The sequence below is a fragment of the Scomber scombrus genome, chromosome 3, assembly GCF_963691925.1.
Source record: "Scomber scombrus chromosome 3, fScoSco1.1, whole genome shotgun sequence".
Lineage (NCBI taxonomy): Eukaryota > Metazoa > Chordata > Actinopteri > Scombriformes > Scombridae > Scomber > Scomber scombrus.
The window spans coordinates 34,474,729-34,593,918 of record NC_084972.1 but is presented as its reverse complement, the minus strand read 5'-3'; the positions used below and the strand labels follow the sequence as shown (position 1 = coordinate 34,593,918).

Genomic DNA, 119,190 nt, shown 5'->3' with positions numbered 1-119,190 from the left:
ACATAGAATTTATGTACCCATTTGCCTTTACTCCTGTGGGACGTTATTAAAGATCGTTGACTGAACTCCTGGATTGCTGCAGTTTTTTTGACAGGAAAATAAAGCCAGAATTGTGTATGCAAGCAATCATATACATATATTAGCAGCAAAACACATGAAGGTCCAGGCTCGACACACAGAGAGGCAGATTAAGGAGCAGTTAAAAAGCTTCTAGAAGAGGAAGAGGAGGCCAGGATGGAGCTTCGTCCTCTTACAGACATGAAGCTCATTATTTACATCTTCCAGATTTGATTTAAAATGAGACTTTTTACAACTACACATAACAAACATAAATACGTTTAAAATCAACATGTTTCAGATTGTTATTAATACATGTTTTATATAAGCCTCATCTCTATTTCACAAACACAAAGACCAATTACTGTAACAGAAATATTTTATTTAAAAAGCACATAATGGCTCAATAACTGTTAGTGGTACAGAAAGTGAAAGTTTCAGGTACACGATGCATTTAGCATTAGTATAAAGATACTGCTTAGATAGATAGATGTACTGTATTCCAGACTTAGGTCCATAAAAAGTCTTTCTTTTTAAAAACAAAATATAAAAGATAAAAAAATTAAAAACACAATAAAAAACACCCTAGTGACCTATTTTTAAAAGACACTTATACCAGTGCTCCCAAAGCTGAGACGTGCAGCGTGTTGCACTCTACACAATATTTACCAGTACCAAAACAATTTCATTTTCAGAATCATTCAACCAGCAAATAAACATATACATTAAGTTTCTCAAAACAGATTACAGAGTGTTTATTCGAGCAGTCACAAACATTTCAGTAGCGCTGGTCCATCTGGGCCTTTTTAACACTAATCTCAGTGCGTCATTAAAAGCCACTTGTAGTCTCTGAAGGCTCGATTTTTTTATAGTTCAACCACAGATGTGCAGTGTACAAAGGAGAACAATAAGCTTTAAACAGAGTCAGCTTCACTCCATCAGTGCAACAACTGAATTTACGTGACAATACATTTGCTTGCACATACAACATACGACACTGACGATAAATGTCCTTTTAAAACTTGCTTCCTGAAACAGGCCCCAGACCTCAACTTAAAAACCAGCCTTTGGATAAATGAGGACAAAATGCTCCAACTGTTCCAAAAATGTTTTCACTGTTTTGGTCTAAAACTCAAACTGATCCTCAAAAAAATCGAAAGATACAAGAGCACACACACCTCAGCAGTCAACTTCAAGGCACGTTGTTAGACTCGAGAATCTGCAGTCATGAGTGGTGAACCGGTGTCATCAACATCACCTCCGTCTGCAGGAGAGAAAACATGTTCTTCAATTAATAAACACATGAACTACATTGTGTCCACGGGGGCGCAGCCAGGGATTTTGTGCCCCATGTAAAGACATCACATCGGGCCCCATGTAAAGACATCACATCGGGCCCCATGTAAAGATATCACATTGGGCCCCACTACCACACACAGATCACACCAACCATGCACCATTGCAGTAAACCACAGCTCTACCTGTGAAGGTTTGCAGCTCTCTTGTAGTCCAACACTAACTGTATATTTAGTAATATTTACTGAACTATGAAAATATAACACTGTGCAGACATTAATGCAACATTCTGCAAACAGTGGTATTCACTGATTAAGACTGACATCCTCTATAAATAATGTGCTGAAGGCCAACTTGTAGCAGCCAATCACGTGATAAGTTGGTTGGTTATTATGTTATTGGCCTGGTAAAAAATAATCCTTCACAAATGTAATAACTGGAGGCCATTAACATAATAATATACTAATATCACTTTATTTAAGCTTTATTTATTGGATATATTTTACCAGGCCAGTAAAGTAATAACTTAATAGGTTATTGGCTAAAAAGTTATTACATTATTGGTTCAGTACTTTTATTATGTTGTTGGCTTATTACATTAAAAAACTGCTACACAGCTTTTACAGTCTAAAATGTAATTTTAATTTTAATATTCTTAAATGGAAAATTCTATCAATATAATGATATGATGAACAAAATCAGCCGTATATATTTTTAATGAAGTATACAAACAATTTTCTATCACAGAAAAGGATTTAATAAATGTTGTTTTCATAATAAGAAGAAATAAGAAATTCCCACAGACCTCCTTCAGTTACACCAAGTAACATCTCATTCAACACAATGTTGCTCACTTCCTTCATTTCGGTCTTGGGCTGTTCCATTACTAGGGGGGGTCGGGTCTGTTGTTCCTGGCAGCAGGAGAAGGAAGAACTGAGTTAGTATGAATATCTGCTAAAAGTTGACCTGCATTGATTAAATGTCACATAAAAGAGGAGAGAAATGCAAACACTCTGAATCTTCTGTGAAGATATTAGCAGTAACTAATATTTGGGGAGCAAATGTTACATTAATGTTTTACTGTGGACTAAGTTTAACTAACAGGTTAATTTCCACTCATGGACTAAACCCACCTTTAAGAAACATTGGGCCAGATGCCAGAATATGTTCGTATTTTTCTTCCTAAATCTCGAAAACTTTTTTCGTGAGGTGGAATTTACGAGTTAGCCACGTCGGATTCACCAAACACTCGTATCACCAGGAAACAGTCGTAAATGACCTTCGTAAACATGATGAATCCCACCTGTTCTAAATGAACGCGCGTTCCCGAGAATAGTAAATTAACATGAATGACGCCCCCAAAATACCATATACGGTCAGACGACCGGCAGGTTGTGGAGAAGCTCCATTCATGAAAATGGCACTAAAGACCAAGAATAAGAACTTTAGGAGCTCTCAGACTGGGGTCCCGCTCTCAGGTTTACAAGAAACATCACCTGGATGCGCTGGGACGCATCATCAGTGTTGTAACCTGGGGTCAGCAGGTGTTTCGGGTCTCACAACATACACCCTCGCCCAGGTGACCCGGCCGGGGTTGATCAAGCCCCAACCTGTGTCCCAGCAGCGACCCACGGATCAGCCCTCTTTATCCAAAGCCACCTTGTAGCTTTCTCTGCGGCTTCGCTTGCGGATTTAATGGCCCTTTTTTTGGCTGCTCCTGTCACGCCCAATTGAGAGAGGACTTTGCAGAGTGAACGTCCTGCAAAGCCCCTGCAGCCGACCTCTATGGGCTCGTAGAATGTTCTCCAGCTCTCAGAAATAGATCAACAGAAACACATATTATTATTTAGTGTGTAAGTGATGGAATTAAAGGTCCTGAGAAAGACAAAGAATGAGGAAAAATGACCCGTGCTGTGAACGCTGTCTCAGCTGTTGCGCGCAGCATCACAGAAATAAAAACAAAAGTCACTGAACATGAATTATGCCAGGGGATGTCATCAGCCATAAGCAATATTTCAATTAAATGAATAACAGTTATTAATAAATAGTCAGTTTATATTGTGGAAAAATAGCTGTGGACAAGTCGCGTTGTAGTTTCTGCCGCTAGTATTTATATTGTACGCTTGCATTATATCATAGTTTCAATTGTCAATTTAAATGACTGATATATTTACCTAAATTGTTAAATAGCCTACTTCTTAATACTAAATAGCCTAATAATTTTACAAACAGAGTAATGTCATCATGATTATGGATTCAGAAGTGCAATTTAATGAACGGGACATAGTATACACTTGCTCATTACATCCCCTGTAGTTCACACCCATTACTCAGGGGTCTCTAAAATACTGACAATATAATAATCGCTCAGCCTGCGGATCGACATTATTCATTTCTCTGTTAAGTGGTAGTCAGCATACAGTGATGTTAAAAAGAAAATCCAAGTCAGTTGATTCTGAAGCTCAACTGCTGATGTTACACCTGCTGCCGGACTGCTGTCAGCACAGACCTGCTAACACCCGGGATGACAACGCAGGGCAAGTCGGCAGAAGAAGTTGGAGATGAGGGTAACAGTTCAACAGCTCGACCTCTCTGTGTCTTTTGTGCTGATAAACTACAGTAGGTTACATCACTCTGTAGAGTAAAGAGTATAGCTACCGTATCGTGCTTGGCTAGATTGTATCATACAGTGTTGATTGGTCTTGATACCCGTGTGGAGGTGTTATGTGTTTATCATAAGTGATTATCATATCTTGCTTATAGTATATGAAATCCATGGTACCATCCAGGTACGACAGGTCTGAACCACTCGTAAATTTGGTTATTACCTAAGAAAAAATCCAAAATACGAGAACATTGGTGAATGCAGCAAATCCTCGTAAATCACTTGTACGCATGGTTTAAGAACGAATCTGTGCGTACGAGTGGTTCTTGCATCTGGCCCATTGGCAGACATATTGTGGCCCTCTCACTTTTCTCTTGTCTTTCTTTTCTTTGTTTTAATTTGGAGCCCTGATTTTATTTGATGAAGCTGTTGGGACATTTTGCTCTTGTAGCTCCTCCTCACTCACAACTCACTGCTAGCAGTGCTGCCTGGTTTGGAGACAGGACTGAACCATTTCATGTCAATAGAGAAGGTGTTTGGGCAGTACAGAGGCTTTGGGTGGTTCCATTTAGCCAGAAACAAGAAAAATGAAGCTTTAGTTTAATAAATATTTAGTTTATTAGTTTAATTAATATATTTTAGGGCCCCTGTCAGTCACGGGCCCTTAGAGTCCTAACTTTCCACCTCCTTTCGGTTCCCCTGGTGGCAGCTACAACTGTTATGGCGTTTTTCTCCGGCATGAAATATGACGGTCAAGCAGCCTCCCATCCTTGTATGACAGCCCAGGCCCGTCAAGCCCCTCTGAAAACCTTATGCAGCAGATCGTTGAGACGGCAAAGGTAAAATTCACTGCCCCTATTGCGACAGCGCCCATTACCTGAGTCAGTGCACAGACTTTGCTGCCCTTACCAGAGATCTGGCTGTCAGTTGGATTAAAGAGAACAAGCGATGCTGGAGGTGTGCCCGATCACACCTAGCTAGAGACTGTGACTTAAAGAAGCCTTGCCACCTCTGCAAAGGAAAGCACTTGTCCTCTCTCCATGATGCAAATCAGCGGAGTCCGGCAGAGCCCGTGGACAGTCCCTCAGAGAGTGCCACCTTCTGCACCTCTAACTCCGAGACTCTGTACCTGTACCAGTCACGCTGTGGTGGAAAGGTCTTCCTCAAGGTTGTCAAGGTTACCCTTCATCAAGAGAATAGAGCATTCGAGACGCATGCTATTCTTGATGATGGCTCAAAGCGCACCATCCTGCTCTCCAGCACCGCACAGCATCTAGGACTGCGAGGAACGACTGAGGCTCTGAAACTGCAGACAGTGCACCAAGACATCAAGACAGTGCATGGAGCCTCCGTCTCTTTCTCTATCTCTCCAGCTGACAAAGCCACACAAGAAATTTCCTATCCAAGATGCCTTCACCGCCAACCACCTTGGCCTAGCAAAGTATACATACGCACTGTCAGCTTTGCAGCAGACACCTAGAAGGTCTGTCAATACCTTCCCACTACAAAGTCCACCCCACACTGCTCATCGGCTCAGACCACCCAGAGCTAATTGTTCCCATCGAGCCAGTTTGGCTAGGCCCACCAAGAGGGCCAGCTGCAGTTAAAACTTGCCTAGGTGGGACCTTGCAAGGGCCTTCAAAAAACCTGCAGGATCAACTGTCAGCTTCTCAGTACCTGTTCACCTCTGCTTCCCCAAAGACAGATCTGTACCACCAAGTAGAGAGGTTATGGCACTTGGACACCCTGCCCTTTCATAGTGAGAAGATGGTAACGAGGTCAAAACAGGATCAGGAAGCAGTCGACATGCTAGACGGAAGCATGGTTAGGGTGGAGATAAATGGCGTACATCGCTACGCGACACCACTCCTTAGAGCCTCCGGAGCACAGAACGTCGGTTTGCCAAGGACCCTCCACTGGCCATCACTTACAAGCAGGAGATTGATAAACTGGAAAGAGCTGGTTATGCCACGAAGCTCACTCCTCAAGAAGTCGAGCATTCGAGTGAATCGTGGTATGTGCTCCACCACATTGTATCTCACCATGGCAAGTACAGAATTGTATTCAACTGCTCTTTCAGCTATAAGGGCCAATTACCTGCTGCCTGGACCTACCCTGGGATCCTCACTCTTAGGGGTCCTTGTTCGTTTTAGGGAACACCCTGTGGCCATCAGTGGGGACATAAAACAGATGTTCCACCAGGTACGCCTCCTCCCCAGTGACCAACCCCTATTGCGGTTCTTGTGGTGAGATCTCCAGTCTGAGAAGCCACCTGAGGTTTATGAATGGCGTGTCCTCCCATTCGGAACCACATGCAGTCCCTGCTGCGCTACCTTTGCCCTACAGAGGCACATGCTCTACCACAGTGAACCAGAGGGCTGTGTTCGTCAGGCCGTGCAGAAACACTTTCATTTTGATAACTGCCTGCTGAGCACATCCTCCCCAGAGGAAGCTAGGGACTTGGTGGACCAATTGAGAGTAGTACTGGCATCAGGCGGGTTCGAAATAAGGCAGTGGGCGAGCAATGTTGCTTCAGTGGTTAGCCATCTTCCTGCCGAGGCAAAATCAGAGAGCGCAGAGTTGTGGATTTCCCAAGTCCCAAGCAGATCCCCAAGAACATGCCCTTGGATTAAGCTGGCATTGTTCACCAGACACTCTTCAGTACCAGCACCGATCGTCTCCCCTCCAAGATGTGACGATGCGCAACATCTATCGCACTCTCGCAAGTCAGTATGATCCCATTGGATACATACTCCCCTTTACCACAAGGGCCAAAGTCTTAGTCCAATGCCTCTGGGCAAAGGAACGAGAATGGGACGATCCCCTGCTGCCCTCTGATCTGCTGCAAGCCTGGAATACCTGGGAGGGGGAACTACAGCCCCTAACACAGATCAAGCTACAATGGTGCTACACAACTCCTAACCTGGATGGAAGTGAGCTTCACATATTTTGTGACGCGTCAGAGGTTGCGTATGGGTCAGTGGCCACAGAAGAGTTCCGCAAGCCTAAGTTTTGTGGCCTCACCACTGCTGGCCCTACCAAAAATGGCAGATCTGCCCCCATCACGGCTCCGCCTCTTGAGACCAGCCTTTTATTCTACTGGTGTAGATTGTTTTGGGCCATTCCTGGTAAAGCGTGGATGAAGCAATGAGAAGAGATGGGTTGTGATACTCAAGTGCTTGACGACCCGCTGTGTACATTTCGACCTTCTCTACTCCATGGATAGTGATTCATTCCTGATGGCTCTCAGAAGCTTTGTAGCCAGGCGTGGCACTCCTTTTCAAATTTTGTCAGATCAAGGGAAAAATTTCCGTGGCAGAGACAGAGAGCAACAGGAGAGCTTCGCTGCCATGAGCCCAACTCTGCAGATGGAGTTAGCCAAGCAGAAGATCCAGTTCCGCTACAACCCCCCCAACTCACCACATTTCGGTGGAGCCTGGGAACGTGAGGTGCGCTCAGTTAAAACTGCTCTCAAAGTCACAGTTGGTTCCCAAACACTCACCGAAGAAGTACTGAGGACTGTGCTGATCGAAGTAGAGGGCATCTTGAACGCCAAGCCACTGGGCTATGTTTCCTCAGATGTCGCCGACAAAGACCCCGTCAACCCGAACTACCTTCTGATGGGGCAGCCGGACGCCTCATTACCTCAAGTCATCTACCCAGCGTCTGAAGTACTAAGCAAACGGAGATGGAGGCATAGCCAGGTACTTGCAGATCAGTTTTGGAGTCACTTCATCAAGAGGTATCTCCCTACGTTGCAGCCCCGCCAGAAGTGGCAAGGTGACACTGAGAACATCACACCTGGCACTGTGGTCATGATCGTTGATTATCACCTACCCAGAGCCCTTTGGCCAGTCGGCAAGGTGAAGGATGTCCACGTCAGTGCGGATGGCCGTATTCAATCAGCTAACAACAGGTGACGGATAAAGTGTACCAGAGATCAGTCGCTCATCTCATTAAATTACCAGCCATCCCAGAAGATCATTGCTGTAACTTCTTTAAAATACAGTTTAACTTCAAGTTAATCACATCAATTTCTGTCAATTTTAATCTGTGTGTGTGTGTGTGTGTGTGTATGTGTGTGTGCGTGTGCGTGTGTGAGTGTGTGTGTGTGCGCGTGTGAGTGTGTGTGTGTGTGGAGTCACAGAACTTCAGTGTCAGTGTGAAGTTTTCACTCAGTTTAAAATGTTTTCAACTTTCATTTATTCACAACTAAAACATGTTAACTATTAAAATCATTTCAATATTAAAATATAATTTGTAAAAATCTCACCAGAGATATGCACATGTATGTCAGCATGAGCCTGATGGTTGATTTCCTCCTGTGTAGCAACACAGCGATAGATGTCGGTCTTGGTCACAGTAGTTATGAGGATGATGTCGTAGTGTCCTCCTCTTTCTGACTCCTGTGGTTCTTCAGCAGGAAGGATGTTTCCATCTCCGTCCTCCCAGTGTAATTCAGGTTTTGGAAAAGCTCCTCGAACTTCACACTGCAGCAGTGCACTTTTATCTGTTTGCTCAACTATCCTGACAGACGGCTTTGCTTCAACTGTGAACAAAGTATAAAAGAATAAGTTGTAAAGAACAATTAGAGGATTAGACATGAACTGTAATACTGGGATGTTTTTGTTCAGCTTGTCTCTGCTTGTATATGATCATATTTCAGAGGAGGAAAAACAGAGAAACAGTGAAATAGAAAAGCACATCAGCCTTAACTACACATCTCAGGAATGTTTGATCAAACTAAATATTTGGTAACTTCTCACCACTGCAAACACTATTTCTGACTCATATCATCACAGAGACACATACAGTCAACAAGTTTGGACAAACCTTGAATTTCTGAAGTTTCTTGAACCACAAAAATAAAAATGAAATCATGTAATTTGTTGTCTGAGATGTAATAAAGTAATATAAAAACTGTTTTAAAATGTGAATCATAGCTTCTTGTGCAGCATGTCTGAGCCTTTGTGTTATCACCTCCAACAGCAGGAGAGAAAATATAATTATATTACAGAAAATCTGAACTTTAGAAACACAAGTTCTTCAGTTAATAAACATTAACTGCATTGTGTCCAACTGATATGATTGAATTAAAACACAAGCTATAATTATCTTCTTACAGTGTTAATTTTTGCTTTCTTTGTCCTTATAATGAAATAAAATATCACTTAAATGATGAACTGACCTGAAACAAAAAGCTGTCTATTTAAAATGTATGAACTGATTCAGATGAAAAACATGAAGCTGAATGATATAAAACTAGATTCATGTATATGCTATATTTATTTTAATGTATTCAATAATAGATGAATGTAGACTTGGTGGATTTTGTATGAAAGCCAACAGAAAACAAATGTTAAAAAATAAACATGATATATTTATAAAGAAAATATTATATTACAAACATTTCTAAAGAATCTGTTGTCTGCTCATTATGATTATATGGATACAAAATATTAGTTAAACTCACCTTTAATAAAAAGGCTTATGATGTGACACCTCCGTATGTACACAGCAAAAACAAGACCAACAACACCAACAACAATGATAACTATAAGAGCAATCTGCCCAGCTGTGAGCCCTGAAACAGATAAAAAGGTAAAGTAACAGTCAGAATCAAAGTGTCCATCATGTTCAGACATCATAACCTACACAAAGAGAACAACTAAAGGTGTGCATGCTCCTAAAATCTCCAATAATTGACAGATTCAAACAGCAGTGAGATGACTCTCAGCAGCCACAGTGATATTAGCATCCATCTTCTGAGCAGTTTCCTCCTGCTGGGCTCCACAGCTCAGAGGTTGCTTTTGGTCACAGTAGTGAGGAGGCTCATGTTGTTGTAGCATCCTGCTGTTTCTGACACGTGTTGATCCTCAGTAGGAAGGATGTTTCAATCACTGTCCTGTCACTCCACTTTAGGCTTTTTACAGATGACTTTTGCTACACTCCTGCCGAACCTGAGATCTGCACATGTGTGGAAATCTGTCCATAGTCCATGTTTTCTACATCCTGAGCCGAGGCTCACAAGTACGAGTCTGTGATGGACTCTGGATTCACTCTTGGGAGCACATCTTCACTTTATGATAGTTGTTGTCATGGCTACTACTGATAAACTTTGTTTCACTGAGCAGACTGAGACATTAAGTAGCACTAGCTCACTAACACAGACTTACACAACTACTGTCCAGTAATGTGAAGATTTAAAGCAACAGATGCTTCTGGCTGGTGGGTCGACTCTACAGCTACTGAAGCACAATGAGAGCAGAGCCATACAGTCTGCTGTTATACAGCATGAGGCTCTGCAACACTAATACACTTTACCTCATTTACATTCAGTTTATGAGTCAATGTTTTCAGATTCTTTTACACATGTTCATCTGATTAATATTTAGAGATTTTTATATTTGAGTTTTCACTCAGTTTAAAATGTTTCTTTGAGTTCATTCACTTTGTGTTCAGTCTGAGCACACTGACATTTATTCACAACTAAAAACATGTTAACTATTAAAATCATTTCAATATTAAAATATAATCAGGAAGAATCTCACCAGGGAATTGCACGTATGTCTCAGCATTAGTCTCATAGTAGATTTCCTCCTGTGTAAGAACACAGCGATAGATGCCGGTCTTGGTCACAATAGTTTGGAGGATGATGTCGTAGTGTCCTCCTCTTTCTGACTCTTGTGGTTTTTCAGCAAGAAGGACGTTTCCAGCTCCGTCCTGCCAGTGTAATTCAGGTTTTGGAGAAGCTCCTCGAACTTCACACTGCAGCTGAATCCCATCCTTTGTTTGTTTAAGTCTCCTGACACATGGCTGTGGAGATGTATCTGTGAACAAAGTATAACAGAAACGTTGTAAAGAACAGTTAGAGGATTAGACATGAGCTGTAATACTGGGATGTTTTTGTTCAGCCTGTCTCTGCTTGTATATGATCATATTTCAGAGGAGGAAAAACAGAGAAACAGTGAAATAGAAAAGCACATCAGCCTTAACTACACATCTCAGGAATGTTTGATCAAACTAAATATTTGGTAACTTCTCACCACTGCAAACACTATTTCTGACTCATATCATGACAGAGACACATACAGTCAACACGTTTGGACAAACCTTGAATTTCTGAAGTTTCTTGAACCACAAAAATGAAAATGAAATCATGTAATTTGTTGTCTGAGATGACAGTATTTTCTGTTCCACTAAATATAAAAACTGTTCTAAAATGTGAATCATAGCTTCTTGTGCAGCATGTCTGAGCCTTTGTGTTATCACAGTTTCATTGTGTCAGTGAGAAACATTTGATCAACAGTCTCAAGCTGCCAGAATGAAAAACTGACCATCAAATGTGTCGTAGTTCTTCTTTATTAGCCGACAGCAGCTGATCAAACATTTAACTGGAGATTTTATCTTCTCACAGAGGAAGGAGAGCATTATTATATTTCACTTAAAACTACAAGGTAGTTTGTGTTGTACCATCTGAATTAATAAAATCTATTTTATCTTATGTGTCATTCAGATTATACACTATATATTTCCTTGACACATTTTTCACATATTTCAGCTCTGCTGCTCATCCCACAAATGCATGTTCCTTACTAATGTGGCTCCATTTAAAAGGGAAATAAACAGGCTTTCCAACCGTATAAGATTTATTGCCAAGAAGCATTGTTACTACAAAGAAATAATCTACCAAACACAAATGTCCTTACTTTTTGTACTATGTTTTATATTTATATATTCTGTTTCATCACAGTCAGATTTGATCCATTCATGCAAATACAACACCAACAGCTGCTCTGCAGATGTCGCTATTTTAACTGTATTAAATGAACAGTGAACCATTTTTAACACAACTGATCCAATGCTTCAGAAATCTGTTTGATCAATACATTAAAATAATATTAAACTGTGTCATGATCCTCAGATCTCATATTCAGGTTTGAGACACTGACTAACACTCAGATCAGCTGAAATTCTGCAAGTTTAGCACAAAAAAACCAGATTAACTGTCACAATAATTTTATAAAATGTTGAGTAGATCAGGAACATTTTTTTATCGTCTTCAGGTATTTTCATGATTTCTGAATCTGAATTACATCCTAAAATCCTTTAAGATTCCACAGAAATCAGTGATCAGCTTTTCCTGATCATTGATCTAAATATTCAATAAGTTGATCAGTTTTCTTTATTACTTTAGTGGAACAGAAAACACTGCTGAGATCTCAGACTACAGATTTCTAATAAGAACATTTTAGGATGATTTTGTGTCAAATACTTCAGCATAGCGCTGCTCATTCATTAATAAACCTAGCAGTGTGATTACTGTGCTGAGAAACACAAAGAGAGAGCTTGTTGTTTTATTTACACATGAATTCAGTGTAATGCTGGATTTGAAATGAAGCAACCAGCTGTTCCAGAAGCAGTGAATGAAGCGTTAGAAAGTCACATTACAGCAAACATGTTAGTCATCTCAGAGCTTCACTGCAGTGAGTAAAGACAGATGATTGGTGACTCAGTTCTGTTCAAACCAAGATATCATCAGAGATGCACTGATCCAATATACTGGAATATTCACAGAGATGTGACCAGTTTACATTAAAGAGAATAAATATCATATATTTAATACTTAATCTGTAATTCTAAAATTTTAACAAGATTTTATAAACTTTTCTAGAACAATATTATTAAATGTGCACTGATGTAAAGATGTTGGTGTATAAATGTCTCCATGTAAAGTGATAATTAGTCTCACATACATTTACTTATAGAAGAATAATCCTAGTCAGTCCAATACAGTGAGGTTACAGATTAGGGATGAGTCATTAAAACCTAATAACCTAATAATCATTTGCAGGGATTAGAGGTCTGTAGCCTGGAAGAATTTTACTTTTAATTAATGTGTTTCTGTAAAGAAATGAAGGCTGATTATCATTTAAATTAATATAAGTTGGTGCAGTTAAAGCTTTTTGTTTGTTACGAATATTGAAAGTTATTTTTTGAAGCATTATCTATTCAGCTCTTGTGAATGTGGGCATGCAGTGAATATTCATTTATTCACTCTGACCATCCACTGGTTCACTGAACATGATAAAATGGGCTCATGCACATCCTTATTACAGATTTACAGTTTTTTAAATGATATTCAGACCTGTGGAGCCAAACATACATACATGCAGATATAGAGATCTGTGACATCATCAACATCAGGACTCACCTGGGATGTTTCCAGCTGTTCTGTATTTTAAGTTAAAACAACTAGTATGTTTGTATGACATCAACATGGCAGAAAGGTAATACTGGTACAATCACAACTGTTCAAATACAGTAAAAAATAAACCACAGTCTCAGTTTTAACAAACATCCTGGTTTCACACACACGACTGCTTTGTGTCGGTCCCAGACGGATTAAGGCTGGAGTATGCATGAAATGAACTACTATAGGTCTTACAACGTATCATCTAAAGGTAAAAGTGTTAATATCTACTCTGAACTGAGTGTAAAGCCTGGTGTTATAGAGAGACGTGATCATCCTTTAAATGGTGATAACAGCGCACACATTCATACCGTCTCCCCTTCAAGACATCCATGATGTTAAAATCAGGAGTTAGAGAGAGAAGTTTCTCTTTCTTACCTCCGCACATCTGAACAATCACTGCATGAAGCTGGACGTATTTAACAGGTTTTGGAAAGTGACAAAATGTCTCAGACGCAGTGACACAATCTGCAATGTGTCACAAATATCCAGCATGTTTGATAAAGAGGGAATCACTCCATACATGGTTGCAGCGCTGTGGGGACGAGGCCCTGCCAGATGTGTTTCTGACTATTTGACTTGAGTCCTGGACTCTTAAACCAGTCACATCACTAAATAAGAGTTTTATCAAAGTACTCACCAAAAACAAGCTTCATGTGGAACATTTGTTCTGGTTGAAGATATGGAAATTCACAGGTGTATTCTCCACTGTCAGCCACATTCGTATTTCTGATGATTATGGAGGCGTCGCCTGACTTCAGTTTATCTGGAAAATGTTCGACTCGTCCTCTGAACTGCTGATCTTGACCTGTATTAACGTTATCAGAATGATCGCCGGCATCATACAGGAACACCTGACGACCATCTTTCTTCCACTCAAACTTCTCTGAGGTAATGTCCTGTCTGCTGCTGAGTGAACAGGGTAAAGTGGCGTCTCTTCCTTCGTCCACTTTGATGACTTTTGTCTCTGGAAAACAAAAACACATATTAATCAGTATGTTTACATGCAGAATAATCAGGTTAAGACAGACATATGGAAGTTTGTTGTCATGGCAACATATCAACTTATGTTATAACAAGAAACAAATCCTTTGCTCTGTCCTGCACATATCATACTTACACTTGTTCATATTTCACTTCTATTTATGTTTTAACTGTTTTTATTTTTTACATTGTTATATTATTCTAGTGTTTCATCACAACCTGAGAAGAACACCACACCGATTCATAAATAATAACATTTAACTAAATGATGATGATCTTCAGCAGTGACTAAGTCATCAGACTATCTCTGTCTGCACATCCAACACACTAATAAATATTACACCTGGTTGAACAAATGAGTGAGAGAAAGAAAGAGAAGCAGGAGAGAGCGCTGCAGATGGAAGAGGAAAACTGAACTAAACAAAGTCAAACTTCATTTCCCAGAATTCATCCTGATTACTACGAGCTAAATAAAAAGACAGTAAGGACGAAGCTCTGAACTCCACTCAAACAGCGAGCACACCCGGAGTTCATCTACTATACTGCAGAAATATCACTGTCCACAAATATAAAGCATGTTTGATACAGAAGACACAGCTGCTCCACCATGAGGACCACGCCCCCACCTGTTTCTAGCTATGACGGATCATTATAGATACTGTAGAAAAGGCTCCCTGTGAACTCTATCCCAGTAACATAGTATGGCTTCATTATAGTGGTAAAGATTTCACTGGTTTTATCAGAGGACACTTTAGACTAAACTGCTGTCTCATTAGAGCTCTGAGTCCTGATTGGCTTTAGGCACACAGACCTGCCAGAGGTTAGTTGGACTGCAGCTTATCAGCAGGACACAGGCAGCATTGGACCTCAGCAGAGCCTCAGTCCATCACCAGCACACTCATACTGGTTTCTGTCTGGTTGGGACTGGTGTGGAACTGACCAGCATGAAGTGCTAAAACATTTATTTCCTCTTTTATATTCATGTAGAAAACTGTGAAAATAAAGAAAAAACTTGAATAAGTAGGTGTGTCCAAACTTTTGACTGGTACTAAATAGTTATAGTTAGATAACTACTCAACTGGACTGGACAGTTTTTGTGATATGAGGAATGAAACATAATTCTGGGTCAAACAGGACTCCAAGATTTCTGGCAGTGGGCTTGATGTTCGCAGACAGGGGACCAAGACTGATGGGATTTTTTGTATTTGGGGGATTGAACAGTATTATTTCTGTTTTGGAGTTGTTAAGTTGAAGGAATGTTGTGCCATCCAACAGTTGACATCATGGAGACAGTCTACAGCAGCAGCTAGGCTTCTTGGGTCACCAGATCTCAGGGGAAGGTATATCTGTGTGTCGTCTGCGTAGCAATGGAAAGAAACGTTGTGTCGTATGATGATTTGGCCAAGTGAGAGCATATAGATAGAAAATAAAATTGGCCCTAAAATAGAACCTTGCGGTACACCACAGCTAATGTGGGATGTGGAGGAGGTGTAGTTACCTGTAGTGACCGCAAAGGTTCTTTCTAAAAGGTAAGAATAAAACCAATCAGTGCAGTGTCCTTGATGCCCACCCAAGTTTTAAGATGATCAATTAAAATTGTGTGATCTACTGTGTCGAAAGCTGCACTTAATTCTAAAATAATGAAAACTGTGCTCTATCCCCTGTCCATTGTTAAAAGAATGTTGTTGGTTACGTTTACATTTAGTTATTTAGCAGACGCTTTTATCCGAAGCGACTTACAAGGGAGAATAACATTCAAGTTACATTGCAACACAGACATTAGTGTGACAATAAATAAATACGGCTAAGTAGTGCTAAGTAGTTGTAAGTTAAGAGTGCTAAGTAATTGTAAGTAAGTTTAGAGAGGAGGTACTCTCTGAAGAGCTGGGTTTTCAAGTGCTTCATAAAGACAGAGAGGGAGGCCCCTGCTCTGGTGGTTTTCGGCAGCTCGTTCCACCAACTTGGAACTGCAAATGAGAATAACTTGGATTGCCGTAGTTGTACGGCCGGCAGAGCCAGGCGATGTTCATTTGAACGCAGCATCCGGGGGGTAACATATTAGGTGGGAGCATTCCCAACAATCACTCTGTAGGCAAGCATAAGAAACTTGAACTTGATGCGAGCAGCTACAGGTAACAAGTGGAGCTCGATAAGCAGCGGAGTGACGTGTGCCCTCTTTGGCTGGTTGAACACCAGTCGCACCGCCGCATTCTATATCATCTGCAGTGGCTTCACCGCGCAGGCCGGCAAACCTGTTAAGAGAGCATTGCAGTAGTCGAGACGGGCCATCACCAAGGTTTGTACCAGCAGTTGAGTGGCATATTGGGTCAGGTACGGCCTGACTTTTCGGATGTTGAATAGGGCGAAGCGGCACGACCGGGAGACGGCGGCAACATGGTCCGAGAATGTCAGTTGGTCATCAATAATGACACCTAGATTCTTAGCAGCCTTGGTAGGAACAAGAGATAGAGAGTCAATTTTAATATTGATGTTGTGATGAATACCTTGTTTGGCCGGGAAGACCAGCATTTCAGTTTTCGCCAGGTTTAGTTGAAGATGATAGTCCTTCATCCAAGTGGATATGTCAGCGAGACAATCTGAGATCCGCGTTGAGACAGTGGGGTCGTCAGGCTGGAAAGACAGAGTTGAGTATCAGCCGCATAGCAGTGGTATGAAAAACCATGCGAGCGGATGATTAGGCCCAGCGAGGTGGTGTATATGGCAAAGAGGAGGGGTCGATAGTTTTTTACTTAGGTGGGATCAAGTGAGGGTTTTTTGAGCAGGGGTGCGACCCTAGCCACTTTGAAAGCAGAGGGGAAGGAGCCAGAAGTGAGGGAAGAATTAATCATATGTGTGACTGCCGGGGTGACAGTCGGTGAAATAGCTTGAAGGAGGTTAGATGGGATTGGATCTAGCGGACAGGTGGTAGGACGGCTACATGTTATTAGTTTAGATACCTCATTCTCAGTGAGGGGGGTAAAACCATGGAACGATGAGCCTAGGTTTGGTGAAGACAGGTTGTGAGGTCGTTGTTTAGAGAATTGGCTGCTGATGGCTGCCACTTTGTCAGTAAAAATGGAGGCGAAGCAATCAGCAGTGAGGTTAGTAGCTGGAGGAGGTGGTGGAGGGTAAAGCAGAGCTTTGAAGGTGGTGAATAACTTACGCGTGTCTGTGGCACCATTGATCCTATCGTTGAAGAAGGCCTTCTTTGCAGCAGTGATACTCGAGGAGAAGGAGGACAGCAGTGTCTGGTAGCTTGCAAGATCTTCAGTTGTTTTGGATTTGTGCCATTTCCTCTTGGCTGCTCTGAGGTCAGTGCGCGTTGTCCAGAGGGTGTCACTCAGCCAAGGGTGCGACTGGGTCGATCGAGCAGGTCTGGTGGATAGTGGACACAGGCTATCCAGACATGAGCTCAGGGTAGAGCAGAGAGAATCAGTGGCATCATTAACCTGCAGGGAGGAGAACGTGTCGTGAGGCAGAAGAGAAGAGGAGAGCACAGAGGAGAAGTGGGTGGGAGACAGGTTGCGGAGATTGCGGCGGATGGAAACCATGAGTGGGGAGGTAGGGGGTTGTTCTGGTCGCTGGACATTGAAGTGAATGAAGAAGTGGTCTGAGAGATGGAGAGGGGTGACCCTTAGGTTGTCCGTGGTGCAGCTCCGAGCAAGAATGAGATCAAGCTCTTTGCCAGCCTTGTGAGTCGGTGGAGTCGGGACCTGTCTTAGGTCGAATGAGTGAACCAGAGACAGGAAGTCAACCGAGCTGGCACTGTCCAAGTGGATGTTCATGTCTCCGAGGACGAGCATGGGACACTCATGCTCAGGAATTGATGACAGCAGGGTGTCAAGCTCATGAAGAAGTCGCCTAGTTGTCCTGGTGGACGATAGATGACGACCACATAGGCTTTCACCGGATCAGTAACCAAGGCGGCATGATATTGAATTTACCTTGAGGAGGGCTGTTTCTGTGCTATGTAATGCTCTAAAACCTGACAGAAATGTCTCAAAGATGTCATTTTGAGACATAAAACTTAAAAGTTGGGTTGAAACCACTTTTTCTAAAATTTTGCTTAAAAAAGGAAATTTAGAAATTGGCTAACAGAGAGATAACAGAGGGATAACAGAGGGATCCAGGTTTGGTTTCTTTAAAAGTGGTTGCACGAGGCTAAGTTGCGCACGCGGAAGAGGAAGCGTTCGGAGGCTGCCTGTCATGGGTAGGCCAGCTCCTGATGTCTGGGATAAAGAAACAGATGTGCTTTCTGTCGCAGCCTCTGACAGTTTGGAGGATCTGCACGACATGTGTGGAAATCTGTCCATAGTCCAGGTTTTCTACATCCTGAGCCCAGGCTCACAAGTACAAGTCTGTGATGGACTCTGGATTCACTCTTGTGAGCACATCTTCACTTTATGATAGTTGTTGTCATGGCTACTACTGATAAACTTTATGTTTCACTGAGCAGACTGAGACATTAAGTAGCACTAGCTCACTAACACAGACTTACACAACTACTGTCCAGTAATGTGAAGATTTAAAGCAACAGATGCTTCTGGCTGGTGGGTCGACTCTACAGCTACTGAAGCACAATGAGAGCAGAGCCATACAGTCTGCTGCTATACAGCATGAGGCTCTGCAACACTAATACCTTTACCTCATTTACATTCAGTTTATGAGTCAATGTTTTCAGATTCTTTTACACATGTTCATCTGATTAATATTTAGAGATTTTTATGTTTTGAGTTTTCACTCAGTTTAAAATGTTTCTTTGAGTTCATTCACTTTGTGTTCAGTCTGAGCACACTGACATTTATTCACAACTAAAAACATGTTAACTATTAAAATCATTTCAATATTAAAATATAATCAGGAAGAATCTCACCAGGGAATTGCACGTATGTCTCAGCATTAATCTCATAGTAGATATCCTCCTGTGTAAAAACACAGCGATAGATGCCGGTCTTGGTCACAATAGTTTGGAGGATGACGTTGTAGATTCCTCCTCTTTCTGACTCTTGTGGTTTTTCAGCAAGAAGGACGTTTCCAGCTCCGTCCTCCCAGTGTAATTCAGGTTTTGGAGAAGCTCCTCGAACTTCACACTGCAGCTGAATCCCATCCTTTGTTTGTTTAAGTCTCCTGACACATGGCTGTGGAGATGTATCTGTGAACAAAGTATAACAGAAACGTTGTAAAGAACAGTTAGAGGATTAGACATGAGCTGTAATACTGGGATGTTTTTGTTCAGCCTGTCTCTGCTTGTATATGATCATATTTCAGAGGAGGAAAAACAGAGAAACAGTGAAATAGAAAAGCACATCAGCCTTAACTACACATCTCAGGAATGTTTGATCAAACTAAATATTTGGTAACTTCTCACCACTGCAAACACTATTTCTGACTCATATCATGACAGAGACACATACAGTCAACACGTTTGGACAAACCTTGAATTTTTGAAGTTTTTTGAACCACAAAAATGAAAATGAAATCGTGTCATGTGTTGTCTGAGATGACAGTATTTTCTGTTCCACTAAAGTAACATAAAAACTGTTCTAAAATGTGAATCATAGCTTCTTGTGCAGCATGTCTGAGCCTTTGTGTTATCACAGTTTCATTGTGTCAGTGAGAAACATTTGATCAACAGTCTCAAGCTGCCAGAATGAAAAACTGACCATCAAATGTGTCGTAGTTCTTCTTTAGTAGCCGACAGCAGCTGATCAAACATTTAACTGGAGATTTTATCTTCTCACAGAGGAAGGAGAGCATTATTATATTTCACTTAAAACTACAAGGTAGTTTGTGTTTTACCATCTGAATTAATAAAATTTATTTTATCTTATGTGTCATTCAGATTATACACTATATATTTCCTTGACACATTTTTCACATATTTCAGCTCTGCTGCTCATCCCACAAATGCATGTTCCTTACAAATGTGGCTCCATTTAAAAGGGAAATAAACAGGCTTTCCAACCGTATAAGATTTATTGCCAAGAAGCATTGTTACTACAAAGAAATAATCTACCAAACACAAATGTCCTTACTTTTTGTACTATGTTTTATATTTATATATTCTGTTTCATCACAGTCAGATTTGATCCATTCATGCAAATACAACACCAACAGCTGCTCTGCAGATGTCGCTATTTTAACTGTATTAAATGAACAGTGAACCATTTTTAACACAACTGATCCAATGCTTCAGAAATCTGTTTGATCAATACATTAAAATAATATTAAACTGTGTCATGATCCTCAGATCTCATATTCAGGTTTGAGACACTGACTAACACTCAGATCAGCTGAAATTCTGCAAGTTTAGCACAAAAAAAACAGATTAACTGTCACAATAATATTATAAAATGTTGAGTAGATCAGGAACATTTTTTTATCGTCTTCAGGTATTTTCATGATTAGGGATGAGTCATTAAAACCTAATAACCTAATAATCATTTGCAGGGATTAAAGGTCTGTAAGCCTGGAAGAATTTTACTTTTAATTAATGTGTTTCTGTAAAGAAATGAAGGCTGATTATAATTTAAATAAATTGAAATTGGTGCAGTTAAAGCTTTTTGTTTGTTATGAATATTGAAAGTATTTTTTGAAGCATTATCTATTCAGCTCTTGTGAATGTGGGCATTGAGTGAATATTCATTTATTCACTCTGACCATTGACTGGTTCACTGACCATGATAAAATGGGCTCATGCACATCCTTATTACAGATTTACAGTTTTTTAAATGATATTCAGACCTGTGAAGCCAAACGTTTTGGAAAGTGACAAAATGTTTCAGACACAGTGACACAATCTGCAATGTGTCACAAATATCCAGCATGTTTGATAAAGAGGGAATCACTCCATACATGGTTGCAGCGCTGTGGGGACGAGGCCCTGCCAGATGTGTTTCTGACTATTTGACTTGAGTCCATCTGGGACTCTTAAACCAGTCACATCACTAAATAAGTGTTTTATCAAAGTACTCACCAAGAACAAACTTCATGTGGAACATTTGTTTTGGTTGAAGATATGGAAATTCACAGGTGTAGTCTCCAGTGTCAGCCACATTCGTATTTCTGATGGTTATGGAGGCGTCGCCTGACTTCAGTTTATCTGGAAAATGTTCGACTCGTCCTCTGAACTGCTGATCTTGACCTGTATTAACGTTATCAGAATGATCGCCGGCATCATACAGGAACACCTGACGACCATCTTTCTTCCACTCAAACATCTCTGGGGTAATGTCCTGTCTGCTGCTGAGTGAACAGGGTAAAGTGACGTCTCTTCCTTCGTCCACTTTGATAACTTTTTTCTCTGGAAGACAAAAACACATATTAATCAGTATGTTTACATGCAGAATAATCAGGTTAAGACAGACATATGGAAGTCTGTTGTCATGGCAATATATCAACTTATGTTATAACAAGAAACAAATCCTTTGCTCTGTCCTGCACATATCATACTTACACTTGTTCATATTTCACTTTTTTTTTTTACATCTATTTATGTTTTAACTGTCTCTTACATTTAGTTTTCTCTGATTCTTATTTTTTACATTGTTATATTATTCTAGTGTTTCATCACAACCTGAGGAGAACACCACACCCATTCATAAATAATAACATTTAACTAAATGATGATGATCTTCAGCAGTGACTAAGTCATCAGACTATCTCTGTCAGCACATCCAACACACTAATAAATATTACACCTGGTTGAACAAATGAGTGAGAGAAAGAAAGAGAAGAGGAAAACTGAACTAAACAAAGTCAAACTTCATTTCCCAGAATTCATCCTGATTACTACGAGCTAAATAAAAAGACAGTAAGGACGAAGCTCTGAACTCCACTCAGACAGCGAGCACACCCAGAGTTCATCTACTATACTGCAGAAATATCACTGTCCACAAATATAAAGCATGTTTGATACAGAAGACACAGCTGCTCCACCATGAGGACCACGCCCCCACCTGTTTCTAGCTATGACGGATCATTATAGATACTGTAGAAAAGGCTCCCTGTGAACTCTATCCCAGTAACATAGTATGGCTTCATTATAGTGGTAAAGATTTCACTGGTTTTATCAGAGGACTAAACTGCTGTCTCATTAGAGCTCTGAGTCCTGATTGGCTGAGGCACACAGACCTGCCAGAGGTTAGTTGGACTGCAGCTTATCAGCAGGACACAGGCAGCACTAGACCTCAGCAGAGCCTCAGTCCATCACCAGCACACTCATACTGGTTTCTGTCTGGTTGGGACTGGTGTGGAACTGACCAGCATGAAGTGCTAAAACATTTATTTCCTCTTTTATATTCATGTAGAAAACTGTGAAAATAAAGAAAAAACTTGAATAAGTAGGTGTTGTCAAACTTTTTACTGGTACTAAATAGTTATAGTTAGATAACTACTCGACTAGACTGGACAGTTTTTGTGATATGAGGAATGAAACATAATTCTGGGTCAAACAGGACTCCAAGATTTCTGGCAGTGGGCTTGATGTTCGCAGACAGGGGACCAAGACTGATGGGATTTTTTGTATTTGGGGGATTGAACAGTATTATTTCTGTTTTGGAGTTGTTAAGTTGAAGGAATGTTGTGCCATCCAACAGTTGACATCATGGAGACAGTCTACAGCAGCAGCTAGGCTTCTTGGGTCACCAGATCTCAGGGGAAGGTATATCTGTGTGTCGTCTGCGTAGCAATGGAAAGAAACGTTGTGTCGTATGATGATTTGGCCAAGTGAGAGCATATAGATAGAAAATAAAATTGGCCCTAAAATAGAACCTTGCGGTACACCACAGCTAATGTGGGATGTGGAGGAGGTGTAGTTACCTGTAGTGACCGCAAAGGTTCTTTCTAAAAGGTAAGAATAAAACCAATCAGTGCAGTGTCCTTGATGCCCACCCAAGTTTTAAGATGATCAATTAAAATTGTGTGATCTACTGTGTCGAAAGCTGCACTTAATTCTAAAATAATGAAAACTGTGCTCTATCCCCTGTCCATTGTTAAAAGAATGTTGTTGGTTACATTTACATTTAGTCATTTAGCAGACGCTTTTATCCGAAGCGACTTACAAGGGAGAATAACATTCAAGTTACATTGCAACACAGACATTAGTGTGACAATAAATAAATACGGCTAAGTAGTGCTAAGTAGTTGTAAGTTAAGAGTGCTAAGTAATTGTAAGTAAGTTTAGAGAGGAGGTACTCTCTGAAGAGCTGGGTTTTCAAGTGCTTCTTAAAGACAGAGAGGGAGGCCCCTGCTCTGGTGGTTTTCGGCAGCTCGTTCCACCAACTTGGAACTGCAAATGAGAATAACTTGGATTGCCGTAGTTGTACGGCCGGCAGAGCCAGGCGATGTTCATTTGAACGCAGCATCCGGGGGGTAACATATTATGTGGGAGCATTCCCAACAATCACTCTGTAGGCAAGCATAAGAAACTTGAACTTGATGCGAGCAGCTACAGGTAACAAGTGGAGCTCGATAAGCAGCGGAGTGACGTGTGCCCTCTTTGGCTGGTTGAACACCAGTCGCACCGCTGCATTCTATATCATCTGCAGTGGCTTCACCGCGCAGGCCGGCAAACCTGTTAAGAGAGCATTGCAGTAGTCGGGACGGGCCATCACCAAGGTTTGTACCAGCAGTTGAGTGGCATATTGGGTCAGGTACGGCCTGACTTTTCGGATGTTGAATAGGGCGAAGCGGCACGACCGGGAGACGGCGGCAACATGGTCCGAGAATGTCAGTTGGTCATCAATAATGACACCTAGATTCTTAGCAGCCTTGGTAGGAACAAGAGATAGAGAGTCAATTTTAATATTGATGTTGTGATGAATACCTTGTTTGGCCGGGAAGACCATTTCAGTTTTCGCCAGGTTTAGTTGAAGATGATAGTCCTTCATCCAAGTGGATATGTCAGCGAGACAATCCGAGATCCGCGTTGAGACAGTGGGGTCGTCAGGCTGGAAAGACAGAGTTGAGTATCAGCCGCATAGCAGTGGTATGAAAAACCATGCGAGCGGATGATTAGGCCCAGCGAGGTGGTGTATATGGCAAAGAGGAGGGGTCGATAGTTTTTTACTTAGGTGGGATCAAGTGAGGGTTTTTTGAGCAGGGGTGCGACCCTAGCCACTTTGAAAGCAGAGGGGAAGGAGCCAGAAATGAGGGAAGAATTAATCATATGTGTGACTGCCGGGGTGACAGTCGGTGAAATAGCTTGAAGGAGGTTAGATGGGATTGGATCTAGCGGACAGGTGGTAGGACGGCTACATGTTATTAGTTTAGATACCTCATTCTCAGTGAGGGGGGTAAAACCATGGAACGATGAGCCTAGGTTTGGTGAAGACAGGTTGTGAGGTCGTTGTTTAGAGAATTGGCTGCTGATGGCTGCCACTTTGTCAGTAAAAATGGAGGCGAAGCAATCAGCAGTGAGGTTAGTAGCTGGAGGAGGTGGTGGAGGGTAAAGCAGAGCTTTGAAGGTGGTGAATAACTTACGCGTGTCTGTGGCACCATTGATCCTATCGTTGAAGAAGGCCTTCTTTGCAGCAGTGATACTCGAGGAGAAGGAGGACAGCAGTGTCTGGTAGCTTGCAAGATCTTCAGTTGTTTTGGATTTGTGCCATTTCCTCTTGGCTGCTCTGAGGTCAGTGCGCGTTGTCCAGAGGGTGTCACTCAACCAAGGGTGCGACTGGGTCGATCGAGCAGGTCTGGTGGATAGTTGACACTGGCTATCCAGACATGAGCTCAGGGTAGAGCAGAGAGAATTAGTGGCATCATTAACCTGCAGGGAGGAGAACGTGTCGTGAGGCAGAAGAGAAGAGGAGAGCACAGAGGAGAAGTGGGTGGGAGACAGGTTGCGGAGATTGCGGCGGATGGAAACCATGAGTGGGGAGGTAGGGGGTTGTTCTGGTCGCTGGACATTGAAGTGAATGAAGAAGTGGTCTGAGAGATGGAGAGGGGTGACCCTTAGGTTGTCCGTGGTGCAGCTCCGAGCAAGAATGAGATCAAGCTCTTTGCCAGCCTTGTGAGTCGGTGGAGTCGGGACCTGTCTTAGGTCGAATGAGTGAACCAGAGACAGGAAGTCAACCGAGCTGGCACTGTCCAAGTGGATGTTCATGTCTCCGAGGACGAGCATGGGACACTCATGCTCAGGAATTGATGACAGCAGGGTGTCAAGCTCATGAAGAAGTCGCCTAGTTGTCCTGGTGGACGATAGATGACGACCACATAGGCTTTCACCGGATCAGTAACCAAGGCGGCATGATATTGAATTTACCTTGAGGAGGGCTGTTTCTGTGCTATGTAATGCTCTAAAACCTGACAGAAATGTCTCAAAGATGTCATTTTGAGACATAAAACTTAAAAGTTGGGTTGAAACCACTTTTTCTAAAATTTTGCTTAAAAAAGGAAATTTAGAAATTGGCTAACAGAGAGATAACAGAGGAATAACAGAGGGATAACAGAGGGATCCAGGTTTGGTTTCTTTAAAAGTGGTTGCACGAGGCTAAGTTGCGCACGCGAAAGAGGAAGCGTTCGGAGGCTGCCTGTCATGGGTAGGCCAGCTCCTGATGTCTGGGATAAAGAAACAGATGTGCTTTCTGTCGCAGCCTCTGACAGTTTGGAGGATCTGCACGACCCCCATTCCGAGAAGGATGTCCAGTCGCTCTCAGATTTGGGGAATGGCTCTTCACAGGCTTCAGAGCCTGAGCCGATGGACCGTTCTGATAGGGCTGTGATTACAAGGGCGGCAGCACGTGCACAGCTGGTCTGCCAATCTCCGCTTCCAGCTGCTTCAGTGTTTGGCAGGGGCTCACAGCGATGCAGGTCAGTCAGGCTCCCTGTCCTTCCTGATTTTATGTCTGAGCTGCAGTCATCTTGGGGGGATCCTAGTTCTGCAGCCCTTCCAAGGACCCAACCGGCTAACATTGCAGGGGCTGAAACACATGGGGTGGCCACGGCCCCCCACGTTGGGGCCACCTTTGCTATGTTGGCAGGAGCTATGGCAAGGGCTGGCAGGGATGCAAATCACCCTAACAGGCGCTGCAGGGCCACTGATAACCAGGCAGCCAGGCTGGCGTGCACCAATTCTTAGTTGCTACTTTATTTGGAGGGCCTGCTGCAAGATTTGGCTTCAGCAGCCCCAAGTGATGAGATGGCTGAGATGCTCCGTGTGGCGGACATGTTGCTGCGGGTCACCAGTGCGCATGCCCAAGCCCTTGGCGAATCAATGGACTCCATGGTGCAGGCACGCCACCAAGTCTGGCTGTCACAATCCAATCTGTCCGACCAGGATTGCATTGCTGTGCTGGCAGCTCCAGTGGTGCCAGGAGAGGTCTTTGGTCCACCCTGTGAGGTAGCCTTGGAACAGTCTCGTAGGGAGAGGGAACTGATGCGCTCTGTGAGGGATGTGCCAGCCTCACGCTTGCGTTGGGGTTGTGGGTCCTTTCAAGTCAGCTCTACAGCCTCCAGGGCGGCGCAGCCTGCCGCCTGGGGGTTCCCAGTCAAGGGCGGCCCGGCTCGCCAGCGTTCATTTCGCTATGACCACAGTGGAAACTCTCATCGTGGGGACACCAGACCGGGGTCGGCCACCAGACCGGGGTTGGCCACCAGCTGACGGTTGTCAGCCTCCGGCTTCACGCTTCACTCCTCAGCACATTGCTTTCTGGCGCCAGTGTACTCGGTGCCCTTGGTTACTAAATACACTGGAGTCAGGACACAGACTCCAGTTTAGAACCAGACCACCGCCATTTCCCGGCATTGTTCCTATCCTCCTCAGCGACAGGGCAGATTGTCAGTCCCTTGTGACAGAGGTTTTGGCCCTTCTGAAGAAGGGGGCAATAACACCCGTTCCCAATGGTGAGATGCACCAAGGGTTTTATTCAACCTACTTCTTGGTTCCGAAAAAGGACGGCGGCCTCTATCCTATCTTGAACCTGAAGGGGTTCAACGGCTTCCTAAAACGCCTGCCCTTTCATATGCTTCGTCTGTCACGCCTTTTGTCAACTATAAGGCATGGAGAGTGGTTCACTACGGTGGATCTGCGCGATGCGTACTTCCACATTCCTATTCACTGAGGTCACAGGAAGTACCTCCGTTTCTTTTTTCAATTCACCGCATACGAGTACACCGTCCTCCCGTTTGGCCGGTCCTTGTCTCCTCACACCTTCACAAAGTGCATGGAGGCAGCGCTGGCCCCTCTCCGTCACCAGGGCATTCATATTTTGAATTACCTGGCTGGTTTGCTCCCCGTCGGAACGCCAGGCCCGGCTCGACACCTTGACGGTGTTTGGTTCAGGATTCGACCTTAATGAGAGCTGTCCTCACCTTGAAGAGGACAGCGGTGTTGATGGACAGCTTGTCACAGTTGACTGTGGGCAAGCCCATCTCAGTGAAGCGTGGCCGGAGGCTGTTGGGCCTCATGGCAGCGGCATCCCAGGTGGTGACCCTGGAGTTGCTTTACATGCGGCCGCTGCAGCATTGGCTTGCCAGGCACAAGGTGTGCCCATACGAGGATGGCCTGAACGTTATCCCAGTGTCTGCAATTTGCCTTCCAGCACTTGCGTGGTGGACCACAGCCCTAGGCCTCAGGGAGGGAGTTCCACTGGGCCCGGTGTGCTCAAGGGTGACACATAACTACTGACGCCTCAGAAGCAGGCTGGGGGGCCCTATGGGTCGCTTACGTCAACCACAAGGGCCGACTGCGGTCCGGGTCCCTGCACGACTTGGCACAGAAGCTCCTCCTCTAGACTCATGCTCAGGGTGTGTCCCTGAAGACCATCTACTTGCCAGGGGAAGTGAACGTGGCAGCAGACCTCCCTTCCAGGGGAGTGGCGGCTTCACCCGCAGATTGTGGAAGCCATTTGGTCTCGCTTCGGAGAGGCCCAGGTGGACCTCTTTGCCTCACGGTAGACCACCCATTGCCCACTATGGTACTCCATAGCAGGTCCAACGGAAACGTTGGGGGTGGACTCTCTTGCGGGCCAGTGGCCCTAGGGCCTGTTGTATGCATTTCCTACCTTTCCCCTCGTACCAGCCGTTCTGGCCAGGGTGGGGATGATGGAGGCCAGGGTTCTGCTTGTGGCCCCAGATTGGCCACATCAACCATGGATGGAAACTTTGCAGAGGCTGCTGGCAGGAACCCCATGGTGCCTCCCAGTCAGGCCGGACATGCTGTCACAGGCTCAAGGACATCTCTGGCACCAGAATCCAGGGATTTACAGGCTGCATGTCTGGCCTCTAGACGGGAGCCGCTAAGCAGCTTGAGTCCTGCTGTAATGGTTACCCTGCAGGCAGCCAGAGCTCCCTCTACCAGGGTGCTTTATGCTGGCAGATGGAAACGGTTTTGCCAGTGGTGTGCAGAGAAGGGCTGGGACCCAGTCTCTTGTGGGACACAGGCGGTCCTCTTATTTTTGCAGTCACCGTTGGAGAAAGGATTTACAGAATCCACCTTAAGGGGCTATGTGGCGGCCGTATCTGACCGTCACATCCATATTGAGGGTAGGACAATGGGCTCGCAGCCCCTTATTAGCCATTTTTTGAGAGGGGCTAGGTGTATCCGGCCACCATGGTCCCACATGGTCCCATCATGGGATTTGCAGGTGGTGTTGCAGGCTATGTCGGAGCCTGTTTCGAGCCTTTGACCAGTTTGGGGCTGGAGCATCTTTCCCTCAAGATGTTTTTTCTTCTTGCCCTGGCCTCAGCAAAGCGGGTCTCTGAACTGCACTCCCTGTCTGTGTATCCATCTTGTTTGAGGTTGGGAGAAGAGGGCTCTGCCATCTATCTCCTGCCAAATCCAGCCTTCTTACCTAAGGTGCTCCCTCTGTCTTTTGTTTTAAGGCCCTTGGTCCTGGAGCCCTTCCATCCTCCACCCCAGGCATCTGTGGAGGTGGCCTGGTTACACTTGGTCTGTCCAGTCCTGTCCCTGAGGGTGTACATCACCCGTACAAACCCCGTTAGACAGACTGATCAGCTCTTTGTCTGTTATGGGGGTGCTAAGGTGGGCCAAGCTCTATCCAAACAGCGTTTGGCCCGCTTGATTGTCCAGGCCATAGCTCTGGCCTATGATAGTGCTGGGGTCTCTCCACCTAGGGGGGTGGTGGCCCACTCCACCAGAGGCATGGCTACCTCTTGGGAGCTCTTCAAGGGGGCTCCCTTGGAGGACATTTGTGCAGCGGCTGGTTGGGCCTCTTCTGGGACCGTTGCATGGTTCTACAGGCTAAATGTTGCTTCATCCATAGCCTCTGCTGTTCTGCAAGCAGGCCTGTGAGATTTGTGGTCCCTGCCATGCTGGACCATGGCTTCAGGGTTGGTGTTCACCCAGTGGTTATGTTGGTTTATTAAGGATGTTCTGTCATGGGGACCTCTGTCCTTTTCAGTGGAAAGTATTTTCTTTCACAGCAGGTGGCCTTCATCGGCCTTTGACTATTGTGCCACGAACCTGGAGATTAATTTCCTTCATTAAAATGTGATCTGATCTGTGAACTGGTTGTCCTGACTGTTTTTTGCCTCATTACACCTTCTGCCTGACCATATTTGCTATACTGTTGACCCATATGGTAGCGTGTTGACCAGATATGAAATAGATAGGGTGGTTACAGAGGTAACCGTGGTTCTATGAATGAAGGTCAACACGCCAGCTTGCACTGTCATTCAGAAGGCTAGTTCGGGCCTCAGTCGAGAAAAAGAGAGTGGGCAGCTGATCGCACAGCTGTATTAATAGGCCCTTATTGCGCCCACGGGGCGGAGGTGTTAATCTGCTACATTGTCTCCTGAAACAGCTCACCCTCGGAGAGAGTGACCCATGTTGACCTTCATTCATAGAACCACGGTTACCTCTGTAACCATCCGATCTAAAATCTACCATCAACTGCAGCTTATCATTTATCTCCAGACTCCACTTATTCTAATATTGCTTTAAATTAAAGCCTTGGTATAATCTTTGAAAGGGACAATTAAATGTAATATTGAGGCGTTCTTTTCTCTGCTTCTTTTCTCTGCTTGTAGATATATTTAGATTAGTGCAAACAGTATTTCCAGTAAACATATAAACACAAATATAATAAAGAGAGTAAAGAGGTTCAAACTGAATTATTAATTAAAAAGCCAATATGTAAATGTTACTAGTGGATAAATGATTCCACTCAGGAGGGATGTGAATGTGTATTCTTGGTCATTACCTTTATTTTACTTGTATCATGAAAATGTTTATAATTTATTAATAATTATTTTAATGTTTTCAAGCTTTAAATCTCTCTGAGTGGAGTTCTTGTTCCTTTCCTCAGGATCAGGTTGTTAACAAACATGAGATGTAGAAAGTAGCATCACATGGAAATACTACAGTAAAGTACAAGTACCTCAACCTGTACTACAGTAAAGTACAAGTACCTCAAACTGTACTACAGTAAAGTACAAGTACCTCAGACTGTACTACAGTAAAGTACAAGTACCTCAAACTGTACAGCAGTAAAGTACAAGTACCTCAAACTGTACTGCAGTAAAGTACAAGTACCTCTAACTGTACTACAGTAAAGTACAAGTACCTCTAACTGTACTACAGTAAAGTACAAGTACCTCTAACTGTACTACAGTAAAGTACAAGTACCTCTAAACTGTACTTAAACACAGTACTTGAGTAAATGTACTTGGTTATTTTCTGTGACTGGTTTTGATGTTCCTGTTTAAACGTTCAGACTGAACACAAAGTTCATTTGACTGCTGGAGTGTTTTTACAGTCGGCAGCAGAAGGAGAGACGAGAGGCCTGAGACACAATTAGTTTGAACTACTTCTTTGAGTCACATCTCAAATCACAGAGACATGATGCTCATATTTTTACACTTCCAGACGATATCATCATCTGTGATCAGCATCACAAATAAACCTCCATAAATCCACTTAGAAACCATAAAGAGACTCTTCCTATAACTGCAGAACTCACCTGAGAATCAAGTTTTTAAGTTTTCTTCATATCAAAGTAATCCAGAGATCATTGTCTGTACATCATCACTGCACTGCAAACAGGAAGTGATCATTTCTAATTATCAATACTTTTAATGGAGCCAAACCTTTTTCTGGAACCACAAAAATAAAAAGTAAATCATGTAATTTGTTGTCTGAGATGTAGACAGTATTTTGTGTTCCACTAAAGTAAAATAAAATGTGAATCATAGCTTCTTGTACAGCATGTCTGAGCCTTTGAACAGTGGATAGTGGGATTATACAGCAGTATAATCCCACTATAATGTCATTTAGTGTTTATAACATCATACAGCACCTATGATCCAGAAGCTTTTTTTACTTGAATCATGAACATTTTCATAATTTATTAATTATTTTAATGTTTTCAAGCTTTAAATCTCTCTGAGTGAAGTTCTTGTTCCTTTCCTCAGGATCAGGTTGTTAACAAACATGTAAATTCAGAATCACATTTGATACCTAAGAGGTTTATTTAATCAGCTCCTGAGAGCCAAACACATGTTTTTCATAAAGAGACACTGATGATTGACTAACTTTGCACCTCCATCAGGAAGGAAAAGCTCTGCTTCCACAGAGGGACTCAAATGTGTTTTACTTCATGTACATCAGTGATGAGTCTGCAGAGAACAATCAATGATCTGTGCCCCAAAGAAGTGTTCAGACTGAATGCAAATCTAATTTTCACCTCATTTTAATCCTTTAAATTCCTGCTGGGTGTTTTTGTACTTCATATTTATTTTGTATGAAACACTGAACAACAGAAATGTGAGCTACAGCTAGTCAGGAACAATTAAACTGATTCTCCACACACCTGAACAATCACTGCATGAAGCTGGACGTATTTAACAGGTTTTGGAAAGTGACAAAATGTCTCAGACACAGTGACACAATCTGCAATGTGTCACAAATATCCAGCATGTTTGATAAAGAGGGAATCACTCCATACATGGTTGCAGCGCTGTGGGGACGAGGCCCTGCCAGATGTGTTTCTGACTATTTGACTTGAGTCCATCTGGGACTCTTAAACCAGTCACATCAGTAAATAAGTGTTTTATCAAAGTACTCACCAAAAACACGAAGCCAAATGAGGAACGTTTGTTTTGGCTGAAGATTTGTCAGTTCACAGGTGTATTCTCCACTGTCAGCCACCATCGTATTTCTGATGGTTATGGAGGCGTCGCCTGACTTCAGTTTATCTGGAAAATGTGAGACTCGTCCTCTGAACATCTGATCTTGACCTGTATTGACGATATTGGAATGATCGCCGTCATCATACAGGAACACCTGACGACCATCTTTCATCCACTCAAACTTCTCTGAGGTAATGTCCTGTCTGCTGCTGAGTGAACAGGGTAACATGACGTCTGTTCCTTCGTCCACTGTGATGACTGTTGTCCATGGAAAACAAAAACACATATTGATCAGTATGTTTACATGCAGAATAATCAGGTTAAGACAGACATATGGAAGTTTGTTGTTATAGCAACCAATCAACTTATGTTATAACAAGAAACTTTTCTTGTCTCTTGTCATCTGGCACATTGTCTTCAACAAATCCTTTGCTCTGTCCTGCACATATCATACTTACACTTGTTCATATTTCACTTTTTTTTACATCTATTTATGTTTTATCTGTTTTTATCTTTTACATTTAGTTTTCTCTGATTCTTATTTTCCACATTATTATATTATTCTAGTGTTTATAACATCATACAGCACCTATGATCCAGAAACTTTTTTTACTTGCATCATGAAAATGTTTATAATTTATTAATTATTTTAATGTTTTCAAGCTTTAAATCTCTCTGAGTGGAGTTCTTGTTCCTTTCCTCAGGATCAGGTTGTTAACAAACATGTAAATTCAGCATCACATTTGATACCTAAGAGGTTTATTTAATCAGCTCCTGAGCACCAAACACATGTTTTCATAAAGAGACACTGATGATTGACTAACTTTGCACCTCCATCAGGAAGGAAAAGCTCTGCTTCCACAGAGGGACTCAAATGTGTTTTACTTCATGTACATCAGTGATGAGTCTGCAGAGAACAATCAATGATCTGTGCCCCAAAGAAGTGTTCAAATTGAATGCAAAGCTAATTTTCACCTCATTTGACTCCTTTAAATTCCTGCTGGGTGTTTTTGTACTTCATATTTATTTTGTATGAAACACTGAACAACAGAAATGTGAGCTACAGCTAGTCAGGAACAATTAAACTGATTCTCCACACACCTGAACAATCACTGCATGAAGCTGGACGTATTTAACAGGTTTTAGAAAGTGACAAAATGTTTCAGACGCAGTGACACAATCTGCAATGTGTCACAAATATCCAGCATGTTTGATAAAGAGGGAATCACTCCATACATGGTTGCAGCGCTGTGGGGACGAGGCCCTGCCAGATGTGTTTCTGACTATTTGACTTGAGTCCATCTGGGACTCTGAAACCAGTCACATCACTAAATAAGTGTTTTATCAAAGTACTCACCGACAAAAAGAAGAAGCCTAATGAGGAACGTTTGTTTTGGCTGAAGATTTGTAAATTCACAGGTGTAGTCTCCACTGTCAGCCACCATCGTATCTCTGATGATTATGGAGGCGTCGCCTGACTTCAGTTTATCTGGAAAATGTTCGACTCGTCCTCTGAACATCTGATCTTGACCTGTATTGACGATATTGGAATGATTTCCGTCATCATACAGGAACACCTGACGACCATCTGTCTTCCACTCAAACTTCTCTGAGGTAATGTCCTGTCTGCTGCTGAGTGAACAGGGTAAAATGACGTCACTTCCTTCTCCCACTCTGATGAATGCTTTCCATGGAAAACAAAAACACATATTAATCAGTATGTTTACATGTAGAATAATCAGGTTAAGACAGACATATGGAAGTTTGTTGTCATAGCAACCAATCAACTTATGTTATAACAAGAAACTTTTCTTGTCTCTTGTCATCTGGCACATTGTCTTCAACAAATCCTTTGCTCTGTCCTGCACATATCATACTTACACTTGTTCATATTTCACTTTTTTTACATCTATTTATGTTTTATCTGTTTTTATCTTTTACATTTAGTTTTCTCTGATTCTTATTTTCCACATTATTATATTATTCTAGTGTTTATAACATCATACAGCACCTATGATCCACAAACTTTTTTTACTTGCATCATGAAAATGTTTATAATTTATTAATTATTATTTTAATGTTTTCAAGCTTTAAATCTCTCTGAGTGAAGTTCTTGTTCCTTTCCTCAGGATCAGGTTGTTAACAAACATGTAAATTCAGCATCACATTTGATACATAAGAGGTTTATTTAATCAGCTCCTGAGAACCAAACACATGTTTTCATAAAGAGACACTGATGATTGACTAACTTTGCACCTCCATCAGGAAGGAAAAGCTCTGCTTCCACAGAGGGAAAAACAGAGGAAACATTATTTACAATAGACACATGTAGTGTAAAGAAGTTTAAACAACTGCTGAATTATTTTTACTTAAAAAGCCATTATATAAATGTTATTAGAGGATAAATGATTCCACTCAGAAGTGATGTGAAATCAGACTCATATAAATATAGAATAATGATCCTAATCAGTTTCACACAGTTAAAGATGTTGTAGTTAGTGAATGATTGAGGTCTGTAGGAGTCAAAGTTACAGCAGGTGTAAGATGTAGAGACAGTGATGTCATCATAATCAGGACTCACCATTGAATGCATCTGTTTAAGAAAAGACAAAAGGAAAACATAATTATGTTAGAGTGTTTGTGATATCATCAACATAGCAGACAGGTAATACTAGAAAAACAGAACTTTGTTAATCTGTTTATTGAACTAAACTGTTTGTAAAAATTAAACCACAGTCTCAGTTTTCACAAACATCTTGGTTTCACACACACGACTGCTTTGTGTCAGTCCCAGACGAGTTAAAGCAGAAGACATAAAGGTTGGAAACCACTGGTTTCATCTTTAACAATGTGTTGTATTTATAAAGCTTGTTATATTATCCATTGTGTCAAATCTGCATCTGAAAAGTAACTAAAGCTGTTAAATAAATGTAGTGGAGTAGAAAGTACAATATTTCCCTCTGAGATGTAGAAAGTAGCATCACATGGAAATACTATAGTAAAGTACAAGTACCTCAAACTGTACTACAGTAAAGAACAAGTACCTCTAACTGTACTACAGTAAAGTACAAGTACCTCAAACTGTACTACAGTAAAGTACAAGTACCTCAAACTGTACTACAGTAAAGTACAAGTACCTCAAACTGTACTAGAGTAAAGTACAAGTACCTCAAACTGTACTGCAGTAAAGTACAAGTACCTCAAACTGTACTACAGTAAAGAACAAGTACCTCTAACTATACTACAGTAAAGTACAAGTACCTCTAACTGTACTACAGTAAAGTACAAGTACCTCAAACTGTACTATAGTAAAGTACAAGTACCTCAAACTGTACTGCAGTAAAGTACAAGTACCTCAAACTGTACTATAGTAAAGTACAAGTACCTCAAACTGTACTAGAGTAAAGTACAAGTACCTCAAACTGTACTGCAGTAAAGTACAAGTACCTCAAACTGTACAACAGTAAAGTACAAGTACCTCTAACTGTACTACAGTAAAGTACAAGTACCTCAAACTGTACTATAGTAAAGTACAAGTACCTCAAACTATACTACAGTAAAGTACAAGTACCTCAAACTGTACAACAGTAAAGTACAAGTACCTCAAACTATACTACAGTAAAGTACAAGTACCTCAAACTGTACTACAGTAAAGTACTAGTACCTCAAACTGTACTACAGTAAAGTACAAGTACCTCAAACTGTACTACAGTAAAGTACAAGTACCTCTAACTGTACTACAGTAAAGTACAAGTACCTCTAACTGTACTACAGTAAAGTACTAGTGCCTCTAACTGTACTACAGTAAAGTACAAGTACCTCAAACTGTACTACAGTAAAGTACAAGTACCTCAAACTGTACTACAGTAAAGTACTAGTGCCTCTAACTGTACTACAGTAAAGTACAAGTACCTCTAACTGTACTACAGTAAAGTACAAGTACCTCTAACTGTACTACAGTAAAGTACAAGTACCTCAAACTGTACTACAGTAAAGTACTAGTGCCTCTAACTGTACTACAGTAAAGTACAAGTACCTCTAACTGTACTACAGTAAAGTACTAGTACCTCAAACTGTACTATAGTAAAGTACAAGTACCTCAAACTGTACTACAGTAAAGTACAAGTACCTCAAACTGTACTGCAGTAAAGTACAAGTACCTCAAACTGTACAACAGTAAAGTACAAGTACCTCTAACTGTACTACAGTAAAGTACAAGTACCTCAAACTGTACTATAGTAAAGTACAAGTACCTCAAACTGTACTGCAGTAAAGTACAAGTACCTCAAACTGTACAACAGTAAAGTACAAGTACCTCAAACTGTACTATAGTAAAGTACAAGTACCTCAAACTATACTACAGTAAAGTACTAGTACCTCAAACTATACTACAGTAAAGTACAAGTACCTCAAACTGTACTACAGTAAAGTACTAGTACCTCAAACTGTACTACAGTAAAGTACAAGTACCTCAAACTGTACTACAGTAAAGTACAAGTACCTCAGACTGTACTACAGTAAAGTACAAGTACCTCTAACTGTACTACAGTAAAGTACAAGTACCTCAAACTGTACTACAGTAAAGTACAAGTACCTCTAACTGTACTACAGTAAAGTACAAGTACCTCTAACTGTACTACAGTAAAGTACAAGTACCTCTAAACTGTACTTAAACACAGTACTTGAGTAAATGTACTTGGTTATTTTCTGTGACTGGTTTTGATGTTCCTGTTTAAACGTTCAGACTGAACACAAAGTTCATTTGACTGCTGGAGTGTTTTTACAGTCGGCAGCAGAAGGAGAGACGAGAGGCCTGAGACACAATTAGTTTGAACTTCTTCTTTGAGTCACATCTCAAATCACAGAGACATGATGCTCATATTTTTACACTTCCAGACGATATCATCATCTGTGATCAGCATCACAAATAAACCTCCATAAATCCACTTAGAAACCATAAAGAGACTCTTCCTATAACTGCAGAACTCACCTGAGAATCAAGTTTTTAAGTTTTCTTCATATCAAAGTAATCCAGAGATCATTGTCTGTACATCATCACTGCACTGCAAACAGGAAGTGATCATTTCTAATTATCAATACTTTTAATGGAGCCAAACCTTTTTCTGGAACCACAAAAATAAAAAGTAAATCATGTAATTTGTTGTCTGAGATGTAGACAGTATTTTGTGTTCCACTAAAGTAAAATAAAATGTGAATCATAGCTTCTTGTACAGCATGTCTGAACCTTTGAACAGTGGATAGTGGGATTATACAGCAGTATAATCCCACTATAATGTCATTTAGTGTTTATAACATCATACAGCACCTATGATCCAGAAGCTTTGTTTCCTTGCATCATGATAATGTTTATAATTTATTAATTATTTTAATGTTTTCAAGCTTTAAATCTCTCTGAGTGGAGTTCTTGTTCCTTTCCTCAGGATCAGGTTGTTAACAAACATGTAAATTCAGCATCACATTTGATACCTAAGAGGTTTATTTAATCAGCTCCTGAGCACCAAACACATGTTTTCATAAAGAGACACTGATGATTGACTAACTTTGCACCTCCATCAGGAAGGAAAAGCTCTGCTTCCACAGAGGGAAAAACAGAGGAATCACTATTTACAACAGACACATGTAGTGTAAAGAAGTTTAAACAACCGCTGAATTATTTTTACTTAAAAAGCCATGATGTAAATGTTATTAGAGGATAAATGATTCCACTCAGAAGTGATGTGAAATCAGACTCATATAAAAATAGAAGAATGATCCTGATCAGTTTCACACAGTTAAAGATGTTCTAGTTAGTGAATGATTGAGGTCTGTAGGAGTCAAAGTTACAGCAGGTGTAAGATGTAGAGACAGTGATGTCATCATAATCAGGACTCACCATTGAATGCATCTGTTTAAGAAAAGACAAAAGGAAAACATAATTATGTTAGAGTGTTTGTGATATCATCAACATAGCAGACAGGTAATACTAGAAAAACAGAACTTTGTTAATCTGTTTATTGAACTAAACTGTTTGTAAAAATTAAACCACAGTCTCAGTTTTCACAAACATCTTGGCTTCACACACACGACTGCTTTGTGTCAGTCCCAGACGAGTTAAAGCAGAAGACATAAAGGTTGGAAACCACTGGTTTCATCTTTAACAATGTGTTGTATTTATAAAGCTTGTTATATTATCCATTGTGTCAAATCTGCATCTGAAAAGTAACTAAAGCTGTTAAATAAATGTAGTGGAGTAGAAAGTACAATATTTCCCTCTGAGATGTAGAAAGTAGCTTCACATGGAAATACTACAGTAAAGTACAAGTACCTCAAACTGTACTACAGTAAAGTACAAGTACCTCAACCTGTACTACAGTAAAGTACAAGTACCTCAAACTGTCCTAGAGTAAAGTACAAGTACCTCAAACTGTACAGCAGTAAAGTACAAGTACCTCAAACTGTACTACAGTAAAGTACAAGTACCTCAAACTGTACTGCAGTAAAGTACAAGTACCTCAAACTGTACAACAGTAAAGTACAAGTACCTCAAACTGTACTACAGTAAAGTACAAGTACCTCTAACTGTACTACAGTAAAGTACAAGTACCTCAAACTGTACTATAGTAAAGTACAAGTACCTCAAACTGTACTGCAGTAAAGTACAAGTACCTCAAACTGTACTATAGTAAAGTACAAGTACCTCAAACTGTACTAGAGTAAAGTACAAGTACCTCAAACTGTACTGCAGTAAAGTACAAGTACCTCAAACTGTACAAAAGTAAAGTACAAGTACCTCAAACTGTACTACAGTAAAGTACAAGTACCTCTAAACTGTACTTAAACACAGTACTTGAGTAAATGTACTTGGTTATTTTCTGTGACTGGTTTTGATGTTCCTGTTTAAACGTTCAGACTGAACACAAAGTTCATTTGACTGCTGGAGTGTTTTTACAGTCGGCAGCAGAAGGAGAGACGAGAGGCCTGAGACACAATTAGTTTGAACTTCTTCTTTGAGTCACATCTCAAATCACAGAGACATGATGCTCATATTTTTACACTTCCAGACGATATCATCATCTGTGATCAGCATCACAAATAAACCTCCATAAATCCACTTAGAAACCATAAAGAGACTCTTCCTATAACTGCAGAACTCACCTGAGAATCAAGTTTTTAAGTTTTCTTCATATCAAAGTAATCCAGAGATCATTGTCTGTACATCATCACTGCACTGCAAACAGGAAGTGATCATTTCTAATTATCAATACTTTTAATGGAGCCAAACCTTTTTCTGGAACCACAAAAATAAAAAGTAAATCATGTAATTTGTTGTCTGAGATGTAGACAGTATTTTGTGTTCCACTAAAGTAAAATAAAATGTGAATCATAGCTTCTTGTACAGCATGTCTGAGCCTTTGAACAGTGGATAGTGGGATTATACAGCAGTATAATCCCACTATAATGTCATTTAGTGTTTATAACATCATACAGCACCTATGATCCAGAAGCTTTGTTTCCTTGCATCATGAAAATGTTTATAATTTATTAATAATTATTTTAATGTTTTCAATCTTTAAATCTCTCTGAGTGAAGTTCTTGTTCCTTTCCTCAGGATCAGGTTGTTAACAAACATGTAAATTCAGCATCACATTTGATACATAAGAGGTTTATTTAATCAGCTCCTGAGCACCAAACACATGTTTTCATAAAGAGACACTGATGATTGACTAACTTTGCACCTCCATCAGGAAGGAAAAGCTCTGCTTCCACAGAGGGAAAAACAGAGGAATCACTATTTACAACAGACACATGTAGTGTAAAGAAGTTTAAACAACCGCTGAATTATTTTTACTTAAAAAGCCATTATATAAATGTTATTAGAGGATAAATGATTCCACTCAGAAGTGATGTGAAATCAGACTCATATAAAAATAGAAGAATGATCCTAATCAGTTTCACACAGTTAAAGATGTTCTAGTTAGTGAATGATTGAGGTCTGTAGGAGTCAAAGTTACAGCAGGTGTAAGATGTAGAGACAGTGATGTCATCATAATCAGGACTCACCTTTGAATGCACCTGTTTAAGAAAAGACAAAAGGAAAACATAATTATGTTAGAGTGTTTGTGATATCATCAACATAGCAGACAGGTAATACTAGAAAAACAGAACTTTGTTAATCTGTTTATTGAACTAAACTGTTTGTAAAAATTAAACCACAGTCTCAGTTTTCACAAACATCTTGGCTTCACACACACGACTGCTTTGTGTCAGTCCCAGACGAGTTAAAGCAGAAGACATAAAGGTTGGAAACCACTGGTTTCATCTTTAACAATGTGTTGTATTTATAAAGCTTGTTATATTATCCATTGTGTCAAATCTGCATCTGAAAAGTAACTAAAGCTGTTAAATAAATGTAGTGGAGTAGAAAGTACAATATTTCCCTCTGAGATGTAGAAAGTAGCATCACATGGAAATACTACAGTAAAGTACAAGTACCTCAAACTGTACTACAGTAAAGTACAAGTACCTCAAACTGTACTACAGTAAAGTACAAGTACCTCAGACTGTACTGCAGTAAAGTACAAGTACCTCAGACTGTACTACAGTAAAGTACAAGTACCTCAAACTGTACTACAGTAAAGTACAAGTACCTCAACCTGTACTACAGTAAAGTACAAGTACCTCAAACTGTCCTAGAGTAAAGTACAAGTACCTCAAACTGTACAGCAGTAAAGTACAAGTACCTCAAACTGTACTACAGTAAAGTACAAGTACCTCAAACTGTACTGCAGTAAAGTACAAGTACCTCAAACTGTACAACAGTAAAGTACAAGTACCTCAAACTGTACTACAGTAAAGTACAAGTACCTCAAACTATACTACAGTAAAGTACTAGTACCTCAAACTGTACTATAGTAAAGTACAAGTACCTCAAACTATACTACAGTAAAGTACTAGTACCTCAAACTGTACTATAGTAAAGTACAAGTACCTCAAACTGTACTACAGTAAAGTACAAGTACCTCAAACTGTACTGCAGTAAAGTACAAGTACCTCAAACTGTACAACAGTAAAGTACAAGTACCTCTAACTGTACTACAGTAAAGTACAAGTACCTCAAACTGTACTATAGTAAAGTACAAGTACCTCAAACTGTACTGCAGTAAAGTACAAGTACCTCAAACTGTACAACAGTAAAGTACAAGTACCTCAAACTGTACTATAGTAAAGTACAAGTACCTCAAACTATACTACAGTAAAGTACTAGTACCTCAAATTATACTACAGTAAAGTACAAGTACCTCAAACTGTACTACAGTAAAGTACTAGTACCTCAAACTGTACTACAGTAAAGTACAAGTACCTCAAACTGTACTACAGTAAAGTACAAGTACCTCAGACTGTACTACAGTAAAGTACAAGTACCTCTAACTGTACTACAGTAAAGTACAAGTACCTCAAACTGTACTACAGTAAAGTACAAGTACCTCTAACTGTACTACAGTAAAGTACAAGTACCTCTAACTGTACTACAGTAAAGTACAAGTACCTCTAAACTGTACTTAAACACAGTACTTGAGTAAATGTACTTGGTTATTTTCTGTGACTGGTTTTGATGTTCCTGTTTAAACGTTCAGACTGAACACAAAGTTCATTTGACTGCTGGAGTGTTTTTACAGTCGGCAGCAGAAGGAGAGACGAGAGGCCTGAGACACAATTAGTTTGAACTTCTTCTTTGAGTCACATCTCAAATCACAGAGACATGATGCTCATATTTTTACACTTCCAGACGATATCATCATCTGTGATCAGCATCACAAATAAACCTCCATAAATCCACTTAGAAACCATAAAGAGACTCTTCCTATAACTGCAGAACTCACCTGAGAATCAAGTTTTTAAGTTTTCTTCATATCAAAGTAATCCAGAGATCATTGTCTGTACATCATCACTGCACTGCAAACAGGAAGTGATCATTTCTAATTATCAATACTTTTAATGGAGCCAAACCTTTTTCTGGAACCACAAAAATAAAAAGTAAATCATGTAATTTGTTGTCTGAGATGTAGACAGTATTTTGTGTTCCACTAAAGTAAAATAAAATGTGAATCATAGCTTCTTGTACAGCATGTCTGAGCCTTTGAACAGTGGATAGTGGGATTATACAGCAGTATAATCCCACTATAATGTCATTTAGTGTTTATAACATCATACAGCACCTATGATCCAGAAGCTTTTTTTCCTTGCATCATGAAAATGTTTATAATTTATTAATTATTATTTTAATGTTTTCAAGCTTTAAATCTCTCTGAGTGGAGTTCTTGTTCCTTTCCTCAGGATCAGGTTGTTAACAAACATGTAAATTCAGCATCACATTTGATACCTAAGAGGTTTATTTAATCAGCTCCTGAGCACCAAACACATGTTTTCATAAAGAGACACTGATGATTGACTAACTTTGCACCTCCATCAGGAAGGAAAAGCTCTGCTTCCACAGAGGGACTCAAATGTGTTTTACTTCATGTACATCAGTGATGAGTCTGCAGAGAACAATCAATGATCTGTGCCCCGAAGAAGTGTTCAGACTGAATGCAAATCTAATTTTCACCTCATTTTACTCCTTTAAATTCCTGCTGGGTGTTTTTGTACTTCATATTTATTTTGTATGAAACACTGAACAACTGAAATGTGAGCTACAGCTAGTCAGGAACAATTAAACTGATTCTCCACACACCTGAACAATCACTGCATGAAGCTGGACGTATTTAACAGGTTTTGGAAAGTGACGAAATGTATCACAATCTTCAATGTGTCACAAATATCCAGCATGTTTGATAAAGAGGGAATCACTCCATACATGGTTGCAGCGCTGTGGGGACGAGGCCCTGCCAGATGTGTTTCTGACTATTTGACTTGAGTCCATCTGGGACTCTTAAACCAGTCACATCACTAAATAAGTGTTTTATCAAAGTACTCACCATAAACACGAAGCCAAATGAGGAACGTTTGTTTTGGCTGAAGATTTGTAAATTCACAGATGTAGTATCCAGTGTCAGCCACCATCGTATCTCTGATGATTATGGAGGCGTCGCCTGACTTCAGTTTATCTGGAAAATGTGAGACTCGTCCTCTGAACATCTGATCTTGACCTGTATTGACGATTTTGGAATGATTTCCGTCATCATACAGGAACACCTGACGACCATCTTTCTTCCACTCAAACTTCTCTGTGGTAATGTCCTTTGTGTTGAGTGAACAGGGTAAAATGACGTCTGTTCCTTCGTCCACTCTGATGACGGCTTTCCCTGGAAAACAAAAACACATATTAATCAGTATGTTTACATGCAGAATAATCAGGTTAAGACAGACATATGGAAGTTTGTTGTCATAGCAACCAATCAACTTATGTTATAACAAGAAACTTTTCTTGTCTCTTGTCATCTGGCACATTGTCTTCAACAAATCCTTTGCTCTGTCTTTACACTTGTTCATATTTCACTTTTTTTACATCTATTTATGTTTTATCTGTTTTTGTCTTTTTAGTTTTCTCTGATTCTTATTTTTCACATTATTATATTATTCTAGTGTTTTATCACAACCTGAGGAAAACAACACACCCATTAATAAATAATAACATCCTTGCACATCCTTCTCTGAGTCACAGCTATTAACATCTTTGAATTTGACATTTGAAAGATGAAGTTCTGAGCGCACGTGAAAGGAGGAAGTGAGAGCAAACAACGTCAAACTACTTTCTGTGATTTTATATCTGATGAGAAATATCAGCATAAAGTTACACAATAGATGATGATGTGATCACACATGTTTGATACGCAGTTTCTCAGAAATAACAGCAGGAAACAGACCCCGCCCTGCACGTTCCTACTCTCCCAAAAAGTGATTTCTGTCCACGTGAGCGCGCGCAGCCTGTTAAAGCCTCTACAGCTGTTTTCATCTGGATCAAACAGACATTACCAACAAATACACTAACTAACTGTATGTCCGAGATAACAGTGATGGTATTTATGTGTGAGACGATTAGGTTTATTTTAATAGAATTTGCGGCCATAAACGTGTTTGCTGTTTATTGTGTAATCAGGCATGATATTAATGTGATTACAGTCAATAATGTTATTTTTATGTTTGTGTGTTTGTTATGTCTGATATCCTTGTTAAATAGACTGTAGTAAAACATGATTTATGTCTGGCTTATGTATGCAATAAAGACATTTGGGACTGTCTCAAAATGACTTCAAATCACTCAGCAGAGTTATGATTTAAAGATTATATTTTAACCAGTACTTTTCACTAGTTGAAAACTCTGTAAAGATGAGGAAGTCAAAATTACGAGATAAAAACTCCATATCTTTATAATTCAGTTTGATCATCAGTATAAATAAATAGTTTTCTTACCGTTTTCAGCACCAAACGTTACTTCAGAGCCAGTCAGGAGACAGAAAAACACCAGAAGAAGAAGCTCCATAGTTATCGATGACGGCTGGAGATTCAAAGTCACTTTAACGTTACTGATCAAAACCTTCCGACTGCTGACTGAACGGACCCGAAATATTTCGGTTTTATCCGGAAGCAGCAAAACGACACCAGCGCACATCCTTAAAAATAAAGCGTTAAACGTCAAAACACCTTCTGAGTATTTTATTTTACACTTTCAACCTGTTAAAGAAACTCAGAGCCAGGCCCCTGAACGCACCACAGAGCAGTCCTGACTGACTGATTCACTGATTGATTGATTTGATGCACCTGGACTTTATCAACAGAAACTAAACCTTTTCAGCTATTACTCTCATACTGTGTAAAACGCTGAATGAGTGTTCTTCTTCTCTTGACACTTTCACAACTCGTTTCTGACTCTACAGCACCATCTGGTGGCGGAATATATACAACACTTAACTCATGAATGAACCAACAACGATGCAAATTAAATTAACTAAATTACACAAAAAATTACAAAGATACATGATTGATCTGTGACATTTAAAAAGTCACATATCTTAATATACTATAATTCAAAAACACAAATAACATGTTGTTATTATTATTGATATCAAACATAACTATCACAGCCAAATCATCTATCTTCGTTACAAGTCTTCATCCCTCTTCCTCGTCTGTCTTTTCCCTTTGCTTTACCAGGTTTTTACCCACAGTGAATCTAGCCAGGGTTGGATCTGTTATTACCTTGGCCACCAGTTTATTAGCAGCACTTATATTCTTTATTTTGAATGTAATTTTGCATAGATTTGTCATAATTAATTTGATATGACTAGTTGTTGTGTAAAAGGGTTCCTTATATTTTATTTTCATGCTGCTATTGATGACTGTATACCATTTGGGCTGTCGATCTTTAATTGTGGTCGAGAGAGACCTCTTGTGGACATTTGGAGCATAGCATGCTCAATTGTTTACAGCAGCAGAGTTGTTATTGTCATTATTTCTTTGTTTATTCAAACCATTTGAACTAATAATATTTATTCTTTTAATGTAATTTCCTTCAGATAACCACAACTTAAGAATGACTGAATGACTGGTTATTCATGTTGGACATAGAATTTATGTACCCATCTGCCTTTACTCCTGTGGGACGTTATTAAAGATCGTTGACTGAACTCCTGGATTGCTGAAGTTTTTTTGACAGGAAAATAAAGCCAGAATTGTGTATGCCAGCAATCATATACATATATTTCACAATAATGTGAAATAAAAGCTTAAAAATAAAAACTCCATCAAACAGAACCACTGCCCCTCTGTTTATTTTCTAGTCTTCACATGGGTCACGATGTTCTGTGCTGTACATATAAAATCAAATAAAACCTGTTAATCATTAATCTTTAAAGGTGTTGTTGGTGTATTTTTGAACTTTAGAATGAAACACAACCTGTTTTACATGTGAAGCTACAGCTTTTGTCAGAAGATCAGATTCACATTGAAACACAACAACTTCCTCTGAGTGAGAACAGCTACAGGAGAGAAAAGTGGAAAACTAGAACTCTGTTGCTTCAACCTGCTGACTCTCAACACTGAAGGTGAGTTCGATTAAAAACTGGAGTCAAAGTTAAAGTAAATGTCAATGAAGTTAGTAGAAGATGGAGGGGAGCCATGACTGACTGTACTTTGTGTCTGCTGTGTTTTCAGCTTGATTCACAGACTAAATGGCTTCCAGATCAGAGGAGGATCTCTGCTGTCGTCATGATATCCTTAGAGATCCTGTTGTTCTGTCATGTAGCCACAGCTTCTGTAAAGACTGTCTGAAGAGCTGGTGGAGAGAGAAACCAACACGTGAGTGTCCAGTTTGCTTTAATAGAGTATATGCAGACCATCACTTACCTCGAATTTGCTGTCTTATTTCCATGGTCAGTTACAGTGTGTAATGTTATGATAACCTAATTGCCTCTGGATTGTGCATATGTTTGTTTCCTGTAGACCACACACATTTGCCCAGCCTCTTAATAAATGGTAAAAGGAAGTTCTGCCTCCTCTGTGTCTGTTCAACACCCCTTGGCGACGACTATCACACCTGAACCACTTAGTCTCAGCTACATTGGCTGCTGTAACACTGTAATTTCCCATTGCTTTGACTGAACTCTCTCTATCTGCTCTATCTGTCTAATTACTGCTAATAAGAAGTTCAGTGAGTCTCAGTAGATTTTGTTGCACATGAACTTTCTATTAACTATCAATGTAAGAGTCTTTTTATCTTTTCATTTATGGGATGAAACTTTTACTGATTCTAAGGATTTCAGTCTCTAAATCAGCCGTGTTGTTACAACCGTTTATAAATCTATGACACTATTGCTAACTACTAATTAGTTTTAGGGTGAGTGGAGCCTTTTGTAATGTGTAAATTGTAGAAATCATTACATCATCATAAGCTGTAAAATAACAGCTAGTTTTAGCTGTAAAGATTCATCAAGTGTTGATTTGGTTTGAATCTTTCTAGATGCATTTATGGAGGAATGTTTAATTTAAGAATAATGTGCATTAATACAGTTTAGAGTGAGAGTGAAATATCAGATGATGCTACATAACAAACATAACTGAGTCATTCACTTTAATGTTATTATTGCTGTATCTTCTTTAAAATACAGTTTAACTTCAAGTTAATCACAACAATTTCTGTCATTTTTAGTCTGTGTGTGTGTGTGTGTATGTGTGTGTGTGTGTGTGTGGAGTCACAGAACTTCAGTGTCAGTGTGAAGTTTTCACTCAGTTTAAATGTTTTCAACTTTCATTTATTCACAACTAAAAACATGTTAACTATTAAAATCATTTCAATATTAAAATATAACAAAAACATTCCAGGGAAATTTTGAGTGCCACGGGGCTGCTGCCGGGACAAGTACACGATTTATTTCCAGAGTTCAAAAGTCACCCTGATCAAAACAAAAATATTAAGTAAATCTTATCATTAAGAGAGTAGATTTTATTATACTTTTTTATGACTGGAAATCTACTTGGAAATTGAATGGAAATATTCCAGTATTTCAATTCAAATATTCCAGTTAATCATATTTAAGCATAAATAATATGTATTTAAACTAATTAAAGTCCCTGTAAAGTAAGAATAATAAATATGTGTTCTGAGTTTGACATACCACAGAAAAGTGTGTTGTAAAACAAAAATCGCTAAATATGTGAAATTAGGCTTCAAAGTTGTGTGAAAATCAGCCTCTGTCTCTGCTCCCAAACGCTGTGGGTGTTCCCGCCGAGTTCTCTGAAGCCCCGCCCCCTACCAAGTGTCACCTGTCAATCAAAGTCACCACCTCTACCCTAAACATGGACGCTATTGCTGAGAGCTTTCGGCCGCTAGTGCAGCCGAGCTAGCTCGGTTAACTGGCAAAACAGACAGACAGGAATTAGCCAATCACAAAAAAGTAGGTCAGTTTCTGCCCAGCAACAGGCTGCCAAGGACAGCAACCGTAGGCCCTACGGTTGCTACGGTGATTTGAGGATCTGCTTGGAAAAAATTCTCAAAACGCCCCCAGAATTTGGCTTCTGACAAGGTCCTGAACAATTGCAAACTGTGAGAAAACCGTAACTTCTGTCCAAAAACCGAAAACACTGTGAGAAAAAACCAGAAGCCGGCAGATTCTGACAGCGTTTATTTTATTCAGATATTCCTTAAAATGAGCGCGTAAACTCAGTGCGAAGACAGAGTGAGTTTCTTTTGAAAAAAAAAAGACGATTACATTAGGGTCAATGGGGAGCGAGATAGGTATTGCCGCCGGTCTCAGCCCCCCCGTTTACATTTTGTGCAGACACCGCCTGTAAACGTCTATGAATCCCAACACCTATGTCTACATTTTGACAAAAAATGATTTGTCTCCTTTTCACGGTTTGGCCGTGAGCTCGAGTTAAAAATAAAAATTAAGTTCATTTTTTACTGCTTCTCGCACTCAAGCTAACTGACGCTTCCACTCTAACTTTGAATAAAAAGTGATTTCCAGTCCTCGTTTGACTGCTCATAGTTTTAAAAGTTTACACGTTTGGTGTTTTGGAGAGAGCACAAGTTATCCTCCGTTTTAAAGTTTGAATCACATTTCTACGTGCAGGTATGAGAGAGCTAGGTGACTCCGAAAAAAAGTGAAATTTTGTGTTTTAAAAAAAAATTCCCATTCATTTTCAATGGAGAATTTTCCCGGTATTTTGGGAATAACTATGGGAAAAATTGGAATTTGAACATTCCAAATAATAGCACCCCTTTCCCGATCGAGCCGCACGTTTTCATGTATATATTCTCAGGGTTTTCTCAAAGCTGCGGGAGGAGTTACGCGCCGAAATATGACGGAAGAATAAAAAAGCCCCGAGGCACTCCCTCTACAGCTTTACTGCTGTAGAGGGAGTGCCTCGGAGCTTAGCACCCGTGGCACTAATAAGAAGAAGAAAAATAAGAAGAATAAGTATGAGCAAGATTAATACATGCCTCTGCAATATTACTGCTGAGGGAGTGCCTCGGAGCTTAGCACCCGTGGCACTAATTAGTAAGAATCTCACCAGAGATATGCACATGTATGTCAGCATGAGCCTGATGGTTGATTTCCTTCTGTGTAGCAACACAGCGATAGATGTCGGTCTTGGTCACAGTAGTTATGAGGATGATGTCGTAGTGTCCTCCTCTTTCTGACTCCTGTGGTTCTTCAGCAGGAAGTTTGTGTCCCTCTCTGTCCTCCCAGTGTAACTTAGGTTTTGGAAAAGCTCCTCGAACTTCACACTGCAGCAGTGCACTTTTATCTCTTTGCTCAACTATCCTGACAGACGGCTTTGCTTCAACTGTGAACAAAGTATAAAAGAATAGAATAAGTTGTAAAGAACAATTAGAGGATTAGACATGAACTGTAATACTGGGATGTTTTTGTTCAGCCTGTCTCTGCTTGTATATGATCATATTTCAGAGGAGGAAAAACAGAGAAACAGTGAAATAGAAAAGCACATCAGCTTTAACTACACATCTCAGGAATGTTTGATCAAACTAAATATTTGGTAACTTCTCACCACTGCAAACACTATTTCTGACTCATATCATGACAGAGACACATACAGTCAACACGTTTGGACAAACCTTCAATTTCTGAAGTTTCTTGAACTACAAAAATAAAATCCTGTAATGTGTTGTCTGAGATGTAGACAGTATTTTCTGTTCCACTAAATATAAAAACTGTTCTAAAATGTGAATCATAGCTTCTTGTGCAGCATGTCTGAGCCTTTGTGTTATCACCTCCAACAGAAAGAGAGAAAATATAATTATATTACAGAAAATCTGAACTTTGGTTAATAAACACATTAATTGCATTGAGTCCAACTGATATGTTTGAATTAAAACAAGCTATAATTATCTTATTACAGTGTTAATTTTTGTGTTCCTCTTATTGTGTTTATAATAAAATAAAATATCACTTAAATGATGAACTGACCTGAAACAAAAAGCCGTCTATTTAAAATGTATGAACTGATTCAGATGAAAAACATGGATGAAGCTGAATGATATTAAAACTTCAGCTAGAAGAGCTGGAAATAGATTTATGTATATGATATATTAATTTTAATGTATTCAATAAAAGATTAATGTAGACTTGGTGGATTTTGTATGAAAGCCAACAGAAAGATAAAAACAAATGTTAAAAAATAAACATGATATATTTATAAAGAAAATATTATATTACAAACATTTCTAAAGAATCTGTTGTCTGCTCATTATGATTATATGGATACAAAATATTAGTTAAACTCACCTCTCATAAAAAAGCTTATGATGCGATACCTCCGTATGTACACAGCAAAAACAAGACCAACAACACCAACAACAATGATAACTATAAGAGCAATCTGCCCAGCTGTGAGCCCTGAAACAGATAAAAAGGTAAAGTAACAGTCAGAATCAAAGTGTCCATCATGTTCAGACATCATAACCTACACAAAGAGAACAACTAAAGGTGTGCATGCTCCTAAAATCTCCAATGATTGACAGATTCAAACAGCAGTGAGATGACTCTCAGCAGCCACAGTGATATTAGCATCCATCTTCTGAGCAGTTTCCTCCTGCTGGGCTCCACAGCTCAGAGGTTGCTTTTGGTCACAGTAGTGAGGAGGCTCATGTTGTTGTAGCATCCTGCTGTTTCTGACACGTGTTGATCCTCAGTAGGAAGGATGTTTCAATCACTGTCCTGTCACTCCACTTTAGGCTTTTTACAGCTGACTTTTGCTACACTCCTGTCGTACCTGAGATCTGCACATGTGTGGAAATCTGTCCATAGTCCAGGTTTTCTACATCCTGAGCCGAGGCTCACAAGTACAAGTCTGTGATGGACTCTGGATTCACTCTTGGGAGCACATCTTCACTTTATGATAGTTGTTGTCATGGCTACTACTGATAAACTTTATGTTTCACTGAGCAGACTGAGACATTAAGTAGCACTAGCTCACTAACACAGACTTACACAACTACTGTCCAGTAATGTGAAGATTTAAAGCAACAGATGCTTCTGGCTGGTGGGTCGACTCTACAGCTACTGAAGCACAATGAGAGCAGAGCCATACAGTCTGCTGTTATACAGCATGAGGCTCTGCAACACTAATACACTTTACCTCATTTACATTCAGTTTATGAGTCAATGTTTCCAGATTCTTTTACACATGTTCATCTGATTAATATTTAGAGATTTTTATATTTGAGTTTTCACTCAGTTTAAAATGTTTCTTTGAGTTCATTCACTTTGTGTTCAGTCTGAGCACACTGACATTTATTCACAACTAAAAACATGTTAACTATTAAAATAATTTCAATATTAAAATATAATTAGGAAGAATCTCACCAGGGATATACACATTTATGTCATCATGAGTCGTCTGGTTGATTGCCTCCTGTGTAGCAACACAGCAATATATGTCGGTCTTGGTCACAATAGTTTGGAGGATGACGTTGTAGATTCCTCCTCTTTCTGACTCTTGTGGTTTTTCAGCAAGAAGGACGTTTCCAGCTCCGTCCTCCCAGTGTAATTCAGGTTTTGGAGAAGCTCCTCGAACTTCACACTGCAGCTGAATCCCATCCTTTGTTTGTTTAAGTCTCCTGACACATGGCTGTGGAGATGTATCTGTGAACAAAGTATAACAGAAACGTTGTAAAGAACAGTTAGAGGATTAGACATGAACTGTAATACTGGGATGTTTTTGTTCAGCTTGTCTCTGCTTGTATATGATCATATTTCAGAGGAGGAAAAACAGAGAAACAGTGAAATAGAAAAGCACATCAGCCTTAACTACACATATCAGGAATGTTTGATCAAACTAAATATTTGGTAACTTCTCACCACTGCAAACACTATTTCTGACTCATATCATGACAGAGACACATACAGTCAACACGTTTGGACAAACCTTCAATTTCTGAAGTTTCTTGAACCACAAAAATGAAAATGAAATCGTGTCATGTGTTGTCTGAGATGACAGTATTTTCTGTTCCACTAAAGTAACATAAAAACTGTTCTAAAATGTGAATCATAGCTTCTTGTGCAGCATGTCTGAGCCTTTGTGTTATCACAGTTTCATTGTGTCAGTGAGAAACATTTGATCAACAGTCTCAAGCTGCCAGAATGAAAAACTGACCATCAAATGTGTCGTAGTTCTTCTTTAGTAGCCGACAGCAGCTGATCAAACATTTAACTGGAGATTTTATCTTCTCACAGAGGAAGGAGAGCATTATTATATTTCACTTAAAACTACAATGTAGTTTGTGTTGTACCATCTGAATTAATAAAATCTATTTTATCTTATGTGTCATTCAGATTATACACTATATATTTCCTTGACACATTTTTCACATATTTCAGCTCTGCTGCTCATCCCACAAATGCATGTTCCTTACTAATGTGGCTCCATTTAAAAGGGAAATAAACAGGCTTTCCAACCGTATAAGATTTATTGCCAAGAAGCATTGTTACTACAAAGAAATAATCTAACAAACACAAATGTCCTTACTTTTTGTACTATGTTTTATATTTATATATTCTGTTTCATCACAGTCAGATTTGATCCATTCATGCAAATACAACACCAACAGCTGCTCTGCAGATGTCGCTATTTTAACTGTATTAAATGAACAGTGAACCATTTTTAACACAACTGATCCAATGCTTCAGAAATCTGTTTGATCAATACATTAAAATAATATTAAACTGTGTCATGATCCTCAGATCTCATATTCAGGTTTGAGACACTGACTAACACTCAGATCAGCTGAAATTCTGCAAGTTTAGCACAAAAAAAACAGATTAACTGTCACAATAATATTATAAAATGTTGAGTAGATCAGGAACATTTTTTTATCGTCTTCAGGTATTTTCATGATTAGGGATGAGTCATTAAAACCTAATAACCTAATAATCATTTGCAGGGATTAAAGGTCTGTAAGCCTGGAAGAATTTTACTTTTAATTAATGTGTTTCTGTAAAGAAATGAAGGCTGATTATAATTTAAATAAATTGAAATTGGTGCAGTTAAAGCTTTTTGTTTGTTATGAATATTGAAAGTTATTTTTTGAAGCATTATCTATTCAGCTCTTGTGAATGTGGGCATTGAGTGAATATTCATTTATTCACTCTGACCATCCACTGGTTCACTGACCATGATAAAATGGGCTCATGCACATCCTTATTACAGATTTACAGTTTTTTAAATGATATTCAGACCTGTGAAGCCAAACGTTTTGGAAAGTGACAAAATGTTTCAGACACAGTGACACAATCTGCAATGTGTCACAAATATCCAGCATGTTTGATAAAGAGGGAATCACTCCATACATGGTTGCAGCGCTGTGGGGACGAGGCCCTGCCAGATGTGTTTCTGACTATTTGACTTGAGTCCATCTGGGACTCTTAAACCAGTCACATCACTAAATAAGTGTTTTATCAAAGTACTCACCAAAAACAAACTTCATGTGGAACATTTGTTTTGGTTGAAGATATGGAAATTCACAGGTGTAGTCTCCAGTGTCAGCCACATTCGTATTTCTGATGGTTATGGAGGCGTCGCCTGACTTCAGTTTATCTGGAAGATGTGAGACTCGTCCTCTGAACTGCTGATCTTGACCTGTATTAACGTTATCAGAATGATCGCTGGCATCATACAGGAACACCTGACGACCATCTTTCTTCCACTTAAACATCTCTGTGGTAATGTCCTGTCTGCTGCTGAGTGAACAGGGTAAAGTGACGTCTCTTCCTTCGTCCACTTTGATAACTTTTTTCTCTGGAAGACAAAAACACATATTAATCAGTATGTTTACATGCAGAATAATCAGGTTAAGACAGACATATGGAAGTCTGTTGTCATGGCAATATATCAACTTATGTTATAACAAGAAACAAATCCTTTGCTCTGTCCTGCACATATCATACTTACACTTGTTCATATTTCACTTTTTTTTTTACATCTATTTATGTTTTAACTGTCTTTTACATTTAGTTTTCTCTGATTCTTATTTTTGACATTGTTATATTATTCTAGTGTTTCATCACAACCTGAGGAGAACACCACACCCATTCATAAATAATAACATTTAACTAAATGATGATGATCTTCAGCAGTGACTAAGTCATCAGACTATCTCTGTCAGCACATCCAACACACTAATAAATATTACACCTGGTTGAACAAATGAGTGAGAGAAAGAAAGAGAAGCAGGAGAGAGCGCTGCAGATGGAAGAGGAAAACTGAACTAAACAAAGTCAAACTTCATTTCCCAGAATTCATCCTGATTACTACGAGCTAAATAAAAAGACAGTAAGGACGAAGCTCTGAACTCCACTCAGACAGCGAGCACACCCAGAGTTCATCTACTACACTGCAGAAATATCACTGTCCACAAATATAAAGCATGTTTGATACAGAAGACACAGCTGCTCCACCATGAGGACCACGCCCCCACCTGTTTCTAGCTATGACGGATCATTATAGATACTGTAGAAAAGGCTCCCTGTGAACTCTATCCCAGTAACATAGTATGGCTTCATTATAGTGGTAAAGATTTCACTGCTTTTATCAGAGGACACTTTAGACTAAACTGCTGTCTCATTAGAGCTCTGAGTCCTGATTTGCTGAGGCACACAGACCTGCCAGAGGTTAGTTGGACTGCAGCTTATCAGCAGGACACATGCAGCATTAGACCTCAGCAGAGCCTCAGTCCATCACCAGCACACTCATACTGGTTTCTGTCTGGTTGGGACTGGTGTGGAAATGACCAGCATGAAGGGCTAAAACATTTATTTCCTCTTTTATATTCATGTAGAAAACTGTGAAAATAAAGAAAAAAGTGTGTCCAAACTTTTGACTGGTACTAAATATATATAGTTAGATAACTACTCGACTAGACTGGACAGTTTTTGTGATATGAGGAATGAAACATAATTCTGGGTCAAACAGGACTCCAAGATTTCTGGCAGTGGGCTTGATGTTCGCAGACAGGGGATCAAGACTGATGGGATTTTTTGTATTTGGGGGATTGAACAGTATTATTTCTGTTTTGGAGTTGTTAAGTTGAAGGAAATGTTGTGCCATCCAACAGTTGACATCATGGAGACAGTCTACAGCAGCAGCTAGGCTTCTTGGGTCACCAGATCTCAGGGGAAGGTATATCTGTGTGTCATCTGCGTAGCAATGGAAAGAAACGTTGTGTCGTTGGATGATTTGGCCAAGTGAGAGCATATAGATAGAAAATAAAATTGGACCTAAAATGGAACCTTGCGGTACACCACAGCTAATGTGGGATGTGGAGGAGGTGTAGTTACCGGTAGTGACCGCAAAGGTTCTTTCTAAAAGGTAAGGTCTGCCAATCTCCGCTTCCAGCTGCTTCAGTGTTTGGCAGGGGCTCACAGCGATGCAGGTCAGTCAGGCTCCCTGTCCTTCCTGATTTTATGTCTGAGCTGCAGTCATCTTGGGGGGCTCCTAGTTCTGCAGCCCTTCCAAGGACCCAACCGGCTAACATTGCAGGGGCTGAAACACATGGGGTGGCCACGGCCCCCCACGTTGGGGCCACCTTTGCTATGTTGGCAGGAGCTATGGCAAGGGCTGGCAGGGATGCAAATCACCCTAACAGGCGCTGCAGGGCCACTGATAACCAGGCAGCCAGGCTGGCGTGCACCAATTCTTAGTTGCTACTTTATTTGGAGGGCCTGCTGCAAGATTTGGCTTCAGCAGCCCCAAGTGATGAGATGGCTGAGATGCTCCGTGTGGCGGACATGTTGCTGCGGGTCACCAGTGCGCATGCCCAAGCCCTTGGCCAATCAATGGACTCCATGGTGCAGGCACGCCACCAAGTCTGGCTGTCACAATCCAATCTGTCCGACCAGGATTGCATTGCTGTGCTGGCAGCTCCAGTGGTGCCAGGAGAGGTCTTTGGTCCACCCTGTGAGGCAGCCTTGGAACAGTCTCGTAGGGAGAGGGAACTGATGCGCTCTGTGAGGGATGTGCCAGCCTCACGCTTGCGTTGGGGTTGTGGGTCCTTTCAAGTCAGCTCTACAGCCTCCAGGGCGGCGCAGCCTGCCGCCTGGGGGTTCCCAGTCAAGGGCGGCCCGGCTCGCCAGCGTTCATTTCGCTATGACCACAGTGGAAACTCTCATCGTGGGGACACCAGACCGGGGTCGGCCACCAGACCGGGGTTGGCCACCAGCTGACGGTTGTCAGCCTCCGGCTTCACGCTTCACTCCTCAGCACATTGCTTTCTGGCGCCAGTGTACTCGGTGCCCTTGGTTACTAAATACACTGGAGTCAGGACACAGACTCCAGTTTAGAACCAGACCACCGCCATTTCCCGGCATTGTTCCTATCCTCCTCAGCGACAGGGCAGATTGTCAGTCCCTTGTGACAGAGGTTTTGGCCCTTCTGAAGAAGGGGGCAATAACACCCGTTCCCAGTGGCGAGATGCACCAAGGGTTTTATTCAACCTACTTCTTGGTTCCGAAAAAGGACGGCGGCCTCTATCCTATCTTGAACCTGAAGGGGTTCAACGGCTTCCTAAAACGCCTGCCCTTTCGTATGCTTCGTCTGTCACGCCTTCTGTCAGCTATAAGGCATGGAGAGTGGTTCACTACGGTGGATCTGCGCGATGCGTACTTCCACATTCCTATTCACTGAGGTCACAGGAAGTACCTCCGTTTCTTTTTTCAATTCACCGCATACGAGTACACCGTCCTCCCGTTTGGCCTGTCCTTGTCTCCTCACACCTTCACAAAGTGCATGGAGGCAGCGCTGGCCCCTCTCCGTCACCAGGGCATTCATATTTTGAATTACCTGGCTGGTTTGCTCCCCGTCGGAACGCCAGGCCCGGCTCGACACCTTGACGGTGTTGAACCACCTCAAGAACCTGGGGCTGGCCTTGAACAGGAAGAAGAGTTGCCCTGTTCAATCAAGGAGGTTGGAGTATCTGGGTTTGGTTCTGGATTCGACCTTAATGAGAGCTCTCCTCACCTTGAAGAGGACAGCGGTGCTGATGGACAGCTTGTCACAGTTGACTGTGGGCAAGCCCATCTCAGTGAAGCGTGGCCGGAGGCTGTTGGGCCTCATGGCAGCGGCATCCCAGGTGGTGACCCTGGAGTTGCTTTACATGCGGCCGCTGCAGCATTGGCTTGCCAGGCACAAGGTGTGCCCATACGAGGATGGCCTGAACGTTATCCCAGTGTCTGCAATTTGCCTTCCAGCACTTGCGGGGTGGACCACAGCCCTAGGCCTCAGGGAGGGAGTTCCACTGGGCCCGGTGTGCTCAAGGGTGACCCATAACTACTGACGCCTCAGAAGCAGGCTGGGGGGCCCTATGGGAGACCCACCTCGTCCGTGGCCTGTGGAGTCCCTTTTGGAGAGGGGCTCACATCAACCTGCTCGAACTGCAGGCAGTATATCGAGCCTTAGTATATTTCCTTCCTGCAATTCGGCGGAAGCATGTGTTGGTTCGGACCGACAATTCAACTGTGGTCGCTTACGTCAACCACAAGGGCCGACTGCGGTCCGGGTCCCTGCACGACTTGGCACAGAAGCTCCTCCTCTAGACTCATGCTCAGGGTGTGTCCCTGAAGGCCATCTACTTGCCAGGGGAAGTGAACGTGGCAGCAGACCTCCTGTCCAGGGGAGTGGCGGCTTCACCCGCAGATTGTGGAAGCCATTTGGTCTCGCTTCGGAGAGGCCCAGGTGGACCTCTTTGCCTCACGGTAGACCACCCATTGCCCACTATGGTACTCCATAGCAGGTCCAACGGTAACGTTGGGGGTGGACTCTCTTGCGGGCCAGTGGCCCTAGGGCCTGTTGTATGCATTTCCTCCCTTTCCCCTCAGTACCAGCCGTTCTGGCCAGGGTGGGGATGATGGAGGCCAGGGTTCTGCTTGTGGCCCCAGATTGGCCACATCAACCATGGATGGAAACTTTACAGAGGCTGCTGGCAGGAACCCCATGGTGCCTCCCAGTCAGGCCGGACATGCTGTCACAGGCTCAAGGACATCTCTGGCACCAGAATCCAGGGATTTACAGGCTGCATGTCTGGCCTCTAGATGGGAGCCGCTAAGCAGCTTGAGTCCTGCTGTTATGGTTACCCTGCAGGCAGCCAGAGCTCCCTCTACCAGGGTGCTTTATGCTGGCAGATGGAAACGGTTTTGCCAGTGGTGTGCAGAGAAGGGCTGGGTGTCTCTTGTGGGACACAGGCGGTTCTCTTATTTTTGCAGTCACCGTTGGAGAAAGGATTTACAGAATCCACCTTAAGGGGCTATGTGCCGGCCGTATCTGACCGTCACATCCATATTGAGGGTAGGACAATGGGCTCGCAGCCCCTTATTAGCCATTTTTTGAGAGGGGCTAGGTGTATCCGGCCACCATGGTCCCACATGGTCCCATCATGGGATTTGCAGGTGGTGTTGCAGGCTATGTCGGAGCCTGTTTCGAGCCTTTGACCAGTTTGGGGCTGGAGCTTCTTTCCCTCAAGATGTTTTTTCTTCTTGCCCTGGCCTCAGCAAAGCGGGTCTCTGAACTGCACTCCCTGTCTGTGTATCCATCTTGTTTGAGGTTGGGAGAAGAGGGCTCTGCCATCTCTCTCCTGCCAAATCCAGCCTTCTTACCTAAGGTGCTCCCTCTGTCTTTTGTTTTAAGGCCCTTGGTCCTGGAGCCCTTCCATCCTCCACCCCAGGCATCTGTGGAGGTGGCCCGGTTACACTTGGTCTGTCCAGTCCTGTCCCTGAGGGTGTACATCACCCGTACAAACCCCGTTAGACAGACTGATCAGCTCTTTGTCCGTTATGGGGGTGCTAAGGTGGGCCAAGCTCTATCCAAACAGCGTTTGGCCCGCTTGATTGTCCAGGCCATAGCTCTGGCCTATGATAGTGCTGGGGTCTCTCCACCTAGGGGGGTGGTAGCCCACTCCACCAGAGGCATGGCTACCTCTTGGGAGCTCTTCAAGGGGGCTCCCTTGGAGGACATTTGTGCAGCGGCTGGTTGGGCCTCTTCTGGGACCTTTGCATGGTTCTACAGGCTAAATGTTGCTTCATCCATAGCCTCTGCTGTTCTGCAAGCAGGCCTGTGAGATTTGTGGTCCCTGCCATGCTGGACCATGGCTTCAGGGTTGGTGTTCACCCAGTGGTTATGTTGGTTTATTAAGGATGTTCTGTCATGGGGACCTCTGTCCTTTTCAGTGGAAAGTATTTTCTTTCACAGCAGGTGGCCTTCATCGGCCTTTGACTATTGTGCCACGAACCTGGAGATTAATTTTCTTCATTAAAATGTGATCTGATCTGTGAACTGGTTGTCCTGACTGTTTTTTGCCTCATTACACCTTCTGCCTGACCATATTTGCTATACTGTTGACCCATATGGTAGCGTGTTGACCAGATATGAAATAGATAGGGTGGTTACAGAGGTAACCGTGGTTCTATGAATGAAGGTCAACACGCCAGCTTGCACTGTCATTCAGAAGGCTAGTTCGGGCCTCAGTCGAGAAAAAGAGAGTGGGCAGCTGATCGCACAGCTGTATTAATAGGCCCTTATTGCGCCCACGGGGCGGAGGTGTTAATCTGCTACATTGTCTCCTGAAACAGCTCACCCTCGGAGAGAGTGACCCATGTTGACCTTCATTCATAGAACCACGGTTACCTCTGTAACCATCCGATCTAAAATCTACCATCAACTGCAGCTTATCATTTATCTCCAGACTCCACTTATTCTAATATTGCTTTAAATTAAAGCCTTGGTATAATCTTTGAAAGGGACAATTAAATGTAATATTGAGGCGTTCTTTTCTCTGCTTGTAGATATATTTAGATTAGTGCAAACAGTATTTCCAGTAAGCATATAAACACAAATATAATAAAGAGAGTAAAGAGGTTCAAACTGAATTATTAATTAAAAAGCCAATATGTAAATGTTACTAGTGGATAAATGATTCCACTCAGGAGGGATGTGAATGTGTATTCTTGGTCATTACCTTTATTTTACATGTATCATGAAAATGTTTATAATTTATTAATAATTATTTTAATGTTTTCAAGCTTTAAATCTCTCTGAGTGGAGTTCTTGTTCCTTTCCTCAGGATCAGGTTGTTAACAAACATGTAAATTCAGCATCAAATTTGATACATAAGAGGTTTATTTAATCAGCTCCTGAGCACCACAAACATGTTTTCATAAAGAGACACTGATGATTGACTAACTTTGCACCTCCATCAGGAAGGAAAAGCTCTGCTTCCACAGAGGGACTCAAGTGTTTTACTTCATGTACATCAGTGATGAGTCTGCAGAGAACAATCAATGATCTGTGCCCCGAAGAAGTGTTCAAATTGAATGCAAATCTAATTTTCACCTCATTTTACTCCTTTAAATTCCTGCTGGGTGTTTTTGTACTTCATATTTATTTTGTATGAAACACTGAACAACTGAAATGTGAGCTACAGCTAGTCAGGAACAATTAAACTGATTCTCCACACACCTGAACAATCACTGCATGAAGCTGGACGTATTTAACAGGTTTTGGAAAGTGACAAAATGTATCACAATCTTCAATGTGTCACAAATATCCAGCATGTTTGATAAAGAGGGAATCACTCCATACATGGTTGCAGCGCTGTGGGTACGAGGCCCTGCCAGATGTGTTTCTGACTATTTGACTTGAGTCCATCTGGGACTCTTAAACCAGTCACATCACTAAATAAGTGTTTTATCAAAGTACTCACCAAGAACATCAAGCTTCATCTGGAACGTTTGACTTAAATTAAGATTTGTCAGTTCACAGGTGTAGTCTCCACTGTCAGCCACCATCGTATTTCTGATGATTATGGAGGCGTTGCCTGACTTCAGTTTATTTGAAAAATGTGAGACTCGTCCTTTGAACTGCTGATCTTGACCTGTATTGACGATATTGGAATGATCGCCGTCATCATACAGGAACACCTGACGACCATCTTTCTTCCACTCAAACTTCTTGTTAGTAATGTCGTCCTTTTCGTTGAGTGAAAAGGGTAAGATGGCGTACCTTCCTTCGTCCACTATGATGACTGTTGTCCATGGAAAACAAAAACACATATTAATCAGTATGTTTACATGCATAATAATCAGGTTAAGACAGACATATGGAAGTTTGTTGTCATAGCAACATATCAATTTATGTTATAACAAGAAACTTTTCTTGTCACTTGTCATCTGGCACATTTTCTTCAACAAATCCTTTGCTCTGTCCTGCACATATCATACTTACACTTGTTCATATTTCACTTTTTTACATCTATTTATGTTTTATCTTTTTTTTTTCTTTTTAGTTTTCTCTGATTCTTATTTTTCACATTATTATATTATTCTAGTGTTTTATCACAACCTGAGGAGAACAACACACCCATTAATAAATAATAACATCCTTGCACATCCTTCTCTGAGTCACAGCTATTAACATCTTTCAATTTGACATTTGAAAGATGAAGTTCTGAGCGCACGTGAAAGGAGGAAGTGAGAGCAAACAACGTCAAACTACTTTCTGTGATTTTATATCTGATGAGAAATATCAGCATAAAGTTACACAATAGATGATGATGTGATCACACATGTTTGATATGCAGTTTCTCAGAAATAACAGCAGGAAACAGACCCCGCCCTGCACGTTCCTACTCTCCCAAAAAGGGATTTCTGTCCACGTGAGCGCGCGCAGCCTGTTAAAGCCTCTACAGCTGTTTTCATCTGGATCAAACAGACATTACCAACAAATACACTAACTAACTGTATGTCCGAGATAACAGTGATGGTATTTATGTGAGAGACGATTAGGTTTATTTAACAGAATTTGCGGCCATAACCGTGTTTGCTGTTTATTGTGTAATCAGGCATGATATTAATGTGATTACAGTCAATAATGTTATTTTTATGTTTGTGTGTTTGTTATGTCTGATATCTTTGTTAAATAGACTGTAGTAAAACATGATTTATGTCTGGCTTATGTATGCAATAAAGACATTTGGGACTGAAAATGTTTTCTGTCTCAAAATGACTTCAAATCACTCAGCAGAGTTATGATTTAAAGATTATATTTTAACCAGTACTTTTCACTAGTTGACAACTCTGTAAAGATGAGTAAGTCAAAATTACGAGATAAAAACTCCATATCTTTATAATTCAGTTTGATCATCAGTATAAATAAATAGTTTTCTTACCGTTTTCAGCACCAAACGTTACTTCAGAGCCAGTCAGGAGACAGAAAAACACCAGAAGAAGAAGCTCCATAGTTATCGATGACGGCTGGAGATTCAAAGTCACTTTAACGTTACTGATCAAAACCTTCCGACTGCTGACTGAACGGACCCGAAATATTTCGGTTTTATCCGGAAGCAGCAACACGACACCAGCGCACATCCTTAAAAATAAAGCGTTAAACGTCAAAACACCTTCTGAGTTTTTTATTTTACACTTTCAACCTGTTAAAGAAACTCAGAGCCAGGCCCCTGAACGCACCACAGAGCAGTCCTGACTGACTGATTCACTGATTGATTGATTTGATGCACCTGGACTTTATCAACAGAAACTAAACCTTTTCAGCTATTACTCTCATACTGTGTAAAACGCTGAATGAGTGTTCTTCTTCTCTTGACACTTTCACAACTCGTTTCTGACTCTACAGTACCATCTGGTGGCGGAATTTATACAACACTTAACTCATGAATGAACCAACAACGATGCAAATTAAATTAACTAAATTACAAAGATACATGATTGATCTGTGACATTTTAAAAAGTCACATATCTTAATATACTATAATTCAAAAATACAAATAACATGTTATTATTATTGATAACAAACATAACTATCACAGCCAAATCATCTATCTTCGTTACAACTCTTCCTCCCTCTTCCTCGTCTGTCTTTTCCCTTTGCTTTACCAGGTTTTTACCCACAGTGAATCTAGCCAGGGTTGGATCTGTTATTACCCTGGCCACCAGTTTATTAGCAGCACTTATATTCTTTATTTTGAATGTAATTTTGCATAGATTTGTCATAATTAATTTGATATGACTAGTTGGTAGTGTAAAAGGGTTCCTTATATTTTATTTTCATGCTGCTATTGATGACTGTATACCATTTGGGCTGTCGATCTTTAATTGTGGTCGAGAGAGACCTCTTGTGGACATTTGGAGCATAGCATGCTGAATTGTTTACAGCAGCAGAGTTGTTATTGTCATTATTTCTTTGTTTATTCAAACCATTTGAACTAATAATATTGATTCTTTTAATGTAATTTCCTTCAGATAACCACAACTTAAGAATGACTGAATGACTGGTTATTCATATTGGACATAGAATTTATGTACCCATCTGCCTTTACTCCTGTGGGACGTTATTAAAGATCGTTGACTAAACTCCTGGATTGCTGCAGTTTTTTTGACAGGAAAATAAAGCCAGAATTGTGTATGCCAGCAATCATATACATATATTAGCAGCAAAACACATGAAGGTCCAGGCTCGACACACAGAGAGGCAGATTAAGGAGCAGTTAAAAAGCTTCTAGAAGAGGAAGAGGAGGCCAGGATGGAGCTTCGTCCTCTTACAGACATGAAGCTCATTATTTACATCTTCCAGATTTGATTTAAAATGAGACTTTTTACAACTACACATAACACACATAAATACGTTTAAAATCAACATGTTTCAGATTGTTATTAATACATGTTTTATATAAGCCTCATCTCTATTTCACAAACACAAAGACCAATTACTGTAACAGAAATATTTTATTTAAAAAGCACATAATGGCTCAATAACTGTTAGTGGTACAGAAAGTGAAAGTTTCAGGTACACGATGCATTTAGCATTAGTATAAAGATACTGCTTAGATAGATAGATGTACTGTATTCCAGACTTAGGTCCATAAAAAGTCTTTCTTTTTAAAAACAAAATATAAAAGATAAAAAAATTAAAAACACAATAAAAAACACCCTAGTGACCTATTTTTAAAAGACACTTATACCAGTGCTCCCAAAGCTGAGACGTGCAGCGTGTTGCACTCTACACAATATTTACCAGTACCAAAACAATTTCATTTTCAGAATCATTCAACCAGCAAATAAACATATACATTAAGTTTCTCAAAACAGATTACAGAGTGTTTATTCGAGCAGTCACAAACATTTCAGTAGCGCTGGTCCATCTGGGCCTTTTTAACACTAATCTCAGTGCGTCATTAAAAGCCACTTGTAGTCTCTGAAGGCTCGATTTTTTTATAGTTCAACCACAGATGTGCAGTGTACAAAGGAGAACAATAAGCTTTAAACAGAGTCAGCTTCACTCCATCAGTGCAACAACTGAATTTACGTGACAATACATTTGCTTGCACATACAACATACGACACTGACGATAAATGTCCTTTTAAAACTTGCTTCCTGAAACAGGCCCCAGACCTCAACTTAAAAACCAGCCTTTGGATAAATGAGGACAAAATGCTCCAACTGTTCCAAAAATGTTTTCACTGTTTTGGTCTAAAACTCAAACTGATCCTCAAAAAAATCAAAAGATACAAGAGCACACACACCTCAGCAGTCAACTTCAAGGCACGTTGTTAGACTCGAGAATCTGCAGTCATGAGTGGTGAACCGGTGTCATCAACATCACCTCCGTCTGCAGGAGAGAAAACATGTTCTTCAGTTAATAAACACATGAACTACATTGTGTCCACGGGGGCGCAGCCAGGGATTTTGTGCCCCATGTAAAGACATCACATCGGGCCCCATGTAAAGATATCACATTGGGCCCCACTACCACACACAGATCACATCAACCATGCACCATTGCAGTAAACCACAGCTCTACCTGTGAAGGTTTGCAGCTCTCTTGTAGTCCAATACTAACTGTACAATATTTACTGAACTATGAAAATATAACACTGTGCAGACATTAATGCAACATTCTGCAAACAGTGGTATTCACTGATTAAGACTGACATCCTCTATAAATAATGTGCTGAAGGCCAACTTGTAGCAGCCAATCACGTAATAAGTTGGTTATTATGTTATTGGCCTGGTAAAAAATAATCCTTCACAAATGTAATAACTGGAGGCCATTAACATAATAATATACTAATATCACTTTATTTAAGCTTTATTTATTGGATATATTTTACCAGGCCAGTAAAGTAATAACTTAATAGGTTATTGGCTAAAAAGTTATTACATTATTGGTTCAGTACTTTTATTATGTTGTTGGCTTATTACATTAAAAAACTGCTACACAGCTTTTACAGTCTAAAATGTAATTTTAATTTTAATATTCTTAAATGGAAAATTCTATCAATATAATGATATGATAAACAAAATCAGCCGTATATATTTTTAATGAAGTATACAAACAATTTTCTATCACAGAAAAGGATTTAATAAATGTTGTTTTCATAATAAGAAGAAATAAGAAATTCCCACAGACCTCCTTCAGTTACACCAAGTAACATCTCATTCAACACAATGTTGCTCACTTCCTTCATTTCGGTCTTGGGCTGTTCCATTACTAGGGGGGGTCGGGTCTGTTGTTCCTGGCAGCAGGAGAAGGAAGAACTGAGTTAGTATGAATATCTGCTAAAAGTTGACCTGCATTGATTAAATGTCACATAAAAGAGGAGAGAAATGCAAACACTCTGAATCTTCTGTGAAGATATTAGCAGTAACTAATATTTGGGGAGCAAATGTTACATTAATGTTTCACTGTGGACTAAGTTTAACTAACAGGTTCATTTCCACTCATGGACTAAACCCACCTTTAAGAAACATTGGGCCAGATGCCAGAATATGTTCGTATTTTTCTTCCTAAATCTCGAAAACTTTTTTCGTGAGGTGGAATTTACGAGTTAGCCACGTCGGATTCACCAAACACTCGTATCACCAGGAAACAGTCGTAAATGACCTTCGTAAACATGATGAATCCCACCTGTTCTAAATGAACGCGCGTTCCAGAGAATAGTAAATTAACATGAATGACGCCCCCAAAATACCATATACGGTCAGACGACCGGCAGGTTGTGGAGAAGCTCCATTCATGAAAATGGCACTAAAGACCAAGAATAAGAACTTTAGGAGCTCTCAGACTGGGGTCCCGCTCTCAGGTTTACAAGAAACATCACCTGGATGCGCTGGGACGCATCATCAGTGTTGTAACCTGGGGTCAGCAGGTGTTTCGGGTCTCACAACATACACCCTCGCCCAGGTGACCCGGCCGTGGGTTGATCAAGCCCCAACCTGTGTCCCAGCAGCGACCCACGGATCAGCCCTCTTTATCCAAAGCCACCTTGTAGCTTTCTCTGCGGCTTCGCTTGCGGATTTAATGGCCCTCTTTTTGGCTGCTCCTGTCACGCCCAATTGAGAGAGGACTTTGCAGAGTGAACGTCCTGCAAAGCCTCTGCAGCCGACCTCTATGGGCTCGTAGAATGTTCTCCAGCTCTCAGAAATAGATCAACAGAAACACATATTATTATTTAGTGTGTAAGTGGTGGAATTAAAGGTCCTGAGAAAGACAAAGAATGAGGAAAAATGAACCGTGCTGTGAACGCTGTCTCAGCTGTTGCGCGCAGCATTACAGAAATAAAAACAAAAGTCACTGAACATGAATTATGCCAGGGGATGTCATCAGCCATAAGCAATATTTCAATTAAATGAATAACAGTTATTAATAAATAGTCAGTTTATATTGTGGAAAAGTAGCTGTGGACAAGTCACGTTGTAGTTTCTGCCGCTAGTATTTATATTGTACGCTTGCATTATATCATAGTTTCAATTGTCAATTTAAATGACTGATATATTTACCTAAATTGTTAAATAGCCTACTTCTTAATACTAAATAGCCTAATAATTTTACAAACAGAGTAATGTCATCATGATTATGGATTCAGAAGTGCAATTTAATGAACGGGACATAGTATACACTTGCTCATTACATCCCCTGTAGTTCACACCCATTACTCAGGGGTCTCTAAAATACTGACAATATAATAATCGCTCAGCCTGCGGATCGACATTATTCATTTCTCTGTTAAGTGGTAATCAGCATACAGTGATGTTAAAAAGAAAATCCAATCCAGTTGATTCTGAAGCTCAACTGCTGATGTTACACCTGCTGCCGGACTGCTGTCAGCACAGACCTGCTAACACCCGGGATGACAACGCAGGGCAAGTCGGCAGAAGAAGTTGGAGATGAGGGTAACAGTTCAACAGCTCGACCTCTCTGTGTCTTTTGTGCTGATAAACTACAGTAGGTTACATCACTCTGTAGAGTAAAGAGTATAGCTACCGTATCGTGCTTGGCTAGATTGTATCATACAGTGTTGATTGGTCTTGATACCCGTGTGGAGGTGTTATGTGTTTATCATAAGTGATTATCATATCTTGCTTATAGTATATGAAATCCATGGTACCATCCAGGTACGACAGGTCTGAACCACTCGTAAATTTTGTTATTACCTAAGAAAAAATCCAAAATACGAGAACATTGGTGAATGCGGCAAATCCTCGTAAATCACTTGTACGCATGGTTTAAGAACGAATCTGTGCGTACGAGTGGTTCTTGCATCTGGCCCATTGGCTGACATATTGTGGCCCTCTCACTTTTCTCTTGTCTTTCTTTTCTTTGTTTTAATTTGGAGCCCTGATTTTATTTGATGAAGCTGTTGGGACATTTTGCTCTTGTAGCTCCTCCTCACTCACAACTCACTGCTAGCAGTGCTGCCTGGTTTGGAGACAGGACTGAACCATTTCATGTCAATAGAGAAGGTGTTTGGGCAGTACAGAGGCTTTGGGTGGTTCCATTTAGCCAGAAACAAGAAAAATGAAGCTTTAGTTTAATAAATATTTAGTTTATTAGTTTAATTAATATATTTTAGGGCCCCTGTCAGTCACGGGCCCTTAGAGTCCTAACTTTCCACCTCCTTTCGGTTCCCCTGGTGGCAGCTACAACTGTTATGGCGTTTTTCTCCGGCATGAAATATGACGGTCAAGCAGCCTCCCATCCTTGTATGACAGCCCAGGCCCGTCAAGCCCCTCTGAAAACCTTATGCAGCAGATCGTTGAGACGGCAAAGGTAAAATTCACTGCCCCTATTGCGACAGCGCCCATTACCTGAGTCAGTGCACAGACTTTGCTGCCCTTACCAGAGATCTGGCTGTCAGTTGGATTAAAGAGAACAAGCGATGCTGGAGGTGTGCCCGATCACACCTAGCTAGAGACTGTGACTTAAAGAAGCCTTGCCACCTCTGCAAAGGAAAGCACTTGTCCTCTCTCCATGATGTAAATCAGCGGAGTCCGGCAGAGCCCGTGGACAGTCCCTCAGAGAGTGCCACCTTCTGCACCTCTAACTCCGAGACTCTGTACCTGTACCAGTCACGCTGTGGTGGAAAGGTCTTCCTCAAGGTTGTCAAGGTTACCCTTCATCAAGAGAATAGAGCATTCGAGACGCATGCTATTCTTGATGATGGCTCAAAGCGCACCATCCTGCTCTCCAGCACCGCACAGCATCTGGGACTGCGAGGAACGACTGAGGCTCTGAAACTGCAGACAGTGCACCAAGACATCAAGACAGTGCATGGAGCCTCCGTCTCTTTCTCTATCTCTCCAGCTGACAAAGCCACACAAGAAATTTCCTATCCAAGATGCCTTCACCGCCAACCACCTTGGCCTAGCAAAGTATACATACGCACTGTCAGCTTTGCAGCAGACACCTAGAAGGTCTGTCAATACCTTCCCACTACAAAGTCCACCCCACACTGCTCATCGGCTCAGACCACCCAGAGCTAATTGTTCCCATTGAGCCAGTTTGGCTAGGCCCACCAAGAGGGCCAGCTGCAGTTAAAACTTGCCTAGGTGGGACCTTGCAAGGGCCTTCAAAAAACCTGCAGGATCAACTGTCAGCCTCTCAGTGCCTGTTCACCTCTGCTTCCCCAAAGACAGATCTGTACCACCAAGTAGAGAGGTTATGGCACTTGGACACCCTGCCCTTTCATAGTGAGAAGGTGGTAACGAGGTCAAAACAGGATCAGGAAGCAGTCGACATGCTAGACGGAAGCATGGTTAGGGTGGAGATAAATGGCGTACATCGCTACGCGACACCACTCCTTAGAGCCAAGGATATGCCCAGGCTACAGGCACCCAAGGAAACCGCGATGTCATACCTCCGGAGCACAGAACGTCGGTTTGCCAAGGACCCTCCACTGGCCATCACTTACAAGCAGGAGATTGATAAACTGGAAAGAGCTGGTTATGCCACGAAGCTCACTCCTCAAGAAGTCGAGCATTCGAGTGAATCATGGTATGTGCCCCACCACATTGTATCTCACCATGGCAAGTACAGAATTGTATTCAACTGCTCTTTCAGCTATAAGGGCCAATTACCTGCTGCCTGGACCTACCCTGGGATCCTCACTCTTAGGGGTCCTTGTTCGTTTTAGGGAACACCCTGTGGCCATCAGTGGGGACATAAAACAGATGTTCCACCAGGTACGCCTCCTCCCCAGTGACCAACCCCTATTGCGGTTCTTGTGGTGAGATCTCCAGTCTGAGAAGCCACCTGAGGTTTATGAATGGCGTGTCCTCCCATTCGGAACCACATGCAGTCCCTGCTGCGCTACCTTTGCCCTACAGAGGCACATGCTCTACCACAGTGCACCAGAGGGCTGTGTTCGTCAGGCCGTGCAGAAACACTTTTATTTTGATAACTGCCTGCTGAGCACATCCTCCCCAGAGGAAGCTAGGGTTCGAAATAAGGCAGTGGGCGAGCAATGTTGCTTCAGTGGTTAGCCATCTTCCTGCCGAGGCAAAATCAGAGAGCGCAGAGTTGTGGATTTCCCAAGTCCCAAGCAGATCCCCAAGAACATGCCCTTGGATTAAGCTGGCATTGTTCACCAGACACTCTTCAGTACCAGCACCGATCGTCTCCCCTCCAAGATGTGACGATGCGCAACATCTATCGCACTCTCGCAAGTCAGTATGATCCCATTGGATACATACTCCCCTTTACCACAAGGGCCAAAGTCTTAGTCCAATGCCTCTGGGCAAAGGAACGAGAATGGGACGATCCCCTGCTGCCCTCTGATCTGCTGCAAGCCTGGAATACCTGGGAGGGGGAACTACAGCCCCTAACACAGATCAAGCTACAATGGTGCTACACAACTCCTAACCTGGATGGAAGTGAGCTTCACATATTTTGTGACGCGTCAGAGGTTGCGTATGGGTCAGTGGCCACAGAAGAGTTCCGCAAGCCTAAGTTTTGTGGCCTCACCACTGCTGGCCCTACCAAAAATGGCAGATCTGCCCCCATCACGGCTCCGCCTCTTGAGACCAGCCTTTTATTCTACTGGTGTAGATTGTTTTGGGCCATTCCTGGTAAAGCGTGGATGAAGCAATGAGAAGAGATGGGTTGTGATACTCAAGTGCTTGACGACCCGCTGTGTACATTTCGACCTTCTCTACTCCATGGATAGTGATTCATTCCTGATGGCTCTCAGAAGCTTTGTAGCCAGGCGTGGCACTCCTTTTCAAATTTTGTCAGATCAAGGGAAAAATTTCCGTGGCAGAGACAGAGAGCAACAGGAGAGCTTCGCTGCCATGAGCCCAACTCTGCAGATGGAGTTAGCCAAGCAGAAGATCCAGTTCCGCTACAACCCCCCCAACTCACCACATTTCGGTGGAGCCTGGGAACGTGAGGTGCGCTCAGTTAAAACTGCTCTCAAAGTCACAGTTGGTTCCCAAACACTCACCGAAGAAGTACTGAGGACTGTGCTGATCGAAGTAGAGGGCATCTTGAACGCCAAGCCACTGGGCTATGTTTCCTCAGATGTCGCCGACAAAGACCCCGTCAACCCGAACTACCTTCTGATGGGGCAGCCGGACACCTCATTACCTCAGGTCATCTACCCAGCGTCTGAAGTACTAAGCAAACGGAGATGGAGGCATAGCCAGGTACTTGCAGATCAGTTTTGGAGTCACTTCATCAAGAGGTATCTCCCTACGTTGCAGCCCCGCCAGAAGTGGCAAGGTGACACTGAGAACATCACACCTGGCACTGTGGTCATGATCGTTCATTATCACCTACCCAGAGCCCTTTGGCCAGTCGGCAAGGTGAAGGATGTCCACGTCAGTGCGGATGGCCGTATTCAATCAGCTAACAACAGGTGACGGATAAAGTGTACCAGAGATCAGTCGCTCATCTCATTAAATTACCAGCCATCCCAGAAGATCATTGCTGTAACTTCTTTAAAATACAGTTTAACTTCAAGTTAATCACATCAATTTCTGTCAATTTTAATCTGTGTGTGTGTGTGTGAGTGTGTGTGTGTGCGCGTGTGAGTGTGTGTGTGTGTGGAGTCACAGAACTTCAGTGTCAGTGTGAAGTTTTCACTCAGTTTAAAATGTTTTCAACTTTCATTTATTCACAACTAAAACATGTTAACTATTAAAATCATTTCAATATTAAAATATAATTTGTAAAAATCTCACCAGAGATATGCACATGTATGTCAGCATGAGCCTGATGGTTGATTTCCTTCTGTGTAGCAACACAGCGATAGCGGTCGGTCTTGGTCACAGTAGTTATGAGGATGATGTCGTAGTGTCCTCCTCTTTCTGACTCCTGTGGTTCTTCAGCAGGAAGGATGTTTCCATCTCCGTCCTCCCAGTGTAATTCAGGTTTTGGAAAAGCTCCTCGAACTTCACACTGCAGCAGTGCACTTTTATCTGTTTGCTCAACTATCCTGACAGACGGCTTTGCTTCAACTGTGAACAAAGTATAAAAGAATAAGTTGTAAAGAACAATTAGAGGATTAGACATGAACTGTAATACTGGGATGTTTTTGTTCAGCCTGTCTCTGCTTGTATATGATCATATTTCAGAGGAGGAAAAACAGAGAAACAGTGAAATAGAAAAGCACATCAGCCTTAACTACACATCTCAGGAATGTTTGATCAAACTAAATATTTGGTAACTTCTCACCACTGCAAACACTATTTCTGACTCATATCATGACAGAGACACATACAGTCAACACGTTTGGACAAACCTTCAATTTCTGAAGTTTCTTGAACCACAAAAATAAAAATGAAATCATGTAATTTGTTGTCTGAGATGTAATAAAGTAATATAAAAACTGTTTTAAAATGTGAATCATAGCTTCTTGTGCAGCATGTCTGAGCCTTTGTGTTATCACCTCCAACAGCAGGAGAGAAAATATAATTATATTACAGAAAATCTGAACTTTAGAAACACAAGTTCTTCAGTTAATAAACATTAACTGCATTGTGTCCAACTGATATGATTGAATTAAAACACAAGCTATAATTATCTTCTTACAGTGTTAAGTTTTGCTTTCTTTGTCCTTATAATGAAATAAAATATCACTTAAATGATGAACTGACCTGAAACAAAAAGCTGTCTATTTAAAATGTATGAACTGATTCAGATGAAAAACATGAAGCTGAATGATATAAAACTAGATTTATGTATATGCTATATTTATTTTAATGTATTCAATAATAGATGAATGTAGACTTGGTGGATTTTGTATGAAAGCCAACAGAAAACAAATGTTAAAAAATAAACATGATATATTTATAAAGAAAATATTATATTACAAACATTTCTAAAGAATCTGTTGTCTGCTCATTATGATTACATGGATACAAAATATTAGTTAAACTCACCTTTAATAAAAAGGCTTATGATGTGATACCTCCGTATGTACACAGCAAAAACAAGACCAACAACACCAACAACAATGATAACTATAAGAGCAATCTGCCCAGCTGTGAGCCCTGAAACAGATAAAAAGGTAAAGTAACAGTCAGAATCAAAGTGTCCATCATGTTCAGACATCATAACCTACACAAAGAGAACAACTAAAGGTGTGCATGCTCCTAAAATCTCCAATGATTGACAGGTTCAAACAGCAGTGAGATGACTCTCAGCAGCCACAGTGATATTAGCATCCATCTTCTGAGCAGTTTCCTCCTGCTGGGCTCCACAGCTCAGAGGTTGCTTTTGGTCACAGTAGTGAGGAGGCTCATGTTGTTGTAGCATCCTGCTGTTTCTGACACGTGTTGATCCTCAGTAGGAAGGATGTTTCAATCACTGTCCTGTCACTCCACTTTAGGCTTTTTACAGCTGACCTTTGCTACACTCCTGCCGTACCTGAGATCTGCACATGTGTGGAAATCTGTCCATAGTCCAGGTTTTCTACATCCTGAGCCGAGGCTCACAAGTACAAGTCTGTGATGGACTCTGGATTCACTCTTGGGAGCACATCTTCACTTTATGATAGTTGTTGTCATGGCTACTACTGATAAACTTTATGTTTCACTGAGCAGACTGAGACATTAAGTAGCACTAGCTCACTAACACAGACTTACACAACTACTGTCCAGTAATGTGAAGATTTAAAGCAACAGATGCTTCTGGCTGGTGGGTCGACTCTACAGCTACTGAAGCACAATGAGAGCAGAGCCATACAGTCTGCTGTTATACAGCATGAGGCTCTGCAACACTAATACACTTTACCTCATTTACATTCAGTTTATGAGTCAATGTTTTCAGATTCTTTTACACATGTTCATCTGATTAATATTTAGAGATTTTTATGTTTTGAGTTTTCACTCAGTTTAAAATGTTTCTTTGAGTTCATTGACTGTGTGTTCAGTCTGAGCACACACTGACATTTATTCACAACTAAAAACATGTTAACTATTGAAATCATTTCAATATTAAAATATAATCAGGAAGAATCTCACCAGAGATATGCACATGTATGTCAGCATGAGCCCGATGGTCGATTTCCTCCTGTGTAGCAACACAGCAATAGATGCCGGTCTTGGTCACAATAGTTTGGAGGATGACGTTGTAGATTCCTCCTCTTTCTGACTCTTGTGGTTTTTCAGCAAGAAGGATTTTTCCAGCTCCGTCCTCCCAGTGTAATTTAGGTTTTGGAGAAGCTCCTCGAACTTCACACTGCAGCTGCATCCCATCCTTTGTTTGATTAAGTCTCCTGACACATGGCTGTGGAGATGTATCTGTGAACAAAGTATAACAGAAACGTTGTAAAGAACAATTAGAGGATTAGACATGAACTGTAATACTGGGATGTTTTTGTTCAGCCTGTCTCTGCTTGTATATGATCATATTTCAGAGGAGGAAAAACAGAGAAACAGTGAAATAGAAAAGCACATCAGCCTTAACTACACATCTCAGGAATGTTTGATCAAACTAAATATTTGGTAACTTCTCACCACTGCAAACACTATTTCTGACTCATATCATGACAGAGACACATACAGTCAACACGTTTGGACAAACCTTCAATTTCTGAAGTTTCTTGAACCACAAAAATGAAAATGAAATCGTGTCATGTGTTGTCTGAGATGTAGACAGTATTTTCTGTTCCACTAAATATAAAAACTGTTCCAAAATGTGAATCATAGCTTCTTGTGCAGCATGTCTGAGCCTTTGTGTTATCACAGTTTCATTGTGTCAGTGAGAAACATTTGATCAACAGTCTCAAGCTGCCAGAATGAAAAACTGACCATCAAATGTGTCGTAGTTCTTCTTTAGTAGCCGACAGCAGCTGATCAAACATTTAACTGGAGATTTTATCTTCTCACAGAGGAAGGAGAGCATTATTATATTTCACTTAAAACTACAATGTAGTTTATGTTTTACCATCTGAATTAATAAAATCTATTTTATCTTATGTGTCATTCAGATTATACACTATATATTTCCTTGACACATTTTTCACATATTTCAGCTCTGCTGCTCATCCCACAAATGCATGTTCCTTACTAATGTGGCTCCATTTAAAAGGGAAATAAACAGGCTTTCCAACAGTATAAGATTTATTGCCAAGAAGCATTGTTACTACAAAGAAATAATCTACCAAACACAAATGTCCTTACTTTTTGTACTATGTTTTATATTTATATATTCTGTTTCATCACAGTCAGATTTGATCCATTCATGCAAATACAACACCAACAGCTGCTCTGCAGATGTCGCTATTTTAACTGTATTAAATGAACAGTGAACCATTTTTAACACAACTGATCCAATGCTTCAGAAATCTGTTTGATCAATACATTAAAATAATATTAAACTGTGTCATGATCCTCAGATCTCATATTCAGGTTTGAGACACTGACTAACACTCAGATCAGCTGAAATTCTGCAAGTTTAGCACAAAAAAACCAGATTAACTGTCACAATAATATTATAAAATGTTGAGTAGATCAGGAACATTTTTTTATCGTCTTCAGGTATTTTCATGATTTCTGAATCTGAATTACATCCTAAAATCCTTTAAGATTCCACAGAAATCAGTGATCAGCTTTTCCTGATCATTGATCTAAATATTCAATAAGTTGATCAGTTTTCTTTATTACTTTAGTGGAACAGAAAACACTGCTGAGATCTCAGACTACAGATTTCTAATAAGAACATTTTAGGATGATTTTGTGTCAAATACTTCAGCATAGCGCTGCTCATTCATTAATAAACCTAGCAGTGTGATTACTGTACTGAGAAACACAAAGAGAAAGCTTGTTGTTTTATTTACACATGAATTCAGTGTAATGCTGGATTTGAAATGAAGCAACCAGCTGTTCCAGAAGCAGTGAATGAAGTGTTAGAAAGTCACATTACAGCAAACATGTTAGTCATCTCAGAGCTTCACTGCAGTGAGTAAAGACAGATGATTGGTGACTCAGTTCTGTTCAAACCAAGATATCATCAGAGATGCACTGATCCAATATACTGGATTATTCACAGAGATGAGACCAGTTAACATTAAAGAGAATACATATCATATATTTAATATTTAATCTGTAATTCTAAAATTGTAACAAGATTTTATAAACTTTTCTAGAACAATATTATTAAATGTGCACTGATGTAAAGATGTTGGTGTATAAATGTCTCCATGTAAAGTGATAATTAGTCTCACATACATTTACTTATAGAAGAATAATCCTAGTCAGTCCAATACAGTGAGGTTACAGATTAGGGATGAGTCATTAAAACCTAATAACCTAATAATCATTTGCAGGGATTAGAGGTCTGTAGCCTGGAAGAATTTTACTTTTAATTAATGTGTTTCTGTAAAGAAATGAAGGCTGATTATCATTTAAATTAATATAAGTTGGTGCAGTTAAAGCTTTTTGTTTGTTACGAATATTGAAAGTTATTTTTTGAAGCATTATCTATTCAGCTCTTGTGAATGTGGGCATGCAGTGAATATTCATTTATTCACTCTGACCATCCACTGGTTCACTGAACATGATAAAATGGGCTCATGCACATCCTTATTACAGATTTACAGTTTTTTAAATGATATTCAGACCTGTGGAGCCAAACATACATACATGCAGATATAGAGATCTGTGACATCATCAACATCAGGACTCATCTGGGATGTTTCCAGCTGTTCTGTATTTTAAGTTAAAACAACTAGTATGTTTGTATGACATCAACATGGCAGAAAGGTAATACTGGTACAATCACAACTGTTCAAATACAGTAAAAAATAAACCACAGTCTCAGTTTTAACAAACATCCTGGTTTCACACACACGACTGCTTTGTGTCGGTCCCAGACGGATTAAGGCTGGAGTATGCATGAAATGAACTACTATAGGTCTTACAACGTATCATCTAAAGGTAAAAGTGTTTATATCTGCTCTGAACTGAGTGTAAAGCCTGGTGTTATAGAGAGACGTGATCATCCTTTAAATGGTGATAACAGCGCACACATTCATACCGTCTCCCCTTCAAGACATCCATGATGTTAAAATCAGGAGTTAGAGAGAGAAGTTTCTCTTTCTTGCCTCCGCACATCTGAACAATCACTGCATGAAGCTGGACGTATTTAACAGGTTTTGGAAAGTGACAAAATGTCTCAGACGCAGTGACACAATCTGCAATGTGTCACAAATATCCAGCATGTTTGATAAAGAGGGAATCACTCCATACATGGTTGCAGCGCTGTGGGGACGAGGCCCTGCCAGATGTGTTTCTGACTATTTGACTTGAGTCCATCTGGGACTCTTAAACCAGTCACATCACTAAATAAGTGTTTTATCAAAGTACTCACCAAAAACAAGCTTCATGTGGAACATTTGTTCTGGTTGAAGATCTGGAAATTCACAGGTGTATTCTCCAGTGTCAGCCACATTCGTATTTCTGATGGTTATGGAGGCGTCGCCTGACTTCAGTTTATCTGGAAGATGTGAGACTCGTCCTCTGAACTGCTGATCTTGACCTGTATTAACGTTATCAGAATGATCGCCGGCATCATACAGGAACACCTGACGACCATCTTTCTTCCACTCAAACTTCTCTGAGGTAATGTCCTGTCTGCTGCTGAGTGAACAGGGTAAAGTGGCGTCTCTTCCTTCGTCCACTTTGATGACTTTTGTCTCTGGAAAACAAAAACACATATTAATCAGTATGTTTACATGCAGAATAATCAGGTTAATACAGACATATGGAAGTTTGTTGTCATGGCAACATATCAACTTATGTTATAACAAGAAACAAATCCTTTGCTCTGTCCTGCACATATCATACTTACACTTGTTCATATTTCACTTCTATTTATGTTTTAACTGTTTTTATTTTTTACATTTAGTTTTCTCTGATTCTTATTTTTAACATTGTTATATTATTCTAGTGTTTCATCACAACCTGAGGAGAACACCACACCGATTCATAAATAATAACATTTAACTAAATGATGATGATCTTCAGCAGTGACTAAGTCATCAGACTATCTCTGTCTGCACATCCAACACACTAATAAATATTACACCTGGTTGAACAAATGAGTGAGAGAAAGAAAGAGAAGAGGAAAACTGAACTAAACAAAGTCAAACTTCATTTCCCAGAATTCATCCTGATTACTACGAGCTAAATAAAAAGACAGTAAGGACGAAGCTCTGAACTCCACTCAGACAGCGAGCACACCCAGAGTTCATCTACTATACTGCAGAAATATCACTGTCCACAAATATAAAGCATGTTTGATACAGAAGACACAGCTGCTCCACCATGAGGACCACGCCCCCACCTGTTTCTAGCTATGACGGATCATTATAGATACTGTAGAAAAGGCTCCCTGTGAACTCTATCCCAGTAACAATGTATGGCTTCATTATAGTGGTAAAGGTTTCACTGGTTTTATCAGAGGACACTTTAGACTAAACTGCTGTCTCATTAGAGCTCTGAGTCCTGATTGGCTGAGGCACACAGACCTGCCAGAGGTTAGTTGGACTGCAGCTTATCAGCAGGACACAGGCAGCATTAGACCTCAGCAGAGCCTCAGTCCATCACCAGCACACTCATACTGGTTTCTGTCTGGTTGGGACTGGTGTGGAACTGACCAGCATGAAGTGCTAAAACATTTATTTCCTCTTTTATATTCATGTAGAAAACTGTGAAAATAAAGAAAAAACTTGAATAAGTAGGTGTGTCCAAACTTTTGACTGGTACTAAATAGTTATAGTTAGATAACTACTCAACTAGACTGGACAGTTTTTGTGATATGAGGAATGAAACATAATTCTGGGTCAAACAGGACTCCAAGATTTCTGGCAGTGGGCTTGACGTTCGCAGACAGGGGACCAAGACTGATGGGATTTTTTGTATTTGGGGGATTGAACAGTATTATTTCTGTTTTGGAGTTGTTAAGTTGAAGGAATGTTGTGCCATCCAACAGTTGACATCATGGAGACAGTCTACAGCAGCAGCTAGGCTTCTTGGGTCACCAGATCTCAGGGGAAGGTATATCTGTGTGTCGTCTGCGTAGCAATGGAAAGAAACGTTGTGTCGTATGATGATTTGGCCAAGTGAGAGCATATAGATAGAAAATAAAATTGGCCCTAAAATAGAACCTTGCGGTACACCACAGCTAATGTGGGATGTGGAGGAGGTGTAGTTACCTGTAGTGACCACAAAGGTTCTTTCTAAAAGGTAAGAATAAAACCAATCAGTGCAGTGTCCTTGATGCCCACCCAAGTTTTAAGATGATCAATTAAAATTGTGTGATCTACTGTGTCGAAAGCTGCACTTAATTCTAAAATAATGAAAACTGTGCTCTATCCCCTGTCCATTGTTAAAAGAATGTTGTTGGTTACATTTACATTTAGTTATTTAGCAGACGCTTTTATCCAAAGCGACTTACAAGGGAGAATAACATTCAAGTTACATTGCAACGCAACGCAACCACCAGAGCAGAGGCCCCTGCTCTGGTGGTTTTCGGCAGCTCGTTCCACCAACTTGGAACTGCAAATGAGAATAACTTGGATTGCTGTAGTTGTACGGCCGGCAGAGCCAGGCGATGTTCATTTGAACGCAGCATCCGGGGGGTAACATATTAGGTGGGAGCATTCCCAACAATCACTCTGTAGGCAAGCATAAGAAACTTGAACTTGATGCGAGCAGCTACAGGTAACAAGTGGAGCTCGATAAGCAGCGGAGTGACGTGTGCCCTCTTTGGCTGGTTGAACACCAGTCGCACCGCCGCATTCTATATCATCTGCAGTGGCTTCACCGCGCAGGCCGGCAAACCTGTTAAGAGAGCATTGCAGTAGTCGAGACGGGCCATCACCAAGGTTTGTACCAGCAGTTGAGTGGCATATTGGGTCAGGTACGGCCTGACTTTTCGGATGTTGAATAGGGCGAAGCGGCACGACCGGGAGACGGCGGCAACATGGTCCGAGAATGTCAGTTGGTCATCAATAATGACACCTAGATTCTTAGCAGCCTTGGTAGGAACAAGAGATAGAGAGTCAATTTTAATATTGATGTTGTGATGAATATCCTGTTTGGCCGGGAAGACCAGCATTTCAGTTTTCGCCAGGTTTAGTTGAAGATGATAGTCCTTCATCCAAGTGGATATGTCAGCGAGACAATCCGAGATCCGCGTTGAGACAGTGGGGTCGTCAGGCTGGAAAGACAGAGTTGAGTATCAGCCGCATAGCAGTGGTATGAAAAACCATGCGAGCGGATGATTAGGCCCAGCGAGGTGGTGTATATGGCAAAGAGGAGGGGTCGATAGTTTTTTACTTAGGTGGGATCAAGTGAGGGTTTTTTGAGCAGGGGTGCGACCCTAGCCACTTTGAAAGCAGAGGGGAAGGAGCCAGAAATGAGGGAAGAATTAATGATATGTGTGACTGCCGGGGTGACAGTCGGTGAAATAGCTTGAAGGAGGTTAGATGGGATTGGATCTAGCGGACAGGTGGTAGGACGGCTACATGTTATTAGTTTAGATACCTCATTCTCAGTGAGGGGGGTAAAACCATGGAACGATGAGCCTAGGTTTGGAGAAGACAGGTTGTGAGGCGAAGCAATCAGCAGTGAGGTTAGTAGCTGGAGGAGGTGGTGGAGGGTAAAGCAGAGCTTTGAAGGTGGTGAATAACTTATGCGTGTCTGTGGCACCATTGATCCTATCGTTGAAGAAGGCCTTCTTTGCAGCAGTGATACTCGAGGAGAAGGAGGACAGCAGTGTCTGGTAGCTTGCAAGATCTTCAGTTGTTTTGGATTTGTGCCATTTCCTCTTGGCTGCTCTGAGGTCAGTGCGCGTTGTCCAGAGGGTGTCACTCAGCCAAGGGTGCGACTGGGTCGATCGAGCAGGTCTGGTGGATAGTGGACACAGGCTATCCAGACATGAGCTCAGGGTAGAGCAGAGAGAATCAGTGGCATCATTAACCTGCAGGGAGGAGAACGTGTCGTGAGGCAGAAGAGAAGAGGAGAGCACAGAGGAGAAGTGGGTGGGAGACAGGTTGCGGAGATTGCGGTGAATGGAAACCATGAGTGGGGAGGTAGGGGGTTGTTCTGGTAGCTGGACATTGAAGTGAATGAAGAAGTGGTCTGAGAGATGGAGAGGGGTGACCCTTAGGTTGTCCGTGGTGAAGCTCCGAGCAAGAATGAGATCAAGCTCTTTGCCAGCCTTGTGAGTCGGTGGAGTCGGGACCTGTCTTAGGTCGAATGAGTGAACCAGAGACAGGAAGTCAACCGAGCTGGCACTGTCCAAGTGGATGTTCATGTCTCCGAGGACGAGCTTGGGACACTCATGCTCAGGAATTGATGACAGCAGGGTGTCAAGCTCATGAAGAAGTCGCCTAGTTGTCCTGGTGGACGATAGATGACGACCACATAGGCTTTCACCGGATCAGTAACCAAGGCGGCATGATATTGAATTTACCTTGAGGAGGGCTGTTTCTGTGCTATGTAATGCTCTAAAACCTGACAGAAATGTCTCAAAGATGTCATTTTGAGACATAAAACTTAAAAGTTGGGTTGAAACCACTTTTTCTAAAATTTTGCTTAAAAAAGGAAATTTAGAAATTGGCTAACAGAGAGATAACAGAGGGATAACAGAGGGATAACAGAGGGATCCAGGTTTGGTTTCTTTAAAAGTGGTTGCACGAGGCTAAGTTGCGCACGCGAAAGAGGAAGCGTTCGGAGGCTGCCTGTCATGGGTAGGCCAGCTCCTGATGTCTGGGATAAAGAAACAGATGTGCTTTCTGTCGCAGCCTCTGACAGTTTGGAGGATCTGCACGACCCCCATTCCGAGAAGGATGTCCAGTCACTCTCAGATTTGGGGAATGGACCGTTCTGATAGGGCTGTGATTACAAGGGCGGCAGCACATGCACAGCTGGTCTGCCAATCTCCGCTTCCAGCTGCTTCAGTGTTTGGCAGGGGCTCACAGCGATGCAGGTCAGTCAGGCTACCTGTCCTTCCTGATTTTATGTCTGAGCTGCAGTCATCTTGGGGGGCTCCTAGTTCTGCAGCCCTTCCAAGGACCCAACCGGCTAACATTGCAGGGGCTGAAACACATGGGGTGGCCACGGCCCCCCACGTTGGGGCCACCTTTGCTATGTTGGCAGGAGCTATGGCAAGGGCTGGCAGGGATGCAAATCACCCTAACAGGCGCTGCAGGGCCACTGATAACCAGGCAGCCAGGCTGGCGTGCACCAATTCTTAGTTGCTACTTTATTTGGAGGGCCTGCTGCAAGATTTGGCTTCAGCAGCCCCAAGTGATGAGATGGATGAGATGCTCCGTGTGGCGGACATGTTGCTGCGGGTCACCAGTGCGCATGCCCAAGCCCTTGGCCAATCAATTGACTCCATGGTGCAGGCACGCCACCAAATCTGGCTGTCACAATCCAATCTGTCCGACCAGGATTGCATTGCTGTGCTGGCAGCTCCAGTGGTGCCAGGAGAGGTCTTTGGTCCACCCTGTGAGGCAGCCTTGGAACAGTCTCGTAGGGAGAGGGAACTGATGCGCTCTGTGAGGGATGTGCCAGCCTCACGCTTGCGTTGGGGTTGTGGGTCCTTTCAAGTCAGCTCTACAGCCTCCAGGGCGGCGCAGCCTGCCGCCTGGGGGTTCCCAGTCAGGGGCGGCCCGGCTCGCCAGCGTTCATTTCGATATGACCACAGTGGAAACTCATCGTGGGGACACCAGACCGGGGTCAGCCACCAGACCGGGGTTGGCCACCAGCTGACGGTTGTCGTCTGTCACGCCTTCTGTCAGCTATAAGACATGGAGAGTGGCTCACTACGGTGGATCTGCGCGATGCGTACTTCCACATTCCTATTCACTGAGGTCACAGGAAGTACCTCCGTTTCTTTTTTCAATTCACCGCATACGAGTACACCGTCCTCCCGTTTGGCCTGTCCTTGTCTCCTCACACCTTCACAAAGTGCATGGAGGCAGCGCTGGCCCCTCTCCGTCACCAGGGCATTCATATTTTGAATTACCTGGCTGGTTTGCTCCCCGTCGGAACGCCAGGCCCGGCTCGACACCTTGACGGTGTTGAACCACCTCAAGAACCTGGGGCTGGCCTTGAACAGGGAGAAGAGTTGCCCTGTTCAATCAAGGAGGTTGGAGTATCTGGGTTTGGTTCTGGATTCGACCTTAATGAGAGCTGTCCTCACCTTGAAGAGGACAGCGGTGCTGATGGACAGCTTGTCACAGTTGACTGTGGGCAAGCCCATCTCAGTGAAGCGTGGCCGGAGGCTGTTGGGCCTCATGGCAGCGGCATCCCAGGTGGTGACCCTGGAGTTGCTTTACATGCGGCCGCTGCAGCATTGGCTTGCCAGGCACAAGGTGTGCCCATACGAGGATGGCCTGAACGTTATCCCAGTGTCTGCAATTTGCCTTCCAGCACTTGCGTGGTGGACCACAGCCCTAGGCCTCAGGGAGGGAGTTCCACTGGGCCCGGTGTGCTCAAGGGTGACCCATAACTACTGAAGCCTCAGAAGCAGGCTGGGGGGCCCTATGGGAGACCCACCTCGTCCGTGGCCTGTGGGGTCCCTTTTGGAGAGGGGCTCACATCAACCTGCTCGAACTGCAGGCAGTATATCGAGCCTTAGTATATTTCCTTCCTGCAATTCGGCGGAAGCATGTGTTGGTTCGGACCGACAATTCAACTGTGGTCGCTTACGTCAACCACAAGGGCCGACTGCGGTCCGGGTCCCTGCACGACTTGGCACAGAAGCTCCTCCTCTAGACTCATGCTCAGGGTGTGTCCCTGAAGACCATCTACTTGCCAGGGGAAGTGAACGTGGCAGCAGACCTCCCTTCCAGGGGAGTGGCGGCTTCACCCGCAGATTGTGGAAGCCATTTGGTCTCGCTTCGGAGAGGCCCAGGTGGACCTCTTTGCCTCACGGTAGACCACCCATTGCCCACTATGGTACTCCATAGCAGGTCTTAGCGGGGAACATTGGGGGTGGACTCTCTTGCGGGCCAGTGGCCCTAGGGCCTGTTGTATGCATTTCCTCCCTTTCCCCTCGTACCAGCCGTTCTGGCCAGGGTGGGGATGATGGAGGCCAGGGTTCTGCTTGTGGCCCCAGATTGGCCACATCAACCATGGATGGAAACTTTGCAGAGGCTGCTGGCAGGAACCCCATGGTGCCTCCCAGTCAGGCCGGACATGCTGTCACAGGCTCAAGGACATCTCTGGCACCAGAATACAGGGATTTACAGGCTGCATGTCTGGCCTCTAGACGGGAGCCGCTAAGCAGCTTGAGTCCTGCTGTTATGGTTACCCTGCAGGCAGCCAGAGCTCCCTCTACCAGGGTGCTTTATGCTGGCAGATGGAAACGGTTTTGCCAGTGGTGTGCAGAGAAGGGCTGGGACCCAGTCTCTTGTGGGACACAGGCGGTCCTCTTATTTTTGCAGTCACCGTTGGAGAAAGGATTTACAGAATCCACCTTAAGGGGCTATGTGGCGGCCGTATCTGACCGTCACATCCATATTGAGGGTAGGACAATGGGCTCGCAGCCCCTTATTAGCCATTTTTTGAGAGGGGCTAGGCGTATCCGGCCACCATGGTCCCACATGGTCCCATCATGGGATTTGCAGGTGGTGTTGCAGGCTATGTCGGAGCCTCCTTTCGAGCCTTTGACCAGTTTTGGGCTGGAGCTTCTTTCCCTCAAGATGTGTTCTTGCCCTGGCCTCAGCAAAGCGGGTCTCTGAACTGCACTCCCTGTCTTTGTATCCATCTTGTTTGAGGTTGGGAGAAGAGGGCTCTGCCATCTCTCTCCTGCCAAATCCAGCCTTCTTACCTAAGGTGCTCCCTCTGTCTTTTGTTTTAAGGCCCTTGGTCCTGGAGCCCTTCCATCCTCCACCCCAGGCATCTGTGGAGGTGGCCCGGTTACACTTGGTCTGTCCAGTCCTGTCCCTGAGGGTGTACATCACCCGTACAAACCCCGTTAGACAGACTGATCAGCTTTTTGTCCGTTATGGGGGTGCTAAGGTGGGCCAAGCTCTATCCAAACAGCGTTTGACCCGCTTGATTGTCCAGGCCATAGCTCTGGCCTATGATAGTGCTGGGGTCTCTCCACCTAGGGGGGTGGTAGCCCACTCCACCAGAGGCATGGCTACCTCTTGGGAGCTCTTCAAGGGGGCTCCCTTGGAGGACATTTGTGCAGCGGCCGGTTGGGCCTCTTCTGGGACCTTTGCATGGTTCTACAGGCTAAATGTTGCTTCATCCATAGCCTCTGCTGTTCTGCAAGCAGGCCTGTGAGATTTGTGGTCCCTGCCATGCTGGACCATGGCTTCAGGGTTGGTGTTCACCCAGTAGTTATGTTGGTTTATTAAGGATGTTCTGTCATGAGGACCTCTTTCCTTTTCAGTGGAAAGTATTTTCTTTCACAGCAGGTGGCCTTCATCGGCCTTTGACTATTGTGCCACGAACCTGGAGATTAATTTTCTTCATTAAAATGTGATCTGATCTGTGAACTGGTTGTCCTGACTGTTTTTTGCCTCATTACACCTCCTGCCTGACCATATTTGCTATACTGTTGACCCATATGGTAGCGTGTTGACCAGATATGAAATAGAAAGGGTGGTTACAGAGGTAACCGTGGTTCTATGAATGAAGGTCAACACGCCAGCTTGCACTGTCATTCAGAAGGCTATTTCGGGCCTCAGTCGAGAAAAGAGAGTGAGCAGCTGATCGCACAGCTGTATTAATAGGCCCTTATTGCGCCCACGGGGCGGAGGTGTTAATCTGCTACATTGTCTCCTGAAACAGCTCACCCTCGGAGAGAGTGACCCATGTTGACCTTCATTCATAGAACCACGGTTACCTCTGTAACCATCCGATCTAAAATCTACCATCAACTGCAGCTTATCATTTATCTCCAGACTCCACTTATTCTAATATTGCTTTAAATTAAAGCCTTGGTATAATCTTTGAAAGGGACATTTAAATGTAATATTGAGGCGTTCTTTTCTCTGCTTCTTTTCTCTGCTTGTAGATATATTTAGATTAGTGCAAACAGTATTTCCAGTAAACATATAAACACAAATATAATAAAGAGAGTAAAGTCAAACTGAATTATTAATTAAAAAGCCAATATGTAAATGTTACTAGTGGATAAATGATTCCACTCAGAAGGGATGTGAATGTGTATTCTTGGTCATTACCTTTATTTTACTTGTATCATGAAAATGTTTATAATTTATTAATAATTATTTTAATGTTTTCAAGCTTTAAATCTCTCTGAGTGGAGTTCTTGTTCCTTTCCTCAGGATCAGGTTGTTAACAAACATGTAAATTCAGCATCACATTTGATACCTAAGAGGTTTATTTAATCAGCTCCTGAGCACCAAACACATGTTTTCATAAAGAGACACTGATGATTGACTAACTTTGCACCTCCATCAGGAAGGAAAAGCTCTGCTTCCACAGAGGGAAAAACAGAGGAATCACTATTTATAATAGACACATGTAGTGTAAAGAAGTTTAAACAACTGCTGAATTATTTTTACTTAAAAAGCCATTATGTAAATGTTATTAGAGGATAAATGATTCCACTCAGAAGTGATGTGAAATCAGACTCATATAAAAATAGAAGAATGATCCTAATCAGTTTCACACAGTTAAAGATGTTCTAGTTAGTGAATGATTGAGGTCTGTAGGAGTCAAAGTTACAGCAGGTGTAAGATGTAGAGACAGTGATGTCATCATAATCAGGACTCACCTTTGAATGGATCTGTTTAAGAAAAGACAAAAGGAAAACATAATTATGTTAGAGAGTTTGTGATATCATCAACATAGCAGACAGGTAATACTAGAAAAACAGAACTTTATTAATCTGTTTATTGAACTAAACTGTTTGTAAAAATTAAACCACAGTCTCAGTTTTCACAAACATCTTGGTTTCACACACACGACTGCTTTGTGTCAGTCCCAGACGAGTTAAAGCAGAAGACATAAAGGTTGGAAACCACTGGTTTCATCTTTAACAATGTGCTGTATTTATAAAGCTTGTTATATTATCCATTGTGTCAAATCTGCATCTGAAAAGTAACTAAAGCTGTTAAATAAATGTAGTGGAGTAGAAAGTACAATATTTCCCTCTGAGAGGTAGAAAGTAGCATCACATGGAAATACTACAGTAAAGTACAAGTACCTCAAACTGTACTACAGTAAAGTACAAGTACCTCTAACTGTACTACAGTAAAGTACAAGTACCTCAAACTGTACTACAGTAAAGTACAAGTACCTCAAACTGTACTGCAGTAAAGTACAAGTACCTCTAACTGTACTACAGTAAAGTACAAGTACCTCAACCTGTACTACAGTAAAGTACAAGTACCTCAAACTGTACTACAGTAAAGTACAAGTACCTCTAACTGTACTAGAGTAAAGTACAAGTACCTCAGACTGTACTACAGTAAAGTACAAGTACCTCTAACTGTACTACAGTAAAGTACAAGTACCTCTAACTGTACTACAGTAAAGTACAAGTACCTCTAACTGTATTACAGTAAAGTACAAGTACCTCTAAACTGTACTTAAACACAGTACTTGAGTAAATGTACTTGGTTATTTTCTGTGACTGGTTTTGATGTTCCTGTTTAAACGTTCAGACTGAACACAAAGTTCATTTGACTGCTGGAGTGTTTTTACAGTCGGCAGCAGAAGGAGAGACGAGAGGCCTGAGACACAATTAGTTTGAACTTCTTCTTTGAGTCACATCTCAAATCACAGAGACATGATGCTCATATTTTTACACTTCCAGACGATATCATCATCTGTGATCAGCATCACAAATAAACCTCCATAAATCCACTTAGAAACCATAAAGAGACTCTTCCTATAACTGCAGAACTCACCTGAGAACCATCAAGTTTTTAAGTTTTCTTCATATCAAAGTAATCCAGAGATCATTGTCTGTACATCATCACTGCACTGCAAACAGGAAGTGATCATTTCTAATTATCAATACTTTTAATGGAGCCAAACCTTTTTCTGGAACCACAAAAATAAAAAGTAAATCATGTAATTTGTTGTCTGAGATGTAGACAGTATTTTGTGTTCCACTAAAGTAAAATAAAATGTGAATCATAGCTTCTTGTGCAGCATGTCTGAGCCTTTGAACAGTGGATAGTGGGATTATACAGCAGTATAATCCCACTATAATGTCATTTAGTGTTTATAACATCATACAGCACCTATGATCCAGAAACTTTTTTTACTTGCATCATGAAAATGTTTATAATTTATTAATAATTATTTTAATGTTTTCAAGCTTTAAATCTCTCTGAGTGGAGTTCTTGTTCCTTTCCTCAGGATCAGGTTGTTAACAAACATGTAAATTCAGCATCACATTTGATACCTAAGAGGTTTATTTAATCAGCTCCTGAGCACCAAACACATGTTTTCATAAAGAGACACTGATGATTGACTAACTTTGCACCTCCATCAGGAAGGAAAAGCTCTGCTTCCACAGAGGGAAAAACAGAGGAAACATTATTTATAATAGACACATGTAGTGTAAAGAAGTTTAAACAACCGCTGAATTATTTTTACTTAAAAAGCCATTATGTAAATGTTATTAGAGGATAAATGATTCCACTCAGAAGTGATGTGAAATCAGACTCATATAAAAATAGAAGAATGATCCTGATCAGTTTCACACAGTTAAAGATGTTCTAGTTAGTGAATGATTGAGGTCTGTAGGAGTCAAAGTTACAGCAGGTGTAAGATGTAGAGACAGTGATGTCATCATAATCAGGACTCACCATTGATGATTTCCTCTGTTTAAGAAAAGACAAAAGGAAAACATAATTATGTTAGAGAGTTTGTGATATCATCAACATAGCAGACAGGTAATACTAGAAAAACAGAACTTTATTAATCTGTTTATTGAACTAAACTGTTTGTAAAAATTAAACCACAGTCTCAGTTTTCACAAACATCTTGGTTTCACACACACGACTGCTTTGTGTCAGTCCCAGACGAGTTAAAGCAGAAGACATAAAGGTTGGAAACCACTGGTTTCATCTTTAACAATGTGTTGTATTTATAAAGCTTGTTATATTATCCATTGTGTCAAATCTGCATCTGAAAAGTAACTAAAGCTGTTAAATAAATGTAGTGGAGTAGAAAGTACAATATTTCCCTCTGAGATGTAGAAAGTAGCATCACATGGAAATACTACAGTAAAGTACAAGTACCTCAAACTATACTACAGTAAAGTACAAGTACCTCAAACTGTACAGCAGTAAAGTACAAGTACCTCAAACTGTACTACAGTAAAGTACAAGTACCTCAAACTGTACTACAGTAAAGTACTAGTACCTCAAACTGTACTACAGTAAAGTACAAGTACCTCAAACTGTACTACAGTAAAGTACAAGTACCTCAAACTGTACTATAGTAAAGTACAAGTACCTCAAACTGTACAGCAGTAAAGTACAAGTACCTCTAACTGTACTACAGTAAAGTACAAGTACCTCAAACTGTACTATAGTAAAGTACAAGTACCTCAAACTGTACAGCAGTAAAGTACAAGTACCTCAAACTGTACTACAGTAAAGTACTAGTACCTCAAACTATACTACAGTAAAGTACAAGTACCTCAAACTGTACTACAGTAAAGTACTAGTACCTCAAACTGTACTACAGTAAAGTACAAGTACCTCAAACTGTACTACAGTAAAGTACAAGTACCTCAGACTGTACTACAGTAAAGTACAAGTACCTCTAACTGTACTACAGTAAAGTACTAGTACCTCAAACTGTACTACAGTAAAGTACAAGTACCTCAAACTGTACTACAGTAAAGTACAAGTACCTCTAACTGTACTACAGTAAAGTACAAGTACCTCTAACTGTATTACAGTAAAGTACAAGTACCTCAACCTGTACTACAGTAAAGTACAAGTACCTCAAACTGTACTACAGTAAAGTACAAGTACCTCTAACTGTACTAGAGTAAAGTACAAGTACCTCAAACTGTACTACAGTAAAGTACAAGTACCTCTAACTGTACTGCAGTAAAGTACAAGTACCTCTAACTGTACTGCAGTAAAGTACAAGTACCTCTAACTGTACTACAGTAAAGTACAAGTACCTCTAACTGTACTACAGTAAAGTACAAGTACCTCTAACTGTACTACAGTAAAGTACAAGTACCTCTAACTGTATTACAGTAAAGTACAAGTACCTCTAAACTGTACTTAAACACAGTACTTGAGTAAATGTACTTGGTTATTTTCTGTGACTGGTTTTGATGTTCCTGTTTAAACGTTCAGACTGAACACAAAGTTCATTTGACTGCTGGAGTGTTTTTACAGTCGGCAGCAGAAGGAGAGACGAGAGGCCTGAGACACAATTAGTTTGAACTTCTTCTTTGAGTCACATCTCAAATCACAGAGACATGATGCTCATATTTTTACACTTCCAGACGATATCATCATCTGTGATCAGCATCACAAATAAACCTCCATAAATCCACTTAGAAACCATAAAGAGACTCTTCCTATAACTGCAGAACTCACCTGAGAATCAAGTTTTTAAGTTTTCTTCATATCAAAGTAATCCAGAGATCATTGTCTGTACATCATCACTGCACTGCAAACAGGAAGTGATCATTTCTAATTATCAATACTTTTAATGGAGCCAAACCTTTTTCTGGAACCACAAAAATAAAAAGTAAATCATGTAATTTGTTGTCTGAGATGTAGACAGTATTTTGTGTTCCACTAAAGTAAAATAAAATGTGAATCATAGCTTCTTGTACAGCATGTCTGAGCCTTTGAACAGTGGATAGTGGGATTATACAGCAGTATAATCCCACTATAATGTCATTTAGTGTTTATAACATCATACAGCACCTATGATCCAGAAGCTTTTTTTCCTTGCATCATGAAAATGTTTATAATTTATTAATAATTATTTTAATGTTTTCAAGCTTTAAATCTCTCTGAGTGGAGTTCTTGTTCCTTTCCTCAGGATCAGGTTGTTAACAAACATGTAAATTCAGCATCACATTTGATACCTAAGAGGTTTATTTAATCAGCTCCTGAGCACCAAACACATGTTTTTCATAAAGAGACACTGATGATTGACTAACTTTGCACCTCCATCAGGAAGGAAAAGCTCTGCTTCCACAGAGGGACTCAAGTGTTTTACTTCATGTACATCAGTGATGAGTCTGCAGAGAACAATCAATGATCTGTACCCCGAAGAAGTGTTCAGACTGAATGCAAAGCTAATTTTCACCTCATTTGACTCCTTTAAATTCCTGCTGGGTGTTTTTGTACTTCATATTTATTTTGTATGAAACACTGAACAACTGAAATGTGAGCTACAGCTAGTCAGGAACAATTAAACTGATTCTCCACACATCTGAACAATCACTGCATGAAGCTGGACGTATTTAACAGGTTTTGGAAAGTGACAAAATGTATCACAATCTGCAATGTGTCACAAATATCCAGCATGTTTGATAAAGAGGGAATCACTCCATACATGGTTGCAGCGCTGTGGGGACGAGGCCCTGCCAGATGTGTTTCTGACTATTTGACTTGAGTCCATCTGGGACTCTTAAACCAGTCACATCACTAAATAAGTGTTTTATCAAAGTACTCACCCATAACATAAAGCCAAATGAGGAACGTTTGTTTTGGCTGAAGATTTGTAAATTCACAGATGTATTTTCCTCTGTCAGCCACCATCGTATCTCTGATGATTATGGAGGCGTCGCCTGACTTCAGTTTATCTGGAAAATGTTCGACTCGTCCTTTGAACTGCTGATCTTGACCTGTATTGACGATATTGGAATGATTTCCGTCATCATACAGGAACACCTGACGACCACCTTTCTTCCACTCAAACTTCTCTGTGGTAATGTCCGTTGTGTTGAGTGAACAGGGTAACATGACGTCTGTTCCTTCGTCCACTATGATGTCTGTTGTCCATGGAAAACAAAAACACATATTAATCAGTATGTTTACATGCAGAATAATCAGGTTAAGACAGACATATGGAAGTTTGTTGTCATAGCAACCAATCAACTTATGTTATAACAAGAAACTTTTCTTGTTTCTTGTCATCTGGCACATTGTCTTCAACAAATCCTTTGCTCTGTCCTGCACATATCATACTTACACTTGTTCATATTTCACTTTTTTTTACATCTATTTATGTTTTATCTGTTTTTATCTTTTACATTTAGTTTTCTCTGATTCTTATTTTCCACATTATTATATTATTCTAGTGTTTATAACATCATACAGCACCTATGATCCACAAACTTTTTTTCCTTGCATCATGAAAATGTTTATAATTTATTAATTATTATTTTAATGTTTTCAAGCTTTAAATGTCTCTGAGTGGAGTTCTTGTTCCTTTCCTCAGGATCAGGTTGTTAACAAACATGTAAATTCAGCATCACATTTGATACCTAAGAGGTTTATTTAATCAGCTCCTGAGAACCAAACACATGTTTTCATAAAGAGACACTGATGATTGACTAACTTTGCACCTCCATCAGGAAGGAAAAGCTCTGCTTCCACAGAGGGAAAAACAGAGGAAACACTATTTACAACAGACACATGTAGTGTAAAGAAGTTTAAACAACCGCTGAATTATTGTTTAAAAAGCCATTATATAAATGTTATTAGAGGATAAATGATTCCACTCAGAAGTGATGTGAAATCAGACTCATATAAAAATAGAATAATGATCCTAATCAGTTTCACACAGTTAAAGATGTTCTAGTTAGTGAATGATTGAGGTCTGTAGGAGTCAAAGTTACAGCAGGTGTAAGATGTAGAGACAGTGATGTCATCATAATCAAGACTCACCTTTGAATGGATCTGTTTAAGAAAAGACAAAAGGAAAACATAATTATGTTAGAGAGTTTGTGATATCATCAACATAGCAGACAGGTAATACTAGAAAAACAGAACTTTGTTAATCTGTTTATTGAACTAAACTGTTTGTAAAAATTAAACCACAGTCTCAGTTTTCACAAACATCTTGGTTTCACACACACGACTGCTTTGTGTCAGTCCCAGACGAGTTAAAGCAGAAGACATAAAGGTTGGAAACCACTGGTTTCATCTTTAACAATGTGTTGTATTTATAAAGCTTGTTATATTATCCATTGTGTCAAATCTGCATCTGAAAAGTAACTAAAGCTGTTAAATAAATGTAGTGGAGTACCTCAAACTGTACTACAGTAAAGTACAAGTACCTCAAACTGTACTACAGTAAAGTACAAATACCTCAAACTGTACTACAGTAAAGTACAAGTACCTCAGACTGTACTACAGTAAAGTACAAGTACCTCAAACTGTACTACAGTAAAGTACAAGTACCTCAAACTGTACTACAGTAGAGTACAAGTACCTCAAACTGTACTAAAGTAAAGTACAAGTACCTCAAACTGTACTACAGTAAAGTACAAGTACCTCAAACTGTACTACAGTAAAGTACAAGTACCTCAAACTGTACTATAGTAAAGTACAAGTACCTCAAACTATACTACAGTAAAGTACAAGTACCTCAAACTGTACTACAGTAAAGTACTAGTACCTCAAACTGTACTATAGTAAAGTACAAGTACCTCAAACTGTACTACAGTAAAGTACAAGTACCTCTAACTGTACTACAGTAAAGTACAAGTACCTCAAACTGTACTATAGTAAAGTACAAGTACCTCAAACTGTACTGCAGTAAAGTACAAGTACCTCAAACTGTACTATAGTAAAGTACAAGTACCTCAAACTGTACAACAGTAAAGTACAAGTACCTCAAACTGTACTATAGTAAAGTACAAGTACCTCAAACTGTACAACAGTAAAGTACAAGTACCTCTAACTGTACTATAGTAAAGTACAAGTACCTCAAACTGTACAACAGTAAAGTACAAGTACCTCAAACTGTACTATAGTAAAGTACAAGTACCTCAAACTGTACAACAGTAAAGTACAAGTACCTCAAACTGTACTATAGTAAAGTACAAGTACCTCAAACTGTACTACAGTAAAGTACAAGTACCTCAAACTGTACTAAGGTAAAGTACAAGTACCTCAAACTGTACTACAGTAAAGTACAAGTACCTCAAACTGTACTACAGTAAAGTACAAGTACCTCAAACTGTACTATAGTAAAGTACAAGTACCTCAAACTATACTACAGTAAAGTACAAGTACCTCAAACTGTACTACAGTAAAGTACTAGTACCTCAAACTGTACTATAGTAAAGTACAAGTACCTCAAACTGTACTACAGTAAAGTACAAGTACCTCTAACTGTACTACAGTAAAGTACAAGTACCTCAAACTGTACTATAGTAAAGTACTAGTACCTCAAACTGTACAACAGTAAAGTACAAGTACCTCAAACTGTACTATAGTAAAGTACAAGTACCTCAAACTGTACAACAGTAAAGTACAAGTACCTCTAACTGTACTATAGTAAAGTACAAGTACCTCAAACTGTACAACAGTAAAGTACAAGTACCTCAAACTGTACTATAGTAAAGTACAAGTACCTCAAACTGTACAACAGTAAAGTACAAGTACCTCTAACTGTACTATAGTAAAGTACAAGTACCTCAAACTGTACAACAGTAAAGTACAAGTACCTCTAACTGTACTACAGTAAAGTACAAGTACCTCCAACTGTACTACAGTAAAGTACAAGTACCTCAAACTGTACTATAGTAAAGTACAAGTACCTCAAACTGTACTGCAGTAAAGTACAAGTACCTCAAACTGTACAACAGTAAAGTACAAGTACCTCAAACTGTACAACAGTAAAGTACAAGTACCTCCAACTGTACTACAGTAAAGTACAAGTACCTCAAACTGTACTATAGTAAAGTACAAGTACCTCAAACTGTACTGCAGTAAAGTACAAGTACCTCAAACTGTACAACAGTAAAGTACAAGTACCTCAAACTGTACTACAGTAAAGTACAAGTACCTCAAACTGTACTACAGTAAAGTACTAGTACCTCAAACTATACTACAGTAAAGTACAAGTACCTCTAACTGTACTACAGTAAAGTACTAGTACCTCAAACTGTACTACAGTAAAGTACAAGTACCTCTAACTGTACTACAGTAAAGTACAAGTACCTCAAACTGTACTACAGTAAAGTACAAGTACCTCTAACTGTACTACAGTAAAGTACTAGTACCTCTAACTGTACTACAGTAAAGTACAAGTACCTCTAAACTGTACTACAGTAAAGTACAAGTACCTCAAACTGTACTATAGTAAAGTACAAGTACCTCAAACTATACTACAGTAAAGTACTAGTACCTCAAACTGTACTGCAGTAAAGTACAAGTACCTCAAACTGTACTACAGTAAAGTACAAGTACCTCAAACTGTACTACAGTAAAGTACTAGTACCTCAAACTGTACTATAGTAAAGTACAAGTACCTCAAACTGTACTACAGTAAAGTACAAGTACCTCTAACTGTACTACAGTAAAGTACAAGTACCTCAAACTGTACTATAGTAAAGTACAAGTACCTCAAACTGTACTGCAGTAAAGTACAAGTACCTCAAACTGTACAACAGTAAAGTACAAATACCTCAAACTGTACTATAGTAAAGTACAAGTACCTCAAACTGTACAAGAGTAAAGTACAAGTACCTCAAACTGTACTACAGTAAAGTACAAGTACCTCAAACTGTACTACAGTAAAGTACAAGTACCTCAAACTGTACAACAGTAAAGTACAAGTACCTCTAACTGTACTACAGTAAAGTACAAGTACTTCAAACTGTACTATAGTAAAGTACAAGTACCTCAAACTGTACTGCAGTAAAGTACAAGTACCTCAAACTGTACTATAGTAAAGTACAAGTACCTCAAACTATACTACAGTAAAGTACTAGTACCTCAAACTGTACTACAGTAAAGTACAAGTACCTCAAACTGTACTTAAACACAGTACTTGAGTAAATGTACTTGGTTATTTTCTGTGACTGGTTTTGATGTTCCTGTTTAAACGTTCAGACTGAACACAAAGTTCATTTGACTGCTGGACTGTTTTTACAGTCGGCAGCAGAAGGAGAGACGAGAGGCCTGAGACACAATTAGTTTGAACTTCTTCTTTGAGTCACATCTCAAATCACAGAGACATGATGCTCATATTTTTACACTTCCAGACGATATCATCATCTGTGATCAGCATCACAAATAAACCTCCATAAATCCACTTAGAAACCATAAAGACTCTTCCTATAACTGCAGAACTCACCTGAGAATCAAGTTTTTAAGTTTTCTTCATATCAAAGTAATCCAGAGATCATTGTCTGTACATCATCACTGCACTGCAAACAGGAAGTGATCATTTCTAATTATCAATACTTTTAATGGAGCCAAACCTTTTTCTGGAACCACAAAAATAAAAAGTAAATCATGTAATTTGTTGTCTGAGATGTAGACAGTATTTTGTGTTCCACTAAAGTAAAATAAATGTGAATCATAGCTTCTTGTACAGCATGTCTGAGCCTTTGAACAGTGGATAGTGGGATTATACAGCAGTATAATCCCACTATAATGTCATTTAGTGTTTATAACATCATACAGCAACTATGATCCAGAAGCTTTTTTTACTTGCATCATGAAAATGTTTATAATTTATTAATTATTATTTTAATGTTTTCAAGCTTTAAATCTCTCTGAGTGGAGTTCTTGTTCCTTTCCTCAGGATCAGGTTGTTAACAAACATGTAAATTCAGCATCACATTTGATACCTAAGAGGTTTATTTAATCAGCTCCTGAGCACCAAACACATGTTTTCATAAAGAGACACTGATGATTGACTAACTTTGCACCTCCATCAGGAAGGAAAAGCTCTGCTTCCACAGAGGGAAAAACAGAGGAAACACTATTTATAATAGACACATGTAGTGTAAAGAAGTTTAAACAACTGCTGAATTATTTTTACTTAAAAAGCCATTATGTAAATGTTATTAGAGGATAAATGATTCCACTCAGAAGTGATGTGAAATCAGACTCATGTAAAAATAGAAGAATGATCCTGATCAGTTTCACACAGTTAAAGATGTTCTAGTTAGTGAATGATTGAGGTCTGTAGGAGTCAAAGTTACAGCAGGTGTAAGATGTAGAGACAGTGATGTCATCATAATCAGGACTCACCTGGGATGATTTCACCTATTTAAGAAAAGACAAAAGGAAAACATAATTATGTTAGAGAGTTTGTGATATCATCAACATAGCAGACAGGTAATACTAGAAAAACAGAACTTTGTTAATCTGTTTATTGAACTAAACTGTTTGTAAAAATTAAACCACAGTCTCAGTTTTCACAAACATCTTGGTTTCACACACACGACTGCTTTGTGTCAGTCCCAGACGAGTTAAAGCAGAAGACATAAAGGTTGGAAACCACTGGTTTCATCTTTAACAATGTGTTGTATTTATAAAGCTTGTTATATTATCCATTGTGTAAAGTCTTCATCTGAAAAGTTACTAAAGCTGTTAAATAAATGTAGTGGAGTAGAAAGTACAATATTTCCCTCTGAGATGTAGAAAGTAGCATCACATGGAAATACTACAGTAAAGTACAAGTACCTCAAACTGTACTACAGTAAAGTACAAGTACCTCAAACTGTACTACAGTAAAGTACAAGTACCTCTAACTGTACTGCAGTAAAGTACAAGTACCTCTAAACTGTACTACAGTAAAGTACAAGTACCTCAAACTGTACGACAGTAAAGTACAAGTACCTCAAACTGTACTGCAGTAAAGTACAAGTACCTCAAACTGTACTAGAGTAAAGTACAAGTACCTCAAACTGTACTAGAGTAAAGTACAAGTACCTCTAACTGTACTAGAGTAAAGTACAAGTACCTCAGACTGTACTACAGTAAAGTACAAGTACCTCTAACTGTACTACAGTAAAGTACAAGTACCTCTAACTGTACTAGAGTAAAGTACAAGTACCTCTAACTGTACTAGAGTAAAGTACAAGTACCTCAGACTGTACTACAGTAAAGTACAAGTACCTCAAACTGTACTACAGTAAAGTACTAGTGCCTCTAACTGTACTACAGTAAAGTACAAGTACCTCAAACTGTACTACAGTAAAGTACAAGTACCTCAAACTGTACTACAGTAAAGTACAAGTACCTCAACCTGTACTACAGTAAAGTACTAGTACCTCTAAACTGTACTTAAACACAGTACTTGAGTAAATGTACTTGGTTATTTTCTGTGACTGGTTTTGATGTTCCTGTTTAAACGTTCAGACTGAACACAAAGTTCATTTGACTGCTGGAGTGTTTTTACAGTCGGCAGCAGAAGGAGAGACGAGAGGCCTGAGACACAATTAGTTTGAACTTCTTCTTTGAGTCACATCTCAAATCACAGAGACATGATGCTCATATTTTTACACTTCCAGACGATATCATCATCTGTGATCAGCATCACAAATAAACCTCCATAAATCCACTTAGAAACCATAAAGAGACTCTTCCTATAACTGCAGAACTCACCTGAGAATCAAGTTTTTAAGTTTTCTTCATATCAAAGTAATCCAGAGATCATTGTCTGTACATCATCACTGCACTGCAAACAGGAAGTGATCATTTCTAATTATCAATACTTTTAATGGAGCCAAACCTTTTTCTGGAACCACAAAAATAAAAAGTAAATCATGTAATTTGTTGTCTGAGATGTAGACAGTATTTTGTGTTCCACTAAAGTAAAATAAAATGTGAATCATAGCTTCTTGTACAGCATGTCTGAACCTTTGAACAGTGGATAGTGGGATTATACAGCAGTATAATCCCACTATAATGTCATTTAGTGTTTATAACATCATACAGCAACTATGATCCAGAAGCTTTTTTTACTTGAATCATGAAAATTTTCATAATTTATTAATAATTATTTTAATGTTTTCAAGCTTTAAATCTCTCTGAGTGGAGTTCTTGTTCCTTTCCTCAGGATCAGGTTGTTAACAAACATGTTAATTCAGCATCACATTTGATACCTAAGAGGTTTATTTAATCAGCTCCTGAGCACCAAACACATGTTTTTCATAAAGAGACACTGATGATTGACTAACTTTGCACCTCCATCAGGAAGGAAAAGCTCTGCTTCCACAGAGGGACTCAAATGTGTTTTACTTCATGTACATCAGTGATGAGTCTGCAGAGAACAATCAATGATCTGTGCCCCGAAGAAGTGTTCAAATTGAATGCAAATCTAATTTTCACCTCATTTTACTCCTTTAAATTCCTGCTGGGTGTTTTTGTACTTCATATTTATTTTGTATGAAACACTGAACAACTGAAATGTGAGCTACAGCTAGTCAGGAACAATTTAACTGATTCTCCACACACCTGAACAATCACTGCATGAAGCTGGACGTATTTAACAGGTTTTAGAAAGTGACAAAATGTTTCAGACGCAGTGACACAATCTGCAATGTGTCACAAATATCCAGCATGTTTGATAAAGAGGGAATCACTCCATACATGGTTGCAGCGCTGTGGGGACGAGGCCCTGCCAGATGTGTTTCTGACTATTTGACTTGAGTCCATCTGGGACTCTTAAACCAGTCACATCACTAAATAAGTGTTTTATCAAAGTACTCACCCATAACATGAAGCTGAAAGTGGAACGTTTGTTTTGGCTGAAGATTTGTAAATTCACAGGTGTATTCTCCACTGTCAGCCACCATCGTATCTCTGATGATTATGGAGGCGTCGCCTGACTTCAGTTTATCTGGAAAATGTTCGACTCGTCCTCTGAACATCTGATCTTGACCTGTATTGACGATATTGGAATGATTTCCGTCATCATACAGGAACACCTGACGACCATCTGTCTTCCACTCAAACTTCTCTGAGGTAATGTCCTGTCTGCTGCTGAGTGAACAGGGTAACATGACGTCTGTTCCTTCGTACACTCTGATGACTGCTTTCCCTGGAAAACAAAAACACATATTAATCAGTATGTTTACATGCAGAATAATCAGGTTAAGACAGACATATGGAAGTTTGTTGTCATAGCAACATATCAACTTATGTTATAACAAGAAACTTTTCTTGTTTCTTGTCATCTGGCACATTGTCTTCAACAAATCCTTTGCCCTGTCCTGCACATATCATACTTACACTTGTTCATATTTCACTTTTTTTACATCTATTTATGTTTTATCTTTTTCTTTTCTTTTTAGTTTTCTCTGATTCTTATTTTTCACATTATTATATTATTCTAGTGTTTTATCACAACCTATAGAAAAACAACACACCCGTTAATAAATAATAACATCCTTGCACATCCTTCTCTGAGTCACAGCTATTAACATCTTTGAATTTGACATTTGAAAGATGAAGTTCTGAGCGCACGTGAAAGGAGGAAGTGAGAGCAAACAACGTCAAACTACTTTCTGTGATTTTAGATCTGATGAGAAATATCAGCATAAAGTTACACAATAGATGATGATGTGATCACACATGTTTGATACGCAGTTTCTCAGAAATAACAGCAGGAAACAGACCCCGCCCTGCACGTTCCTACTCTCCCAAAAAGTGATTTCTGTCCACGTGAGCGCGCGCAGCCTGTTAAAGCCTCTACAGCTGTTTTCATCTGGATCAAACAGACATTACCAACAAATACACTAACTGTATGTCTGAGATAACAGTGATGGTATTTATGTGTGAGACAATTAGGTTTATTTTAATAGAATTTGCGGCCATAAACGTGTTTGCTGTTTATTGTGTAATCAGGCATGATATTAATGTGATTACAGTCAATAATGTTATTTTTATGTTTGTGTGTTTGTTATGTCTGATATCTTTGTTAAATAGACTGTAGTAAAACATGATTTATGTCTGGCTAATGTATGCAATAAAGACATTTGGGACTGAAAATGTTTTCTGTCTCAAAATGACTTCAAATCACTCAGCAGAGTTATGATTTAAAGATTATATTTTAACCAGCACTTTTCACTAGTTGACAACTCTGTAAAGATGAGGAAGTCAAAATTACGAGATAAAAACTCCATATCTTTATAATTCAGTTTGATCATCAGTATAAATAAATAGTTTTCTTACCGTTTTCAGCACCAAACGTTACTTCAGAGCCAGTCAGGAGACAGAAAAACACCAGAAGAAGAAGCTCCATAGTTATCGATGACGGCTGGAGATTCAAAGTCACTTTAACGTTACTGATCAAAACCTTCCGACTGCTAACTGAACGGACCCGAAATATTTCGGTTTTATCCGGAAGCAGCAACACGACACCAGCGCACATCCTTAAAAATAAAGCGTTAAACGTCAAAACACCTTCTGAGTATTTTATTTTACACTTTCAACCTGTTAAAGAAACCCAGAGCCAGGCCCCTGAACGCACCACAGAGCAGTCCTGACTGACTGATTCACTGATTGATTGATTTGATGCACCTGGACTTTATCAACAGAAACTAAACCTTTTCAGCTATTACTCTCATACTGTGTAAAACGCTGAATGAGTTTTCTTCTTCTCTTGACACTTTCACAACTCGTTTCTGACTCTACAGCACCATCTGGTGGCGGAATTTATACAACACTTAACTCATGAATGAAACAAAAACGATGCAAATTAAATTAACTAAATTACACAAAAAATTACAAAGATACATGATTGATCTGTGACATTTAAAAGGTCATATATCTTAATATACTATAATTCAAAAATACAAATAACATGTTATTATTATTGATAACAAACATAACTATCACAGCCAAATCATCTATCTTCGTTACAACTCTTCCTCCCTCTTCCTCGTCTGTCTTTTCCCTTTGCTTTACCAGGTTTTTACCCACAGTGAATCTAGCCAGGGTTGGATCTGTTATTACCTTGGCCACCAGTTTATTAGCAGCACTTATATTCTTTATTTTGAATGTAATTTTGCATAGATTTGTCATAATTAATTTGATATGACTAGTTGGTAGTGTAAAAGGGTTCCTTATATTTTATTTTCATGCTGCTATTGATGACTGTATACCATTTGGGCTGTCGATCTTTAATTGTGGTCGAGAGAGACCTCTTGTGGACATTTGGAGCATAGCATGCTGAATTGTTTACAGCAGCAGAGTTGTTATTGTCATTATTTCTTTGTTTATTCAAACCATTTGAACTAATAATATTTATTCTTTTAATGTAATTTCCTTCAGATAACCACAACTTAAGAATTACTGAATGACTGGTTATTCATATTGGACATAGAATTTATGTACCCATCTGCCTTTACTCCTGTGGGACGTTATTAAAGATCGTTGACTGAACTCCTGGATTGCTGCAGTTTTTTTGACAGGAAAATAAAGCCAGAATTGTGTATGCCAGCAATCATATACATATATTTCACAATAATGTGAAATAAAAGCTTAAAAATAAAAACTCCATCAAACAGAACCACTGCCCCTCTGTTTATTTTCTAGTCTTCACATGGGTCACGATGTTCTGTGCTGTACATATAAAATCAAATAAAACCTGTTAATCATTAATCTTTAAAGGTGTTGTTGGTGTATTTTTGAACTTTAGAATGAAACACAACCTGTTTTACATGTGAAGCTACAGCTTTTGTCAGAAGATCAGATTCACATTGAAACACAACAACTTCCTCTGAGTGAGAACAGCTACAGGAGAGAAAAGTGGAAAACTAGAACTCTGTTGCTTCAACCTGCTGACTCTCAACACTGAAGGTGAGTTCGATTAAAAACTGGAGTCAAAGTTAAAGTAAATGTCAATGAAGTTAGTAGAAGAGGGAGGGGAGCCATGACTGACTGTACTTTGTGTCTGCTGTGTTTTCAGCTTGATTCAGAGACTAAATGGCTTCCAGATCAGAGGAGGATCTCTGCTGTCCGGTCAGTCATGATATCCTTAGAGATCCTGTTGTTCTGTCATGTAGCCACAGCTTCTGTAAAGACTGTCTGAAGAGCTGGTGGAGAGAGAAACCAACACGTGAGTGTCCAGTTTGCTTTAATAGAGTATATGCAGACCATCACTTACCTCGAATTTGCTGTCTTATTTCCATGGTCAGTTACAGTGTGTAATGTTATGATAACCTAATTGCCTCTGGATTGTGCATATGTTTGTTTCCTGTAGACCACACACATTTGCCCAGCCTCTTAATAAATGGTAAAAGGAAGTTCTGCCTCCTCTGTGTCTGTTCAACACCCCTTGGCGACGACTATCACACCTGAACCACTTAGTCTCAGCTACATTGGCTGCTGTAACACTGTAATTTCCCATTGCTTTGACTGAACTCTCTCTATCTGCTCTATCTGTCTAATTACTGCTAATAAGAAGTTCAGTGAGTCTCAGTAGATTTTGTTGCACATGAACTTTCTATTAACTATCAATGTAAGAGTCTTTTTATCTTTTCATTTATGGGATGAAACTTTTACTGATTCTAAGGATTTCAGTCTCTAAATCAGCCGTGTTGTTACAACCGTTTATAAATCTATGACACTATTGCTAACTACTAATTAGTTTTAGGGTGAGTGGAGCCTTTTGTAATGTGTAAATTGTAGAAATCATTACATCATCATAAGCTGTAAAATAACAGCTAGTTTTAGCTGTAAAGATTCATCAAGTGTTGATTTGGTTTGAATCTTTCTAGATGCATTTATGGAGGAATGTTTAATTTAAGAATAATGTGCATTAATACAGTTTAGAGTGAGAGTGAAATATCAGATGATGCTACATAACAAACATAACTGAGTCATTCACTTTAATGTTATTATTGCTGTATCTTCTTTAAAATACAGTTTAACTTCAAGTTAATCACAACAATTTCTGTCATTTTTAGTCTGTGTGTGTGTGTGTGTATGTGTGTGTGTGTGTGTGTGGAGTCACAGAACTTCAGTGTCAGTGTGAAGTTTTCACTCAGTTTAAATGTTTTCAACTTTCATTTATTCACAACTAAAAACATGTTAACTATTAAAATCATTTCAATATTAAAATATAACAAAAACATTCCAGGGAAATTTTGAGTGCCACGGGGCTGCTGCCGGGACAAGTACACGATTTATTTCCAGAGTTCAAAAGTCACCCTGATCAAAACAAAAATATTAAGTAAATCTTATCATTAAGAGAGTAGATTTTATTATACTTTTTTATGACTGGAAATCTACTTGGAAATTGAATGGAAATATTCCAGTATTTCAATTCAAATATTCCAGTTAATCATATTTAAGCATAAATAATATGTATTTAAACTAATTAAAGTCCCTGTAAAGTAAGAATAATAAATATGTGTTCTGAGTTTGACATACCACAGAAAAGTGTGTTGTAAAACAAAAATCGCTAAATATGTGAAATTAGGCTTCAAAGTTGTGTGAAAATCAGCCTCTGTCTCTGCTCCCAAACGCTGTGGGTGTTCCCGCCGAGTTCTCTGAAGCCCCGCCCCCTACCAAGTGTCACCTGTCAATCAAAGTCACCACCTCTACCCTAAACATGGACGCTATTGCTGAGAGCTTTCGGCCGCTAGTGCAGCCGAGCTAGCTCGGCTAACTGGCAAAACAGACAGACAGGAATTAGCCAATCACAAAAAAGTAGGTCAGTTTCTGCCCAGCAACAGGCTGCCAAGGACAGCAACCGTAGGCCCTACGGTTGCTACGGTGATTTGAGGATCTGCTTGGAAAAAATTCTCAAAACGCCCCCAGAATTTGGCTTCTGACAAGGTCCTGAACAATTGCAAACTGTGAGAAAACCGTAACTTCTGTCCAAAAACCGAAAACACTGTGAGAAAAAACCAGAAGCCGGCAGATTCTGACAGCGTTTATTTTATTCAGATATTCCTTAAAATGAGCGCGTAAACTCAGTGCGAAGACAGAGTGAGTTTCTTTTGAAAAAAAAAAGACGATTACATTAGGGTCAATGGGGAGCGAGATAGGTATTGCCGCCGGTCTCAGCCCCCCCGTTTACATTTTGTGCAGACACCGCCTGTAAACGTCTATGAATCCCAACACCTATGTCTACATTTTGACAAAAAATGATTTGTCTCCTTTTCACGGTTTGGCCGTGAGCTCGAGTTAAAAATAAAAATTAAGTTCATTTTTTACTGCTTCTCGCACTCAAGCTAACTGACGCTTCCACTCTAACTTTGAATAAAAAGTGATTTCCAGTCCTCGTTTGACTGCTCATAGTTTTAAAAGTTTACACGTTTGGTGTTTTGGAGAGAGCACAAGTTATCCTCCGTTTTAAAGTTTGAATCACATTTCTACGTGCAGGTATGAGAGAGCTAGGTGACTCCGAAAAAAAGTGAAATTTTGTGTTTTAAAAAAAAATTCCCATTCATTTTCAATGGAGAATTTTCCCGGTATTTTGGGAATAACTATGGGAAAAATTGGAATTTGAACATTCCAAATAATAGCACCCCTTTCCCGATCGAGCCGCACGTTTTCATGTATATATTCTCAGGGTTTTCTCAAAGCTGCGGGAGGAGTTACGCGCCGAAATATGACGGAAGAATAAAAAAGCCCCGAGGCACTCCCTCTACAGCTTTACTGCTGTAGAGGGAGTGCCTCGGAGCTTAGCACCCGTGGCACTAATAAGAAGAAGAAAAATAAGAAGAATAAGTATGAGCAAGATTAATACATGCCTCTGCAATATTACTGCTGAGGGAGTGCCTCGGAGCTTAGCACCCGTGGCACTAATTAGTAAGAATCTCACCAGAGATATGCACATGTATGTCAGCATGAGCCTGATGGTTGATTTCCTTCTGTGTAGCAACACAGCGATAGATGTCGGTCTTGGTCACAGTAGTTATGAGGATGATGTCGTAGTGTCCTCCTCTTTCTGACTCCTGTGGTTCTTCAGCAGGAAGTTTGTGTCCCTCTCTGTCCTCCCAGTGTAACTTAGGTTTTGGAAAAGCTCCTCGAACTTCACACTGCAGCAGTGCACTTTTATCTCTTTGCTCAACTATCCTGACAGACGGCTTTGCTTCAACTGTGAACAAAGTATAAAAGAATAGAATAAGTTGTAAAGAACAATTAGAGGATTAGACATGAACTGTAATACTGGGATGTTTTTGTTCAGCCTGTCTCTGCTTGTATATGATCATATTTCAGAGGAGGAAAAACAGAGAAACAGTGAAATAGAAAAGCACATCAGCTTTAACTACACATCTCAGGAATGTTTGATCAAACTAAATATTTGGTAACTTCTCACCACTGCAAACACTATTTCTGACTCATATCATGACAGAGACACATACAGTCAACACGTTTGGACAAACCTTCAATTTCTGAAGTTTCTTGAACTACAAAAATAAAATCCTGTAATGTGTTGTCTGAGATGTAGACAGTATTTTCTGTTCCACTAAATATAAAAACTGTTCTAAAATGTGAATCATAGCTTCTTGTGCAGCATGTCTGAGCCTTTGTGTTATCACCTCCAACAGAAAGAGAGAAAATATAATTATATTACAGAAAATCTGAACTTTGGTTAATAAACACATTAATTGCATTGAGTCCAACTGATATGTTTGAATTAAAACAAGCTATAATTATCTTATTACAGTGTTAATTTTTGTGTTCCTCTTATTGTGTTTATAATAAAATAAAATATCACTTAAATGATGAACTGACCTGAAACAAAAAGCCGTCTATTTAAAATGTATGAACTGATTCAGATGAAAAACATGGATGAAGCTGAATGATATTAAAACTTCAGCTAGAAGAGCTGGAAATAGATTTATGTATATGATATATTAATTTTAATGTATTCAATAAAAGATTAATGTAGACTTGGTGGATTTTGTATGAAAGCCAACAGAAAGATAAAAACAAATGTTAAAAAATAAACATGATATATTTATAAAGAAAATATTATATTACAAACATTTCTAAAGAATCTGTTGTCTGCTCATTATGATTATATGGATACAAAATATTAGTTAAACTCACCTCTCATAAAAAAGCTTATGATGCGATACCTCCGTATGTACACAGCAAAAACAAGACCAACAACACCAACAACAATGATAACTATAAGAGCAATCTGCCCAGCTGTGAGCCCTGAAACAGATAAAAAGGTAAAGTAACAGTCAGAATCAAAGTGTCCATCATGTTCAGACATCATAACCTACACAAAGAGAACAACTAAAGGTGTGCATGCTCCTAAAATCTCCAATGATTGACAGATTCAAACAGCAGTGAGATGACTCTCAGCAGCCACAGTGATATTAGCATCCATCTTCTGAGCAGTTTCCTCCTGCTGGGCTCCACAGCTCAGAGGTTGCTTTTGGTCACAGTAGTGAGGAGGCTCATGTTGTTGTAGCATCCTGCTGTTTCTGACACGTGTTGATCCTCAGTAGGAAGGATGTTTCAATCACTGTCCTGTCACTCCACTTTAGGCTTTTTACAGCTGACTTTTGCTACACTCCTGTCGTACCTGAGATCTGCACATGTGTGGAAATCTGTCCATAGTCCAGGTTTTCTACATCCTGAGCCGAGGCTCACAAGTACAAGTCTGTGATGGACTCTGGATTCACTCTTGGGAGCACATCTTCACTTTATGATAGTTGTTGTCATGGCTACTACTGATAAACTTTATGTTTCACTGAGCAGACTGAGACATTAAGTAGCACTAGCTCACTAACACAGACTTACACAACTACTGTCCAGTAATGTGAAGATTTAAAGCAACAGATGCTTCTGGCTGGTGGGTCGACTCTACAGCTACTGAAGCACAATGAGAGCAGAGCCATACAGTCTGCTGTTATACAGCATGAGGCTCTGCAACACTAATACACTTTACCTCATTTACATTCAGTTTATGAGTCAATGTTTCCAGATTCTTTTACACATGTTCATCTGATTAATATTTAGAGATTTTTATATTTGAGTTTTCACTCAGTTTAAAATGTTTCTTTGAGTTCATTCACTTTGTGTTCAGTCTGAGCTCACACTGACATTTATTCACAACTAAAAACATGTTAACTATTAAAATAATTTCAATATTAAAATATAATTAGGAAGAATCTCACCAGGGATATACACATTTATGTCATCATGAGTCGTCTGGTTGATTGCCTCCTGTGTAGCAACACAGCAATATATGTCGGTCTTGGTCACAATAGTTTGGAGGATGACGTTGTAGATTCCTCCTCTTTCTGACTCTTGTGGTTTTTCAGCAAGAAGGACGTTTCCAGCTCCGTCCTCCCAGTGTAATTCAGGTTTTGGAGAAGCTCCTCGAACTTCACACTGCAGCTGAATCCCATCCTTTGTTTGTTTAAGTCTCCTGACACATGGCTGTGGAGATGTATCTGTGAACAAAGTATAACAGAAACGTTGTAAAGAACAGTTAGAGGATTAGACATGAACTGTAATACTGGGATGTTTTTGTTCAGCTTGTCTCTGCTTGTATATGATCATATTTCAGAGGAGGAAAAACAGAGAAACAGTGAAATAGAAAAGCACATCAGCCTTAACTACACATATCAGGAATGTTTGATCAAACTAAATATTTGGTAACTTCTCACCACTGCAAATACTATTTCTGACTCATATCATGACAGAGACACATACAGTCAACACGTTTGGACAAACCTTCAATTTCTGAAGTTTCTTGAACCACAAAAATGAAAATGAAATCGTGTCATGTGTTGTCTGAGATGACAGTATTTTCTGTTCCACTAAAGTAACATAAAAACTGTTCTAAAATGTGAATCATAGCTTCTTGTGCAGCATGTCTGAGCCTTTGTGTTATCACAGTTTCATTGTGTCAGTGAGAAACATTTGATCAACAGTCTCAAGCTGCCAGAATGAAAAACTGACCATCAAATGTGTCGTAGTTCTTCTTTAGTAGCCGACAGCAGCTGATCAAACATTTAACTGGAGATTTTATCTTCTCACAGAGGAAGGAGAGCATTATTATATTTCACTTAAAACTACAAGGTAGTTTGTGTTGTACCATCTGAATTAATAAAATCTATTTTATCTTATGTGTCATTCAGATTATACACTATATATTTCCTTGACACATTTTTCACATATTTCAGCTCTGCTGCTCATCCCACAAATGCATGTTCCTTACTAATGTGGCTCCATTTAAAAGGGAAATAAACAGGCTTTCCAACCGTATAAGATTTATTGCCAAGAAGCATTGTTACTACAAAGAAATAATCTAACAAACACAAATGTCCTTACTTTTTGTACTATGTTTTATATTTATATATTCTGTTTCATCACAGTCAGATTTGATCCATTCATGCAAATACAACACCAACAGCTGCTCTGCAGATGTCGCTATTTTAACTGTATTAAATGAACAGTGAACCATTTTTAACACAACTGATCCAATGCTTCAGAAATCTGTTTGATCAATACATTAAAATAATATTAAACTGTGTCATGATCCTCAGATCTCATATTCAGGTTTGAGACACTGACTAACACTCAGATCAGCTGAAATTCTGCAAGTTTAGCACAAAAAAAACAGATTAACTGTCACAATAATATTATAAAATGTTGAGTAGATCAGGAACATTTTTTTATCGTCTTCAGGTATTTTCATGATTAGGGATGAGTCATTAAAACCTAATAACCTAATAATCATTTGCAGGGATTAAAGGTCTGTAAGCCTGGAAGAATTTTACTTTTAATTAATGTGTTTCTGTAAAGAAATGAAGGCTGATTATAATTTAAATAAATTGAAATTGGTGCAGTTAAAGCTTTTTGTTTGTTATGAATATTGAAAGTTATTTTTTGAAGCATTATCTATTCAGCTCTTGTGAATGTGGGCATTGAGTGAATATTCATTTATTCACTCTGACCATTGACTGGTTCACTGACCATGATAAAATGGGCTCATGCACATCCTTATTACAGATTTACAGTTTTTTAAATGATATTCAGACCTGTGAAGCCAAACGTTTTGGAAAGTGACAAAATGTTTCAGACACAGTGACACAATCTGCAATGTGTCACAAATATCCAGCATGTTTGATAAAGAGGGAATCACTCCATACATGGTTGCAGCGCTGTGGGGACGAGGCCCTGCCAGATGTGTTTCTGACTATTTGACTTGAGTCCATCTGGGACTCTTAAACCAGTCACATCACTAAATAAGTGTTTTATCAAAGTACTCACCAAAAACAAACTTCATGTGGAACATTTGTTTTGGTTGAAGATATGGAAATTCACAGGTGTAGTCTCCAGTGTCAGCCACATTCGTATTTCTGATGGTTATGGAGGCGTCGCCTGACTTCAGTTTATCTGGAAGATGTGAGACTCGTCCTCTGAACTGCTGATCTTGACCTGTATTAACGTTATCAGAATGATCGCTGGCATCATACAGGAACACCTGACGACCATCTTTCTTCCACTTAAACATCTCTGTGGTAATGTCCTGTCTGCTGCTGAGTGAACAGGGTAAAGTGACGTCTCTTCCTTCGTCCACTTTGATAACTTTTTTCTCTGGAAGACAAAAACACATATTAATCAGTATGTTTACATGCAGAATAATCAGGTTAAGACAGACATATGGAAGTCTGTTGTCATGGCAATATATCAACTTATGTTATAACAAGAAACAAATCCTTTGCTCTGTCCTGCACATATCATACTTACACTTGTTCATATTTCACTTTTTTTTTTACATCTATTTATGTTTTAACTGTCTTTTACATTTAGTTTTCTCTGATTCTTATTTTTGACATTGTTATATTATTCTAGTGTTTCATCACAACCTGAGGAGAACACCACACCCATTCATAAATAATAACATTTAACTAAATGATGATGATCTTCAGCAGTGACTAAGTCATCAGACTATCTCTGTCAGCACATCCAACACACTAATAAATATTACACCTGGTTGAACAAATGAGTGAGAGAAAGAAAGAGAAGCAGGAGAGAGCGCTGCAGATGGAAGAGGAAAACTGAACTAAACAAAGTCAAACTTCATTTCCCAGAATTCATCCTGATTACTACGAGCTAAATAAAAAGACAGTAAGGACGAAGCTCTGAACTCCACTCAGACAGCGAGCACACCCAGAGTTCATCTACTACACTGCAGAAATATCACTGTCCACAAATATAAAGCATGTTTGATACAGAAGACACAGCTGCTCCACCATGAGGACCACGCCCCCACCTGTTTCTAGCTATGACGGATCATTATAGATACTGTAGAAAAGGCTCCCTGTGAACTCTATCCCAGTAACATAGTATGGCTTCATTATAGTGGTAAAGATTTCACTGGTTTTATCAGAGGACACTTTAGACTAAACTGCTGTCTCATTAGAGCTCTGAGTCCTGATTGGCTGAGGCACACAGACCTGCCAGAGGTTAGTTGGACTGCAGCTTATCAGCAGGACACAGGCAGCATTAGACCTCAGCAGAGCCTCAGTCCATCACCAGCACACTCATACTGGTTTCTGTCTGGTTGGGACTGGTGTGGAACTGACCAGCATGAAGGGCTAAAACATTTATTTCCTCTTTTATATTCATGTAAAAAACTGTGAAAATAAAGAAAAAAGTGTGTCCAAACTTTTGACTGGTACTAAATATATATAGTTAGATAACTACTCGACTAGACTGGACAGTTTTTGTGATATGAGGAATGAAACATAATTCTGGGTCAAACAGGACTCCAAGATTTCTGGCAGTGGGCTTGATGTTCGCAGACAGGGGATCAAGACTGATGGGATTTTTTGTATTTGGGGGATTGAACAGTATTATTTCTGTTTTGGAGTTGTTAAGTTGAAGGAAATGTTGTGCCATCCAACAGTTGACATCATGGAGACAGTCTACAGCAGCAGCTAGGCTTCTTGGGTCACCAGATCTCAGGGGAAGGTATATCTGTGTGTCATCTGCGTAGCAATGGAAAGAAACGTTGTGTCGTTGGATGATTTGGCCAAGTGAGAGCATATAGATAGAAAATAAAATTGGACCTAAAATGGAACCTTGCGGTACACCACAGCTAATGTGGGATGTGGAGGAGGTGTAGTTACCGGTAGTGACCGCAAAGGTTCTTTCTAAAAGGTAAGAATAAAACCAATCAGTGCAGTGTCCTTGATGCCCACCCAAGTTTTAAGATGATCAATTAAAACTGTGCTCTATCCCCTGTCCATTGTTAAAAGAATGTTGTTGGTTACATTTACATTTACATTTAGTCATTTAGCAGACGCTTTTATCCGAAGCGACTTACAAGGGAGAATAACATTCAAGTTACATTGCAACACAGACATTAGTGTGACAATAAATAAATACGGCTAAGTAGTGCTAAGTAGTTGTAAGTTAAGAGTGCTAAGTAATTGTAAGTTTAGAGAGGAGGTACTCTCTGAAGAGCTGGGTTTTCAAGTGCTTCTTAAAGACAGAGAGGGAGGCCCCTGCTCTGGTGGTTTTCGGCAGCTCGTTCCACCAACTTGGAACTGCAAATGAGAATAACTTGGATTGCCGTAGTTGTACGGCCGGCAGAGCCAGGCGATGTTCATTTGAACGCAGCATCCGGGGGGTAACATATTATGTGGGAGCATTCCCAACAATCACTCTGTAGGCAAGCATAAGAAACTTGAACTTGATGCGAGCAGCTACAGGTAACAAGTGGAGCTCGATAAGCAGCAGAGTGACGTGTGCCCTCTTTGGCTGGTTGAACACCAGTCGCACCGCCGCATTCTATATCATCTGCAGTGGCTTCACCGCGCAGGCCGGCAAACCTGTTAAGAGAGCATTGCAGTAGTCGAGACGGGCCATCACCAAGGTTTGTACCAGCAGTTGAGTGGCATATTGGGTCAGGTACGGCCTGACTTTTCGGATGTTGAATAGGGCGAAGCGGCACGACCGGGAGACGGCGGCAACATGGTCCGAGAATGTCAGTTGGTCATCAATAATGACACCTAGATTCTTAGCAGCCTTGGTAGGAACAAGAGATAGAGAGTCAATTTTAATATTGATGTTGTGATGAATACCTTGTTTGGCCGGAAATACCAGCATTTCAGTTTTCGCCAGGTTTAGTTGAAGATGATAGTCCTTCATCCAAGTGGATATGTCAGCGAGACAATCCGAGATCCGCGTTGAGACAGTGGTGTCGTCAGGCTGGAAAGACAGATAGAGTTGAGTATCAGCCGCATAGCAGTGGTATGAAAAACCATGCGAGCGGATGATTAGGCCCAGCGAGGTGGTGTATATGGCGAAGAGGAGGGGTCGATAGTTTTTTACTTAGGTGGGATCAAGTGAGGGTTTTTTGAGCAGTGGTGCGACCCTAGCCACTTTGAAAGCAGAGGGGAAGGAGCCAGAAGTGAGGGAAGAATTAATCATATGTGTGACTGCCGGGGTGACAGTCGGTGAAATAGCTTGAAGGAGGTTAGATGGGATTGGATCTAGCGGACAGGTGGTAGGACGGCTACATGTTATTAGTTTAGATACCTCATTCTCAGTGAGGGGGGTAAAACCATGGAACGATGAGCCCAGGTTTGGAGAAGACAGGTTGTGAGGTCGTTGTTTAGAGAATTGGCTGCTGATGGCTGCCACTTTGTCAGTAAAAATGGAGGCGAAGCAATCAGCAGTGAGGTTAGTAGCTGGAGGAGGTGGTGGAGGGTAAAGCAGAGCTTTGAAGGTGGTGAATAACTTACGCGTGTCTGTGGCACCATTGATCCTATCGTTGAAGAAGGCCTTCTTTGCAGCAGTGATACTCGAGGAGAAGGAGGACAGCAGTGTCTGGTAGCTTGCAAGATCTTCAGTTGTTTTGGATTTGTGCCATTTCCTCTTGGCTGCTCTGAGGTCAGTGCGCGTTGTCCAGAGGGTGTCACTCAGCCAAGGGTGCGACTGGGTCGATCGAGCAGGTCTGGTGGATAGTGGACACAGGCTATCCAGACATGAGCTCAGGGTAGAGCAGAGAGAATCAGTGGCATCATTAACCTGCAGGGAGGAGAACGTGTCGTGAGGCAGAAGAGAAGAGGAGAGCACAGAGGAGAAGTGGGTGGGAGACAGGTTGCGGAGATTGCGGCGGATGGAAACCATGGGTGGGGAGGTAGGGGGTTGTTCTGGTAGCTGGACATTGAAGTGAATGAAGAAGTGGTCTGAGAGATGGAGAGGGGTGACCCTTAGGTTGTCCGTGGTGCAGCTCCGAGCAAGAATGAGATCAAGCTCTTTGCCAGCCTTGTGAGTCGGTGGAGTCGGAAACTGTCTTAGGTCGAATGAGTGAACCAGAGACAGGAAGTCAACCGAGCTGGCACTGTCCAAGTGGATGTTCATGTCTCCGAGGACGAGCATGGGACACTCATGCTCAGGAATTGATGACAGCAGGGTGTCAAGCTCATGAAGAAGTCGCCTAGTTGTCCTGGTGGACGATAGATGACGACCACATAGGCTTTCACCGGATCAGTAACCAAGGCGGCATGATATTGAATTTACCTTGAGGAGGGCTGTTTCTGTGCTATGTAATGCTCTAAAACCTGACAGAAATGTCTCAAAGATGTCATTTTGAGACATAAAACTTAAAAGTTGGGTTGAAACCACTTTTTCTAAAATTTTGCTTAAAAAAGGAAATTTAGAAATTGGCTAAAAGAGAGATAACAGAGGGATAACAGAGGGATAACAGAGGGATCCAGGTTTGGTTTCTTTAAAAGTGGTTGCACGAGGCTAAGTTGCGCACGCGGAAGAGGAAGCGTTCGGAGGCTGCCTGTCATGGGTAGGCCAGCTCCTGATGTCTGGGATAAAGAAACAGATGTGCTTTCTGTCGCAGCCTCTGACAGTTTGGAGGATCTGCACGACCCCCATTCCGAGAAGGATGTCCAGTCGCTCTCAGATTTGGGGAATGGCTCTTCACAGGCTTCAGAGCCTGAGCCGATGGACCGTTCTGATAGGGCTGTGATTACAAGGGCGGCAGCACGTGCACAGCTGGTCTGCCAATCTCCGCTTCCAGCTGCTTCAGTGTTTGGCAGGGGCTCACAGCGATGCAGGTCAGTCAGGCTCCCTGTCCTTCCTGATTTTATGTCTGAGCTGCAGTCATCTTGGGGGGCTCCTAGTTCTGCAGCCCTTCCAAGGACCCAACCGGCTAATATTGCAGGGGCTGAAACACATGGGGTGGCCACGGCCCCCCACGTTGGGGCCACCTTTGCTATGTTGGCAGGAGCTATGGCAAGGGCTGGCAGGGATGCAAATCACCCTAACAGGCGCTGCAGGGCCACTGATAACCAGGCAGCCAGGCTGGCGTGCACCAATTCTTAGTTGCTACTTTATTTGGAGGGCCTGCTGCAAGATTTGGCTTCAGCAGCCCCAAGTGATGAGATGGCTGAGATGCTCCGTGTGGCGGACATGTTGCTGCGGGTCACCAGTGCGCATGCCCAAGCCCTTGGCCAATCAATGGACTCCATGGTGCAGGCACGCCACCAAGTCTGGCTGTCACAATCCAATCTGTCCGACCAGGATTGCATTGCTGTGCTGGCAGCTCCAGTGGTGACAGGAGAGGTCTTTGGTCCACCCTGTGAGGCAGCCTTGGAACAGTCTCGTAGGGAGAGGGAACTGATGCGCTCTGTGAGTGATGTGCCAGCCTCACGCTTGCGTTGGGGTTGTGGGTCCTTTCAAGTCAGCTCTACAGCCTCCAGGGCGGCGCAGCCTGCCGCCTGGGGGTTCCCAGTCAAGGGCGGCCCGGCTCGCCAGCGTTCATTTCGCTATGACCACAGTGGAAACTCTCATCGTGGGGACACCAGACCGGGGTCGGCCACCAGACCGGGGTTGGCCACCAGCTGACGGTTGTCAGCCTCCGGCTTCACGCTTCACTCCTCAGCACATTGCTTTCTGGCGCCTGTGTACTCGGTGCCCTTGGTTACTAAATACACTAGAGTCAGGACACAGACTCCAGTTTAGAACCAGACCACCGCCATTTCCCGGCATTGTTCCTATCCTCCTCAGCGACAGGGCAGATTGTCAGTCCCTTGTGACAGAGGTTTTGGCCCTTCTGAAGAAGGGGGCAATAACACCCGTTCCCAGTGGCGAGATGCACCAAGGGTTTTATTCAACCTACTTCTTGGTTCCGAAAAAGGACGGCGGCCTCTATCCTATCTTGAACCTGAAGGGGTTCAACGGCTTCCTAAAACGCCTGCCCTTTCGTATGCTTCGTCTGTCACGCCTTCTGTCAGCTATAAGGCATGGAGAGTGGTTCACTACGGTGGATCTGCGCGATGCGTACTTCCACATTCCTATTCACTGAGGTCACAGGAAGTACCTCCGTTTCTTTTTTCAATTCACCGCATACGAGTACACCGTCCTCCCGTTTGGCCTGTCCTTGTCTCCTCACACCTTCAAAAAGTGCATGGAGGCAGCGCTGGCCCCTCTCCGTCACCAGGGCATTCATATTTTGAATTACCTGGCTGGTTTGCTCCCCGTCGGAACGCCAGGCCGGGCTCGACACCTTGACGGTGTTGAACCACCTCAAGAACCTGGGGCTGGCCTTGAACAGGAAGAAGAGTTGCCCTGTTCAATCAAGGAGGTTGGAGTATCTGGGTTTGGTTCTGGATTCGACCTTAATGAGAGCTGTCCTCACCTTGAAGAGGACAGCGGTGCTGATGGACAGCTTGTCACAGTTGACTGTGGGCAAGCCCATCTCAGTGAAGCGTGGCCGGAGGCTGTTGGGCCTCATGGCAGCGGCATCCCAGGTGGTGACCCTGGAGTTGCTTTACATGCGGCCGCTGCAGCATTGGCTTGCCAGGCACAAGGTGTGCCCATACGAGGATGGCCTGAACGTTATCCCAGTGTCTGCAATTTGCCTTCCAGCACTTGCGTGGTGGACCACAGCCCTAGGCCTCAGGGAGGGAGTTCCACTGGGCCCGGTGTGCTAAAGGGTGACCCATAACTACTGACGCCTCAGAAGCAGGCTGGGGGGCCCTATGGGAGACCCACCTCGTCCGTGGCCTGTGGAGTCCCTTTTGGAGAGGGGCTCACATCAACCTGCTTGAACTGCAGGCAGTATATCGAGCCTTAGTATATTTCCTTCCTGCAATTCGGCGGAAGCATATGTTGGTTCGGACCGACAATTCAACTGTGGTCGCTTACGTCAACCACAAGGGCCGACTGCGGTCCGGGTCCCTGCACGACTTGGCACAGAAGCTCCTCCTCTAGACTCATGCTCAGGGTGTGTCCCTGAAGGCCATCTACTTGCCAGGGGAAGTGAACGTGGCAGCAGACCTCCTGTCCAGGGGAGTGGCGGCTTCACCCGCAGATTGTGGAAGCCATTTGGTCTCGCTTCGGAGAGGCCCAGGTGGACCTCTTTGCCTCACGGTAGACCACCCATTGCCCACTATGGTACTCCATAGCAGGTCCAACAGGAACGTTGGGGGTGGACTCTCTTGCGGGCCAGTGGCCCTAGGGCCTGTTGTATGCATTTCCTCCCTTTCCCCTCAGTACCAGCCGTTCTGGCCAGGGTGGGGATGATGGAGGCCAGGGTTCTGCTTGTGGCCCCAGATTGGCCACATCAACCATGGATGGAAACTTTGCAGAGGCTGCTGGCAGGAACCCCATGGTGCCTCCCAGTCAGGCCGGACATGCTGTCACAGGCTCAAGGACATCTCTGGCACCAGAATCCAGGGATTTACAGGCTGCATGTCTGGCCTCTAGATGGGAGCCGCTAAGCAGCTTGAGTCCTGCTGTTATGGTTACCCTGCAGGCAGCCAGAGCTCCCTCTACCAGGGTGCTTTATGCTGGCAGATGGAAACGGTTTTGCCAGTGGTGTGCAGAGAAGGGCTGGGACCCAGTCTCTTGTGGGACACAGGCGGTTCTCTTATTTTTGCAGTCACCGTTGGAGAAAGGATTTACAGAATCCACCTTAAGGGGCTATGTGGCGGCCGTATCTGACCGTCACATCCATATTGAGGGTAGGACAATGGGCTCGCAGCCCCTTATTAGCCATTTTTTGAGAGGGGCTAGGTGTATCCGGCCACCATGGTCCCACATGGTCCCATCATGGGATTTGCAGGTGGTGTTGCAGGCTATGTCGGAGCCTGTTTCGAGCCTTTGACCAGTTTGGGGCTGGAGCTTCTTTCCCTCAAGATGTTTTTTCTTCTTGCCCTGGCCTCAGCAAAGCGGGTCTCTGAACTGCACTCCCTGTCTGTGTATCCATCTTGTTTGAGGTTGGGAGAAGAGGGCTCTGCCATCTCTCTCCTGCCAAATCCAGCCTTCTTACCTAAGGTGCTCCCTCTGTCTTTTGTTTTAAGGCCCTTGGTCCTGGAGCCCTTCCATCCTCCACCCCAGGCATCTGTGGAGGTGGCCTGGTTACACTTGGTCTGTCCAGTCCTGTCCCTGAGGGTGTACATCACCCGTACAAACCCCGTTAGACAGACTGATCAGCTCTTTGTCTGTTATGGGGGTGCTAAGGTGGGCCAAGCTCTATCCAAACAGCGTTTGGCCCGCTTGATTGTCCAGGCCATAGCTCTGGCCTATGATAGTGCTGGGGTCTCTCCACCTAGGGGGGTGGTGGCCCACTCCACCAGAGGCATGGCTACCTCTTGGGAGCTCTTCAAGGGGGCTCCCTTGGAGGACATTTGTGCAGCGGCTGGTTGGGCCTCTTCTGGGACCTTTGCATGGTTCTACAGGCTAAATGTTGCTTCATCCATAGCCTCTGCTGTTCTGCAAGCAGGCCTGTGAGATTTGTGGTCCCTGCCATGCTGGACCATGGCTTCAGGGTTGGTGTTCACCCAGTGGTTATGTTGGTTTATTAAGGATGTTCTGTCATGGGGACCTCTGTCCTTTTCAGTGGAAAGTATTTTCTTTCACAGCAGGTGGCCTTCATCGGCCTTTGACTATTGTGCCACGAACCTGGAGATTAATTTTCTTCATTAAAATGTGATCTGATCTGTGAACTGGTTGTCCTGACTGTTTTTTGCCTCATTACACCTTCTGCCTGACCATATTTGCTATACTGTTGACCCATATGGTAGCGTGTTGACCAGATATGAAATAGAACGGGTGGTTACAGAGGTAACCGTGGTTCTATGAATGAAGGTCAACACGCCAGCTTGCACTGTCATTCAGAAGGCTAGTTCGGGCCTCAGTCGAGAAAAAGAGAGTGGGCAGCTGATCGCACAGCTGTATTAATAAGCCCTTATTGCGCCCACGGGGCGGAGGTGTTAATCTGCTACATTGTCTCC

General features: G+C 41.2%; 2 protein-coding genes and 1 pseudogene across 2 annotated transcripts; all 3 read right to left on the bottom strand.

The window, feature by feature from the left end:
- Nucleotides 1–473: 473 nt before the first annotated feature.
- LOC133976676 (butyrophilin-like protein 2) lies at nucleotides 474–54,335 on the bottom strand. The gene is made up of 9 exons (XM_062414932.1): nucleotides 54,314–54,335; nucleotides 53,715–54,041; nucleotides 51,611–51,889; nucleotides 50,531–50,641; nucleotides 49,296–49,571; nucleotides 9,432–9,542; nucleotides 8,232–8,507; nucleotides 2,159–2,264; nucleotides 474–1,321 (listed from the first exon to the last, which is right to left on the bottom strand). The coding sequence occupies exons 1-8, from the start codon at nucleotides 54,333–54,335 to the stop codon at nucleotides 2,185–2,187; spliced, it is 1,482 nt and encodes a 493-aa protein (XP_062270916.1). The 3' UTR covers nucleotides 474–1,321; nucleotides 2,159–2,184.
- Nucleotides 54,336–64,063: 9,728 nt separating this feature from the next.
- On the bottom strand, nucleotides 64,064–110,383 carry LOC133978030 (uncharacterized). The gene is made up of 8 exons (XM_062416354.1): nucleotides 110,195–110,383; nucleotides 108,091–108,369; nucleotides 107,009–107,119; nucleotides 105,774–106,049; nucleotides 72,963–73,073; nucleotides 71,763–72,038; nucleotides 65,713–65,818; nucleotides 64,064–64,911 (listed from the first exon to the last, which is right to left on the bottom strand). The coding sequence occupies exons 1-7, from the start codon at nucleotides 110,217–110,219 to the stop codon at nucleotides 65,739–65,741; spliced, it is 1,158 nt and encodes a 385-aa protein (XP_062272338.1). The 5' UTR covers nucleotides 110,220–110,383; the 3' UTR covers nucleotides 64,064–64,911; nucleotides 65,713–65,738.
- Nucleotides 110,384–112,354: 1,971 nt separating this feature from the next.
- Nucleotides 112,355–114,447, bottom strand: LOC133978166 (uncharacterized; annotated as a pseudogene).
- Nucleotides 114,448–119,190: the final 4,743 nt, after the last annotated feature.

Coding starts and splice junctions, on each gene's coding strand:
- LOC133976676 (XM_062414932.1), bottom strand. CDS start 54,335: ATGGGTGTGGTGTTCTCCTCAG. Junction 49,572..50,530: donor CATAAGCTTTTTTATGAGAG/GTGAGTTTAACT, acceptor CTTTGTTCACAG/TTGAAGCAAAGCCGTCTGTC. Junction 9,543..49,295: donor CATACATGTGCATATCTCTG/GTGAGATTCTTA, acceptor TATCTGTTTCAG/GGCTCACAGCTGGGCAGATT.
- LOC133978030 (XM_062416354.1), bottom strand. CDS start 110,219: ATGTTCCACATGAAGTTTGTTTTTG. Junction 107,120..108,090: donor CATAAATGTGTATATCCCTG/GTGAGATTCTTC, acceptor TATCTGTTTCAG/GGCTCACAGCTGGGCAGATT. Junction 65,819..71,762: donor CATACATGTGCATATCTCTG/GTGAGATTTTTA, acceptor TCCTGCTGCCAG/GAACAACAGACCCGACCCCC.